This window comes from Cricetulus griseus, chromosome 4, assembly GCF_003668045.3.
Source record: "Cricetulus griseus strain 17A/GY chromosome 4, alternate assembly CriGri-PICRH-1.0, whole genome shotgun sequence".
Taxonomy (NCBI): domain Eukaryota; kingdom Metazoa; phylum Chordata; class Mammalia; order Rodentia; family Cricetidae; genus Cricetulus; species Cricetulus griseus.
The window spans coordinates 211,045,677-211,189,855 of record NC_048597.1 but is presented as its reverse complement, the minus strand read 5'-3'; the positions used below and the strand labels follow the sequence as shown (position 1 = coordinate 211,189,855).

At 42.3% G+C, this 144,179-nt stretch overlaps 1 protein-coding gene and 1 pseudogene across 4 annotated transcripts; both read right to left on the bottom strand.

The window, feature by feature from the left end:
- Window positions 1-34,866: 34,866 nt before the first annotated feature.
- Ryk (receptor like tyrosine kinase) lies at window positions 34,867-115,640 on the bottom strand. Of its 4 annotated transcripts, none has more exons than XM_027414327.2 (15): window positions 115,375-115,633; window positions 88,281-88,402; window positions 82,691-82,790; window positions 80,275-80,409; window positions 78,138-78,191; window positions 72,591-72,735; window positions 67,845-67,945; window positions 59,086-59,211; window positions 56,817-56,903; window positions 53,659-53,728; window positions 48,267-48,399; window positions 47,323-47,432; window positions 47,026-47,185; window positions 37,049-37,185; window positions 34,867-35,921 (listed from the first exon to the last, which is right to left on the bottom strand). In XM_027414327.2, exons 1-15 carry the CDS (start codon window positions 115,556-115,558, stop codon window positions 35,810-35,812), a joined length of 1,776 nt encoding a protein of 591 aa, XP_027270128.1. In that variant the 5' UTR covers window positions 115,559-115,633; the 3' UTR covers window positions 34,867-35,809. The 4 variants fall into 4 exon arrangements, with proteins under 4 accessions (XP_027270128.1, XP_027270127.1, XP_035299789.1 ...); XM_027414326.2 differs by having other exon boundaries at window positions 59,086-59,220; window positions 115,375-115,632; XM_035443898.1 differs by lacking the exon at window positions 56,817-56,903 and having other exon boundaries at window positions 115,375-115,640.
- LOC103160559 lies at window positions 62,444-66,371 on the bottom strand (annotated as a pseudogene).
- Window positions 115,641-144,179: the final 28,539 nt, after the last annotated feature.

Below are 144,179 nucleotides of genomic sequence, written 5' to 3'. Positions count from 1 at the left end.
CCCCCAACCATAGAATTATTTTCGTTGCTACTTCATAACTGTCATTTTGCTACTGTTATGAATTGTAATGTGGGTATCTGATGTGACCCCCCAGAGGGCTTGATACCCACAAGCTGAGAACCACTACTATGGGGCTTTCCTCCAAAGACATGGATGCACAGAGCCCTTCCTTGAGCTCGGCCAGATGCTGGAGGTGGCAAAAGCCCAGGCAGAGGGGCCACAGGCCCCATGTGAGCAGGAGTTCCCTGGGGAACTTAGTATACCAATACTTTACTCCTCAGCCTCTTCCATTCCCTGGTCTTCCAGTTTCCGGTGGGACACATTTTCTGGCCCTTGTTTCTACTCTGTTTCCCCTCCCTGATAATTGGTTCATCAGATTTACCAATGTGATGGTTAGAACATAGACTGTTTGTCAGTTAGCCTTCCAGATCCAAGTTTCTTTACTGTGTCTTGCATGTCCTCTTGCAGATCTGGGTGTTTCTTCCCAGTGGTCTTGTGGCACTTCTCCTTGGACTTTGAGGGAAAGCCTCCTCTGACCATCTTCTCTCAAAAGGCCTCCCACTGACAAGCACAGAGTCTTAGTTAGGTAACTACTGCAATGATAAAACACCATGGCCAGAATCAACTTGAGGAGGAAAAGGTGTATTTCATCCTACCATTTGTAGTCCATCATCCAGGGAAGTCAGGCAGGAACCTAAAGGCAGGAACTAAAGCAGAAGCCATGGAAGAGTGCTATCACTGGCTTGCTCCCCATGGCTTGCTCATCCTGCATTTTTATACAGCTCAGGACCACCAACCCTACAGTCATACTGCACATAGTGAACTGAATCCTCCTAGCATCAACCCCAAGAAATGTCTCCATAGGCTTGCCCATAGGCCAATCTTACGAATGAACTTTTTTCTCAATTAAGATTCCTTCTTCTCAAGTGACCTTAGCTTATGTCAAGTTGGCACAAACCTAGCTGGTACAGGCATGTACTTGTCTAGTAATCGAGACTTCAAGTTGTAAGTGACAAAAGCAAATGCACAAATAAAGTGGGCTCTGCTACACAGTACTTGCCTGACACAGATAAGGCCCTGGGTCAGAGCCCCAGCACAAAACAGACAGACAGATGTGACTTAACTATCTCTCCCCCCCTTTAAAAGATTTCTTTTAAATTTTTAGTTCAGTCCTTTCTTATGTTTTCTCAGTGTTCTGGGAACCAAACCCAGAGCCTTACAACGACTAGGCCAGCAATCTACCACTGAGCTACATCCCACCCTGGCTCACATGTTCTGAGGGAACTTATTTACTAACAAACTAAAATGTCTAGAGATAGGCCGGGGATGTCAACTAGGCTAGAGTGCCAGGATGGGGGTGGGGGGCACAGAAAACAGGACTGGGTGCTGCTAGTGTGGCCAAGAGCACATTGACAGTCTGCTCACCTGTTTGATGAAAGAGACCCCTGGACATCACAGTGCAGGGAAGGCACACTGGCCAGGGGCATGAATCCAGACTGCAGCCACTGGACAGTACTCACTGGACAGTAGTCATTGTTATATCTGTCTTGACTCTTTAATGATCTCCACATCCACTTGCTTTCTGGTCCGAGGCTGCAACGCATCTCTCCCCAGTCTCCATTTCTTGACAGTCTGACTTTTTGATGACCCCACATGTGACTGTCATTCCAAAGATCATAAGTAGAGACACTAGGTCTGTGGCATGAGGCCTCCTGCTATAAAAGGAAGTGGACCTAGAAAGGAAAGCACAAACTGTATTTCCTTGGTCCTAATTATCCACACAAATCAAACCCAAGCAGTAAGAGTGTGACGGGGGTCATGTGGCCACAGGATCATCAAATATGAAGAACAATTGAGATGCAAGGCAGTGTTTGTTGTCATTGTTCTTCATTGCCATTTTAGGAAAACCCCTGAGAGTTTTGCTTAGTCAGACTTCTAACCATCGTTCTCTCTCCCATCCCTCCATTTCCAAGCTCACTGTGCAGTAGCCATTGTTCTGATTGCTACATCTGGCTTGACTAAATGTGAAAGAGTCAAGCTAAATTGTGGGGGTAACAAGGGGTAGGGAGACATGGAGACAGAAACTGAGAGTTGTGGGAGCAAGAAACAAAGAAATGAAAGTAGAGGTGCATGCTAGCACGCAGAACTGTTGAAAGCTAACACCCAGAGTCATCACAAGCTAACACGCACAGTTATCACAAGCCAGCACACATTGAGGAGTCATCATTGAGACAGAGTGGCACGAGAGAGAAGCAGGGAGCCAGTGCTTTTCACTGTGTTGGTGCTCACAAGTCAAAAAGTACCCTGGACACAATTCTAGTTGAACAGGTCTTTGTTGCCACAAGGGAAATCACACCCCACAGGGAACTTTAAGGGGCTGTCCCTGCCTTCATTGGAGCAACAAAGACTAAATTTCACCTAAGTGTGTTCCTAGTGGTCTTTGGCTGGTGAAGTCTGTTATGTTTTTGAAGAAAAAGAGGAAGAGAGGTGGATGAGACATGTTAACTAGTTTATTATAGGGGCCCAGCAGAGTAAGGAGACTAAAAGAGAAGAGAAACAGGGCAAATGGCTGCCCTCCATGGCTGATCAACATAGAGAGGCAGAGAGAAGAGAAGAGGCAGAGAGAGAGAGTAGAGAGAATAGAGAGAGAGCAGCAGGGAAGTTGGAACTTTTAAAGGGAAGACTGCGCATGCACACTGAGGTTCTACACGTGCCCAGAGTCCTCACGCAGGCCATAATGCATGGCTGGTGATGTGGTGATGACGTAGCACATTTTCCTGTGCGTGCCCTGACTGTTGTCAGGGGGTGGGGTCTGTCTCTTAAAGAGGTAAAGCTGATCAGCATTAAAGCCTGAACCTTTCATTCCCACCTCTACTTATTATTTTAAAAGGTGGGGTGTTAGACATGGCAGGTTAAGGAATAAGGGCGTCGAATTCTCAAGACTGCTTCCTGATGATGTGGGGGGGAGTTGACCATCTTTGGGGGACCTGAGAAGGTTGGGGTGCTGCCACGTCCTGGGGTAGCTGGTTGTTTCATTGCAGTCCAGGCTGTACAGAACTCTCTGGCGCCTCTTAGACCTGTTTGTTTGGATCCAGTTCAGCTTCCTGGAACTTACAAGAATCCTTAGAGTTTGTGGAAACATAAGTATTAGACACATTAGCAGCATATTCTTGTTAGAAGCAACTTGGCTGAAAGCATTCACATTTTAAAACTGACAGATTTTTTTTTTAGGACAATGAAAAGCATCTTAATCTTGCCCTTGTAGTTATGATCCTATAGTGGTATTGAAGAACTTTACTATGAACAGTAGCATGAGAAATAGAGAAATCAGGAACATATTTCATCCTTTTTAATGTCTCAACTCACTTTATCATCACTTAAACCTTTTTATCCTCAGACCTTTATAACTTTAATTCGTACACCTTACATTACTATCTTAGACCTTCCATTTTCAGACCTTTATACCTTCCATTCTCAGACCTTCATAACTTGCATTTATCCACCATGTTAGACCTTTCCATCCTCAGACCTTTGTAATTACATTTTCAGACCTTCATACATCTTACAGTTTCCTATCTTCACATAGATAAACCCCAAAATACCTGTTCCTAAAATCTGTTGTTTTTTTTTTTTAAGCTGGCAAGACTACCAGTTGTCAAAAGCAACAGAATTCTTGAGAAGGATAAAATTTTACCTCAATAAATGATTAAAGAATAACAGAGACTTGCCAGCAGGCTGTATGGACAGCCATCCCCAAGGTCCTCCGTCCATAGTATCGGAACACCTGCCTTCTTGCTGATAGCATGTGACCTGTGGATTACAGACTATAGGAAGACTCGCCTACCGTTGGCCCAAGCAACTCGGGGAAAGTCGATTCCACTGTCCTCTTTTCCATGGTTTGGAATACTTTGTAGCAGTTGAGGTGCAGGGCAGGGTTGCTCAGTGACCAGCGTTGCCACTGACTCGAGATGAAGCTTCTTCAGTGCCCATCAGTCTTCTCTGAGGAAATGGGGTGGGGGCCAGCAGCTGGCCTATCTCTCTGTTATAAAAAGTTTTTTAACAAAATGTTTTAAATGCCATATTCTCTAGATCTCTGAGCATTTGAGGGCTGTCTGTCTGTTTAGTATCTCAGCAGTCAAACGTTTGCCTTTAGTTAGAGAAAAATCCCTTTTTGTAATAAAAGCTGTACCTTTGTAAATGACTTACAGGATGGACTGAGTGGTATAAATATTTTGTTAGTTTCAAATAGACCTTTATGATTTTAAACTTTCATCATTTAAAGATACATGAGTTAAATTTAAGTTAAATAGACTTAGCTTATATTTTAAATATAGTTAAATTAGAACTTTAAATGTTTACCCTCATTTAAAGATACATAGCAATTTAGAAATATGAGACAGTACAGTTTCATTTAAGTTGCATATAGAGTTAGATAAGTATAAAGTTAAATTTAAATTACATGTACAGAGACAAGCAGGACTGGATAACAGTAAAAGGGTGAACCAGAATGTAATCTCTGATCCATATAATGTAGCAGACAGACAGGAGATTTAAAGGGACAGAGTAGACTTAAACAGAGGGCCCTTGAAAGACACAGTATTCCATAAAGGAGCCATGAGCAACAGGTCCAGTGAAAGAAGAAATCACAGACAAAAAATAAATAAAATAAAAAGCAAAGAGAATCTGACAGAAATCAAAAATCCAGCAGACAGGTTTGCTGGCACAGGCCGCTGGAGTGGGCGTACCTACAGGTAGGTCACATGACCAAGATGGTGGCTCCCAGGTTAGCCCACATGGCCAAGATGGCATCCCCCAGGTCAGACCATAAGCCCCTTTTTTGTCTGTTTTCCTGCTTGTTGGCTGCAACCAGAAATGTTCCTCTATGCATTTCCCATGGGTGAGGCAAGTGGAAAAACTGGCAAAAGCTCCTCTCTGGATGCCCATGAGAGTTGCCAGGGACCTGGCCCCGAAGGGGACACAGCTGAAAGGACTTGGGTGAACCAGCCTTGAGAACATAAGCATGAGAGACCTGGCCCCACCCCTGATCTGCCAGATGGTGGGTGGTGAGAGTTCATGAGAGATGCCCTCCCCATTGCTGCATCCTTCACCACGGGTAGCAGGTAGGAGAGCTGGCCCTGAGGTCATGAGAACGGGTAAACTGGCCTAACACATCTCCAGCTGCAGCCCTCGGGAGAGCAGACCTGGCACCACACCTGGGCATCACAGTAGAGCTGATCTGATGGTGGGGGCACAGGTGAGACTGCCCTGAGGGCATGAGCATGGGAGAGCTGGCCCTGCTACTCATCTGTCATGCATGGGTTGGAGAGAGATGCCTCCCCTCCCCCTCCCCCCTCCCCCTCCCCTCCCCTCACTCCCCCCTCCCCCCTCCCCTCCCCCTCACCCTTGCTGTCTGTGGCCCCTGGATCATGAGAGCGGAAGAAGCTGGCCTTGTCCCTTAGTAGTGCAGCACGTGGAAGAGCAGTCCCTGTGCCTCACCTGGACAACACAATAGAGCTGAGACCCTGTTGATGGGGGCACCGGTGAGCTGGCCCCAAGAAGGTGAGAGTGAGAGATGGTGGCATGGGCAAGGGAGAGAAGCCCCCTCTCCCACCTTGTGCCCCTCGAGGCCTGTGGCAGTTGGGAGAGCTATCCCTGAGGTCACGGGAGTGAGAGGGCTGGCCCTGCTGCAGCACTTGACAGAGTGGCCTCTACACCTCTTCTGGGCAATACAGTAGAGCTGGCCCTGGGAATGTACGTGTGGGCAAGCTGGCCCTAAGGACATCAGAGCAGCAGAACCGGCTCCGCCCCTTGCTGTTTATCACAGAGTGAGCTAGCCAGGACAGTGCTGGAGAGCTCATCCTGGTGTTGAGGATGAGAGAGAATTAGAAGGTTGAACAACCCAGCAACCACCTAGACCCAGAACCAGGGCTATGAGTTGGCCCATCCCAGCATCCACACCATTTAGGATCTGCTGGAGCACATGAAGGGGCCAGTCCTGCAGACCCAAAGTTGCAGGATCTCCATGACACAGGACAACAACAAGATATCCAAGAGGAGCCCCAGTGAGTGCCCAGTATCAAAGGTAAAACAGAAACCGGAGGCCTCAGACCAGACCAATGACTCACTGCAATGAACACTTGTAGGTGAAGATATGCGGACTAAAGGGTAAACTGTGAATCACTGTGTCCCACTACAGCTTTTTGTCTTGTTTCCTTGGAGTCTTCTCACAAGCACTCAGAATTCTCTTCATGTGATTCCATTCTTGCATGGTGTTCTGACATGTATGTGTGCATATGTGTATATGTGTGTATGTATATGTATGTGTGTGTATGTATATGTGTATGTGTGTATATGTGTGTGTATATGTGTGTGTATATATATGTGCATGTGTGTATGTGTATGTATATGTGTGTATGTATATGTATGTATGTGTATATTTTGTGTATATGTGTGTATGTATATGTGTGTGTATATGTGCATGTGTGTATATGTGTACATGTATATGTGTGTATGTATATGTATGTGTGTATATGTGTGTATGTATATGTATGTATGTGTATATGTGTGTATGTATATGTATGTGTGTATGTATATGTGCATGCGTGTATATGTGTGTGCATATGTGTACGTGTGTATATGTGTGTGTATATGTGTGTGTATGTATATGTGCATGTGTGTATGTGTATGTATATGTGTGTATGTATATGTATGTATGTGTATATGTGTGTGTATATGTGTGTATATATATGTATGTATGTGTATATGTGTGTATGTGTATATGTGTGTGTATATGTGTGTATATGTGTGTATGTATATGTGCATATGTGTATATGTGCATGTGTGTATATGTGTGTATGTACATGTACATGTATGTGTGTATGTATATGTGCATGTGTGTATATGTGTGTATGTGTATATGTGTGTGTGTATATGTGTGTGTGTATATGTGTGTGTGTGTGTATGTGTGTATGTGTATATGTGTGTGTGTATATGTGTGTGTGTGAGAGAGAGAGAGACCTCTGGCCTCTGCAAGCATCTGTATTCTCACACACATACCCATACACTGGCATATACACATATACATAACCAAAAATAATAAAATAAATATGTTTAAAATGTGTGTGAAATAATGAATGAAAAATTAGAAATAAATAAAAAGAAAAAACAGGTGCACCAATTAAAGAAAAAGTCAACACAGAAAGTTACAAACATGAGGTGGGACATAGAAGCATGTCAATGGAGGCATAATAAGATGTTAAATAATATGCAAATAAAAAGATGATGCCCTCATTGACAAGAAAGATGGCAATTGTAAATCTTTACACCCCAACATGCTTCACACTACGTGAAGTTAGGATCGCAGATACACATGGAAACTGCATACCTGTTAGTGTAGAAACATAAGTTCAATGAATCCACATTAGTTTCCCTCAAATATCTCTGGGGATAAAAGATCATGCAGTTTACTGTAAGAAGTCATGGTTCAGAAAAATTAAAAAGCAAAGTTAAGGGGGGGAAACCCAGATAAAGTTGGGACATTTTACTCGAAACAAAATGAAGGAATTTTTTTTAAAAAAAACCTGGACTAATCACAGAATTTACCACTATAGCAAAGCTCTTAAAAATAAGTCATGACCCCAACTGGGGTTGCACAACAAATTGTGGGGGTTGTGAAAAATCTGCAAAGGTCACTGCATGTCTTCAGAGATAACAGGGACAGCAAGAGATGAGGGAGATCTGTGAGGCCCTAAAAACCTCCAAGCTAGGCTAAGCGACTCAAGGTACTGGAAGGGGCAGTTGCCTTTTGTTTAACCTCCAAATATCAGCTAAATAAGTAAATATTATAAAATACAGAGCGTATAAAGAAACAGAATACATGTTCCAATCAAGCCCTATGATAAGAGCGAAGGTTGGAAGAAGTTGTCACTGCTAAAGTTTGAGGACTGTCATAGACAATCTTCAAACAGGATGAAGAAGCAGTATGTCTGTCTAGACTACATAAATGGTTATCTGTTATTGTTAGCAATAAAATCATGTACATTGGAAAGCCCCATAAAAACTGACTCAATACGATTTTGGAATTATAGTGAAAAAAATCACTATTCCATTTTTGAAAATTCTATAAAACTTCTAATTTCAGGCTATAAAAAGTATTATTATAAAATAATATTTAGAATTGCTGAAGCCCTTTCTATATAGACTGTACACTTTTAAGCCCTTTATACATAAAGGGCTTAAAAGACTGTACATTTTTGAAGGACATGGGCTGGCAAGACGTCTTGGTGAGTAAAAGCCTTTGTTGTGTAACGTTGGCAACTTAAGACTGACAATCTCCAGGACCCACAGCAGGAGGGAGCAGCTCCTTCAAGTTGTCCTTTGACCATGCACATGAGATAACATTGCATGTGTGTGTGAGACACACACTATTATGAAGACAATAATAATTTGACGTATATAAAAAGCGATTTGTTATAATGGACTTACACTGTGGCACTGAACAGGATGACCCTATATGTTTACCATGTTAATTCTCGAAAATGGCCTTGCAATGTTCCTTCAGTATCCACTGAGGCTTGGCTCCAGGATTCTCTCCTCCACCCTGGAAGCTCAAAGTCCTTCCTACAGAATGGATGGGTATTTGTATATAGTTCACACACACTGTCCCATGTTATTTAAATCATCTCTAGACTACTTAATATGCCTAATACAAAGTAAACAGTATGTAAATAGTTGTTATACCGTCGGTTTATGGGATAATGGCAAGAGGAAAGTCTGTCTATATTCAGTACACATGCTTTTTTTGTTTTTGTTTTTTCAAGACTGAGTTTCTCTGTGTAATAGCCCTAGATGTCCTGGAATTAGCTCTGTAGATGAGCCTGGATCTCAGACTCACAGAGATCCACTGCTTCTGCTTCCTGAGTGCTGGGATTAAAGGTGTGTGCCACCACTGCCTGGCACACATGCTTTTTCTTTAATATAATATTTTTTGATTATTTGTGAATTTCACATAATGCATCCCAATCACCTTTACTTCCTAGTCCTCCTAGGTTTAGCCCCCACCCTTGTGCTCCCCTCGTAAAGAAAAGAAGAAGAAAAAGAAGAAGAAGAAGAAGAAGAAGAAGAAGAAGAAGAAGAAGAAGAAATAGAAGAAGAAGAAATAGAAGGAGAAAGAAGAAAGAAAGAAAGAAAGAAAGAAAGAAAGAAAGAAAGAAAGAAAGAGAACTCCAATTTGTGTTGTCCACACAGTCATACGTCAAACTCCTGGTGGCCAGTCCCTTAAAGAAAAGTGAGTCCTTCCCCCCACTAACCCCTCCCCCAACCCCCGCAAGGAGCTACACTTCAACATCCCTACCTTAATTTTGAAGAGTTCTCTTCAATGGCTTCCCATCTAGGTTGGGGGGGTCACAGATGCCCTCCATGTCTCCCCCTCTCAACTGGGAGTCTGCAGTCATTGACAACACTGCAGATGAAGCTTCCCTGTCCTCCACAGAAACAGGAGCAGGCATCATGGGCTTCCACATAGTATCTGGTGACAGTACAGACCATGGACATCCACCTGGCCTCCATCAGCACATGCCACAGACCTCCACATGGTCTCTGGTGACACATGGACATCCATCTGGCCTCTGGTGGCAGTACAGGCCACGGACACCAACATGGTCCCAAGTGGAAGCCTGACCCATGGATACCAACATGGCCTCTCATGTCTGCCTGGCCCCCAGCAGCACCTCAACATGGCCTCAGGCAGGGGTGTAGACCATGGACATCCATGTAGCCTTTGGTGGTAACATGGGCCATGGACAACAACATGACCCTCAGCTTGGTATCCAGTGGCAGTATAGACCACAGACATCAACACAGTCCTCTGCCACAGCTTGGGCCACAGATACCATCATAGCTTACAGCAGCAGCACAGGCCACAGACCTCAACACTGCCTCTGGAGCAACAGGGGCCACAGACACCAACATGTTTTCAAGTGGCAGCACAGATTGCAGACATCAAAAGCTATAAAAATAACTTTAATATTGCCTTAGGTATAAATAAGTTTCTAATTAAAGTGAACGTAAAACACAGAATTAAATCAACTCATGAGAGAGAAGTGAATTTGTTACGGCATCACAGATGAGTTTCTCATTTTGTTTTGTGAGGTAGGATGCTGCCATGGGATCTAAGTTGGCTTAGAATTCACTGTGTAGCCCAGACTGGCCTCAGCTTCAAGATCTTTCTGCCTCAGTCTCCCAAGAACTGGTATTACAGGTTTCTGTCATCACACCTGATGCAAATAAGTTTTTGAAGGATGAACTATTTGACCAGTGATTTGGGGACAATTGACTGTTACTGTAGAAGGAAGGACAGAATAAACTCACCTTATCCCTCTACAAATACAAACTGTGAGAAGATAAGGACTAAATGTAAAATAAAGCCCCCCAAAATCTATAAAGATACCCAGAGAAAATTTAGTGTTACTTATTTATTTATTGATTGATTGATTGTTCGAGACAGGGTTTCTCTGTGTAGTTTTGGAGCCTATCCTGACACTCACTCTGTAGACCAGGCTGTCCTCGAACTCACAGAGATCCGCCTGCCTCTGCCTCCCAAGTGCTGGGATTAAAGGTGTGTGCCACTAATGCCCGGCCAGTGAAAAGTATTTATAATTAGACGATAAAACAGAGTTCTTGGGGGCTGGGAATATAGTCCTTTTGGCAAAGCATTTGCCCAGTATGCACAAAGCCTTGGGTGCAATCTATAATATCACATAAACTCCCTATAATTCTGTCTTTCTGCTTTTTGGCCTAAAACAGGAGTACAGTTGTGGGAAGTAGGAAACTAAAAGCTGGGCTTTAGTCACAGCCAGAAAACCAAAATGAGAGGCCCTGGAAAACAGGAAGTAAGAGGAGGTTGCAAAGAATAAGAAACCAGGTGCAGAACCCCATAACACTGCCTATGGAATCCTAGGTTTACCTCTAAATGTGAATGCTTGGATATGACCCTAAAAATGCACCAAAACATCAGAGAACCACATAAAGAGTGAGGCTGGATGCCCCAGAGTAGGGCACCTGACAAGTAAATGCAAAGGTTTTGGAAATGGAGCTCATTTCAAAAACACAAACTCCAGAAGCTAGGTTAGAACTTGCAGACAGAACCTAGTTGAGCTTGTAGGCTCTAAAAGTCAAGGGCAATGTTCTCTGGAGAAATTAAACCCGACTTGGATCTGATACATCATATTCAAGATGACCAGAACACAACCCCAAATAACCTGGCACACAAAGGGCAGGAAAATCTCAAATCCCATGGGAAGAGACAGCAGCCAGTGCCAGCACCAATATGACACGGATGTTGAGATTATCTGACAAAGAGTTAGAATGACTGTCAGAAAATGCTGCAAAGTGAGAACATGCCTTTTCAAAATGGATGTAATTGAAGATTTAAAGAAAAACTACATGGGAACTTCAGATCTATATAATACAATAAGCAACATAAAGCCTTCCAGGAGGACTAGAAGACAAAGGAGATGATAGAGGGAATGCAGAGACCTGGAAAATAGACCAGTAGAAATTATCTGAAGAATAGAGAGAAAAATTTAAAGAATATTTTAAAAGAAAATAGAAAATAGAGCTAGCGAAGCTGTGGAATAATTTGCGTCATCAAAGTTGCAGAAGGACAGGAAGATGCAGAACAGAGAGAGAGAGAGAGACAGAGACAGAGACAGAGACAGAGACAGAAACAGAGGGGGGAGAGAAGTTGAACTCTTTCCACATGGTGTAAAGGATGTAACTGTACAGACTGAAGCTCAGTAAACTAAAAAAGTAAATGCCAAGAAATTATCTCATCCAATTGCCTCAAGCTAAAGACAAGGGCAAAAATATCTTGTAAACACGAAGTAAAAATATAACTTAAAAAAAAACCAGAGGATCAAATGAATGGTTTCTTTTCAAAAACAAAGCAACGTGGAGGAAACAGAATTCCACTTTGAATGTGATGTGTTCTGATGGCACAGATGTTTCTGAACCCCTGGATGTGTTGAAATTCATAGGAGGACACACAGGAAAAAAGTAAAATTCTCATGTTACAGAAGGTAAATAAGTTATAAAAAAAAAAAATAAACTAGAGTAGACTTCCTCTTGAGAGTTAGAGGCGGGCAGGTCTCTGTGAGTTTGAGGCCAGCTTGGGCTACAGAGTGAGTTCCAGGACAGCCAGGGCAACACAGAAAAACCCTGTCTTGAAAAATCAAACAAACAAAGCCCAACAACAATAAAGAGTAGACTTCCCATCAATCAAACATTATTCTAACACAGAAGGAAGTGTCTTTGCAGTATACTTGTTTACACTACGAGCTCTCCAGGTAGATTCCAGAACCTTCCAGAGGCTTTTGAAGCCAACTGACCATTCTTCCTGCATTAAAATTGGACACTCCTACAGGCCAGTCAGCCTTTTCTCTAAGGGCCTTCACATATTACTAAAACTCCATCTTTAATAATAAGAAAACTTGACCCTTACAGCTTGAAAACACCAACGCACTAGAGGACATCATGCCTAGACTAGTAGGATTCGTGAGTTATTCCGACATCATCATTTATCAATCACATAGGAATTAATTGCTCTGAAGGAAATGTCTCACAATGGAACAGACTGCACCTGACAACCATGGGAAAGAAAACTAGAGGTACCATCACAAACATAAACCAAAACAGTCCTTTCAAAACTGCTACTATGAGCATTGTGTTGGTGGCACACGCCTTTAATCCCAGCACTCAGGAGGCAGAGGCAGAGGCAGGTGGATCTCTGTGAGTTCGAGGCCAGAGTGGTCTACAGGGTGAGTTCCAGGACAACCTCCAAAGCAATACAGAGAAACCCTGTCTTGAAAAACCAATAAATAAATAAATAAATAAATAAATAAATAAAATAAATATAAACTGATACTGTATCAGATGCAGCAATATACAAAAATAATGCACCATGAAAAAATTTCGTTTACTCACAGAATATAAGATTGGGATGTTACTGTGTTACCAGGAAACTAGTCAGTATATAAATTTTCCATCTAAAAGACTAAAAAAAAAAAACCACATGAAACTATCAATAGGTGTGCATATAGAGTAGTTCAAGATACATTTCTTCTGTTAGTCAGTTTTTCCATCACTGTGACACAAAATACCTGAACAAACCCACTTAGAAAGAGGAAAGATGTAAGGTTTCAGAGGCTTCAGCCATGGTTGGTTGGTTCCATTGATGTGGGCTTGTGGGGAAGCAGAACAGCATGACAGAAAGGATGTCACAGAAGCAGAGCTGCTCACCACCTACTAGCCAGGAAGCAGAGAGAACACAACAAAGGAAGAGGCCACGGAGAGCTACTATAAATTGAATTGTTCCATGTTAGTTTTCAGCCTGTATAGCTAGGTGGTGGTGGTGCACGCCTTTAATCCCAGCACTCAGGAGGCAGAGGCAGGTGGAGCTCTGTGAGTTCAAGGTCAACCTGGAGTGTACAGTGAGTTCCAGGACAGCCAGGGATATGCACATAAACCCTGTCTTGAAAACCAAAACAGATTGTTTATTGCTGTTATATAAAATTTAATTAATTTTTGTATGTTGATCTTGCATACAGACCCCTGGCTAAAAATGGGATTGCTTTCCTTTATATTGAACTTGTGACCAGCAAATTTGATAAACTCATAATAATAACTCTACTACTTTTCCTTTGTATTTTTTGAGATTTTTCTATGTAAATAGCATTATTTACAAATACCAGTATGGGTTGATCTATTCCATAAATGCTAAATAAATAAAATATACTATACTCAATTGCTCCCACAGCAAACAGGAGTGTACAAATACTTCATCTAGACCATGTTTTCTTCCATTCTTTTGCTTACACATCCACAAGTACAAATGATGCATAGGATGGAAACTTTATTCTTCTTTACTTAATGGAATCATTGCACTGGTTTCCATAGCAGCAACCATTTCACATTCCCACCACAAGTGGTTAGGAGTTCTGATTTTTCCATATACCTGTCACCATTTTTTTGTTGTTGCTGTCATCTTCTTAAGTAGTAACTATTCTAAGAACTGTGAGTCTATAAACACATTTTAAAAAAGATTTTGTGTGTGTGTGTGTGTGTGTGTGTGTGTGTGTGTGTGTGTGTGTGTGTGTATGCCTGTATTGATTGTAGGCCACTTGTGTGTGGCTGTCCATGGAGTCCAAGAGAGGGTGTTGGAATTTGCAGGCAGTTGTAAGGCATCTGACATGGGTGCTGGGACCCAAACTTGGGCCCTCTGAAAGAGCATCAAGTGCTCTTAATCACCGAGCCATCTCTCCAGCCCTCAGAATACATTTTTGATACCCTTCTGTTTTTTGAGTTTTCCTCCATACCCCTTCCCAAATAGTCTGAGGCTGGTGGCTCTTCCCAGCTGTAATCCCATGACTAGGCAGGGATTATGTTAGTCAAGGGGAGAAGATAAATACTCCTACGTCTCCATGTCAGTCATTAATGAACCTGTGTTCAGGGCTGTGACCACCAAGATGCTTCTTTTCCCCCTACCCACCCTCTCTATATACATTCTTAAGTGATCATAAAAAGCCAGGGGGACTTGACCTGAGAATTTCAGTTTCTGCATGTCAGTTTTAGGCTTTTGTAAAGTCTTGGCTTTGAGGTGAAGTCGCCATTGGTGAGCACAGAAGGCTCTGGGTGCATTTCAAAGTGGCTATTTGCCCCCCTCTCCTTGCCTAAAGCATGTGAGGCTTTTTCTTTGATCCTTACCCTAAGGTCTACTCAGGACATCAGAGACTGATTTAAGAGTATATGTCTCATCTCCTTGTTTTTGTCAGCATTGCTAAGCTATATCTAGTTTTGTAAACTGAGTCATAGCGGAATCTGTTGTGTTCTATAATGGTATACTATGTAAGGACCAAGAAGGTAAAATTGTCAGGCTCCCTGTGGCCTATATTCATGAAAGGAGCTTCAATTTGAAAACTGTTATATTATAAACAGTTAAAGATGATTAAGCCATGAGATGTTCAGAAGCATACTTACAGTCATGCTAAGTACTAATGTAATTAGGTACAGGAAAAGCTTTATTTAGCCTCCTGGATGTGTAACTAAAAACAAATGAGAGTTGTTTAGCTCAGATATACTTAATAGATGATGGGCCTCAAACTGTCAGAGATGAATACTGCATTAAAGATCTTTAAACTTACTGTGATAGACAGACCCTCAGATCCTAGCAGTGACCCCCAAGGTCTCCAAGAAGATAATAGACATGATGACAACTGCACCTGGATTGTGGTAATGTTAACCACTGGCAAGACTGCCCCAAAGCCTTGCCTGCAGCCAAGGCCCAGCCCAAACTGTGACCAAGCAGGACACTGGAGAGTTGTCCCACTTTACCTAGACAGAGTGAGATCAGTCCCTCCCATATTTCTCAGAAATGTCTCTCATCTTTCGGGCCTGGAAGCTAAAGAATGATGATGTCATGATACCTCTGCCCAACTCAATGGAGACCTCAGGAGCCTGGGATGACTGTCTGGGTAACGCACTATGGACTAGTCTCTGTCATTTGAATTGATACATAGGCCATTTGAATATATTCCTGCTATAATTTACCCTTAGATCTCTGACACTGATGGCTAGGCTAATTGTAGCATTGTCAGGTAGGCAACAGCAGACAATCAGCTCCTTTACCCAAGCCTGCAGTCATCTTATTAGTTCTTAAATTAGTTAAAGCTACTAAGTCTTTTGTTAAGAAAAGGCACACGGGTTTGCCTCATCCACAGTCTGCATATTGAAGAATAACAGGTTTCAGGTGTAACGTTCCACTAAACAAATATGCTTTACAATGATTGTTATCAATAACTACTCAGGTCTCTGGCAGATGATTAGATTAAAAAAAGAGAGAGGTTCAAAGTCCATGCAATGTCTGAGGAGGTAAAATCTTAAATAATTGCTAAGAATCTCAGAAAATGATATATAAATATATCATTTTAAGCTACAAAGGTATATTGCTTTTGCTACGCTGAGATTTCAAGGGTTCAAAGTTTTAACATTGATAAATGGAGTTCTGATAACCTGGTAGAACACTGACTACTTACTTACTATTCAGGCACAAGCTCAAGATTTAAAACTTCCTTTTGTGTCTTCTAAGTACAGACTTACAGGTGCTTTTCATCAAGCTAAAAACATCTCTGTCCAATCTATATGCCTGGCTCTCAGACAGAGAGAAAAAGAAACCGTTATGCTTTTTAACCCAAAGCCGTGACTCCAAGGTATAAATCTGCTTCAGCTGTTTTACACACACCTGTAAACTAAAACTGTCTTCTGCGAAATAAAAATTCATGTAAGCGGGGCTGGAGAGATGGCTCAGAGGTTAAGAGCACCAACTGCTCTTCCAGAGGTCCTGAGTTCAATTCCCAGCAACCACATGGTGGCTCTCAATCATCCCTTATGAGATCTGGTGCCCTCTTCTGGTGTGCAGATATACATGGAAGCAGAATGTTGTATACGTAATAAATAAATAAATCTTTAAAAAAAAATTCATGTAAGCTTCAGGGAGTCAGAAAGGTCTCAAGACTTGGGAACACCTGTCACAGGTCAAACACACTCCAGATAAGTAGTCTATCTCTTCACCTGTCTATCCCTGGAAATGGAATCTCTCCCTTGGTCTTGGAATTTCTCCTATCCCTCAGTCACTAGGACTGCGTCTGGAACTGTAAGGTTTTCTTTTAAGTTCCTAAATTTTAACTTCTGTCCCTGGTCTGTATTTGCCTCAGCAGATTTCCACTTGGCTGACAGGCACCATCCAGGAATTACCTGCAGACTGCAAACTGCTGAGCTCTGGATTTGCTGAAAGCTGATGCGATTGTTCCTGTCTCTTCGGCTGGTTCAACTAGCCAGATGCTTCTGATAAATTCCCCCATTTGCCCAGACTTTGACTAGCCTTTCAGCCTTCCTGGGCTCTGACAACCAACACCCCAGTTTTAGCTGGAAGTAATTACAGAAGAGAGTACATTGTCCCTTGCCCCCCTTAAAAGGGTGAAATATTAAGTCAGAAGGAAACTCCTGGACATAGGTTGACAAAATGGCTATCTATAATACCAATTAGCACATCAGGAAAAGTGGGCTCAGATTTATCAACTGGTAGATTCATTAACTAAAACAGTTCTACACTATGATAGGACACTTGGCCTGCTTAATGCAGGACAAAGAGATGTTATCCATCACAGGGCCTTTGGCCCTCCTGCTTCTGCTAATTACTGTTGGCTCTTACATGACTGGTAAAATAAATAAATGATAATTACCATCTGGGTTATTAAATCTAAATATAAGCAAGTATCCATCATAGAGTCAAAGATTTGACCATGGACACAACTCCAGGGGGGGAATGCAATACCCTAAGTTAAACTGTAAGCTTTACTTGCCCAAAGACAAGGTAACTTTCTGGGATGCTGGGAGTTGTAGTTCTTGGAAAACAACAACAAAGCCACATGGGAAAGTACAGAGGCCATATGAGTTTTCCTTAAATAGCTCTGTAATGTGTTTCAGGGCCACTCAGCTGGGAAATTCCAGGGAGTGGTCCTCACCAAAGTCCATCTTGATCAGTAATTAATATTTAAATAAAGCTTGCTTCAAATTTGCCCCAAAATGGAGGAATTGGTTTTCTCTGGCCAGTTAGAAGATTAATGTAAACTGCACTGAAAATGAGGGAGACAAGTAGATTTAGAGAGCCATAGCTCACTAGGGGAGGCCCTATGGAAGTCACAGCTGGAGTCAAGAGGAGATGAGATATTTACATAGATGTGTTGGTGGACATTGGTATTGCTGCATTAAAGTAGGGTGTCTGGAGGGAGGAGAAAGTGATCCCAGATACAGTACAGAACACACCTGGACACCAGATTCTTAGCAGAAAGATTTTATTATTCAGAGAGACAAGTGAGGACTGCCTCTAGATTGGTCAGCGACAGCGATAGTGACTGGTACATGGCTGTTTTTAAGGGCTCAGAGTGGGAAAGGAGAAAAGGGTTGTCATCCCCCACCCAGGGTCAGGATGGTTAGCTCCAAATGGCTAGGAGAACAAAGGAGGTGAAGAAGAGACTTTGCATCATGTAGTCAGATGCCATTTTATGAGGCAACATGTTTTTGATCACTAGATTGGTAGGCTTGAGAGTGTAACAGGACCAAGAGTTGGTAGAAATGATAGCGGTAGACGGTTAATGCGATGGTATACCATTATCTCACTTGAGATAACAAGCTGGATGATAAGGTTGATGATGTCAATGCTAGGAGTCAATGAGATAAACGCCTTAAGAAATAGCCTGATCCCCTAGAGCCCACATACGGGACTTTCCAGGTTCCACACGAAGATGCCTAGAGGAATACTGACCTGTGGGAAATGCCCAATCAGTTTCATAATCTCCAACTGTCTTCCTGTCAGGCCCTGTAGTGGTTGGGTTGGTGGTGATGGTGGTGGTGTTGGCAGCAATGGTGGTGAAGAGGGAAAGAATGTGGCTGTGACTGTCAAAGCCACAAAAGCTGGGCCAAAGAAACTCAGAGACCTATACCACTTTTCTAGAGCCAGGGAACTAAGCCTATGATTCCAAACAGATGAGCAAGGTGTGTACTGTATAGTAGTGATGTGGCTGAGGTCTCAGAAAAGCATGAGCAGTAGAGTTCCGTACACAGTACATTTAAGATTGTTGTGAAAAACACCAGCAATAGTGGATTTGTGAAAAAGTTTCCAGCACTCGCCTTCCCCCTTCTGTGGATACTCCCAGCTCATGGAATCCTGAGCCATCTCATTCTGGCTGTGTTGGTTTAGCTACAGTCGTTGCTAATATTGGCATCTGTTTCCTTAAGGTGCCTCTCCCTGAACAATCCACAGCTCTTCAATCTTTAGTTTCCCACAGTCAAGAAACCAACTGTGTCAGCCAAGATGATTGCACAAGGATCTGGTGAGGTAAGAAGGCACTGTGTGCTGGCTCCTTAGGCACCTGCCTCAAGAATAAGAAAGCATATCAGGCACCTCTTAGTTGTTCCAGTCACAGACTTCAACAGTCCCCAGTACCTTAGAGAAACCCAGTCTGAGATTGGGGGAACTGTGGGGAGTGTCCACAGAAGGAAGGAAACCCTCTTTGAAGCCCAATGCCATTCTGAGCAATCTTCCTATTGGACCGTATGGTTCCTGTGGTGGTTTAAAAAAAATGGCTCCCAAAGGGAGGGGAGGCTTGTTGGAGTAGGTATGGCCTTGTTGGAGGAAGTGTGGAGGTTGTGGAGGTGAGCTCTTACATGCTCAAGCTTCGCTCAGTGTGATACACAGTCTACTTCCTGTTGCCTTCTGATCAAGATGTAGCCAGCGCCATGTCTGCTACATGCCTCCATGCTCCCCGCCATGATGATAATGGAATAAATCTCTGAACTGTAATCTGCCACCCCAATTAAATATCTCCCTTTGTAAGAGTTGTTATCTATAGTCATTGTGTCTCTTCACAGCAATAGAAACCCTAACTAAGACAATTCCTATGAACTGAGCTCAACCCTCCTGGGCCCCATGGAGTCAGGCTATGACACAGAGGAAAGCAACAATATGGCTTTCATTCCAGGGTCGAGGGCTAGGATATGTGACAACTTTCTCCTCACTGTCCTAGCAGACCTTGCCTCATGAGGCTACTCTGCAAAGGGCTGAGGTTCCTGAGAGGACTGCCCCATCCTTCTAGACCAGGACACACTGCCTCAAGAAGCCTCACTGGCCTAACCATTACAGTACATTCTATCTCTTAGGCTGAGACATAGACAGTTCTGTCTTAAGCCAGCAAGCAATGTGTGCACGGTGCTGTATTCAAGGCCCTCCAATCACTCAGCTTCCTGCACTGGGCTGCTCATACACCAGCCCCAGCTATGCCCAGAGTACTTTTTATTTTGGTATTAGCCTTTGTCTGAAGATTTGGGATGGAGGCTACATCAATAAATACAACATTTTGTATGGGCAGCACAGATTTATTCCACAGTAAGAAAAAGTGAGCTCTATGTCCCCATCCTCTGAGTTCATTCCACTAGGTTCTCCAGCTACTCACAGGGAAAAGTTTGAGAGTACTGTCGGCCATACCATCACACTGAACCCAATAAATAACCCAGATGAGTAGTGCCGGCATTCTTCCAAGAAGGATGTTTTGCATCGTCACAGGCTTTGACCAAGATCTCAGAGCCCTGGGGAGGGGAAGAGAAATCATGATCCCATGGCCTCTCCTCTCAGGCCTTAGGCTGGTCTCCAGCAAAGCAGGTTGTCACACCCACAGCCATGGCCAAGTCCTATGGCATGGGAGCTGGCTAGCTCACAAGCCAAGAAGTCTGCTATCATCAGGCTATGGTTGGGCCATAGCTAGGAAGCATTGAGCCCTCCACTTCCAGTGTCCCCAACTATCCCGAATAAAAATCGTTAGTAATCAATAGGTCTTTTCACATTGTTATGTAAAGTGGTGATCAAGCACCTTTAGAATACTTGGCTATTTTTGTAAGTCCGTGGACTCAAAAGAACAGAGTGCTCTCTGCAAACCAGACCTCTGGGTCTCTTCCACCCACAATGCCGCCCAGACGTTCTGACGCTGACATGGGTCAGTTCACTCATTTTTCAACCTCAGAGCACTGTGTTCTTCTCAGTGATGTTTATTACTTGTAATCAATTTACCCTTTACCATGAACAAGTGTCAGTACAGAGTATAAGCAGCAAATACCCTTATTCCCCCTCCCAGATGAAATCTCCAACAGGCTCCATGGCTTTCCAATCATTCTCGAGTGATAACCATTATTCACTTCTCCAGTCACTTCTAGTTTTAAGAATCTTATAATAATGGCAACCAAGCCAGTGCAATCACCAGAACTACAAACTCTGTGGCCAGTGGCATCTCCCTCAGTGCTCCACCCCACCCCACCCCACTATTGGCTTCTCTCTTCTGGGTTGTCATGTTCTGGAAGTATTTGGGGAAAGGGCCCTCTGTGCCTCAGTTTCCTAATCAGCAAAACAGAAAATTTTCCATGTACACTGTTTATCTTACTAGTTTCTCTTCCAGATGAATGTTAGATCTTGCTTGCCAAGCCCGTGTTGTAACTGCATAGCCTGCGTTAGCAAACTTGGGAAGAAGTGATGTGTTTATGATCTTGGATCTCTGCATCAGAAACATGGTCAACACCATGCAATCAGAGCTGTTTTCAGTTTGCTGTTTCCATGCATGTGTCATACATTTGTTGAGTTGCTTATTCCTTATTTATATCAGTTGTTTTAAAAGCTACTTTTACTCAATTCTTTTAAAAAATGGTTACTCTATTTATTACTAGCTATTAGAAAGTAAGACACTTAAGTTCTCTTTACTAGGTCTCTTGGTTGTTAGTATTTTAAATTTATTCTAGTAAGCGATAGGCTGTCTTCCATTTTCTGGGTTCATTACAAAATCATCTGCAAACCACCCCTTCCCCCATTACTTCTTGTCCATGTCTCACTGTCAGGATGAATGTGCTGGCTAGTTTTATGTCAACTTGATACAAGCTAGAGTCATTTGGGAAGAGGAAACTGAGAAAATGCCTCCACCAAATTGGCCTATGAGCAAGTCTGTGGGGCGTTTTCCCGACACATGATTGATGTGGAAGGGACCAGCTCATTACAGGTGGTGACATTCCTGGGAAAGTCATCCTGGGTACTACAATAAATCAGGTTGAGCAAGCCAGTAAACAGCACTCTCCCATAGCCTCTACTTCAGCTCCTGCCTCCAGATTTCTGCTTGAGTTCCTGCTCTGACTTTCCCCAGTCATGGAGTGTGACTGGAGAGTTGTAAGAAAAAAATAAACCTTTTTGTGACCCAGTTGCTTTTGGTCACATTTTATGGCAGCAATAGAAAGCCTGAGGCAGTGAACAATAATGTAACAAGAGGAGTAGAAATGGGGCCCTGCATCCATGCCTTATCTCGCTGCTATAATCATGTATGTTAATTGTCCCTCCCATTTCTGTATGTGGTGTGTCCATGTTTGTAAGTGAGCATGCATGTGGGGGCTAGAGGAGCTCAAACATTCTCTATCACTCTTCACTTATTCTCTTAAGGTAGGGTCTCTCACTGAACTGGAGTTCACCTAGTAGCCAGAGAACCATCTCTGCCCTCCTTAGCACTGGGGGGGGGGATGTCAGCAGGTGTGTGGCCATGCCCAGCTATTACATGGGTGCTGGGATCTGAACTCAGGTCTCATGCTTATAGAACAAGTGCTCTTACCCACTGAGCCACCTCTCCAACTACTGAATGTGATGTTGCAGAAGTTAAGTGTTTTCTGATTTTAGTTCTTTAAGAATTCTCTTGTAAATAGATGCTGAATTATCCAATGCTGTCTTTAGGGCTTATTGAGGCAACACTATTTTTTCCCATTAGTCTGAAAACATGGTATTAATGAATAAATGTTTTGTGTTGAGACAACATTAACTTTTCTCAATTGATTATTTATGTTCATGTTCTCCAAGAGTCAGATTTTGGTTACATTGATCTTACCTATCCTGCTCCTGTTTCTATTTTTTACTGGCTTCTACCCAAATTTTATTCTTTTCTGCTACTTTCATCAGGCTAAGCTACTGTTTTCTATAGTTTTCAAATGGATGAACTTAGGTTATCAGTTTTAGATTTTCTAACATATATGAATTTAACACTATGCGTTTTCCTCTAAGCACCCTACCTTAGCTATATCCCAAATATTAGTAATTTGTTATTTCATACATGTTTGATATGTATGGATGTATGTATTAAACTTTCCAGTTGATCAAATTCTGTATCTGAACTAAGAACTTTATTAGAACTGTTACTGGTGGGCTGGAAAGATGGCTCTGTGAGTAGAAGCACTTGTCACAAAAGCCTGATGGCTGAGTCTGATCCCTGACAACTCTGAGAGTTGTCCTCTGACCTACATATATGCACCATGGAGCATGCATGCCTGCACACACCTCACGTCTCTCTCTCTCTCTCTCTCTCTCTCTCTCTCTCTCTCTCTCTCTCTCTCTGTGTGTGTGTGTGTGTGTGTGTGTGTGTGTGTGTGTGTGTGTCTGTCTGTCTGTCTGTCTGTCTGTCTGTCTCTCAGGCTTTCATAAGCAAAACTTGAAGAAAAAAGAGTTGTTGGTTATCAAGCTTGATACTGATGCCTAAATTTTAATTTAATTGTTTTAGGTTGTGGCCAGGGTATCTTGGGTGAGTTTCTTTTAATTCTCTTACACTTTAAACTGAAGTAACAACTCACTCCAAGTCCAATCACTTTTAACACAGTTCAATTGTATAGAGGGAGGAGTGAAGAGCAAAGGGGTCAAGACCATGCTGGGGAAACCCACAGAAACAGCTGACCTGACCAAGTGGGAACTCATGGACCCCCATCTGACAGCTGGGAATGTGCATAGGACCAAACCAGGCCCCCTGAACTTGGGTGTCAGTTGGGAGGCCTGGGCAGTTTATGGAGCCTCTGGCAGTGGAACCAGAATTTATCCCTAGTGCATGAATGAGCTTTGGGAACCCATTCCCTATGGAGGGATAATCTCTCAGCCTAGATACATGGGGGAGGGCCTGGGTCCTGCCCCAAATGATGTGACAGACTTTGATGATCCCACATCGGAGGCCTCACTCTCCCTGAGGAGTGGATGGGGGGTGGGATAGGGGTCTAGTGGGGGGAATTGGGAGGATGGGAAGGAGAGGAAACTAGGATTGGTATGCAAAGCAAGATTGAATTTTAATTTAAATAAAATTTAATTTAAAAGGTAAACTAAAATGAAGTAAAAGCTGATAACCACTGTACTGTGACCACTGTTTGACAACTGTGCTCTTCAGATGAAGAGCAGCAGCAGCAGCCTGGAACTATTGAAAGACTGGCTGGCTGGCAAGCTCCACCCCAGACTCTAAGGCAAGGCTCAGGGCCCTTCTGGTGACAGGAGGCTCACTCCAGTCTGAGGCCACAGATCTAAGAGAGAAAACACAGTCCCTGAGAAGGCAAGAGGGAGCAAGGGCCATACCCCAAATGGCACTGGCCTCTCTCAGGCTAGGATGCTTCCCTGCCCTAGACAGAAAGGCAGATGTAAAAACAGGTGCTGATGGGCCCATACATCTGGCAGCATAGTGAACCAACACACACACTCTGCATAATGAGGTGAGGGTCAAAGTGAAGACAGGAGCCAAGCATACTGGCTCATTGGGAGGTTTTGAGATCAGCCTGGGTTAACACAGAAAATTGTAGGATAGCTTCAGCTACAGAATGAGACAGGAAGGAAGGAAAGAAGGAAGGAAGGAAGGAAGGAAGGAAGGAAGGGAGGGAGGAAGGGAGGGAGAGAGGGAGGGAGGGAGAAAAAAGGAGAGAAAGGTGTAGTTATAACTATGAACAGACATAAAATATGACAGAATAAATTAAAAGGAAGAATGACTTACTTTAGCTCACAGTTTCTGAAATGACAGCCCACACTGGGCTCATTCCTTCACTGTGAGCCTGAGGCACAGGTAAACAGACTTCAGAGGAACATACTTCAGACATCAAGGAACATACTTCAGAGGAAAAAAGCAGCTCATTTGGGGGGGGGGCACATCAGGGACATGATACAGTCCCCAAGGACATGTCCAGTGATCTACCTCTTCTAGTTAGACACCACTTTCTGAAGTTCCTGAACCTCCCCAAGTAGCACCACCAGCCAGGAACCAAACCTTCAACACATGAATCCTTTGCAGGAGACAGTGCACATGTTAACCATATCAGGGATGCTCCTTAGGCAAGGATGCTGACTGCCAGGCTGCAGGTGAAGTTTGAGGTCTTTATTCAAAATGGAAACTCATGGCCTAGGTCCATAATTCCCAGAAATATTCAGAGTGGTTTATCTCTTCCCTTGAACTACCATCCCCTGGCCTTTTTGTGCTTTCTTTGTTTTGGTGAGACAAGAAATTTCCATGTAGCTTAGGCTGGCCTCCATTAGTTCTAATGGAATTCTGGGAGGATAGCAACATGTAAACTATGCCTGGCTTTTGAAACAAGGTGCAGACTCCAAGCACCTGGCCCAAAATGATCTCAAGAACCTGGCCTGGCAGGACCAGGAAGGACTCTGACTGGTGGAATTGATTAAACACATGGAAACAGCCCTTCATGGATCTAAATTACAGGTGGGGCATGACTGATGGAGGGAGGGTCGCTAGTGTCTTATTAGTTTCTTTTGCTGCTGTCATACAGCACTCCTGACAAAGGCAACTTATGGCTCAAGTTTGATGATGTGAGCTCGATCAGTTGGTCCCACACAGTAGAAGGGGAGAACCAATTTCCACATTACCTTCTGACTGCCCACACGTGTGCTTCGGCTTGGCATGGATACACACCCCACCACATATAAAATAAACTGTGAAAAATGTAAAGCAACTTGAAGGAGAAAGGGCTCGTTCTAGTTCATGGTGAGAAGTATGGACTGGAAGCAGAGGAGGATAAATGCATGTTGCTGCTATGCCCCTTTACTCCATTTATAAACAATTCAGGAATGTTTTCACCCATACTGGGACAATCTTTCTATCTCAACTAACATAATCAAGATAGCCTCCCACAGGCATACCCAGAGGCCTTTCTCCCAGGCGACATTAATAATTAACAGTAGCTATCACAGCTTGCATGCCTCTAAGCGGCAGAAGCCACCCATGATGCTTTACGAGAGGCACAGCCACTGCAGCACACGCTCCCCACTGATGCAAGGACGTTGGGTGACCTGGGTGAGTGACAAGGATGAAGGGTTCCCACTGTCATTCCCTACTTCCAGGACTTACATTAGAGTCCATTTATGTACACAGCCAGTAGTTTATTGTAAAGACTCTGACCTGAAGCCCCAGCTTCTAGAAGTTTCAGACCTGGAAGTGTACACTGACAGCTATACTTAACAAGAGCCAGGGTCATCAGAAGCTGGCTCACCACCAGGCAAAGGGGTGAAAGGTAACACTTCGTCTTCATGCTGGGATCTGAGAGGGCAAGAAAAAGTGCTCCTGAGAACGAACGGTCCCAGGCTGGTAATTGCATGTGGCTGAACTGGAGCAACCACACAGTCATGGTCTAGATGAGCTATCAGCTGACCAGTTAGTATCAGAAGCAACCAATGAACTAAATCACTAGGAGTCAACACAACAAAGGAGACATAGGCTTGATGCAGAGCCTATGGATTCTGACAAACAAGGAATAGGGTGAGAGAAACCATACTTGGAAAGAAGCCGCCAGGAGTAGATAGTAAAAGCATACACAGCTTACAAGAGCTTCAAAAATGGCAATAGTAGAGTTTCCTTTCTTTCTTTCTTTCTTTCTTTCTTTCTTTTTTTTTAAAGAAAAGATAACAGAGAGCCAGGAGTAGTACTGTCCAATCTGTTTTCAAAAAACCAAACATTCAAATCATCACATGGGTAAAAAGGAAATTTTAAGAATTTTAAGAAATGTTGAGCATATCAGTGCAGGTCTCTAATCCCAGCACTCAGGAGGCAGAGGCAGGCAGATCTCTGTGTCAAGGCCAACCTAGTCTACAGAGTGAGTTCCAGGACAGTCAGGCCTGCACAAAAACAAAAACAAGAAACATCTAAGTGCCATATCTGGACGTGGATAAAGACAGAGCTAAAGCAGATAGTGGGTTACAGTCCCTCTGAGCACAGAAAAATACATGAGGAGCAATATTTTAAAATATTCCTAAGAGACAATGTTGCTGGAATAGGGAGAGGCCATAGAAGCCTTCAAAACTAGCTTTTTCTTCTTACTGTTGACTTTAGTGACCCAGCCATAAATCCCGAGACTATATTCAGCATTTGATGTTTTCTCCCAATGGTGTACACAAGGCTGCAGAAATCTACATTTCAGCAGAACTTCAAAAGGCAATTTCAAAGAAGCTTTCTAGTAACCTGGCCTGGTAAGGAAGTGTGTTTGAAACTTTGTAACAAAGTATTGTGACCTGATTTCACTACAAAAGATTGTTTCAAAAGAACCCAATTTTCCTGTGAGGAAGGAGACAGGCTACATGTTGCAAAGTCATCCTGAAGGCCTAGTGTGTCCCTCAGGGAAGAGCAGCCAACAGTGTCAACTCTGCAGAGCTGCATTCTAGCTGATGTTCCTGTGAGTGAACTGATAAAGCAGGACATGGCTGACGGCAGGTCACAGGCCATTTCCTCAGTGGCTCACAGCCACAGGTTGCAGCCCAACCCCAGTAGGTGCCCTGCGGTCTCAGGCCTGGATGCAGAGGTCAGGGTCATAGTGTTGAAGAAAGCAACTTCAGGACTAGCTGGATAGTGCAGGCTGAGTATTTATGGGCCAGTGTGTGAGCAGTAGCATAAAGACAGGCTGAGGGGAAAACCCCTACCTGTAGGGTTTTCATAAAAACCAAATCCTAGGCATGGCTCTCTCTGTAGGTCAACATTGAGGTTAAGTCCATCTCTCCCTTTTGAGGGGTTTGCTAGTTCTGTCTCTGGATACCTTCCTCGAAGCCTTTTGAATATATTCAGTATTTTTCTTTCTTGCCAATAAAAACTTTTAGAATAAGGAATTCCATAAGTGTATTTTCTCAGTGAGAAGTAGCAGGACTACTTTTACTTAGTCAGTCAAATGACTGACTCCAAGAAGTAATGTTTAATAAATGCTAATCTAAAGGAAATTGTAGAGAGGAGGTGAAGTAAGTAGTCCTTTTGTTTGGGGAACTTACAACACACACACACTTTGTTCACATGATTCTATGTATCATTGATTAAACAAAACTATTATCCATAACATTTTTTTAGAGTCTAAGCGATCATCAAAACAAATAATCAAAAACCTCTTGTGCCGGGTGTTGGTGGCACACGCCTTTAATCCCAGCACTCAGGAGGCAGAGGCAGGCAGATCTCTGGGAGTTCAAGACCAGCCTGGTCTACAGAGCTAGTTCCAGGACAACCTCCAAAGCCACAGAGAAACCCTGTCTCGAAAAACCAAAAACCTCTTGTAACCAACGTGGCACCTAGGGGAAGGGGAGAAGCTGCCTGGGGCAATGGAGTCTGGAGGACTCCCAAGTGACTCAGGAAGAACTGTAGAGCAGTAAGGTGGCTCTCTGGTGGCCCTGTGGAGGATACAGGAGGGACCAAGTTCAGTGCTGGAGTTGAGGGATGCCAGAGAAAGTCACTGGTATAAACCATACACAGTGCAAGGTCTGAGGGGTTCAGGAAGAGCACAGGAGGCAAATATGAAGCTCTTCTGATAAAGAAGATATCTTGGGAACACTTTGGCAAGAGAGGAGCTGTTGACTGAGTTCAAGTGTAGGAGGGGAGAAACCAGAAAAGAGGAAGATTACAACACAGCTGGGATGCCCATCGCATAGTACCCGTGTGGCCAAGGGGGCCTCTAGCATGGCCGGCTGCTTAAAATACACCCAAGGTTACATCAGGCTCAGTCTCTCATATAATCTAAATGTGAAATGTCCCCCAATGGGCTCATGTGGCACTTTTCTAAGTTATAAGTAACAGGTGGGTAGAAGCATGGGCAACTTGATAGCAGCCAGACCAAAAACAGAGACTTGGAGAGGCTAAAGATCCAGAAGAAGCCTTGAGAGGTGTTTTTTTGTTGTTGTTTTTTTAGTTTTTCGAGACAGGGTTTCTCTGTGTAGCTTTGGAGCCTATCCTGGCACTCGCTCTGGAGACCAGGCTGGCCTCAAACTCACAGAGATCAGCCTGCCTCTGCCTCCCAAGTGCTGGGATTAAAGGTGTGCACCACCAAGGCCCGGCTGAGAGGTGGGTGGGTTTTATAGAACAAAAGCTTCACCTAGGCTACAGTAGGCGTGGAGCAACATTACACAGATGAGATTACATGCAAAGACACAAGGTATATGTGTGCGAGAGGGAGAGAACAAGAGCTGATTCAATGTGACAAGCAGAAAAGAAACCACATGTGAAGTAGAGGGTCAGGGACCAGATGATGCTATAGTTCGGGCCAATGTCCTCACAAAGGTCCCTTTGTAAAAGCTTGATCGCCATTCAAGGTGTTATCGTGAGGGGCTACAACCTTTAAGAGGTGGGGCCTATTTAGAGGCCTTCCAGCCAAAAGGGGGACCCTTGGCATTTCCTTTCTCTCTGGTTTCTGGCTGCCATCAAGGATCACTTAGTCCACAGTATACAACCTGCCATGCCATACTGCCTTGCCACAAGCTCAAAAGCAAGAAGGTTGGCCCCATGTGAACCGTCTACAAACTGTAAGTGGACATAAGCTCTCCTCTTTGCTTCCATCACCTTGGGTATTGTGGGAGAGCAAGCTAACAGAGAGTAGAGGGTGCTGTGCACTAGGATGCCACTACTGACCACGGCCGTGCTGGGACTGTTCTACCCCAATCCCTCTACCTCCCAAACTAGGGCTGCAGGGGTCTTATCTTCCAGAACTAACACACTTTGGGTTCAAATCCCAATTCTACTGTGGCCACCAACCACCAACTCTCATTTGTCTACTCTCTGCCTTAGTCCCACGTTTACTCTGGAAACTTTTAGGCTTGTGGTATTCAGATCTCAGTATTTCCAGATACTTTGCCTAACTTGAAAGCATGACCAGGTAACTCCCTTTAGTCATCAACCTCAACTATGGATGGCTGCTAGCATCACAGCTGTTCAGAAAAACCCAGTTCTTGACTAACTCTTCCATCCACCCTCCTCTTCTTTGGTAGACTGCTAATTCCAAAGCCATTCTCTCCCACCCGGCTGCCTAGTTAAGACTCTTTCTAGATGATGTCCTTGCAGCTGGTGATGCAGATCATGGCTTGGGTAGCTTTTCTATCATTTGTAAGAAGGTGGCTTTTCACTTCTGCTTGTACCCTCTTCTGGGAGCTGCAGTGATGTTGTCGAAACCCAGCAACGGCCACACAGTCACATTAAAATGGCCTGTGATATGGAGGGACAGGATGGAAGATGCCTGAGATGGGTCCTTAGACATCCTCTTCCCTTCGGACGACAATGTAAGAAGCACACATTCACTTTATTATTTGTTACAGTAGATTCCACTATACCCAGAATTCGCAAGAAAAATGTGATGACCATCCAGGGTAGTACCAATATGACTTACCTTAGCTCTGGCCCCTTTTTCATGTGTTCCTGGTCAGCTCCCTTTCTAATTTCCCTGAAATGACCCCAGGCTCCTGTGAGGCTTACAAGCCCCTACTCAACCTTGTACTAACAAACAATAATACTGCCTCTCGGGGCATTAGGAATGTTGAGACCAGCAGGCAGGGTCTTCTAAGATGTTCGGCCACCCTTGCAAATCGTTCCCTCTCATCTCAATGGCATACTGTTTTGGCTAGACTCCCCGGATTAAAGCACAACACTACTTAGGCAGCTGAGCTCAACTTTCATTTCCTGGGTTGTAAAATGGAAATAAGAAGCCCACTCCACAGGACTGTGGGTGATTAGTACCATGCCTGATGCACAGTGGCCAACAGCTGCCTGCTACTAACACTGCTAAAATAGTAACTGTGTCGCTGTCTGATGTGAGCCTTTTGTTGAGTTTCTATTACCTCCAGACCAAAATCTGAATTCTTGATGTCAGAGCCTCATGGCACACCTGCCCACTTACCTTCCACCTTCCCTCCTGGCAGCCTTATTGTTGACCAGTAATAGCATGCTGTCCATGGGTCCAGAAAACCAAATACATGAATCTGTACTCATTTGACAGGTGTTTACTAAAATGACTACTGGTGGAGTGTAGGTCAGCATCCTATCAAATTAATTTCCTTTCCTGGAAAAGCACGCCCACCTCCTATAATAAACACACCACACGCAAGAAACAGCCTGCTATATATCTTATGTCTGCAAGCAATAGTGAGTTCCAGTTCCTTCATTTGTAAAATAAGGCAACTAGGTTATCAGCTTCCCATCTCTAAAACACAGCACTATGCTGAGGCGGTGATGGGAAAATCCAGTATTTATATCCACTTCCACATCTTATATTGTTTTAATGCACCTAAGGGCCACATCCTGTGGAAAGAGAGCAGAGTTCCTTTAAGAGGGACATGCAGAACATGAGCCAGAGGGTGAGGCCAACAACAAAGGGTGTCTAAAGCATGCAGAGACCTGAAGGGTCAGAGAAGGTGGGGTAGTGAGCTTCCCACCAAGCCCAGCAGGCCAGGCTCCTGTCTCATCCATTTCCTGCCTTCCCAGAAGAGCTGAGGAGGATCCTATGGGAGCACTTACCACAAAACAAGAATCTGTTTGGATAACCAAAATGACTGTCAGGTCAAATATGCCACCCTCTTCTTCAGCTAAGGCATCTGTGGGTCTTGAGGGAAAGAGAGGAGCAAAGGCCAGAGGGGGACACTGCCTAGAGATTCCAACACAAAACTCAAACACATACCGTGCACTGCACTTCCTGGCCTGGTCAGGCCAAGGCCATTCTGGCTCCAGACAAGATGGGGCCGAAGGATCTTTACTCATAATAGTAACTCTGGTGTTTCCGTGAAGCCAGAAATGGTGACCAATAACCCCTTGAGTCCGCCAATCTCTGAAGACAAATCCTGAAGTGCTCTTTAGACACACATACATCCATGACTACTTAGTGCTAGTTTAAGTTGACAGACCTCTAGGGGCTGGGGAGATGGCTTAGTCAGCAACGCACCTGTCACAGAAGCACAGGGATCTGAGTTCAATCCCCAGCACACACACAAAGTCAAGTGTGGCTGTGTAAATCTGTAATCCAATGCTGGGGAGGAAGAGAAAGAGAATCCACGAAGCTTGTTAGCTGGCTAGTCTAGACAATCAGTGAGAGTAACTGAGGAAGATTCCTGATGTTGACGTCTGCCCTATAGACATACACACACACACACACACACACAGAGACACACACACAGACACACACTAAATTAAAATGTCTATCTGGCACACGTGTAATTCCACTGCCCAAGACAGGGGCTCAAGAGTTCTAGGCTACATTGTGAGATTTGGTCTCAAAAGAAAATGTTAATAAACCTCTTGTACATATACATATAAAGATATAAGACATAGTCCAAGATTTATGTGTCATCAGGTGAAGGCTTAAGCTCTTTGACTATTAATTTTTGCATAGGCATATGGCCAATTTCTGGATTATCCAGAGGCCAAAGGTCCTAGGTAGTTATATCACAAAGCTAGAGCAAAGGCACCTTGAGGTAGATTGTACAATGCCAAGTACAAAGAACATACTTACTTTTGCATACCCTAATACAGATTGGCACAAAAAAAGGAAGGCCAGAAGTCAAAGTAGCAAGAGCCATGATGGACTGGTAGGGCTTTCTGGACCAAGAACTAAAAAGTAAAAGCTTAGACAATGACTCTTATCAGCCTTTCTCCTCAAACAGTGGTGGTCCTCACTAACTTGAATCCAAGTGAGCTGAGCACACCTTAGAATTACCCTGGTTCCCTTCACATCTGACAGCTCCTGAGGTGCAAAACACATGACTGGGGGAAGCCAGGTAGGAGTCCATCTCCACACAGTGGCTACCCCATTCCCCATCCTGACCCACTGAAAGCCTCTTTCATCCTGGTGAGAATGTGATTAAACAAACTCAATTTCCCCAAGTGTGTCATCTGATAATGTTGCATATCCTTACATGGGAATATTTTTCAGCAGAATGAAATATTTGCTGGCCACGCTGCAGCATGGAAGAATCTGAAAGCCAAGTGCTAAGTTAAAGATGTCAGAAACAAAAGACCACTTACTATATGACTCCACAGAATGGAAAGTTCAGAATAGAGATAAGGGGATTAGTAACTGCCTAGAGCTAAGAACAGGAAAGGAATGTGAGGGACTTCTTTTAGGGGCAGTAAGTATGAACTGGAAAATCAGGCACAGGGGTGCCTCTACCCTTTTTTTCCAGCAGTTATGAGATTGAAGCAGGATGAATGCACAGTCAGCCTGGGCCACAGTCTGAGAACCTCCTGGGCTACACTGTGAGGTCCTATCTCAAACAAACAAACAAACAAACAAACAAACAAACAACCCATAAAACAAAAACTAAAATAAACTGAATTAGACTCTGTGGTTGATGACTATTCAACAATGAACATATCAAAACCCATCTACTTTGAATGGGGGAGATATCATTTATATCTCAGTAAAGCCACTTTTTAAAAACACAACAAAACATAACTTCTGGGCTGGAGAGATAGTTCAGTGGTTAGAGCACTCACTGCTCTAGCAGAGAGGCCAGGTTCCATTCCCAACACATACATGGCGGCTTACAATCATCTGTAACTCCAGTTTCAGGGCATCTGACACTCTCCTCTGGCCTCTACAGGTACCAGGCACACACATGGTACACATATGTACATGCAAACACTCACACACATAAAATAAAGATAATTCTATTTTTTTTCCTAGAATGCTTAGTAGCCATGTGTACCCATGGGCTGCAGTTCCAGCAAGATGTTGGTAGAAACATCCTAGGAGAATGTTAGTAGCTTCCACACGCAAGGACCCAGCTAACTGGTGTTCTCATTTTCCTATTACAGCATGTGATGCTGGCAAGACGGCTCAGGTGGTAAAGTGCTTGCCTAGCCTGGGCTACATAGCAAGATGCTATACCAAAAAAACTTTCAAAAAGTACTGTCAGCAGAGACAGCCTACAGCGTCACATCTTGTGTGCTTCTGATTTGCTTCTTATAAACCTACATTTTCCGGTGGGAAAAACTGCTCAGCAATATTCACAAGGTACACAAGCCACTGGATGAGGATTGGCCATGGAAAACTGGGAACTGTTCTTTTCTTCCTTCGTCACTATCTCCAAACAGTTCAAAAAAACCTACTGGAAACAAAGGAGCGTGCACAAGTATTTAGGCAAAAGAGTGTTAACAAAAGCCCAAGTCAACTGAAGCGTGTTTTCACTTTACTTTCCAAACAAATTGTGCACGAGTGTGTGCGTGTGTGTGTGTGTGTGTGTGTGTGTGTGTGTGTGTGTGTCTGTCTGTCTGTCTGTCTGTCTGTCTCTGTGTATGAGTGTGCTATGTGTCTTCATAAGTTTATGGCATCATGTGTAGGTGTGCCTGGCACCTGTGGAATCCCCTGGTGCTGGAGTTACAGGTGATTGTGAGCCGTCTGCTGTGCATTCTGGGATCTAAAATCAGGTGCTCTAGAAGAGCTGTAAGCAGTCTTAACCACCCAGCCATCCCTCCAGCCCCAGCAATTCTCCCCCTTTTTTTCTTGCAATTCTTGTACACTGAACTGTGACTTCTAAACGTTATTCTCATTTGAAGACAAAAAGATCACACTGAATGTTGAAAAAGGGATAAGAACCAAATTGCTGTATGTAGTTAATGTACATCCTAGTATTTGTTGACTGGATGCCTTCTAAGATGTAGGCTATTAACAAAGCATCTCCAAGTTACAAGCACATCAAAAGAAGCATTTTAAAACCCAGACATCTGGGAATGAAGCACATCATGAACAAACACCAGTAATTAGGCTGTGTGCAGGACACTGTATGAGGGACAGTGAGGTACTGATTGCTTGTGGGAGCTGTCTTCTCAGATATTCTGCTTATTCATAAGGCTTATTTTTAATGTAATAGACTCATGTTCTCTCTTATAGCCCTGCGAGGATGGACACAGGGGCAGGCAGCTACAGGCCCAGTCAGTTCACAAGCCCACTTGACTCTCCCTTAGGTCAACTAAATCTGTGCAAAGCTACACACATGCCATTTACAGGTTCTGGAGAGATGTCTCTGTGTGACACTTCCTTGTAATAGTAATTCCAAATTCATATGGCACAGAGGCCAGAGTCAGCTGCCTTTCTGTTAGGGTTTTGGAACCTGAGGCACACTCTCATGAGATAAAAACATGACCATCCAGTGGTTGCACGTTCAAAGACTTTCGAGACACAACCACCAATCACACATTATGAACAGTGTTTGAATATCATCATATAAAATGAGTCCTTTAATTTTTCAAGTGTTTTAAAAAAACAAATTTATACTTAAGCCAGCCTTGAAGATAAGCATAAAAATTGCCAATTTAAACTAAAAACAACCCAAACCCACAATAACTCCAGCTCTGCATAGCACAACCCCAAGTGCACACAGAGGGAACCCCAGGCATAGAGAGGGTTTACTTTCTAGAATTGTATCATCTCCTTGCCCAGAGAGCAAAAAATAAATAAGGTTACCACCGCTTCCTACGAATCTGCCCCCAGCCCTCTTCTAGGTCACAGGAAAGCTGAGATGTGCTGAACTCAGCCACTGCCTCCCCAAACAAGAAAGCAGAGCCACGTTCACTACACAATGTTCCGTGCAGGGACACTGTGGCTTTTGTTGTTGCTGTTATTTTTATATTTCTTTTTCTCTTCATCTTTTCTTTAATTTTCCTTCTGCTAACATACATCTTTTCATGCTGTTTTTCCTAAGAAGAGTACCATATCTTGAAGGCAAACCATTCCCAAAAGCAGTGACAAAAAAACGTTAAAACACTTTTAAAGGTGAGTCACCTAGATTACCTCAAAGAAGTAAAACATAAAAATAAAAGCAGTTGGCACTAAGACAGCTATTCCAAATATCTGTGTCTAAACAATTTTTAAAACTGTTTATTTCTTTTTTAAGAATGCACCCCCTAGTCCAAAGTAACTATATTTTAAAAAATTTTTTGGCCAAAAAATTTACAAAACCCCTTTCCGTTCAACCTAATAAAAGTGGTATCTAGAAAATACTCCACATTAAGTCTGTCTTTAGAAGTTCAGGTTTGAAAGCATTCCTAAGGCACGGTGTTCTGGGAGACAAACGTGCTTCTGCAGGCTCTGTGCTACGTGTAAAGCATCTGGAACAGGCACTTGCTTCCGGGCTGTGGGGCTGGGAGAGAAGTCAGACGTAGGCTCCCAAGGCGGCATGGAACTCTGTCAGGCACTGGACCAGCTGTTGAAACTTAGGCCTCTCCTCTGGGTCCAAGGCCCAGCAACAGGCCATCACAGCAAACCTGTAGAGTGACATGGAAATGTGGCTAGCAACAACAAATGTGGCCTTTCAGTCAATTCTGTGCCGGTTACATTTTCTGTTCAAACGCAGTTGTGGAGAAGACAGCCTATTAACAAGCTTATTCTGACTATGTGTTGGCAGTTTTAGAAGTGAAAAGAAGCTGAGTTATTTGGATTACACACATGGATTTCAGTTCTTCATGAGAATACAAAATACTCAGCAAGTGCAGAGCTTCCTGTAAACACACAGAACACAATCAGAATAAGAGCCTGTGTGGTCCTGAATGCTGAGGAACTCAGATGAAATGCCTAAAACTGGCAGAGAAACCTTCTGGGGCCTCTGTAGACAGCATTCATTTCTGCACACACTTCCCCAACCGGACCCTGTGCACCCCACAGCCAGGATGGAGAAGACGTGATGGTGGCAGGAGGCCAGAAGCACCTGCCACCTGCTAGGCCAGAGCATCTTCCTTAAGCATCACTGATGCCGGGCAAGACAAGGTCATAAAGAGAAAGGTGTCTGTCTCTGATCTCTCGTGGGGTATGTGTCTATGTCTATGTGGGTGTATGCATGTTTGTGTGCATGTGTATGGAGGCCAGAGGTCAACACTGAGTATCATCTCTACTCTTTTCTTTCTTCAGTCAGGGTATCTTAATGAACTTGGAATAAGCCAGGATGCAGCTAGGATGGCTAGCCAATGAGCTTCAGGGATCTGTTTGTCTCCACCCACCCTGTGGTACAGTCACAGACACACATGACCATACATGACTTTTTAGTGGGTGCTGGGCATCTAAATTTAGACCCCAAAAAAGGCTTTTGTAAGTACTGTATCTTATTAAACATGTCTGTTTAAACAAAAGTCAGGTAATTGACACAATATCCTATCAGTTTCCTCACTATTATTTTAGATTCTCAGGCCAACTTTTAGTAATTATGACTACACACCACTGATATAAAATGCCAAGTGCAGTAAACAGGGACTGTGGTTTTCAACAAGGTCTCATCACATTTGGAGACTCATCATTCTCAAAGGGGAAGGCTCTGTGTGAACACAAGAACTTGTTTTCCTACTTCTATAATAATATAGTAAATGCCTCAAAGCTCATGTCCAAGATCTAAAATACTCACAATTCATCAGGGCAGTTGATTGGCTGGGCTATTCGGTAGCCATCTTTCAGGTAAGCAGCCATCTCAAAAGGGTCGATGTCCACGTAGGGCGTCTGGCCCAGAGTCATGAGCTCCCACAGTGTCACTCCAAAGGCCCACTAGGAGAGGAACAGCAGCATAGTGAGGGGACATTTTAAAACTGGGTGCTGGTGACTATAGCCAGCTACAGTCCAAAAACAGCATCTAAACAAACTCTTAAAGAGAATACTGTTTATAAAAAGAAATCTATCACACTGGTTAGTTTTCCTACCTGGGACAAGAAAGAACATTTTAATGAACTCATTCTTTAATATGAACATTGGTATTATTTGTTCTGAGTAATTGGGTCTGCTGGAAGAAAACATTTTTTACCGCTGGCTACTGATCATGCTACCCCCAAATTAATTAATTATGCTGGGAAACGGAAAACAACCTAAATGGACAGAACAACCTCAATAAGGGAAATATGTAGATTATATAAAATATAGGAAGTTGTGAGTTGCTGGAACTCAGGTATTGTTCACACAAAGCACTTGTTCTGCTGCTGGGTGCATCATGAACTCTACATTTACAACCTTTGGTTAGCAGGTAACCTGAAAACTTAGAATCTTCCTGCTGAATAAAAAAATCAGACTTACTTAAAATCAGCAGGTAAATGACCAGTAAGAACAGAGCGTAAGCAGAAGCAGCAGAGGCACTGGTGTGTGTGTGGGGGGGGGGGGGGGGGGGGGGGGCGCTGACTAGGTCTTCCCTTCTCGGCTCAGCCCTGGCTGCACAGTAGCTCCTGGAGAATGTGTTGAGGTTCCAAGTGCACTGAAAGCTGCTGCTGGGATGGGCTAGGGTGGGGACAATCTCCAGCCTGCTGTCACCTTCAAACCCTGAGCTCACAACAACTGCAGCCGGGGAGAATAATGCGTGAGTGCCAAGAGCTCAAGAGTTCCCACAGTATTTTGCAATGAACCTCCAATGACATTCAGTTTTCACAACAAACCTCCAGAAGCTCACACTGGTAGCTTAGGTTTATAAGCTGAGGAAACAGGTGAAATCCGTGGCTTGCCCAAACACACATTTCTCAATGAGTGAAAGGGCAGAACTGGCAAATACAAAGTCTTTCTGTAAAATCCAAGCACAGTGCATTGAGCTTCAGGTTATTGCTTTTCAGTATGAACAAAACCTGGAAACAGTAGGTAAAATGCACGCTTGTTTGTCTTTTCAGTCTTTCACAGGTTGAACACCCTTAATTCAAAATGCTCCAAAATCCTAGACCTGACATGACAAGAAACTTCCATGCCATGAAACTGTTTCATGAACAAAATCATTAAAAATACTACAAAAAATAGAACTGTGTTTAGACTTGAGTCCCATAACACACACACACTCACTCTTCTCTCTCTTTCTCTCTCTCTCTCTCATGCATTCATTTTGGATGAAGGATAGTCAACCTTATTAGTGAATAACAGCCATATTTCTTAACAGAATCTATCAAAATAACAATGCAATGACATTAAAAATTAAAAACTGATCCCCTTCCTTCCTAGTTCTAACTTCTATGGTCACCAGGAGTCCTTGGTGTTTCTTGAAGTCACATTCCTAGTTACGGGGATTAAGATTTCCAATATATCTTCTGGAGAATGGGCGTGCAGAAGTGATATAATTCAATCCACTATACAATGCTACACAAACTTTTAATATCAAAGCCGAATGCGCCAGTCTTTCAGAATCTGCTGTCCCCTATTGCAGTGAGCACCATAACCATCTGACCTTGGGGTTGCTTTGGTAGAAGGACACGTAAGTAACAGGTGTAGATGAATGCCACTCTCTATTTTGAGGGTGGGTCTCGACCCACCACCACCAGCACTGAATGATGAAATTTTGGTATGATTGATAACTCTGGAAACTTAAAAAGCCTAAGACTGGCTCTTAGGAAGAAATGAAAGCAACCTACTATATGAAGGATGTGAATTAGGAGGCCCAGTAGCAGAACATGATGGACTTAGCGTGTGTGAGCCTCTAACATACACATGTTGAACTCCTGACACCAGTGTAATGGAATTAGCAGGTGGGGCTTTGGGAGGAGTTCACAACAGGAGGGTGGAGATCTCAGGAGTGAGACTGGCGCCTTAGAAAGTTCTCAGCAAATCCCACTCTTCCTTGTTCCATGTGAAGACACAGCAGGAAGGACACTTCTGGTCCATATCTCAAACGCAACTTCCAAGGTTTCAGAGCTACAAAGAATGCAGCCTGTGTCTTAAGCTACTTAGTCTGTTTTACCAGCCTTAATCTACTCAGACACCACTTAACCTCAAAACCAGCAGCTGTAGCTGCAAGTATGACTAGCCCTTAGACACCTGCAAACCTATACACAACTGGCTGTTGATATCATGTTCTCCACAAACAGATACACATGCCTTCATCAGAACATTAAGGTCTTCTAAGGTCTTCTAAGCAGAGAGTAACAATAAGTCTCCAAAGCAATCAGGAGGAGAGGTGCTCAGAGACTCATGGGATCCTGAAAGGCAACAGCTACCAACAACACTGCTGGGCAACTGCTCACTTCTGGAAATGTTCTTTGTTTCAAAACAGGATTTTGAACTGTTCTTTGTTTCAAAACAGGATTTCATTGTGTGGCCCTGGTTGTCCTGGAACTCACCCTGTAGACCAGGCTGGCTTCAAACTCACAGAGATCCACCTGTCTCTGACTCCCAAATGCTGGGATTAGGTGTATGCCACCACCACCTGGCACAAATTATAAAGTAATTTATATATCCCTCATTTTTAGGAAATAGCAGGACAACTAAAGTTAGAGTAATACAACTAAACTGTATCTTAACATCAAGAATATTAAATCTTAAATCTCTATTTCCTAAACAGAGAAAGGATACGTCTGAACTTATTCTTTCATTTCTGTATTACTCTTTATGACTTTGTTAATTCCCTGAATGTGAATTTGATACTTAATAATAGGTTCAAGATTGTTGGTGTGTAAAATCTGCAACCATGAGGAAAACAAGTAACTGTTGGGAATCTTCTAAGCACTACTCTAAGCTTAGTAATGGAAAATATAGAACAGTATTCCATAGTTTTAAAAGTAATAAGCACCTTCCAGTAACTCCAGCTTTCACTTCGAATGCCACCAGAGTTCCAAAGACCGCTCTCAGAGAAAATGTAAAAACTCTCTTAAGGGTTTCCTGAGCGAATCTGCTCAGTACATGGCAATGGTCTCTAGAATATCAAGGCAAACAAGAGTGAGATGAAGAAACACCACAGGTGCAACTCTGGATAACTATAGATTTTCCTCCTAGGAAAATGTCCACTCATGTCTACAAAGAAACAGCAAGGCACATGGGGCACATGGGGCACATCTGATTTGCCCTGTGGCCTAAAAACTATTCAAATGACTTAAAAAGATCTCCTGACTGCTATAAATCATGCTGATGAGATTAGCATGGAAGTCATTTCCTTGATTTGTTTTTGCCAAGAAAATGCCTTTTAAACACAATGTAGGACCATAAAGACAAGAAAACCAACATGAAACTCTCAACCATGTTTTCCTGATTGCAATCACCCCTCAATCGAAGGCAGAGTCTTGACAGCTCAACTACGTTAGCTACTATAATTATCTAAATAATTCAAAGGAGGCATCAATCAAAATAAAAAAAAAAACGCAGTTTTTTTCAAATAAAGGAAAAGAAAGTCACAATAGAATTGTTGTTGTGCCTACATTTGACAATTACACAGAACAACACCCAGACGGTGTTCAGAGGGCCTATGTGAGGTCACATAAGAATAACAGAGACATTCACAACTAGCTGGTGAAACCCACAGAAACAGCTGACCTGAACATCGGGGATACCAGCATGGGACTGATCCAGACCCCAGGAACATGGGTTTCATTGAGGAAAGCTCGGGAATCTACAGGACCACCTGTAGTAGTTCAGTACTTATCCCTAGCATAGGTGTGGACTTTGGGAGCCCATTCCACTCAGAGGAATACTTCCTGAGCCTAGACACACAGGGGTGGGCCTAGGCCCTATCCCAAAGGATATGGTAGACTCTGATGACACCCTATGGAAGGCCTCGCCATCCAGGGGAAGCAGAAAGGATATGTGATAGGTAGGGTTTTAGTTGGGGGGGGGAGGTGGTAGGGGAGGACGGGGAGGGAGAAGGAAACTGGGGTTGTCATGTAAAACAATCTTGTTTCTAATTCAAATAAAAAAAAATCTGAAAGAAAAATAAAAAAAAGAATAACAGACATTCGTAACTAGCTGGTTGTGTGTATTTCCTAAGCTGAGAGTTAAAAGCTGATGTTAACACCATTAAAATCTTAATGTAACAAAATATTGGAAGTTTCCAATTAGAATTACAAAACAAAGCCCAAAGTCACACTGCATTACTTTTATGACAAAAGAAAACAAAAACAAAAAACAATGTGCTTCTAAGCAAATCATGAAGAATTTTTAACTAGGAAGAAATGCAGAACTGTTAAGGTTCTTTCAAGAAAAGAAAAGGGTCCTTACTCCTACAAGTGTTCATTTTACACGTGAATACTCCAGTGGGGGTGAGGCTAATTTACTTAGTACATGATGGCAAAAACTGTTCAGCACCCCCTAAAAATGAGTACAACTTTGACACCCCACCTCCTAAGCTGGGTGTGGATGGAACGTGCCTTTAATACCAGCACTTGGGAGGCAGAGGAAGGTGGATCCCTAAGTTCAAGGCCAGCCTGGTCTACACAGCAAATTCCAGGACACCCAGGGATACACAGAGAAACCCTATCTAGAAAAATTAAACAAACAAACAAACAAACAAACAAATAAATAAACCTCCACGAATAGAGGGCAAACAAATTCAGCCTGTGTTCATGGAGTTGTTAGCATTTTCAGCCCCAGCATTAGAATGTGACATTTCATAATCTTTACAAATTTAAAATAATATTCAATGCCCCAAACTGAAAGGCAGAATTTTCACCCTAATAGGCAATCATAATCAGCATACAGGCAAGGCAGGGCAAAAGACACTTATAGGAGGTATCTATGCATGAGATGAATCTGTAAGAATTTAAAAGAAAAATCTGAACATTTTTAAGCATTAGCCAAATTAAGGCTGGGTGGTAGTGGCTCACACCTTTAATCCCAGCACTCAGGAGGCAACGGCAGTGGATCTCTGTGAATTCGAGGCCAGTCTGGTTTACAGAGCAAGTTCCAGGACAACCAGAGCAACACACAGAGAAACCCTGTCTCAGGGAGAAACCAAGGGGCATTCTTATAATGACATACTAAGCCCAACTCAAAAGAATTTTGAGTAAGGCAAAAATATAATACTTAAACCATGACAGCACATGCCTATAATCCTAGCACTCAGGAGGCTGAAGCAAGATTTCATGTTCAAGACCAGCCTACTGAAAGAGTTTAGTTTGCTGAGAGAAAAAGGTTTGAAAGATTTTAGTTCACAGAGAGAAAAAGTTTACCACAGGCCTTGGCCCATTACAAGGAAGCTGCCCCAACCCCGGGCACATCCTATGGTTTAGACGGGGGCAATCGCCAAGACAACCCTCGGCTGGCCAACAGACAATCAAGGACTTTTCAGGGTACGTTCTGTGGTTTTTCCTTTGTAAAAAAGCAGGTCACACCTGGGTGACCACTCTAACATGAGATCATACTTTGTAATCAATCACTTTGTGCCCCTTGCCTGTATGCTGATCTGTGGTTTTTTTCCTATATAAGGAGCTTGCACCCCATGCTGGGGTGTGCAGCTTTCCCGATATTGCTGACACCCGAATGCGCATTCCTTCAATAAACCCCTCTTGCTTTTGCAGCTCTTGGTCTGGTTTCTGAGTCTTGGGGGCTCCTCAGGATCCTGAGGCTCTTAGGGGTCTGGGGTCTTTCACTATAAGAGTGAAAACCTTATTGAAACGTATTGGTGTTGTGAGTTTAGAGAATTCTGTTAAGATGTCCATTACTCACCTCACAGTAATTAAAACAAAATAAAGCTAGGCCATTTGAGGAGTCACATGGAAACCTCCTACAATAGAAGTTTCTTAAAAAACAAACAAACAAACAAACAAACTATATATATATATATATATATATATATCAAAGAAATCTAAATGGAGTCGCCAAATAATGGGGGAGAGAGTGCCCCAACTAGACATCTTTCACCATCAAGTGAAACCTCCAGTAACAGGAATGTGTTACATCTAGTTGAGCTGTTGCCAAAAGGGGCTCCATGGAAACCTTCACGAGTTGATGCTAAAGATAAGCCTACAGTAACTCACTGAACATGGAGAAGTCACACTGGTGTCTGTCCAGAGTCTTCACAGCACACCACGGGAGGAGAAAGGTAACCAGCAACCCATTTACAAACCCTGAAATCTACAATGGTGACCTGCCAGCATGACACCCTGGTGCAATAGTGACACAAACGTGGTGGGCGTGACCAACCGCTATCTGACTGGATTTAAGACCCACTCCATGAGATGGAGCCTGAGATTAGACCGACCACAGTCCTATAAGAAAACCAAATACTCTATTGTGACGCTAAAGGAATTCAACAACAAAATGATGCCTAATGACATTCTACCTATACCCATATATCACTGTCTTGCCCAGTCGTCATCAGAGAAGCTTTCACCTGCAGTAGATGGGAATTAATACCGAGACCCACAACTGGACAATTTTTAGACAGTGAGACTCTGGAATTTGTGGTCCTAAATAGGACGTCTTCATTAAACCTTCCTTTCAGAGCTCAAGAAACTATGCCATAAAAGGAAGCAGAAAGATTATAAGAGCCAGAGGAGATGGAAAGCACCAAGGAAGCAGCATGACTGACATACACATGAACTCACAAAGAATGTGGTAGCATGCACAGGGCCTGCACAGGGCCAAGTCAGATGGAGTTCCTGGACTGAGAGAGGAAAGTGGATACAATCCCTAACCCTGAAGTTATCTCCAATTGGTAACTGCTTACCAAAGGATCTCTCCAATGGATCTCATTGGATATGTAAACAGTTGGGACAGATCCTATGCTCAGCAGTAGAAGGCCAACACAAAACAAACTCAGTGATAGCTTTGGTCTCAAATTGCTTTGTTTGGTTTTTGTTTGTTTGTTTGTTTGTTTTTAAATCTTCCTGGTCTTTTGCTTGTATACTATGATTTCTGATTTTGTGTTTTTATGAGTTTTGTTTTGTGTGTGTGTGTCTCTGCATGTGTTTCTTATGCTTTTTCTTTGTTAAAATTCTGGTCTGTTTGTTTACATTTGCTTATTTGTTTTCTAAGAAAGAAAGAAGGCGTGGAGTTGGGTAGATGGGGATGTAGGGAGGGTCTGGGGGAAGACGAGAGAGGAGAAACCTAGCTGAATATACTGTATATGAAAAAATTTATTTTCATTAAAGAGTGAAAAAACTTGAAATAAAGCTTTCAAAAAATAGAAATGAAGTATTTGGTATAATGGTATTCTGACTAAGATAACTTATTACATAAATAAGAATGCTCACGGGTTTTATAAAATATCATGACTGTAAAGATAACTGATTGTAAGTATGAGTTTGAGATTTTTTTTTTTAAAGCACGTTTTAAAAACATTTAGCCCAGAGCAGTACATTCAGTAATTCAGCATTCATGAATTATAATCTAGCTGATATAATGCATGCCTAAACAGTGCCTGAAGAGGCACCATCTGTACTGTTTGAACATACAGTATATTAACTAGAGTCTCATTCACACAGTTTGTCTATACCATTTAGACATGCATGAGATTAACGTGAATCCCATCCATTCAGTGTATTTTTGTTCTAGGAGTCCTAGAAAGTATGTGATCACAAGTGTGACTTAAAAATTCCTTTGCTGGGGCTGGAGAGATGGCTCAGTAGTTAAAAACACTGGCTCCTCTTCTGGAGGACCCAGGTTCAATTCCCAGCACCCACATGGCAGCTCACAACTGCCTATAACTCCAGTTCCAGGGGATCCAGACATTCATGCAGGCAAAACACCCATACACATGTGAGCAACATGAATCAGGTTTCTCCTGGAGTCAGGTAGCCCCCATTCTTATAACCATGCACACTTACTCTGTACGTTTCAAATGGCAGTTAGGTCTTCTGAACAGTTAATTTTAAAGTAAGTTTAAAAGAATTTTAACAACAAACTATATATATATATATATATATATATATATATATATATAACCTTATTGAACAGGAAAAGTTTTTTAAGAACTTGGGAAATTGTTCATTCACGTCAAGTGAACAAATTTTATCACAATACTTAGTACATAAAAGGAGAAATACATCAAACACCACCCAGTTTATGAAAGAGGAAAAAAATCAATTAGATTATAATTAATGAAAGGTTTCCTCTCCTTATCAAATCATTCTGTTTTCAAGGATTGTAAATTGGAAATCTTAGATAATTTCAATTACTGAGCACAGTGAACTGAATGGCAGCCCCAAGGATCTCTCTCCTACCCCTAAACCCTACAAATATTACCTTCTATGCAGAACAGTGTGACTAAGGACCTTGACAGGAGAAGCTTATTCTGCACTGTGTGGGGATCAATGTGTCACTACAGCCTTGTGAGAGAGGAGCAGAGCTCTGAAAAGCATCCACAGGAGCCTGCATATGAATGAGCAACAGAGACGTAGCCACCAGCCCAGGACTGCCACCAGCCACCACACGTCTGTGGAAAAGGACATGGCCCTGCCAACACCCTTATCTTAAACATCTGACCTCTAAAACTGACAGTAAGAGAATACTCTATTGTTTTAAATCACTGAGGTTGTAGTAATTATAGAAACCAGCAAAAACTAATACACCGAGTGATTGATGAAGAGTGCACACTAATCATTGTAAATAACAAACTAGTAAAACTGATGTCAGCAATGCACTGTTAAATGGGAAATGTGTAAAGCATACTAACCGAAACAAAAAGGCAACTCATAATAATAAATAAAATACACCAGTATACAAACACAATCAACCCAGTTCTTCAGTGCTGAAACAGAAATCAAATCCCAATTATTTTACAAGCAATGCAGTATTATTGAGTGCTGTCTTAGGGACCTTAATAGAGGAACTTTTTACCAAATTTCCAAATACACAGCTACAATATGTAACAAATAAGAGATAGAAAAACGCATTAGTTTTTCTTTTTTGTTGTTGTTTGGTTTTTCAAGACAAGAGTTTCTTTGTGTAGCCCTGCCTGTCCTGGAACTTGCTTTGTAGACCAGACTGGCCTCAAACTCACAGTGATCTACCTGGCTCTCTATTGCTGGAATTAAAGGCATGCACCACCACACCTGGCTTAGTTTTTCATTCTTTATTGAGATAAGTCACTATGTTCCTACCCTAGGTGGGTCTGGAACTTATGATCCCCCTCCTGTCTCTGCCTTCCAAGGGCTAGGAATTATAGGCATGTGTCAACATGACTGGCCCAGTTATGATCTAAACTAGAATAAAAAGTCAAGTAAGATGGAAAACTATTTCAACAGATAAATATATGTGGCTTCCGAAACCACATCACTGAATAGGAGGGCCCAACTCTGTGATCTGGATGAGGAGATAGAAAACAAAAACAATGTCAGGACTATAGGTTAAGAGAGGCTGTTAAACTGAGAAGAGACCATTTGCAGAAAGCAATGCATTCTGCGCTTTGGTAGCCACATGGCCATCCGAGTCTTGCACAAGGGAGATGGTGCTGTCGGCTCCCTAAACCTCAGCGCCTAAACACTCGACACCAGTGGACGCCATGGTGTCAGCTTTTGTGAACAGGGAGAATACAACACCGGCTCAGGATTTGGGCCAGTTTCTCTGTTTTAAGAGGGTTGAAAGGAAGCTAACTACACATGTTGTCTAGATGAAAATGTCAAGGAATAGTAACAAGATTTTTAAAAGGACCAACAACAGAACACTGTGAAGAGAAAGCTTTCCTCTTGGTGCTGTTGACACCTGGACTCTGGTACTTACCACATCACCAGCACTAGAGAATTCATTGTTAACCAGACTTTCCAGAGCCATCCATCGCACTGGTCTGTTCTCATTGTCCCCTAAACAGTGGTAGTCCATGGGAAACAAGTCTCTGGAAAGGGCATTGTCTGTGATTTTCACTTGAAGAGTGTCGTCGATGCTGAGGAGTAAAAACATGAACATGACAGGCATTAGGGTGTCAAGAAGACCCACTGTTACCCATAATGACTCCCAACAGAACCCCAAATCCAGGGAGCACTACTCATCTAGTGACAGTAGCAAGCCCTTGACACCTACACACAGTTCCTAGCAGCCAGGTCTTTATGGATCACCTCCCTTCTTGCCAGGTAGCTCATTCCACAGGCAATCTGAATAGCCATGTGTACCAAATCTTGCTGGGAAATTGCCTGTCATAACAGAAAAAAAAAAAAAAAAATGACACAGTTTGCCAACAGTACAAAGCTAGTTTTGGATCTGACTACCCGAGTCCATTGTCCCACACTAAAACACTTCCTTGCACCTACTTACTGAGTTTTTTTAAACCTATTTCTCAACCAAGATGTGCTCTTGAGACCAGCCTGGTCTACAAGAGCTAGTTCCAGGATAGCCTCCAAAGCCAAAGAGAAACCTTGTCTCAAAAAAAACAAAAAAAAAAAAAAAAAAAAAACAAAAACCAAAAACCAAAACTAACAAAACCACAAAATACAGCGGAAAGTCAAACACTCAACAGATTTTCTTACCACTATCATAACATGTCTGGAATCTGATCAGGTGTTCACAGCAGAGTACATGGGTAGTGACAAGAAAGAAACTCTTAAATGATGGCATCTTCCAGCCAAGCACAGTAAAAATATCCCAATTATCTCCCATACTCCAGGCCTCTAATCATCACCACTGTTGGTACCATGTGGTCAGACAGACCTGCAATGGCTTCCTTTCCTAGAAGGGAATCCTGGACACACATCTTCAGAAGCTACCCTACACAGGACTGAGATGCTGTCACCAAGCATCAGAGGTGACTATGAACACACAGTGAACCGAGCAAAACAGCATTGGCCAAGTTTGCTGGGGGGGTGGGGGGGGTGGCTCCATATGCCATCCTTATTTTCCTCCAAATCAACAGTTTATAAATATTGCCGGTTCACTCTTTCTTTGCAGGCCTTTAAGACACATATATGGTTATTAATACCTACTTCAAAAGACATCAGGAAAACCAGTGGTATTTGGGGACATTTTCTCACCTGAGGATTATTGGCTTCTACTAATTTGCACTGCCGTAGAAACAATTTAAGGTTCCCCCAGTTCATGTACGGCAGTATCACCATGGGCTTTTCCCCTTCTTCTATGCAAACATGAGTAATAGGAAGAAGGTTTCTATAAGAGATTGGGAAAGATACAAATGAAATCGAAAACTTTATGGGTTTATGTTAAATTAAAAGTAATAAAGATAATCTAAAGCAAAACAAAATCCAAAAAAAATTTTAAAAGATTATCATTAAAACTTTTATTTACAAATGTTCTACTTTTTGAACCACATATAAACAGTCTTCATATATATGAGCTTTCTTTGTAAGACAAAAATTACAGAATGGATCCCTTTGTACTCGATTTGCTGAAGACATTCTAGTCACACTAAGTCTCCACTCCAAAGGATAAGACACCTGAAAATGGCTAGGCTAGGAGTACATCATGATGCTGTCCCACTAATTTCATCATCTCACTTAAAAATAAAAAGGCCCAAACTAGACTATGGATAAAAATAAGGTCACCAAAAAAGTCTTTAACAGGTTGAGACTGTCACAGAAGTAAAGTGTTTGTGGTCACATAAAATTTGGTATCGAATTTTTGAAAGTAAAATTCAGTATCTGGGTGTCTCCCTCCTTAACCTTAGTTTTCAAACTTGTAACATGTGGATTTCACCAACCACAAACAGTTTTATATGCAAAATAAACCAAGATGTGATGAACAATCTTATTCACTTTATCTTTCGTGGTAAATGTGCATGAGCTCGTAACACACACACACCACACACACACACACACACACACACACACACACACACACACGCACACCATTCTCCTGTGGATATATGGAAATAACTAATTTTCCTCAAGGCTGTAACTATTTAAGTAATCACCTCCTTTTTACTAAGCCAAAAGTAATCACAGACTCAATTTATATATCCAGTGTGCCACATCCTGTGCATTTCAATATTTAATATATATATTTGAAACATACATAACAATAACCTAAAAGCACTCCCACTTCCTGGTAAATTCTGTTTCTAACAATGGTTTCATAAAAAATTTTTAATATCAAACATAAAAGGCTGCATTAAGAGAAGTTAATGGGATATCAATAGTGAAAAGTTGCAAGCAACATGAATGCCAAGAATAATGAAATAACACATTACAAGTTGAATGATCACAAAGAAACATAAGAAAACTCAAAAAGAGCTTAAAGAAAGTGAGACACAAACCGCACATTCAAAGGACAATCACAAAGTCACAGGGAAAACTGCAGAAATACACCAAGACGAGTTGTCTTTGACTTGTAGGACTAGTTAATTTCTGCTTTACCTTTGTTTATGTCCTAAAAATGTCCCCATTGAGAACTGTAATTGCATCGGTCTCTAATAGGCACTGGACCCTCCAGGGCTTCTGCTTGCAACACTGGCAGCCATGCCAGGGAAAAGGGTTAGGGAACCAAAGGACAAAGATCAAGTACAAAAGAAGAAGAAGATGCAGGGTTTCATGAGACTCCACATCCTGTGCTTTCCCCTGGGCTGCTGGACATTTCCTCCCAGGAAAAAAGGAGAACACAGGAAGGATTGCAGAGCCCCACTCCCTTCCCAGCAACCTCCATGCACACAACTAACGACTCACCTTGAGGGTCAGCCAAGGCAAACCCTGACTTCAGTACAGGCAGGTGAGCTGGCCCATTCTTTAACCCTAAAAGATTAACTCTACTCTCTCCCTCATGACTGAAATCATTTAGCAGAATTAACGGCATTTTGTCCAGACACAACAAATAAGCAAATAAAATCAAAACTTTCATTCTATAGCCCCAGGATTAAAAGTCCTCTGGGATCCACGGTTAAGAACACTGGCTGCACTTACAGAGGGACCAAGTTTGATTCCTAGCACCTGTATGGTGGCTCACAACTGTCTTTAACTTCAGTCTCAGGAGATCTGATGCCCTCTTCTGTTCCCCTCTGGTACTGCATACATGTGGTACACAGACATACATGTATGCAAAACACCCAAACACATAAAGTAAAAGGGGGAAACAACTCTGGAAGCAGTAACACGCTTTATGAAGATGTTTTCAAGAACAAATGACTGCCCTTCACTCTGCCCATTTCACAAAGCAAAAGGAGGACAGAGAGAAAGGTCTGAGACATCTCAGGATGTATGTGTGTAAAGGAGGTGTGCAGAAAAGGTAGAGGCAAGGTGGGATATGGGGCTGGGAACAACTGCCTCCATGCTGAGCACACTTACAGCCTGACAGCTGTGTATCAGTCAGCATTAACAAGTGTCATCACCAGGCATTCTGGGCCAATGGGGACTGCAAACCACAAGCCACAAGAAATGGCTTAGGGATTCTCTGACATGAAATAATGAAAGCAGATTATGTTTAATTTATGCAAGTATTTACTTAAGGTAAAAAATTATGCTTACAAGCTCCAATGGAAAAATAAAAACAAAAAAAAATAGAATTTCAAGATGCTTTAAAATGTCTCAGTGCCTCTCCACTCTTCATCTCTCAGAATGTTAAAACAGAAGGCAAACCTTCTGACTTACAGATCACAACCAGTTCAAGGGTAGAATCTGAAAACAGGTGACAGCTCTTACCAAGTACAGAGTCTGTACAATAAATTCTATACTATTCATCTAAGATTACTGTTTCATTTTTATTCTGTGTCTAGCTGAGTTCTGGGTGCAAAATGGGCAGTTAGTGAACTAAATCAAAGAGAATAAACACACAGCCACCAATATTCATTTAAAAAGAAAATGTGGTAAGATGAAGTGCTACAGGAAATGCTACACACTAACAATTTTAATCCTACTACTAGAAGTCCTGATGTCACTTCCTACACAAGATGACAACAAACCCTGACCAAGCTATAACTTGCCTTTATAAGCAACCCCCCCCCATCCAGTGTCAATTGCTCCAAGTCAATATCACTCAGCTCCATCCTGTGGGATGTCATGGAACTGCTAATCCATCACCGTGGGATGCTGAGAAGCCATGCAGTCTACAGCTGCAAGAGAGAATGCTGGACATGCCTGCCTGGGTTGCTTAACCAAGGTATGCTTAGGGCTACAGTGGATCTAAAACAACTGCTTGGGGGAAAACCTGGCTTGTCTACATTTATCCCTGCCACATGCTTCTGTGCTGATGGGTGCAGGTTTCATTGGGTGAGGGAAATGGCTAGAAGTGTAAGTCCTCAGCTAGCGTGGTAGACTAGTGGCAAACACTGCTGGTGCTTCCCTCTAGAGTCGGAGTAACAGCATCAAGCAGTGTCTCACAGCACCGTCAAAAGGGGCACTCCAAAAGCCTCGAGGAAACAAAACACATTTTGGGTTTCTTTTTTAAATTTTGTTTAACAATATAACTATTTTTTTCAAAGCAAATATAGCCTCAAGAGGGGATTGTCCATCCATTCCTCTACAAGTGAGGACCGCTGCTCTTAAGGATGAATCTGGCCAATGAAAGGCAACATTCTTGAGTCACATGACTCCACTCTTCCAAGGCATACACTCACTGTTCCTAATACTGCATTCAACTTTTTTTCAAAAGCCTGTTTTTTCTTATGAAATTTTTAAAAATGTGTATTTACTTTTATATTAGTCAATATCTATATTATATAATAAACCTAATGTGTTATCTGAAACTAAAAAACTTAACTTCCTACAAAGCGTTTTCTTCTTTTCTATCTGCTACTGAGATTTGCTGGATTTTAATGTTGCCTTCATCTCAGCTGACCAGAAGCTAAGAATTATGTTCTGTTTAATCCCAGCCCAAACAGTTTGTCTTCTACTCTTGGCTTGTTTTCTTTTCTACTAACACAATGCCAAAAATCTGTCTCATTTTCATTACCAGTCTTATTTTTATGTGGCTGTCGTCTTTTGAGGTCCTCAAAAGCCAAATTAAAAATGAAATGAAAAGAAGGAAGTTCTGTGTACTCATGTTTTTTATTCAAGCAATTGCCCAAGTCCACTGTAATGGAAATCCATGGCGCCCTCTGCACTTGCGGTTCCCAGAAGTCCATAGACCCTCCCAATATGTAGAGTCATGGTTCACTTTTTTGGACATGTGAAATTCTCACACAAATTAAGGTGAGTCTACACAGTACTTGTGTGTGGTGCATGTACATGTGGGTGCGTATGTGTATGTATGCACACGTTTCAGCATGTGCATAGATGTCAGAGGTCAACATCATACTTTCCTTGATTGCTCTCCATCGTGGTCTCTCACTGACCTGGAGCACACCAATTTTGTTAGGCTGGCTAATGAACCTCAGATTCTATTTGTCTGTACCCCAAGAACTCTGGGTCATAGATGTGGACCTCCACTCAGATCTCTACACAGTGCTTTACAAAACGTTGCCAGCTAAGCATGGTGACACATACCTTTAGTACCAGTACTCAGGAGGCAGAGGCAAGTGGGTCTTAGTGAATTTGATGCCAACTTGGTCTACAAAGCGAGTCCCAGGGCAGCCAGACTATATAGAACTGTATAGAAACCCTGTCTCAAATTTGCCATGATACTGATGCTACTGTCCTTGGTGATTCCTGATCTAGAACTCTTCCTACAAGTACCTTTTGTGAAATCATGCTACCATTCTAAGAGCATACATAAGAGATGAGGTAAATAAAATGTGGTACAGCCATTCAGTAAACCACTAAGAAGCCTTTCAAAATGGGGGGAGGGGTTTATAGTTACCAGCATGAAGACCTAGAAATGTTTTTTTTTGTTGTTACAATAAGAAATTCATTAATTTTATTAAAGATAACACTATCCTTTTTAAATGTATACTGGAAACACACTAATGTGTTGAGATATCTAACTTTTTATAAAATATCTCTACAGACAAATGCATAGATGCTATTTCTAGATATACAGACACACAGAAACACACATATACAGGGGCACACAAATAGGTGGGCACACACACACAAACATACACACACACACTTGAGTGCACACTCACAGCAATCATGGCAGACTATCAACCTCACTGCATCCAAGAATGGTTGACTATTTTTGCCAATAGTGTTCTATACATTTGAAATTTTCATCACAATTATCTTTAACATATGCACCACTTTATCCTTTTTTTAAGGGGAGACAGGAGCATAAATATGTACCAACTGTTTTAGAAAGCTTAGTTGTGTCCATTTATTATTTATGTGGCCTATAGACTCTTCTCTATTTTCTTTGTACTTCACTAGTCTCATATTGTGTTCAATGCACATGCATTTATCTTCATATTCAGGAAAAAAAAAGCAAAAAACAAAAAAAAACAAGCCATTTCAAAATTCATAAACAGACATAACGTTCTTACTGAATAAGTAAGAGCTCAGAGTTGAGCTGTGCTTGCTGCTGAGATACGGCCTTTGCTCTCACCTGTGATGGAGACCTCGAAGCTTACAGCTCTCCGTTAGCATCATTGTCACTTGAACTTCAGATGCTTGATCTATATAAATAACAGACATTGCCTTGAATAACACTGTATTCATGACATTAACATTTATTAGTAAATATCTTTTACTTCAAGGTAAATTTTTCTTGTAAGTTACACATAAATCTAAAGAGATACAGCCTAAAGTTCCACGGCAGCAGACAGAACTGTGCTGGACAGATGACAGAAGTTTAGTAAGGTTCCACAAGCCAAGGAGAAAAGGCAGCAACAGATTAGAAAACACAGGAGACACACAGAGGGCTTGTCCCCTCTTCATAAAGATGCCATACAGTCTATTAGGGAAATACAGAAACACAGATGGAGCCCAACAAAATTATGAAAGGACTTTTGGTCCCACTACTAAGTGAAGCTGTCCAGACTGAGCTAGGAGAGGCCATTCCCTATCAGACTGAAACAGACATTCGGTATGCAGACAGACTCTCAGGAAGGTGGGTGGGGAAAGTGGCATTAACAAATGTGAGGGAACAGCTGCGCCTGCATCATCACTAAATGCTGAGCGATCGAGAGCTGCAGGGCTCCCTGGGGTACTCTACAGATAGGTCTGCAGGCACCGTAGTGGAAGTCATTAAATTAAACACACAGTACATTTCAGAGGGAAAGTGCAAAGGTCTGTGTGATCATTAAAAACAAAATTACTTGAAAACATAAAATACCCATGAGCATGTTTTTCCCTGACTCGGGCAAAGAACATAAATTCTTATACTGGTTCCTTTGGGATGGGATAACCTATATTTTGCACCTTTTTGTGCTGTTTAAACTTTCTGAGCTTACAAAGTCTAACTATGTAGCCTAAGGTGGCCTCCACCTCTCGCTCCTCCTGCTTCAGTCTCCTAGATGCTGTGACCAGAGGCATGCTGTACTGGGCCTGAATCCATTTGATTACTAGCTCTAAATTAATGGGTTTTGGTCTAGATGGCATATCTGACTTCAGTCTTTGGAAAGTGGCATTGGATACCATTAGCTCTCTGTATAAAATTATTGAACTTTAGAACAAAATCCATTTTCCCCATTAAAAAGTATGTATTCTCTAAAATAAAACCCAAAAACAAACTACCATTTGTCTAGCATGCAATGAGATGAAATAAGTACACAACCCTGTGAGGGAAGTCTGTTGGTAGTACCTAACATTAATTGAAAATCACCAGTCTAAAGTATAAACTGTGAAGCACTTCAGTCATGCGGCACTATGCAAACAAGTGCCTGTTTCGATTCCCCTCAGCCCAACACCAGCCATGCCTGGATGCTGAGGACCCTCCGTGCCTCCCCTATTTCCCTCCAATTAGGGAGAGCACAGTAGTTATAGGGAGGCAGAGCAGTGGTCATAGCTCTAGCATAGAAGAGAAAGCTTATCACAGAGTTGCAGGATCCGTCCTGTGTTTTCTTATCATTATTATTTCCTTTTCAACCTAAATCAAACCAATTCTGTGTGAAAACCTCTTTTGTTAGTTCAGGATTCATTATGATCCATAGAGTATTTATAAATCCAAAAAATATAAGCATTAAAATAAAATATTTCCTTTAAAAAAAATAAGAAAACAAAGGCAGTTTCTTTTACTAAACTTGTGGCTCAAACCTCATATTTATAAAGAATAAAATATAAAAACAGTCATGTTAATGATTCTTTAAAACTAGTCAGGAAGCCCACTACAATCTAACAAAATATACAATGTTTTGGGAGCTAAGGGGAGTTGGTAAGCAAAACTAAACAAAATAGCAACTTAAACCATTTGTTTAGAAAAGTTAAAGAGAGTGTGGAGGGTTTTAAGTATTTGCAGCAACCTTAACTGGGCAATTTTACTAAATTACAAGCAATATATTCCAGACATTTTAGTTAGACTAGTAAAAGCCAAATTTTTAAAATAATATAGTAAGCCCTCCATCCTTTTCATGTATGCCTTTAAGTAAATTTAAAAACAGTTATTATCATTTATCTTTGTGAATCACAAAAACATTTGTCACCTTCTACTCAAAAGTAATTTCCCCTCAATCTCTAAAAGTACTTAATTTCTTTTTCAGAAATTAGTACTTACTGAGTTGGGGAGAAGGCTTGCTTGGTCTGTGAAGGACTTGCCTTCAAGCACGGGGAGGAAGTACGATGATGATGTAAAAAAGCCAGCCTGGTGGCAGTGCTTATAACCCAGCACTGTAGGGCAGATCCAGGTGGGTCCCTGGAGCTCATTAACCAATCTACCTAGCCTAACTGGAAAGCCCTGGGTCCCTGAGAGAGATCTGTCCCAAAACAAGGTAGATTGGGCTAGAGAGACGACTCAGTTGTTAAAAGCATTGTCTGCTTTTCCAGAGGACCCAGGTTCAATTCTCAGCATCCACATAGTGACTCACACCATCTGTTCCAGGGGATCTGACAAACTCCTTGAGGACCAGGGCACCCATGTGGTACAAAACACACATGCAGGCAAATCACTCATATACATAAAACATAATTATAAAACAAAAACAAAAAAACCAAGGTGTATAGCACTTATTAAAGAAACCTAAGGTTGACCCCTGGTCTCTGCATGTATGTACAAATGTGTATGTACACTTGCTCACACATAGGGGTGGGGGTAGGAGGTGGCAAAGGGAGTGGGGGTTATGTCAGGCAGGCATCTCCTAGGGTACTATACAGCATATAAAAGAACAAGAGGGAATGAAAGAGAAACAGCATTTACCTAAGGTATTGGGAATCTAAGTACATTTAATTGGGTTTTGTTTTGTTTTATTTTGTTTTTTATAAATGTCTGTGTGTTAAAAAGTAAACTAATGACAATGTTTTCTTAGGTAGGATAAAAGATGGTATGAGAATTTTAACAGGAAAAACCCAAAATTAGATAACAGCAACAGCCAAGTTAAGAACACCCAATTTAACTACAGTTGGAATTATATCTAATAAATATTTAATAAGCTAGAAAACTATTTCTACGTCTGGTGAAAAAAACTTGACTCTCAAAAATGAGCCTATGAGTGACACAAATATAAACTAATCCCAAAGGTCTGGCACACACTGAGAAGAAGACAAAGCTTGGCTAGCTTGAATCATTTATACAAAAAACTATTATGGAAATAGCATGCAAGAAAACCCTACCTTTAACTGTTTTTACGAATGTTTGCTTTTCTTTATTTGGGTCTTTTTCATCTACTAAAATCCCATGGAAAATACGCCCAAAAGTACCTAAAAGGAAAAATAAGTTAATGAGGCCATATGATCATCTTCACAGTATCATACAGCTTTCTGGCAATTCAACCTAAACAAGTATGGTGGCCATTACTCTAGATCCAGAGTAAACCGGACCAAAGCAGTTAAAAGCCATTTGTGACTACAAAGCAACTTGCTTTGAGAAATCCCATATCTAAACTAAGCATATGAGGATGTTTTTCCTAATGTCCTTAAATAAACTAGTAACACAGGAGTGCGGCAACAGTTACAGGTGTCAGTCCAGGCAGCTGAGTCTCTGGTAGTCACCTCAAAGCAACAGCAAAGGGAGAAAACCGGCTTCTCCTTTCTGCTGATGCAGACTTTAGTGAAGAAAAGGCCAAGGGAATGCAAATCCTGGCTTCAGGGGCTCCATGACTCGTACTACTAAGTCTCAAACTGGTGACTGGATTCTCAGGTCAAGTGTGTTCCTAAAAAGCTCTTACAGCAGACAGAAACTATGACATTTCTGGGGCAGGAGGAGTGGTTAAATAGATACATGAAAATCTGCACAGATTTATTAGTAAAAATAGTTTAACTTTAATGCTTTTTTTTTTTTGGTTTTGTAAGACAGGGTTCCTCTGTGTAGGCCTGGCTGTCCAGGATTAAAAAGGCTTTGTGATGAGGTGATCTTCAAAAAACAATTAATGGCATGTTATTCTTTCACACGAGACCATTTTTTACTTTCATCCTTCCACAATTTAAAAGAAATGCCTGAAATGGTTTAGCTTTGCTATGGACACTACACACACACACTGTATGTGCTGAAGTACTGGTGCCCTTGTGGAAGGTCCCACTGAGGACAGAGACGGAGTGCCGTGGATGCTGGAGGCAGGGAGGCTTTGCTCCTCTGGTACAGAGCGGTGCAGACCTCCTGCTGGCCCCTCTGCCCCATACCTAGTCCCACTTCCCTTACTCCAAACACAGACTTTAAAGGCAAAACTAACTGGGTGAACCCCACACTAAAAGCACCTGTGTACACGATGACCTGACCACAGGTCACAGTGTGTAACAGTTCATTCCTCAAACCCTATCTGGATATCTTAATCCTGTCTAACCTGACAGATGAAAAGTGGCCTGTAAACTACTGTTTGATTCGTACTTATCAGATTTCCAGTGAACCTGACCACTTCACAAAATATTAGCCAGCCATGTTTTCTTTTCTGAAAGTGAAAGTTCTAAAACAAACCATTGTGGTTCCAAAAACATCAAGGAAAACACCTGGTTCCAAATTTCCTCAAATTATGAGTATGTAACCTGGGGTTATTTGCTCCATCCTGTTTTGAGACCCAGAAAACTGTAAATATAACCATTAATCCTGTAATAAATGCTGTCTGACCTAGTTGCCCTCTTCAGACTGCAGACAGATCTGAAAACTAGTTATTCTTAGAAAACAGACAGCTGAAGGAGCAGCATTCACACACTGAAAAACAGACCAGGAAAACAAACAAACAAACAAACAAACAAACAAACAAACAAAAAACTGCTTTCATTTGCTTTCAAGGTATTTTAAGTTCCTTGCTTAGCTGAGGCTAGCTTTCAGGAGTCCCAGCAAACAGAGTGGACTTATACAACCAAAAACATTCCATAGCAAACTGCAGTGGAGGAAACAAGCATCTCCTATTAACAATGTGAAAAGCTGAGTGCAGTACTTTCTGTCCTCTTTCACCATCTCCTTAATCAAGACCCTAAGGACCTGCAAGAAAAGACGGAAAGAGTACTGGACATGTCAAGTGCAAGTTCTGTTAATCCTGTCGTGTGTGTCGTTTTATCTCACCTCTCAACTAGTCGAAGAGTGATCAAGACCACACTGTGTCATTAAATCTACAAACTCTACGATGCTGTGTGGTTTCTCTAAGGTCACACAGGCACCAAATCCTGGGGCTGGAATCTGAGTCTAATCCCAAAGTCCATCCATCCACTTGATCACCCACAACCCATGAGAGAAAACATGAATCTGAATAATTAAAATACACTGTTGGGTATTGATCACTTTAAATAAGAATAAATAGAAAATATACTTATAGATAATGTTTTATCACACTTCAAACTCAAGATGTTCATCAAAGCTGCTAGTGCACACTGAATAAAACCTAAAGAAAAGGAAAATGAAATCTTTTTTTTTTTTAAACAAAACAGAAAATTTAGAGAAAATAAGTACCTTCTTGAAGCACATCTTTCAGTGTTATCCTTTCCCTGGATATGGCTATATCCTTCACCTTGGCTTTGGCCTCCAAAAGAGTGACACTCCGCAAGTCGTTCTTCTCTATCCTCAAGGTAGGATAACCTGAGGAGCCAACAAAGCCAGACCAAGCAATATAAATACCCTACTATAGAACTGGAGTCCACTAGTCATTTACAACCTCAGGACTGAAGGCACAGCAATGGATAATGAAACAATATAAAAGCAAACAGCTATATACACAAACCAGGGAAGCTATTTATGAAAGACACCTAAGATGTTAAGGGAATAGAGAGAGAGCTCAGTGGTTAAGAGAACTGTCTGCTCTTCTAGAGGACCCAGGTTCAATTCCCACATGGCAGCTCACAACTTTTTAACTCCAGGTCCAAGGAATCAGACACCCTCACAAAGACATACATGCAAGCAAAACATCAATGCACAAAAATAAAAATAAATTTAAAAAATATTAAGGAAAACCATTGCCATCCACCATAATACTGTCCCCAAAAGTCAAAATACTGTTAAAACAAGAAATGCCAAAAATACAATTACTATCATTTTGAATGCCTTACGAATGATATTCAATATAGTCATGTAACAAAGGATCTTTTCAAATGAAGAGATATCTGAAAAAGTGTCATTTCTAATGAAATACATCATCAATTGGATCACTCGTTTGTACTCCCACAGCCTAGCCTGCTCATGCCATTTTGAGGTTCAAATTTAAGTTCACTCAATTTCCATCCATTGCATTCTTAATGCAATGAAAATAATAGAATTTACAGCCATAAATTAAAGTTTTCATGACAAGAAAAAAAGGAAAAACCAGGGTCAGCAAACAGAAACTGAAATGGTATTTTTAATGACTTACTACCTTTGCCAGATAACAAAAAGAAAGAAAGCAGCAGTGGCAGGTGGGGGCGGGGGCAGGGTTAGAGGAAGGGAAGGGAGAAACAATGCAATTATGTCTTAATTTTTAAAAAATTAACAGATCACAACAATGAGCACCAGTGGCTGCCAGAAGACTACATGAAGGCTCTATAACATTTCATAACAGATGTAATCTGGCAATGCTTGAACCCAGTGATAAGCCATTTTTGTATATTTAATTCTACCAGAACTTCTCTGAGTGTCTTGAATCTGTGGTCTCTTCTATTCTGTTACCTTGGAAAATTCTTGGCCAATATATCTTAAGTTTTCGTGTTTGTTTACCTTTTCTGCCCCCTTTTCTTTTCTTTTTGAGAAAAGGTCTCACCGGGCAGTCCATGCTGACTTAGAATTCATGGTCTGCCTCAGCTTCCCAAGTACTGGGATTATAGGTATGTACTACTACATTCCATTCCTCTATTGTTGTGACTATTTTGTTTTGAGACACAGTCTCACTATGCACGCCTGGCTACTGTGGAATGAACTCACTATGTAAAGCTGGCTGGCCTCAGATTCATAGAGATCCACCTGCCACTGCCTCCTGAGTGCTAGGATGTAAAGTGTACACCAGCATGTCTGGCCTTCCTTTCGTAGTCATAAAACAAATGTATTTACGTTGAGCTTTTTAAACAGTGTTTCGTGGTGGCTGGAGGAAAGGCTCGGTGTTTAAGAGCACTCGCTACTCTTATGGAATAAGAGTTTAAATTCCCAGCACCCACATAGCAGCTCACACCTGTATGTAACTCTCAAGGTCCAGAGGATCCACTGTCCTCTACTGACCTCTGCAGGAACTTCCTGTACATGGTCACAGGCAAAAACATGCAGGCAAAACACTCACACATAAAAATAAAGGTTAAAAAATTTTTAAGTGTTTGTTTTCAGCATCTATTAAATGAATTATTTGGTTCTTTATGGTAATGTCCACAATTAAAAACAAAAAAGAAGTAAATTTCATAATAATGACAAATTTTAATATGCAAATGTACTTTCAATGCCTTTCTTAAAAGAAAAACTTAGCATATATAGTCACTGGTGTTATCTATTTTATAAGGTCATATCCACAGGTAAGAATAGGCCCTAATAAGCAAATCCTGGCATGTAAACATTAAAAGCAATGGCGTGCCTTTCTGAGCAGGTATGCCTTTCATATCCTCCATGGCATTTTCATGAAGGGCTCATTATATTTCTTTCTTTCTTGAGAGTGACAGTAGGTGCTGTGATGCTTTCTCTTAAGTTTCTTGCCATCCCTTCTTTCTTGCCATGGTCTTAGTGAAGGAAATAGTTCAATTGTGCAGAACTGGCCTCTCTGCTCCTTGGAGTATCATCTGTCTTCTTCCTCTAACCCTTTACTACATGAAAGCTGACAGTCCTACAGCCTTGATTAAATCCAGGCTAATTATTTTGGGTTGGAAGATCATTATCCACAGGTACAAAATATCTGTTTGCTAAACTTTTTGTACAGCTAAGTTTTGTCAGTGGATTTGAGCTAGCTAATGTTAAAGTTTCCATTTCCCTTTTTCTTAGGGTTTTCATCAATGATGATCTTTCCTAAATAAAGTATTTTGCTAAGGATTGAAAATGTCATTTTCTAATTGTATCATTCTTCTCACTTTCATTAGCTGGGAGTCTTCTATAAAGAAATGTTTGTCCTAATCAACCAGCACTAGCTTGTTACCATGCAATACAATTCATTTAGCCAGCTATCAGAATAATAAGGTATTGATTGAGCCCTAGTTATCAATTAATTATGCTGAGCAATTTCAAGCATTATAAATGTATGGACTATTACACATCTTTTGTTCAAATCCATTGCATTATTCTCTTGGATACTCAATGGTTCCATCCTTGGTTAGTGGGAGCTTCAAATCTGCAGCAACATGTCTCAGACTTACGCTATTCATTTCCTGATCCAGACCTGGAATCTCCTCTTTCTCCTAACAATTCTGGTTCTTTTTCAAGGGAAAGTTTGGAAAGACAACAATAAAGTTTGGTGACTTGAATAAGAATGGTCCCTACACATTCATATACTTGAATGCTTAGTCACCAGAGTGGAAGTGTTTGAAAAGATTACAAGGATTAGGAGGTATGGCCTTGTTACAAGAAGTGTGTCACTAGGGGTGGGCTTTGAGATTTCAAACATCTATGTCAGGCCTAGGCTCTGGGCCTGTAGATCAGGATGTAGCTCTCAACTACTGTCTAAGCACCATGCTCCTAGCTATGATGAGAACATAGGAAACTATAAGTAAGCCCCCAATTAAATGTTTTATTTTATAAGAGCCTTGGGGGTGGTGTCCCATCACAGAACAGACCACTGACCAAGATAGGGAAAAATACAATCTTGATCTAACTTTTGGGGTTTTTTTTGTTTTTCTAAACAATTTATTGCATCATATTTGGTACCTTATGTTTGACAACAAAAAAGAAATTACATTTGTAACTGCAGGAAAAAGAAGCTGGTCTGTTATTGAAAAAAAAAAATCTTGGGCCCTTTAAAAATTACAAAGTCTTGGGCTTGCCTGAAAAAACTGAGCAAGAAATACATTCTTAGAAATGAAGGACTTCAAGTATTACAAACCTGTGACACTGTGGAAAAGTTCCAGAGGTATCTAAAATGCAGCATTTTTTTTCTGCATATAGTGAACAAGGCCTGCTGAGGTTTTTAGCTATTAGTCTCTTGATCAGTCATAGAATGGTAGTCAGGAGTTCTGCTCTTTAACTTCAAGCCATGGTAGATTTTCTTTTTTTTACTCTCAGGTGAAAATTCATGCTTGCCAATTAGTTGGTGCCACATCACAGTGCATTTGGTTCTTGCATTACAGTTTTAACAAGTTTAGCCAAAACAGTGCTAAAGGTTTGCATTGTTATTTTAGTTCTTCAAGTTTTTGTTAAAATTGAGATTGTTCCAACTGGTTCCTTCAGTTAAAAACTGTGGTACAAGAACACCAAACCGATCATGTACAGAAAATTTTGGAAACACAACACGCGTACTGAACACCTTCTAGGTTTCATATAATCTGCTTGGTAGCTATGGGTCCCAGTCTCTACAACGTCAAGTGTCTGTTGTAGATGGCTCTGTACATAGTGATTCACAATGCATACTTCCTATGGTCAAGCATCAACCCCGTAACAAAATCAGTCAGATGCTAAAGCCCCAACAATTCTTTGTGCTCAGTGAAAGAATCCAGTGCTAAAACAGCATTTATGCTGTCTGAGATATAGTAAAATCTCACAAGACAAATTTAAAGTAATATTTCTGCCACACACCTGCTATGTTAACTGTAATAGCCTCCAGATTTTATGTAAATTAGTTTAAAAACATGGGCAGGGGAGGTAGGAGTACAATATGGACTTTTTTTAACCCCTCAATTTTAGCAGCTTTTAATTTTTAAGAAACTGAATCTATATCCTGTAATGTTAGGTATTTTATATATAGTTTTCAGCAGGATAAAAAACGGAAAAGACTATTTGAAGGCAAGAACATTTACTCCTCTCATTCTGTGTAAGTTAGAGCAATGCAGCAAGTGCGTGACAAAAATATTATACACTAGATATGGTCCAAAGTCATTCCATTTGCTGTTCAGTGATATTCAAATTTCATTGGCCAGTTCTTCAGTTTCTGCAGAACTATCTCCATTAACTGTGATCTTCATATTCTCTTCATATCTAGGGGGCATGAAAGCCAAAGCATATGGGAAAAGCTTATGACAATTTTCTCTATAAGCTTCAGCAGCTTCTTTATAGTCTCCTAGGCTACCATCACACAAGGCTTCCAAAACCTCCATGCAAGTCTGAAGGTTTCTGTTGGTGAGGGAGCCATCAAGTGTTGTTGCCAGCTCTATTGCTCGTTTCTAACTAGAAGAATGTAAATGATATACCATTTTGGGAGCTGATAATCCATGTGGCAATGAATCAGAATTCCTTTTCAGAAAAGTTTCATTAAAATTCTTTGGATTTGTTGCTCCAAAAAGATGATTGATTTCTTGTCTTAATACTGTTCTGTTTCAGGTAAGTCTTTACTTTCACACACAAAATTAGAGAGTCAAATCATGCATTCATGAAGCCAGGGATGACTAGAATCAATAGCAAATGACCACTTTACTGATTGTAGCATCAAAAGAAACTTTTCTTTTCAAGTAAATCTCAAAGGCAAAAAGATGAGTTTCTATCTTGTTCTTCACCAAATTCTTCAACAGTGTTGAAAACTTAATAGCTTCTTCCAATGGAGTCTCCACCTTGGCCAATTTCTCTGGGATAAGTTCTTTTTTGGGACCTCCAATTTCCTCCTCCTCATCATCATCCTTTTTCTTTTTCTGATTTCTCTGCTGCTTTTCTTTCTCTGCGTTTTTTTTTTCTCTCTCTCTTCTTCTATCTGGGCTTTCTTTTGTGCTCTTCTTCATTTATTATATAGTTTCTTAACTCTTTGTCAGACATGTTTGCTGTATCAGCCTCGTGTTCTTTATTCTCATCTGTAAGAGGGTTGTCATGAAGCTTCAAATAGATCGTAATCGCAATTCTGGCTGCTTTGAGGTAAAATGGATGCTGCTGAAGTACATCTTCTAGTTTTAATAAGTCCACATATGATCTAAGGGTGATCTTCCTCATACAGTATGTATGAAAGTCAAACTGGTCATCGGTAATTTCTATAAAATGTCTCTCAATTTCATGACATTTCTTAAGTGCTTCACCAAATTTGTTCATCGCTTTGTATGCCTGGGCACACTCCGTCTGGAACCATGTGCACTGCATTTCATTCAGGTTCTCTACTGCTGATGTTCCTTCCCTTGTAAACTTGGAGCACATTTCTTCAGCCTCTTTAATCAGATTGGCTTTTAACATGTATTTTGCACACTTGGAATTAATAAATCTGTCTGCTGTGTCCAGGGCCTGGGCTTCATCCACCATCTGGCAGCTTCTTTAATATTCCAAGCATGATTATAGAGCTTAGCTTTTACAAGAAAGAGTTCTATCAATGTTGGTGTACTTTCAGTAGCAGTATTTATGTATTCCAGAGCAATAGATGGCTGACCAATCTTATCATAATGTTGCACTAACAGTATTGGATCCAAAGTAATGTGGTGGGTGGCTCCTCCTTCCCATCATCATTGGGGTTAAATAATCGACAACTTTTTAGAGATTTCATAACCAACTACTAGTTCTTCTACGATTGCCACCTTCTCTTTATCTCTGTATAAAGACCTCAAAGTATTGAAGACAGGTGGACAACCCTTACTGAAATTCATCCTTAGGGATCTATCGAAACACTCCTTAAACTTTTCTCCAGATAAAAAGTTTAACGGCAGCCTTCTTGGAACCAGTCCCCTGGGGTATTTAGTCCAGGCTTCCTCATAGACTTTTAGCCATTCTAACATATTAGCTGGCTTCAGTGCTTTTTCTAAGCCTTTGTAATAGGCCCAATTTTCAGGATTCCTCTCTTGTAATCCTCTATAAACATCAGCAGCATCTTCCAAACGACACAACTGCAACAGAAGTTCTCCTTTGGTTTCTTCTACAGCAAGTTTATCACAAATCTGCTTTTCATAGGTACAAAGATGTTCCAAGGCTTCTCTATAGAGACCTGCTTCCCGAAGAACTTGATTTTGATACAAAAGGAGTTCACTATACTCATAATCCACTTTATCAGGAGATGTCTGCTGTGTTTTCCTAAATTCTTCTAAAATTTTTGCTGCCATTTCATCATCTTCTAGTAAATGGAAGCAATAGCATAACCAATCCATGATGCTCTCTGTGCAGGTTGAAGATGAAGCAACTGGTATTTGTTTCCCTATAACCCTCAAGATCTCACATTTGAATCTGTAGTAAGGAAAGATCCCTTAAGATCTGAAGATTATCCTTATCCCATTTCAGTGTATTTCGGTAGCACTTAATGGCTTCATCATATTTCTTGTCTGACCTCTGAAGAAGGCCATAAACATGCCAACACACATGACTCTTCAAGTCATTTCTCAAACCTCTGCGAATCAATTCATAAGCTTCTTCCTTTTTTCCCAGAGATTTTAACGTTAATCCTTTCATAGCTAAGGTTCCTCCATGCTCTGCAAATTTGGGATTGGAAAGGATTTGTTTACAGAACTTCAATCCATTTCTATATTGTTTATGTTCATAACATCTCAAGATCCACTTGAAACGCGCGTTCTCCTTGAGCGGGAGGCTCACCGCCGCCGTACCCAAGTTCCCAAGCTCGATTCAGCCTTGAATCCACTCCGCTGCCACTAGGCCTCTGGTGTCGCCGTACAGCCCTGTCTTGATACTACCCCCTCCCCTTTCTCACTTAACGCTGCCGCCACCTCCCCCCTCACGAGTCTCCATCGGTGGTTCATGTGGTAACTCTTGATCTAACTTTATTAAAAAAAAAAAATGCCAGTCCTGGGAAAACAGATAATTGCCTACAATAAAATTCTAACTAACCAGTGACTTTTACATGTCAAGACCTTATCTGTGGCTCTCTGGGCCTTTTTTTTTTTTTTTTTTTTTTTTTTTTTAATGTTTTGTCGTTTTGTTTTTGTGTTAACTGATCCCCCATTATATCAAAATTACATTCCAACAAAGTCTACATTATTACATGCATATTTCACATGACATTGTATATAAAATTTATCGATTAATAATTTTTTAAAAAGAATTACTTTAGCTGGGTGATAGTGGTGCATGCCTTTTTTTAACCTGAGCACTTGGGAGGCAGAGGCAAGTAGACCTCTGAGTTTGAAGCCAGCCTGGTCTACATTACGAGTTCCAGGATAGCCAGGGATACACTGAAAAACCTCAAAACCCCTCCCCCAAAAAATTAAAAAAAAAAAAAAAGAATTGCTTTCACCAAAATACCTAACACTGAAGTGTATGAAAATAAAAATGGGCTGAGAATAATGGTCCATATAAGGTCAATGGTCTAGCTACATGCTAGAGTTCCAGGCTAGCCTGAGCTAAAAACCAGTTAGGGGAAAACATTAAATCAAAATTCTGTTAATAAGAAGGAAATTAAGGCTAGAGGGATGGCTCAGTAGCTAAGAGCACTCAATGCTCTTCCAAAGGACCCAAGTTCAATTCCCAGCATCACATCAGGCAGTTTCCACTGGCATTCATGTGTATGTATCTTTGTGCTAACGTGCTCGCACTCACACACACACACACACACACACACACACACACACACACACACACACACTTAACAAAATTAAAAAGAAGAAAATTAGAAGATAGGGATGTTAGTAGCATGTGTGAGGGCCCTTAGGTTTGATTCCCAGAATGGTGGGGAAATTTTTTTTTTTAATTCTATGCACATAACATACCAATGGTAACTAGTTTGTATTAAGATTAGAAGATAAAAAAAATTAAAAAAAAGATTAGAAAACAGTGTGAAGCTCTGTGACACAGAATATGGCTACCATGCTGGAGACCCTGGATTCAATCTCCAACATCAGGTAAATAAAGCCAATGCAAGTCCTTAAACGCCCTGTGAAAATATTAGCCTATTCTGTATAACTACCTGAAAACCTTCAGTTTGGATTTGTACAGAATTGAATATATATACACACACACACACACACAGGCATATATACATGTATGTAAATCTCCCCAAAGCAAAAGTAGCTCTAACAATTAATTTTTACTTTAAATACCTCAATTTTAAAATGCTTTATACAATGTTCTAGGAAACAAAAATTGAAGACCAAACCAACTTTTGCACAAGTTAGAGGCTTGTACATTAATTCCACAAATACACTAACCATATTAGGGCCACTGACATAAGACCACACAAGCTTTGCAAACAGCTGTAGAATTAAATTAACTCTTACTGGTGATAGGAGTTGCATTGTTGGGTGTGTCAGCTCTCAGATACTGAGTCGTCTGGGTGGATGGCTGAGATAGCCCTTGGGAACTACTGCTGGCGCTGATACTGCAAATAATTTTAAGAGAGATATTTGACAAGTGAACCTCAATGAGAAATTTCTTTTGCATACATATAAAACACATGTAGCTATATAACCTGCCTAAAATTCTGATAGAGAGCACAATAAATGCATATATCCCAATCAGCATTCCACACTGAACTCCTAAGCTACTTTACAATGTGGGGCTCAATTTAGTCTTTCATTTGTACTTCCAAATTGACCAAGTGGGTCATTATAGCAAAACTACTCAGAAATGTAGGGAGAAGTCTTCAGAGAACAATTCTGAACCTCACACAAGGTATGCCAGGGAACTATGGCTCATTTCTCTAGAAAAGAGCCTGTGCCATTCAGAGGAACTGGCTTTCAGAAAAGGGGAGAAACAAGCACCTTTAAGTAATGGCCCAAATCAGAAGGGCTTCAGATGGAGTATCACAATCTAAACCAGTGTGCCAGTGTGGGAAGCAGCATCTTATCGGGCTCATTGTTTAATCATAAACCTCTTCACCTCCCCTTACCCCACTTTCTTGGAATTCACAGTTCTCAGAAACCTCTAGTACGTCAAACATACTAAGAGAAGCCCCTGAAGGTGGTGGGTGCAAATGTTGTTAACCAGGTGTCTGTAATTACTATAAATCAATAGTTTCCAAATACATTCTTCCATCTTTTCAGTGGGCAGCAACCTTGTCCCAGGTCACTCTTGGGCACATCCTGATCTTACTGCCTTTATTTCTTTTAATTTTGTAGCCTCAGAGAAGTAAAGCAGAGATTCAGCATAGAGAGTAAAACCAGACAGCTACATAGGACTCCTGCATCTAATGAGGTAGTGGAGCCCATCAGAGGCTCCAAATTTCCTACATATGGACTGACTGCTCTTTGTACCTTTTCACTCACTGTATTTCTAAAACCTAGTGATTACAATGAAACTGGTAATCAACTGCCATATAATCTGGAACACTTACACATGAATTTGTATTTTATCAATTTCAGGAGCCCAAACATGCATGTGAAAAAATGTAAAGACATAAAACATCCACGCAATGAGTACTGCAAGCTCTATGTAGACTTTTAGTGATAATAATGCAATTTAGAATTACCCACTGTACTGAGATAGGGGTGCTCTCCGATAAACATTTGGAGATCATCTGTATACATAAGCCACTTTGCTCAGCACATCCTCCATCTGAAAATGCCTGTGTCTAATAGGATGCCCTCAGCATGCCTTCCCTGGAGATGCTCACATTTCAGATCACTATCTTTCTGTGAGCTGCAGTCAGCTTTGTTTCCAAGCAACTATGCTGAAAGGACTTTCAACTCAGAGAGTATAACAAAGATTTGTCAGGACATCATGTGGTCAGAGTTCTGGAAGTTATTAAGTAGTGATTTATGTGAGTTTACATATGTAGTTGCTCATAAGCAAATGGAGAACATAAACCCTTAAATCATAATTTCGAGCACCACCAGCTACACAGCTCAGGCAAACTATTCGAACCTTTGGGAGCCTCAAACTCTTTGGGACAGAAGGAACACATCAAGCTACTCCCAACAAGACTGTTAACAGGGTTCCATGGAAGATGTCTAAGTACAGCACTGAGGATACTGCTTGGTCCTTAGACACACATTTATAGTTACCCATCACATCCCCAACCTTAGGATATAAGGGCCGACAGGGTACATTTGCTTAGTACTTCTCAAGGACCTCACTACAAGTCAAATTTGCTAAAGTTCAGCACTCAGTGCAGAGGGGGGGAGGGTTGCATCTCAAAGGGGAAGCAGATGAGGAATTCCTCCACAGAAGTGGAGCGAGGAAACCTACCTCACGGGATTTCTGTGAAGCTCAAATTTATGTTATATGTGAAAGCTCAACAAATATGCCCTGCAAGCAACGGTATCTATGGCTGAATAAACTTCAACAACTGAACAGTAGGTGGCACTACTGAGTTACCTAAAAATGTTTAAGCAGTCAAGCAGCCTTAGGGCTATCTAGGTCAAAGTTTCATTTCCTTAACAGATATTGGGGGTGGGGGGGGGTAGGGGGGGAATGTCCAAGAAAGAAATGAGCAAAGCAATAGTAGATAGAGAAAGAAACATTCTTTGGAACCCAAAACTTACTGTTATGAGGAAAGCAAGGACCTGCCCCTGAGGCCCTGTAAAGCCCATACCTTCATAGCTACATCACAAGATGTAGAAAACAGATTAAAATATGTACTTACTAACATTTAATAGTTTAGGACTTGTCTAAATAAATTTGATTTTCATAAGTATAAGTTTAAGATAAGCTAAGAATTTAGACAAAGCTCTTCAAAATACTAAATTCTTACTCTATTTTTAGTGAGTTATCTATTCATTCAATAAATATTTATCAAGTATCTCTCAGGTGATACCTGCTGCTCTGGCTGCCAAGGACACAGCAGTGAACACAATGTAGTTTCCCACCTTATGTTACAGTTGGGACTTCTTGCTGAATGTCTCATCGAGGCAGACTAACTCTATGGGAACAGCCAGCCCTCTCCAATATCTACACCAGTGCCTAGCACAGTAAGCCAAGATGGGCCCCTATGGGAGCCCAAATCACAGTGAGTTAACCACTTAGTGAAAGAGAAGCCAGATATACACAAAGTAGAATGCTTGCTTCTGACATGAGCTGCTGATACATGATGAAAAAGGAATTATTTAGTGTAGTACATTGACTTTTCTGTTTCTACTCATCATTCAGAAGAGCTGCTGAGTGTCCTGGACAGTTTTTTTGTCAAGCAAGAGAGGAGTCAACTGAGAAAAAACACTCCCATCAGACTGGCCTGCGGCAAGCCTGAGAAGCATTTTCCTGATTAACGACCCAAGTGGGAAGGTCCAGCTCACAGTGGGTGGTGTCATCCCCGAACTGATGGGCCCAGGGTGTCTAAGAAAGCAGGCTGAGCAAGCCAGTAAGCAGTGCTTGTTCCTAGGTGGTTTCTACATCAGTTCCTGCCCTGCCTTCCCTCTGTGACTGAGTGTGACCTGAGAGTTAGCAATTGGAATAAACCCTTTCCTCCCCAAATCCTTTTGGTCACTGTGTCCTATCATAGCAATAGATACTCTAAGCTGGGTGTGGTGGATACACAGAGAAACAAACTCAAAGAAAAAGAAAACAAAGAAACTCTAGGACTCTGTATATTACTATATATGCCATTCTGTTACAATACTAAGTGTAAAAACAAATACAAGAAAAACAGGAACACTCTGCCACTGGTAATGGTGAGGGTAGTGGGGTGCTGGAAAAAGTGGAAAGTAGAAAAGAAAATACTGTCAAATAACACATCCAAGCATCTCATGCACAAATAATTGATTTCCCAATCTCTAACAGGGAGGCCACAAAGAGAATAGTGGCAGACCCATTTCTGGGGAAGACAGACACTCTGCCCCAGGTTCCTGCCTTAGTGACAGATTGTGACCTGAAAGTGTAAAATGAAATAAAGCCTTTCCTCCTCTAAGTTGGTTTTGGTCAGAGTGTTTTACCATGGCAACAGAAAAGCTAATTAGGGCACCCGCACGTGTCCCATCGAATTCTCATCACTTCTCTCTTCTTTCTCTACTCAAGGAAGGTCAAGAGCAAAATGGAGGGAGACAACATACTGAGCAGCACATGATCCAACCTGCTCCTCAACCTTTCCAGATCTTGTTTATAAAGGAATGTTTACCTCACGGGTCTACCATACAGTGTTAGGACTGAGAGTTCAGAGAGAGGAAACACTGCTCTCTGCCTGGAAAAAGCTTACATTTTTGTTGTGGGAAAGATGGTGATAGATCTGGAGTATGAATTATGGGTTTGGATTGGCAGGAAGTCCCCATGGCCCCAGTATGAACAAAAGCTATGAAGGGCAAGGTGCAGGGCACACGGTGAGCTAAGGAATCACCAGACAAGGCACAAGGAAGGATTCAACAAGAGAGGCAGAAAGGGTTCGAAGTTCCAAGTCAAATGCAGTGCTGAGAATGTCTTTAGTTGGTGTGCAGGAGTCACGAAGGATTGTGGTAGCACACATCTACCATTCCATCTTTACCTCTCACTGCATTCTGGCTATAGAGTCATCTCTGACTCATGCAGGTTAGGCAGGCACCTTCTGTATTCCCACACTATATTATACACATCTCAATCATCGATTCTATACTGTAATTATGGGTTAACATCAAAGAACCTTCATACCACGAAGTGTGTCATTAATCTTTGTAATCCCAACATTTAGTGTGATTATCTACCCAGGGTATCTCTACTTTGCTGTACATTAGGATCATCCAGGAAACTTTAAAGAATGGCAGATACTCAAGTGGGGAGTGGGGAGGGAAGGCAGGTGGGAGGAGGGATAAAAGGAGGGGTTGGGAGGAACTAGAAGGAAGGAAAGGAGCAGTTTCAAAAAAGCAACTGGAGTCTGGAGGTGAGTCAGGATAATGGAGATGAAAAACATTTGACCTCTACTTCTCCCCAGGTTATAATTCCACAAAATTTAAAAGACAAAAACATACAGATAGTAACCAAGGCATCTTATTTTTCCTTTTTGGCTAGGGCCTGATCATGCTCCCTCCTCCCTGCACCAGTGTGTTTAGATGGGGGTAGGGGGGCACTCATGCACATGCAAGCAACTGATTTTATTTTTTCTTTTCCCAAAACATGTACAATACCTGTCATCCAGTTCAATCCTTTTCATACTATGAAGGTGCAAAACGGCTAATATTATTGCTACAAGAAATATTACTGCACAACAAACCCCTACACTGATATAAAACACACGCGTGGAAGTAGTTGGAGCTGCATGTACAGGATCATCTGAAACAAAAATGAAAAGCACATTAGGCTTTTTAAACAAAGCTGATGGCGTCCTCTGTCCTAACACAATGAGTACCCCGTTCCTCAGAAAGGCCTGCATTCCATCACACTCATTCTTTGATAAAATCATTCCCACAGTGTGGTGCTTATACAAATTTTGGTGTTTTTGTTATAGTTTTAAGAAAAGACTTTATATACAATTTCTGGTTAATGAGAACCATAGTCCCTCAAAAGTGGTATATACAAAATACCCCCAGTACATAGGATATATAGCCGAGCTGTCACACAGAATGTTTTCCAGTAAAGCAACGTTCTGCAGCATATTTACAGAAACAGAGAAATGGAATATACCAGAAATGGAATACTGCCACCTTAGGTTTGTGGCATGAAAAACAACTAGAGTAACTTTGCCATATTCTATCTTATATCATGTTAAAAATTTACAGCTTCGAGGCTGCATATAGCTAATAGTCACCTGCTGGGCAAACAGCACAGTTCTTTTGATCAATAAATATTATTCTGCTTCTTTTAATCTTTTTAAAAGGTTCTATTGATTAAATACAATTATACCCAGCTAATGTTATTTTAAGAGAAGAAACACCTTGAAAATAGGAAAAGTAATTCAATACACAAAAAGAGTACATCATACACACAACCAACCCTCCCTCCCTCCCTCTCCCCCTCCCTCCCTCCTTTCCTCCTTTCCTCCAAGGCTGATCAGAGGACAACAGAAGGCAAACTGAAGGGGCTCATAAGGACAAAAGTACACATATTATGAGCAAAACTGGTGAGATAGAGCTGCAGATGTTTCAACAGATGTGAAATACACCACAATCCTATTTTAAAAGTACCCAAGGGATTTGGAGTTTATCCCAAGTGAGATGGGCAATCACTACAAGGCATCAGGCAAGGCAGAGACCCTTGCTGTGGTCTAATGACTGCATGCTGGGTGAACCAGCTGCAGAGGGAGAAGAGCAGAAGCTGGAATGACATTACTGCTACGAGGGTCGTCCCAGGAAGAGGCTACAGTGGCTTTGCTGGAGAGAGTGGGTAAAAGCAGGGAGTAAGTAGATGTGAAGCAGAGTCACAACCCTTATAAGGCCCAAAGGAAAAGGAAGCAAAGCTTTGGCTTAAGCAATCACTTGATGCTATCTTTACAAAGATATAAATGAAATAGGTTGGAGGAGGTTGAGAATTCTCGGACATTTTTTCCTTGTGTAAAGTTAAGTTTGAAATTATGATGTAGAGATGTCAAATTAAAAAACAGACAAGCACTGGGTAGTGGAAACAGCTCAGTGCATAACGGACTTGCTGCACAAGACTGGCCATCTAACCTGGAACCCACATAAAAGGTCAGATACGGTGGTGTACACTTCTAATTCAGAACTCCTACAACAAGGTGGGAGGCAGGGACACAAGAATCACCCAGAAGTTTATGTCCAGCAAGCCTAGTCCAGCAATACAGTACATAGTGTATTTATGTCCAGCAATACAGTACATAGTATATTCCAGAAACAAGAGAGACCCTGACTCAAACAAGAATGAGAACCAACTCTCTTGAATTCTTCTCTGACTTCTACAAGTGTACTATGTGCATGCCCATGTGCACACACACAGATGCACACACTAACACACACGTTTAAAAAGAAAGATATAGAAATATGGAATAGGTCAGGTCAAAAAAAATTAAAGTTATAGTTTTTAAAAGGGGTTGGGGGCTTGTGTGGTAGGGAAACCAGTAGGAATGAGGGAAGGGTGGAAATGATGAAAACACATTATACACATATGTGAAATTCCTGAAGTATAACTAAAAACATCATATTTTTTTAAAAACAGTAAAAGGAAAAAGACGGTTGTTTTCAAAAATTTGAACTTGCCTAGCAGCAGTGGCGCATACTTTTAATCCTAGCACTTGGGAGGCAGAGGTGTAGGGATTCAGGCATTATGCTGGCCTGACCCTGTTACCAGGCAGAATGCACTCGGGCAGTACCATGTCAGTCCAGGGTCCCATGGTTTCACAGTCTGCACGCAGGTGCAAAGAACTCCTTTAAAAGAAAGATCCCTGCCCACTTATGCTCTTTCCCCTGCCCTCCCCTCTTTTCCACTCTTTCCTGATGTTCCCCTGGGGAAGACAGGACTTTTCCTGTCTCCCTCTTCTCTTCTGTCCTCTCTCTGTCTCTATGTCTCTTTACCTCTTTTCTCTTCCCTTCCCCCCTCCTTCCCTTTCTTACAAAACTTCTCACTTAAGCTCTATCTGCCTGGCATGTTTGTCCTCTGTCTCGGTCAACCTCGCCTGCCATGGAATCCACCAAGGTCCCCCTCAAGCTTTATCATAATAAGAGGCAGATCTCTGTGAGTTGGGGGTCAGCCTGGTCCAGGACAGCCAGGGCTATTACACAGAGAAACCCTGTCTTGAAAAACAAAACAAAACAAAAAATTCAAATTCCAAGCTGGACATGGTGGCACAAGCTTTTAATCCTAGCACCGGGAAGGTCAGGCAGGATTCTGGGCTTGAGGCTAGCCTGTGCTACACAGTAAGACTTTGCTCAAAAACCAACAACCAAACAATTAAACTTTGAGAAAAAAAAAAAAAAAAAAAAAAGATTAATCCGAGAGATTAAGTGGGATGGCCAGCTGTGGCCTAAGTGAAGACAAGACTCTCAAGAGTTTCTGCATGCCAAGGGCGAGTTGTAAAGTCTTGGGAGAGGTGGAAAAGTCGTAAAGCCTTTGTGGACAATGTGACCCAAGTGGTGGCCAGAGCAGAACAGTCGGCTGGGCATGCTGTCCTTGTGCACTCTGTCCAGCCACTCAGCTTTCAGCATGCATAGCTGCTCCTATTCCCCACTTGTTCAGCTGCCAGAACCCAGCCGCCCTACAGGTCTCGGGCACTTTCCTTAGACAGCTGCTGGCTATCCTTCAGAGGAGGTTATGTCCCTCCACCCCCACCCCAGGGTTCCAAAGCCCCTTGTGCTCTCCGGATCTCTCAGCCAACCATGCTGGGCTGCCATCACCACCTGATGTCTGTTCCATCCCCTGGGACACTCCAAGCACTTAAAGGCTGGCGCTGCGTGCTCAGCTCTATCCTCTGCCTCAGTACTATCACTCTGTACATTGTAGGTTCAATAAATGTTGAATAGAGGGGGTAAAAGATGGAAGGAAGAGAGAGGGGCCAAGAACATTCTATACTGCTCTAACTGAGAAATACCCTATGAGTGTTAAGAAAAGCACCAGAATTTCTTTCTTTCTTTTCTTTTTTTTTTTTTTTTTTTTTTTTTTTTGTTTTTCGAGACTGGGTTTCTCTGTGTAACAATCCTAACTGTCGTGGAACTTGCTTTGTAGACCAGGCTGGTCTCAAACTCACTGAGATCCACCTGCCTCTGCCTCCTGAGCGCTGGGATTAATGGCCAGTGTGCCACCACTTCCTGGCCTTTATTATTTTTTTAATGGAATTTCTTAAGTAAACTTGGGAAACAGTGGCATTTACATTTTTCTTTTCTTCCTTCTCAGAGATAAATTAAAGGAAACAGTCTAGCAAGTACATAATCTCTCACATTTTGCCTTAAAAAAAAGGCCTACTCTGGGACAGATAATTCGTGCTCTGAGGTGCTAAGAAGATAAATAAGAAGCACATGGACTACTCATGAAGTATTCTTACCAAAAGAGGTGATCCTAAGTCTAATCAAGTTCAAAATTTAACTACCAATTAGGAGAAAGAGTTAAAAGCAGGTTAAATAACACAAGAAGGATATATACTTAGGCAAATTCTATAGGACAAAAAAAAAAAAAGACACAATTTCATCAATTAATAAAGGGGTGTTTCTGGTGAACACAAAATATATATTAACTAAACACACTGTGTATAGGCTTCATTTAGTTCCTAAGGAAGGGAACTATAGAAAGATGGTTTAGGCACAATTAGGTAAACTTGAACACAACAGAAGTTACTAAGGAATTTCTTCTAGTTTACTATATGTGATGAATCAAAATGAGTGTATGTTGGGTAAGGGGGTTTTTAAGTGACTTACAGTGAAATACTTAGAAGTAAAATAATGTGATGTTTGGAGTGTGCTTTAAGACACGTTAACTACCCTAGCCCACCAAACTGGAAGCAGTAATGTATGGAGTAACACTGGTACATATAATCATTACTTAAGACATGCATGAACACCAGTGCATACTCGGAACTTCCATACACTTGCAACTCTCCCTGGAAATCTTGTCTATTTCTATAAATATCATCTGATACTAATATCACCTGAGGAAGTGAAAAACTCAATGTGTTCATAAGAGAAAAAAGAAGCCTATAAATAGTGTCTAAATATTATCAATACCAAAAGTAAACAAATAAATAAATTTAACTGATGTAGTAAAATTTCTTCTGTGTGCTTAAATAATATAAACTTAGGATGGGAGTATAGGTTAGTAGAGTGCTTGCCTAGCATGTATGAAACCCTGAGTTTAATTCCCAGCACTCCAGAGGCAGAGAAACAAGAATCAGAAACTCAAGATGACATTTAACAACATACGGAGCTCCAGGCCAAGCTGAACTAGTGAGTGTTAGTCTGTGTAGCTGTCCTATTCCTCCCACTGTGTGTATTATGTCTCTGTCACTGTATCTCTTTCTCTTGGTATGTGTATGTGTGTTATATGCAGGTGTTTATATGTGTGTGCATAAGTATAGAGACCAGAATTTGACATTCAGTATCTTCCTCTATCATTTCCTTGTTTCCTTTTTGAGACAGGATCTCTCCCCACACCTGGAACTCCTGACTGGCTAGGCTGGCTGTCCAGAAGGCTCTGCAGATCTGCCTATCTCTGCCCCTCCACCACCCCCACCTTCCCGTGCCACATGGTGCTGGAGTTTCATGAGGGTACTGCAGCTCCCGCCATTTACATGGGTGCTAGGAATCTGAACAAGTCTTCGTGCTTGCATAGCACTTTACCAACTAGGTCATCTCTCTCTCTCTCTCTCTCTCTCAAAATAAAATATAAAATAAATAACATAAATTTGCATTTTCACCCAGATGAAATTAGCTAAAGGTTAGGCCCAGGGTATGAATCAGATTCCCTAACACTCTGCTACTGAAGGTCTTAAACATATTTTTTAGTATTTGTTCCTTTATTGGGCCTATCTGAGAAAAAGCACAATATAAATTTTTGCTTCTAAAAAGTATGTGTTAGTTTGTTAGTTCTATAAAAGAGGCAAGTTTGAATTCTCACAATCTTCAATACCCAATCAGCTTCACTTGATCTATGTATCAGTCTCCAGAACAGAGCAGAATAGACAGCAAACTGACACCACACTGGAGCAGGCTTCCACTGTCATGCAAGCATGTCCACATGCACTCAGGCACTGCTTCAGTCTCGTGATGGAGAAAGATAACAAACACAGTGGCACTTACAAATAGTTCTGCTAGTGTTTTTGTCCAAGGCTGAAGTTTTTACTTCTTCAAGTTCTGGATTAAAAGGGAAATAAAAAGTACTTCAGAAATTGTTTTTCATAAGAATCCTTATATACTAGCACATTTTCTGAACACTGAGCTCAGTCACAGGTATTCGCTGTAAGATAATGAAAACTACTATGCCATTCTAATAGTCATCAGTGCAATCACCAGTAGATAAACAGCCTATGCCAGTTACTTGTCCACTCCCAATGAAATGGGTTTCTGTGGTCAAGAGTGTAGAGAAACCCACAAACTTACACTGTCTTCATGGAAACTCTTGGCACAACCAGCTCAACAGAAAGGATCTAGATTTCTAAAGGATGAAAAATCCTGACCCTAACTCTACCACTAAGATAAAGAAACTTCTAGGGAGTAACAGCTCTTAGCATTCCACACAGCACAGATGTGCTTGCTAGTGCAGTTGTTTACGTGCCATAGGCTAGAAACCAGATGAATACAATAGGATCACATATTAGAGTCATGAAAAAAGCTGATTAAAGTGGGCAAGCTATGACCACCAAATTAAGACAGTGGTATATATTAAATCTAAAATGGAACAGTTTTCAGAAGTCAAGCATGGTAGTGAACACATTAATGTTCACTACCAAAGAGGCTGATACAGGAAGATCACAAGTTCAAGGCATGACTTGGTTAAATAGTGAGTTCAAGGCCAGCTTGGGTAACTTAGCAAGCACCTGTCTCAAATAAAATTGCTAAAATAGAGTTTGAGATACACTCAGTGGTAAATCACTCTTCTAGTACACCCTGGGTCCAACCCTAGTATCAATCCATCCATCATCCATCCACACACCCACCCATCCACACACCCACCCATCCATCCACCCATCCACCCATCCATCCATCCATCCATCCTGACTAGTTATACAAGTCTAGGTGGCCTCTTCAAGGCCCAGTGTCCTCATGCCAATCACATAAAGGCAAGTTGCAGTAAAGCCTCTACAATCCCCTTAGGCTTTAAACTTACACCAAAGCAACTTAAAACTGCACTAAAGATAAGGGTGATAATTTTTTTATTTTAAAAAATGTCTCTTTTCAATGCAATATAGTTTCTTTGTTGGCATGTGTCTTGACATTTGCCACTGTAACTCACTTTGCTGACCCTGGGTGTTTGAATAAGACCCAGCACTAATTTCCACTGGGAAGTTTGCAAATAAACAGTTTCACAAAGAAACCAAGAACACAGGTTGGCCTCTCAGCTGCAGCACTTTGTTTGAGCCTGGCCAGGTTACCTAGAACTGACGTAAGGATACATGGGTTTACTGCATGTAACGAGTGCAGACCATGGAAAAGCATCCATTGAGTTTATGGTTTGTTTTGTTTCTACCTTAAACAGTAAACAGTTCTACCTATTTGTAAATTTACAAGTTCTATCTCTGTGCTACATGGAAATTAGATAACCTTGTAGAATTGTTAAAATTTCAAAACTCAGCGTTGGTATGCTAGAAATCACTGTATCTGTGGTGATTTCCTGAGCAATAGACAATATAATTCAAATCCCTAACAAATAATTATTATTAAGTACCCACATGTGACACTCTAATTCTAGGCTAGATTTAATTATCCTTTAAACCCTCTCTGAAACAGCATCATGCATATTTTACAGATGAGAACCTGAGTCTCACAAAGGTGTAATAACAATTCACCCATCCTGAGAAGAGCAGGCCCACGTGACCCCCCAAAGTGAAACTCCCGCAGACATTCCGCCTACCCTCCCACCCCCCCACACACACAGTGAAGCTCCTGCAGAAGCCAAGTTCACTGAGCAAATGCTTAGCTCACAGCTGCTCCATGGCCTCTGTGGGGTTTGTCTTCCTTCTTTACCCTTCAGCCACACAGGCTCCACTTCACACTCCTCATGGAATCTTTCAAGCAGTTCCACAGAGCTGAGTGTGGCCGAGAGAGATCCTGGCTACACACTATCTGGGGTTACCCCAGAATTTCATCTACTAGTATGCTTCCCTTTTCTCACAACTACAATAAAGACTTGTTTATAGTTAAGTCTGTAAACAAACAATACAATATTCTATAGACCTCTTATTTACACAAAACACACTCTGTTAAATAAATTCCTTACTTTTGTAGCACATTTTCCTTCGTTTAAAATTTAAAACTGTAAAGTTTTTTGAAGAATTTACTGTCAGGTTGAGCTGCATTAGTATCATAACTTCAGAGTCGACTTTGCCGGTACAGGAAAGTTCAACCCGAAACACTGTTAAAAGAAATAAGAGAAAATATTTTAGTGTCCTAAAAATCTGCTCTCAAATAAAGCAAACAAACACATTTAAATAAGTGGACCAGAGAGCTCTGAGACCACATCACCACAGCTCTGGACATTTCTGTTTCCTCCATGTAGATAAGGAAGAGTGCTGAAGAGAAAAGCAACAGAGACGAAGGGACAATTACTGTCAAGCTTTGCCTGTGAATTTGAACATGCTAGTTTGTCTTATACGTTCTGCTTTCCAATATACTAAAGCTACAGAACCATAAGGAAAACACTGCTGACCTTACCAGTCTCACGAGCAACAGTAACAAAATTACAGGATAAATAAAAGGAAAGACTATGCGGTACCAAATGCAATTATATATTGCTCCTATATAATTTGAAGGATGTAAATGTCAGGAAGGTAGAATATGCATTGCGGTCTGCAGGGCAGACATGAGATGCCCAAAATAAAACATATCATCACCATATTCCTATAGCAGGGGTATCCTTTTGTTCGGCTAACAAAATGGGGGAAAACCAAAGCCACACTGAATTGGGTGGCAGGAGAGTTCCTGTTGGACTTAGAGCTATGACACACAGATACGCAAATACATACATTAGCACACCACCAATGACAAACATATGTATAGTAAGAACATGTGTGGAAGTACTCTCTGTGGAAAATATGTATGTGTATTTAGTAGTCACATTTAAAAATTATCTTATACAATAGTAATTACTCATAAGTACCCCTCGGAAATAAAGACATTGTACTGGGATAAATTATAATAAACCTATAAATGAAACTGACAAATTCTCAGCTATGAATTAAAATAACACTGCCCTTCTAAATAGGATTAGCTATTAAAAGTAGTTCTAGTGATGTTAATGATGAAAAAGTAGATTTTAGTAACTTTTTTTATCTTTTAGTTTAAGATTCCTTTCCTACAAATCAAGAAGATATTATTTCACCATTTATATGAGTAAATCAGAGATTTAGGCATTTCTGAACATCCTTGCTGACCAACAAAAATTAGCCAGCACTGTTTTAAATCTTCTAGATTAATATGTGCCACTAAGAATGAGTGAGTAAGTGAATTCAATTAGTGAGTAAAACTTTAAAATCATCATCACCACCATTCACCTTAAAATCTCCATGTCCTAGAGCCTTTCTGTGTTGCTTAGTTTTATCAGCTTGACACAAAGTAGGGTCACCTGAGATGGAACCGCCAACCAAGGACCTGCCTCCATCAGACTGCACACCTGTGAGGTATTTTCTTAATTAACGATTGATGGAGGAAGGCCCAGCCCACTGTAGGACGTGCCAGCCATGGGCAGTTGTATAAGAAATTCATGGAGAGCAAGCCAATAAACAACACTCCTCCATGGTCTCTGTCTTAGTTCCTGCCTCCAGGTTCCTGCCTTGACTTCCCTGGAGAATGGACTCTAGAGAGCTGTAATAAACCCCTTCCTCCCCAAGAGGGGTTTATGACAGCAACAGAAAATGACCCAGGACATCTTTCAAAGGGTCTGCTTACAAGCTGTGAGGGTGGTGGAAATAAAACACTCAGTCCATTTATTCAGACACAAACTGAGCACCTATTGCATACCCACTGCTGGGCAAGGAATCACCAGATCCTATAACAAGTTTATCAACAGTTACACGCATGTAGGTATGGGCAGGAAGCACAGAAGAGTTAACAACTGGAGGCAGAACAGGAAAAGGGTGGTGTAGACTTTGCATCTTACAGAATTGATAGATGGAAATTCACAAGCGGAAATAAGGGAAAGATGGTTCCAAATTGAGGCCAGCATGTACAAAGGCCTGGGTGTGAAAATGAAATACAAACTGGAACTGCTGCAACGCTGGTGCGTGTGCAAAGGCCTGGGTGTGAGAACTGAACACAGACTGGACTCTTAAGGTGCTGGGGAATGGCCAACGGCAGGTGGTAATGGGCACAGGGAAAAGCTGAGAAGTCTGAGATGAGCCAGCTGACTGGAGCAGGAAGCACTAAAGGCTTTGATGCCCTGTGGTCAGATGTCACCCAAGCCAATGGTAGCAGGTGGGACTTTAACCAAAAGCAGTAAGAGCAGAGGCAGGGACTCAGATGGAGACGCCAGCAACACAGAAAAGGAGCCAAGGATGAGCTAAGCAAAGACTGTTCTAAAAAAGACAACAGAATTCACTAAAGCACTTTTCAAAGCCAGGCACTCAGTAAACTGTCCTTGTAGGGATATGAGAGAGATGGCTGAAAGCAGTATGCTAAGTCTGTCTTAGCTGGCTCACCTGATAAAGTGCGTGGGACTTCCCCTTGAGCAGAAATATTGACCTGGGGCATGCCCATAGCCACAAAATTGTCTACTTGGAATCCCAGCTTATATTCAACCTGTAAAATGAAGAGATAAAAACATTGGACCTGCGACCACAGAAGGGAACTTCATTAATGAGCTCATTAAGTAGTACATCAGCTATTCACAGGTACAAACAATCCCACTACCAAAAAATTCCAAAGAGCAGGTCTCTAATCCCAGCATTCAGCAGGCAGAGGGAGGTGGATCTCATTGAGTTTGAGGCCAGCTTCGTCTATATAGTGAGTTCCTGGCCAACCAAGGCTACAAAGTGAGACCTTTGCTCTAAATAAATAAATAAATGTGAAGTAAATAAAAATAGTAAAGCTAAAATTATACTAGAAGTTTTCAATCAGATAAAAATTCAACCTGAAGGCTATTTGGTATCTAAAACAGGACCAACCTTTCCCCTAAAATCTACAAGTCTTTCTGACAACAATGATATAGCCAGTGATTTACTGTTACCTTGGAGAGGAAGCATTCATTCTCTTATTTAGCTCACCACAACACCATGACTCCACCAAGGGGTGCTAGAGAGCTATCCCTAAGGTACCCTTGAAGAGGATGACTGCATCGTTATGCCAAAGTGATCTCTGAATAGGACCATAAAGCCAGGGAGCATGCATGAAGGAAATTAGCGTGGATCTAGAACCATGAAGCCATGTGACCTACACAAAAAAGCAAACTTTTCCAAACTTCAGTTTTTAGAAAATGAGACTCATTTAACACGAGGAGCAAATGTGCTGACAACATAACACACCTGTGACATTGGCTCAGGGCCCTTTGCTAACTATAGGCCAGAGGCCTTAGCAGCCTCTCCCATTGCCAAGCTACACTTCTCAGAAATGACCAGCGTCCTGCCAACCCCAGGGATTCTCACACAAACCTCGGGATTCTGGACAGCCTCTCATACTCTCAATATCTTCAGGGCAATCTTCCTGTGTTCTCCCTCAAACATGGCTTTCCCTTCAAGCATCCTCCTCTTCTTCCTGATGTCTATTTCCTACACCTGACCTGGGTCTACATGTGGGGTCAGTATCCCCTTAAGGCTCTAAGGTCCTCTCTAGATGTCCTACGTGAAATTACCCCCTCTACTCTGAAGCTCACTTCCACTCACGGTGGCATGGCTCATGCCATCCACACGCTAACACACAGGACTTTACAGAGGTTTTGACGATTGGCTCACTTTGTCTCCTGCCATCTTCCTGTAACTTTGAAATGCAATGTTCATTCTGACATACTACTCAAGTTCTCCATGTCCAAAACAGATACAAAAATACTGTCCATTCCATCCAGGATCCCAGCACTACCTCTGACCACCCACCTCTGGTCCCTACAAAAGCAGTTCTTTGTGTTCACTACTATAAGTCAGACAACATTTATGAGGCATGTTTATGAGCTAAGGGTTGTGCTTATAGAGGGGGAAGGCAGTGGTCAATGAAACTACTTCCTTCCTTCCTTCCTTCCCAGCATAGCCAGGACCACTTGGTGTCATGTTCCCACAGCCTATGCCCCAGCAGGGGCATCACTGACACCATCGTTTTGACACCTTCAGCTGGTTCACTCCTTGTTCCACACACTGGGATGGCCACCCCTGCAGTCCCACTGCCCCTGGCTCAGCTTGCTGGGGGAATGATACCCTGGAGAACAGTGTTTACACATGATGCGGATCCCACCCTCAGTCCTGTGCTCAATGGCTGCTCATCTTCAACCTCACTGACAGTCTTTCCTGGTGCAACACACACTGCCTTCCCCGCTTCTTCACATTCAGCTAGCACAGAAAAAAAATTTTGTCCTTTCCAGCATCAGGCAGATCTGTCAGAACATCCACCCTCTGCACTCTGGTCCCAAGGAAAGCTCCAGCCTCTTTGTCAAGGATAAATCCTCCTTCCCATATGCTAGGTTCCAAGCCCTTTCACCACGGATGAGATCTCAACTTGTCTCTGACTCTCCTTTACCTACTAGGCATGTCCACCTTATAACCAACCCTACAGTCTCAAATTTAAGAGATTCAGAGTTGAGCTTCCCTTTTCACCAAACGCACAAAGTTTCTGTAGAAAGCCGTGCTAGAATCCACCCTCTGCTCAGGCCACTATCTGTAGCAGTCTCCTCTCAGATACAGGCAGGCACAAAGACACTGTCTGTGATTTCCTAGCTAAAAGACACTCTGGAGCCAGGATCTCTCACCTGGGAAGTGAGTACCACATCCTGCTGCCTCTCCCCATCCTCAGATATAAAAATGAGACCCCACCTCTATCACATGGGCTCTGATACCTCTCTCCAGAGACCCTGCCATGCTGTCAGTCTCTGGTGCTAGGGCCTGAACTCTCCTTGAGGCCCCTGTCATACTGTTGTCTTTCTGTCTGTCCATGACATTAACAGCTTTTCTAGAAACGCCTTACCCCCTAGCAGTCTCCTGCACTGTCCCTCCTGAACACCCTCCCCAAACCTTTCAGTCTTCATTACTGTTAGTCTCAGTTATTATAAGCAGAGGAAGAGCTGCCCACAAACCAAAACCCCTAGGAAAGCAAAGGCTGAAAACAGCCAAGGAGTCAAAGAACTCTAATGGTAGAGCTGAGGACAAGGGACAAGAGTAGTAGCAGGGTTATCTCAGTGTAGCCACAGGGAAAAGGAGAAAGGAAAAAGAAATGATGCTGTAAGTGGAGACAGGTAAAGTGAGGGGCAGGGCAGGGCAGGGCAGGACAGGACACAAGTAGGGGTGACAAAGAGGCTGAGGAGAGGACTAACAAAATCAACTGCAGCTTAGAGGAACCACAATAAGAAGCATGGAAGCCTGCCCTTTGCCTATGACTTCTCTTGACAGGCCGGGAACATGGGAAGCATCGGAGGCAGCTCTCTCCTCCCACTGGGGTCCTTAGGATACCTAATTTTTAAATGTAGTTTTTGGAGTCAGAGAAGACTGCCAATTATTGAAATCCAATTTTCTCTACTTTTGCATGCACTGATCTGTAAGGAACACCACTTGCCAATCACCTTTGGAGAAACAGAGCTATTTAGAAACTGCATCACAGACTACCAAACAAAAAACTCTGAACAGCAGTTGTTTATCAGAAAATAAATGAGCCAAAATACTTCAGAAAAGTTACTAGAGAAAATATAAATATTTGAATAAGCTAAAAAATAAACATGTTTGGTATTTTCCCTTTACTTGGAACACATGGCTATGTGAGCAGGCAGCTGATGAGGAAAGCGTCTCCTTCTGGAACACAGAGCTAAAGTGGATATGCTTGCCTACAGTCCCACAGCCTTTTAATTCCTCTGAAATTGCCAGCACTGTCTTTCTCACAGCTACTTCACTCCACTGGGACACAGCAGGCTGGCCTCCAGAGGCTGCTGCTGGAGCTCTGACAAGCTCCCTGCAGACTCTCCTGGACTTCGACCAAGGAGAGTGGGTGGTGGGAGTCTTCTGCCTCATCTTAGTGTGTTTCTGCCTTTTGGCTATCTAGCGTATCTACTGACACTTAACAGACACAGTTGCATGTTTTTTCTTGAACACTGGGGAATTTTCTGGAACATACAAGAAACTAATTATCTGCTAAGACCGCCTAGTAGTCTACTTTTGTGAGAGAATCAATACCAGAGCTCTACTCCCATCTTAAAATACAATTAACACATTCTTAACCACTCACTATGGCACGTGTGACAGAGATGTTAAGAAAAAGACACACACAGCTCCAGCCTCTGAGGGAACTAAAATCTTTGGCAAAACCAGTCAAGTAAACACTAGAGAACACTACCAGCAAAAGCTTTGATGGGGGAAAACTGATGTTAAAATATCTGTGCTGCTTAAGTGATATACCAGGGAGCCTGGAGATCCTCAGAAACAAATATTTCATTTTCTGGCAAGATCTTAAAAAGCCCAAACTGAGTTTCTGATAGAGTGTAGGAAATTTGAGAGTGACAGCCTTCCTTCTGAAAGTTTATGACTGCATCTCAGAGCCAAATGATCAAGAGACCCCATCACCATACCTAACTCTTGCTCATTTCAGGCCACTTCTAGTTCCTGTTTCTTCTGCCTCCATAATCATTTGAGCAAGTCCTTCACTACCTGGGTCACAATTTCCTCTTGCAGGAAATGATCAATAAACCAAAACACAACTATACAAGAAAATGATAGTTATTTGAAGGAGGAAAACACACAAACCAACACAAGGAACAGAGAACCTTTACCAGGACACACTGCTCAGAACTCTGCACTACACAAAAGCATGAAGTATTTAAGTGCACTTTGCACACTACAAGCACATACACTTTTTCCTCCCCCAAGATAGGGTTTCTCTGTGTAATGGCCCTGGCTGTCCTGGAACTCACTCTGTAGACCAGGTCGGCCTCGAACTCACAGAGATGTACCTGCCTCTTCCTCCCAAGTGCTGGAATTAAAGGTGTGCACCACCACATCTGACTGGAGCATGTTTTTAAACTATACCTTTGGGCAGTTCCAGAACAGCAAGAGTTATAGGGTGAAAACCTGTCGAAAGGAAGGAAGGAAGGAAGGAAGGGAGGAAGGAAGGAAGGAAGGAAGGAAGGAAGGAAGGAAGGAAGGAAGTCTACAAGATAATGGAATAATTAGAGTTATACCAGGCCCCTCTAGTGTTTACCCTGCAAGCACATATATTCATAGAAGACCCCTCCAAGCTAGCTTCCACCATGACATGTTCCTCACTACCAATAACTTCAGCAGCTAAAACACATGGACAGGGCAAACTTCAGATTCACACAAACTAAAGCAATATCAACTAGTAAGACATTAGTCAGAAAGACACTGAGGATAACTGATGAACTATGAGTGCTGTGAGTTAGAACATTAAACTTCCTGATTCTGATAACTGTACTTTGATTATATAAATAACACCAGTGTCCTGCAGACTAAGGTATTCAGGAGTGAGGAACTCGATGCTTTCAGCGCACTTTCAAACAGTTCAAGGGCAAATGGGGGCAGGGAATGAGGAGCAGATGGAACAGCTTCATTTGGCAAATCTGGGAAATTTTGGGCTGGTGGAACCTAGGCAGTCAGAGATGGAAGAAATCACCAATGAATAAAGCAGGGAAGAAGTTGCTAAGTCCCCACATTCAGCCTCTAAGGTTACTGGGGGCTCAGTGCAGTACATTCGGGAGGCTTGATTTCACTGTGAACATAAAAACTACATCCAAGTCATCAAGAATGCCTGAAAGACCCAGCTCAGTAATGCTTCTCCCCACACACCCACACCCATCCTCCAACCAGCACAGTAGGTCATCATCAGATCCAACCCTCCTCTTCCTGAGCTGGCAAGGCCTGAAAGGACCCAGTCCTATGTGATGATGGCCACCCAGCCGGTGGCCACCTAACCCTGGAGTTTTAGCAGACAAGCTCAAGACTCTATCTGTAAGACATAAAACCTGAAAAGACCCAGTGTTCCGCGGTGTACCACCCTGACGCTTCCCTGGAGAGGAAGGCCCATCCTCAGGGATAGCCCTTGCCTATGGAGACTGGGTGACCTTGTCATGCTGTCTGCCAGCTCTCTTACCTTGGACTTTGCATGCCAAGTGAAGTGCAGGAAGTTCGTCTCACTGGGCACTAGCAGGTTAAAGGACAGAGCATAGTGACTAATAAGGTCATTTCTCACATAGTAAAGTTCTGCATCAAGACCTAGGAAAAAAAAAAAGGGGGAAATAGTTAACCATTTGAATGCCTTCAGAGTATCACAAATGCTAGTACGGTGCAGAGAGAAAACACTGCTACAAGCATGTGCTACAGACAGCTGATATGTGAGCTGCCTCGTGAAGCAGGACACTGCAGCATCATGGCCCACAAAAAGAGAAACTGGCGCCCAGAAAGTAGCTGTCCTTCTGAGACAGCCATGCCAGGACCACCTGCAGCCACTCTGTCTTCTGGATATGGTGGGTGCCTCCTGGAGGAGCACCAAAGAGGAAACATTCCTGCTTCTCTAATGCTGCCTGCCCTGGAGTCACAAAAGCTTTTGAGCCATCACCGCTGTGCTCTTAACCACCATCTGTCTTGCCCCTGAAGAAAAGTTTTAACCACTACCTTCAGCAGAAAATCAACTGCCTGTGAAAAAATACAAGAAGGGAGGGGAGGGGAAGGGAGGGGAGGAGAGGGGAGGAGAGGGGAAACAAAGCTAATTACTGGTACTACCAAGGCAATGAATTTGAGCCCTGGGTGTTGTTGAAAACAGGGAGGGAGGTATTAGCAAGTGTTAGAGACAGGTAAAGAACCAAAGAACTTTAAGAATAATGGCAGAGTAGCATCCTTTAAACTAACTTACCGCTAAAGTTTAGTCCAGATGTCCCTAGTCTCAGGTAGGACAAACTGAAATTGAAATTGCACATTTACTGAGCATGCACTGCAGGTCTGAACCCCAAGGATGGTATGAAAGAGGTCAAACTGGATACCTCAGACCTCCTAATCACACAGAGAAAGAGCAACAACTCTGCCACCAACAGCTCACCCGTCAACGCTGCTTCTTCGTTTCTGATTGGGATCTGATAATACCTTTAACTATTTTATGCATCCTGCATGGGATGCCAGGTACAAGTGAAAGCTGGAAGCCTGTGCAGAAGACTCCCTGCTGACAGGATGGAAATGCTAAAGAAAACAGGTGGGGGCTGGTAATGTTGGAGAAAGATAGAAAGAAGGCAGGAAGATGGGTTGAATGGAAAAGGAAGGTTAATTCAAAGAAAACACCAATAATCACACTAATATGTGGTTTAAATTCATTTAAGGGACTAGAGAGATGGCTTCGAAGTTAAGATTGCTCTCTCAAAGAACCTGGGTTCGATTCCCAGCATCCACATAGCAACTCACAACAGTTCATTACTTCATTCCCAGGGATCTAATGCCTTCTTCTGACCTCCATGGGCACTGCACACATGTGGTGCACAGACATGTAAGCAGACAAAACATCTATACACATAAAAATAATAAAATGTTTACAAAAATTCACTCAAGCCTGAGATATGCTATTCTAGGTAGATTTATACAAACAAGACTAAAACAAAGTTCAGAAATATATGCCAAGTAAAGAAAAAGAAACAAACAAATAAGGCAGAAGTGACTGTAAACAATTAAAACTCAAGGTGAAATAAAACTCACTGATTAGTTAGTAAACTTACAACTAGGATTCTTGATGCACAAAAGCTACAAAAAATACTGTAATGTAACAAGCAAAGCTTTATATATAGAAAGCAAAAGCCAAGAGAGAAGACAAACAATCGATAGCCACAGACTAACAGCCCCCCCAGAACCCATAACTTGAACAATTATGAAACAAGACAAGGAGATTAACCATAAGCTAAGTCCATACACACTTAAAAAAATTCTTGACAACAAAAATATCATGCAGCCTGCCCTCTTTGATCAAATAACAAAAATGACTCTTTGAAGATAATTATAGCTATTAAAAGGTTTTAAAAAATACAAAATGCTACTAACAATATTAGAAATAGGAATATCATTACAAATCTTACAGATGTTAAAAATGTAAAAAGACTATTAAAAACATTACGACAAACCAGGCGTTGTGGCGCATGCCTTTAATCCCAGCACTAGGGAGGCAAAGGCAGGTGGATCTCTGTGAGTTCGAGGCCAGCCTGGTCTACAACAGCTAGTTCCAGGACAGCCAGCCTCCAAAGCCACAGAGAAACACTGTCTCAAAAAAAAAAAAAAAAAAAAAGTTATGACAATAAATTCAACAACTCAGATCAAATAGAAAATCCTTCATAAAATCAGTTACAAAAAAAAATAAAACCCAAATGATCAAGAACCTACCCAAGGGGAAAGCTCCAGTCACCAGTGAATTCAAAACATTACAGAAGATAAACACCATCTTAAATAAATATAATAAATATCAGAAAATAGGAGAAGAGAGCATTTTCTTACTCACAAGGCCATCACAAAGCCAAGAATTAAAATGTTACAGAATAGAAAATTACAGACCATTATTTTTCACACAGCTTCAAACATTCTCCACAAAATATCAGCAGATTTAATGTAACAGTATGTGGAAGGGGAAGCCCATCAAGCCAAGTAACTTCTAAAAAGCCAGAATTCACATTAGTATAAAAGGAAAAAGATAATAAAGGTGTGTGTAGCATCTCAGATTGAAAGCCGATACTGATAACAGCAGTCAACTAATATTTTCTCAGTCTGGTAAAGAGCGGCTATAAAGCCATACAGCCAGCATGCTCAATGGTAAATCCTTAAAATCATTAACAAGGTAAGGGTATCCCTACTCCTATTCAACTTCATACTAGGGGGTCCTTGCCTATGACAAGGCATTATAGACATTACAAGTGTAGAACACCATGAAAAACTAGTAGTTTTGGGTTAGTGCTAGACAAGTACTTTAGGAGAAAACTCCACTCATGGGAAAAGATCTGCTGCCCCTTTAAATGCTGGTTCGCCTTCTTCCAAGACATTCTGTGTTTTAGATATGGCTGCGCAAAGAAACCACAAGGAATGGGCCTGAAGAGGCCTAGGCTTCTTCTCAAGACCTGCATAAATTTTGCTCTCAACCACACTCTATGAGTAGAAGGGATATTGGTGCATTTCATAGTAAGATACACACAGAGCCATGGAGATGTGAAGAGGTGCTAAAACGCATCATTAATCTTCAGAAAAACAAAGGCTAAAAGTACAATGAAAACCATTAGCACCCAAGAGAATAACTACAATTGATTCTGGCTGGCTGGCAAGCAATGAAAAACTGCTCAACTGCTTTGAAAAGCTAACAGTTGCTTATAAATTAAACACACACCTACTCCATAACCATCGATTTCAACTGAGGTAATTATGCAAAGGAAATGAAAACCCTGTATCCACAAAACACTGTGCACAGATGTTCATAGGACTTTTATTCCTAATTAGCAGAAGTGGAAACAATGCAAATGTTTGAACTTGATACCAATTGTTAACATTCAACAATGGAATACTACTCTACAACAAAAAACAGACTTTGTAACAAGGATGGACTTCTCAGACCGAAAAGTCTAGTCTAGTTAGATAAAACATCTAGAACATACAACACTAATTCATAGTGGTAAGACTCTGAACCATAGTCATCTGGAGAGAACTGATAGGAGACGAGGATTACAGGGAACTTCCTGTGATAATGGCAATGTTCAGTTTTGACTTGAGTCTAGGTCACAAAGTTGTATAAAAATTACATTTTATTTTTAACTTGGGAGGAGGTAGGGAGTCTGTGTACATGTGAGTGCAGGTGCTTACAGAATCAAAAAGAGGGTGCTGGGTCCCCTGGAGCTAGAGTTATAGATAGTTGTTGGTTTCCTCAAGAATTGTAAGTGCTCTTAACAACTAAGCCACCTCTCCAGTCCCAAAAGGTGCGTGGGTGTGTGCGTGTTGTGTGTGTGTGTGTGTGTGTGTGTGTGTGTGTGTGTGTGTGTGTATGTGTGTGTGTGTGTTCTTTGGTGTTTGGTGTTGCTGTTAGAGGTTAGGCTCAGGGCTTTCCACAGGCTAGGCAAGTACTCTACCACTGAGCTACATCCTCTGCATTTCTCAAAGATCAATCTACTGAACATATAAAGCTCATGCATTTCATTTTATATTAGTTTATCAAAATTTTCAGAGGAGTGAAAGACAACACTCAAAGATTTTTACCTCTTTTTAATCTCAAAAAAAATGTGAATCATAAAATAGAATAACACCAGCAAATAATTTTAGGAAAAAGATTAGTCATAACTAATCGGTTTCCAAATTTCAGCACCAAATACTTTCCCAGGTGAAATAAGCAACTCCGATCCTGACAACACAACAAGGGCGGGACGGGAAGAGAATTATGGATTTGGGTGGCAATGACCTCAAACCAACTCAGCTCCCACCAGGCCAGGGCCCTTTCAGCTCCATTTCAGGAATATTAAAGGTGAATGTGTGCACAAGGGCTCCCTCCCCAGAGGAGCACAGACTGGCCTGTGCGTGCATGAATGGTTCCTGGCAGCGCAAGCTGCACTTCCCCTGAGCCACGCTTAGTTAGGGCAGCTCCACGGCTCACAACCACAAGGCCTGCACTTTCCACCCTCTCACACTTTAATAGCTTTACTCTACTCTCAGGCAGCCTTAGCCACAATAAGTGGTTTGACTGGGCGACCCACCTTACCTCATAAGGTACCAATTATGCTTTTGTTAGTGTTCTCTGGTCTGAAATAGCAGAGGTCTTGAGTGGTCTGCCTTGAGCTTTCTTTTCACCACAATCCCACTATTTTTAGTGAATAAGCAGTCTTGAAAGTTTTCTTAGCAGTGGATTTGATATTATGACAGAAATGCTTGTGGTCTTTAAATATAACACTGAATGATGGGTAGGGTGTGGCAGCAATTTGTGACTATAAACTTACAAATAATATAAAATCCTATCAAGACAGCAGTGATTAATAAACCACAGTCACATCTGTAAGAAAACAATGACTCTAAACATTTCTATCTCTGTAGAAGACCATCTGAGGTGGTACCCCAAGGATTATGGCCTTTCAATCCAATCCATCCCCGTTCATCCATGCAACACACTAGACACCTGTTATGGACTGAGTCTGATCTGTCGCCACAAATTCATGCTTTAAATGCTAGGTCCCAGCTTATGCTTCTATTTTGAAAGCTGTGGAGGGAGCCTTCCGGGAGCACACGCTGCCTGTCAGAAGTGCATCCCTAAGTGCAGGCCTCTGGAGGTACTGGCCACTAGCTTCCAGTCTGCATGTTCTGCTTCCTGTCTGTTGCTTGTAAACAAATCACATGCCTTCCCTGTCATAACAGACTGCAGACTGAACCCTCTGCAATGCAAAGCCAATGTCAGCCTTCCCTTCCTCAACTTGCTTCCATCAGGGTTTTGGTTCCGGCAACATAAAGTAACTCTGAGAAGGGAGGGAAGGAGGGAAAGAGGGAGGGAGGGAGGGAGGAGGGAGGGAGGGAGGGAGGGAGGGAGGGAGGGAGGCCTAAACTAAAAAAAAAAAAAAAAACTGAAATGAACTGAGTTTTGTCCAGATTTTAACCATTAAGGAAAACAGGCAGGATACAAACTATATTCAGCAAATTTTCAAAAATGCCTGGCACCTAAAAGTGTTCAATAACTGTCTAAGAAATTAAAGTTAAATATATATATATATATATATATATGAATGATATATGAATATGCATGCTATATATGTTCCACTTTTTTAAAGAAAGTGAGTATCAGAATATACTAAATAGTTGATTATAAATAGTGGATTGCAAGTGATTTTTATGTACTCTTTATTCTTTTCTTTCTCCTTAAGTTTTCTTTGAAGGCTGGGCATGGTGGTGTATGCCTTTAACCCTAGCATTTAGAAGGCAGAGGCAGGTAGATCCTACATAGTGAGTTCCATGCCAGTACAGCCAGGACAATATACTCAGACCTCACCCAAGAAAGTTTACAAAAACACTTACAGAAATATGCATATAGCCTTTAGCAACTCACTAAAACCAAAATCCAATAACTTTCTGTGGTGGTTTGAAAGAGAATGGCCCCTATGCTCATATTTGAATGCCTGGTCCACAGTTGGTGGAACTGTAAGGATTGGGAGGTGTGGCCTTGCCATAGGAGGTGTGTCACTGGAGGCAAACATCAAAAGCTTATACCATTCCAGACAGCTCTCTGTGGGCCTTGTGGGTGTGGCTCAGATGTAAGTTCTCAGCGACTGCTCCAACACCATACTCGCTGGCTGTCATGCTCCCTGAAATGATGATCATGGACTCACCCTCTGGACCTGAAAGCAAGCCCCCCATTAAATGCTTTCTTTTCTAAGTTGTTTTGGTCATGGTGTCGCCTCATAGCAATAAAAAATAACATTTTCTTGTAAAAAGTCATAAGGTTTATAAAAGCAAGGAAAATGGCTGTTCCCGTACCCCATTCCCAACTTTTTTCAATTAAAAAAATTACTGTGAAGACATCATCTTTGGTATATTAAAATTAACACTAATAATGACAAATCATTGCCAACTAAAACCCTTCCTCCACCTTCCCTTAAAATATTCCAATACATCAAAAAGCAAAATCTGGTAAAGTACCAAAACAGAAGACTGAAAGTTTAGGAAGAATCTCCACCTACAGCAATGACAGACACTGCCATGAAGGAAAGCTTCAGACTGGCCCTATTCACTGTGGAGACTAGCATGGAAAACCCAAGAATGCTGGAACAAAACTAGAGTTTTCCTGGGAAAGAAGAGGTCATTAAGAAAGTCCATTTCCAAACAAATTCTCATCCTATGCAAAGAAAGTATATTCTCAAAGACCTCAAAAACAGCTGATCGAATATTCTTACCCCAGTAAGTAACTCTAAATCATACTGAGAGAGCATAAAATTTCCTTTTAAACAGGGAATAGAGACTCTTTTATACTGAGGAGATGAGATCCTTATGATAAAAACATCAATCTTTTTTTTTAAAAAAAATATGGATTGGGTATTTTACCTGCATGTATGTCTATGCGAGGGTGCCAGATACCCTGGAACTAGAGTTACAGACAATTGTGAAATGCCATGTGGGTGCTAGGAATTGAACCTGGGTCCTCTTGAAGAATAGCCAGTAACCTCTGAGCCATCTCTCCAGCCCCAATAAACGTCAATATTCATTACTCTAAATCAAAATGTAAAGTGTTTCTGAGACTGGAGAGAGGGCTCAGTGGTTGAAAGCACTGGCTGCTCTTGCAGAGGACCCAGGTTTGATTCCCAGCACCATATGACAGCTTATGACTGTCTATAACTACTGTCCAAGGTGATCTGATGCTCTCTTCTGGTTTCCATAGGTACTGCACCCACATGGAACATACATACATACATACATACATACATACATACATACATACATACATTGTATATATGTGTATAATATATATATTATACACAAATAATCTTATATAATCAAAATAAATATTTTTAACATAAAGCATTTCTAAACATATAAATATAGAGATCCCAGTGTTAAGTACAACTGGGGTGTGATACAGAGAATAGAAGACACTCAGATCTATAATTAAGGCACACATCAAGATGGCACACTATTGAAACCATCTCTCAAATCACCCACAAGACAGTTATATATGAAGTTATCAGCAGCCAGGCTGGTGACACACTAGTAATTCCAGCAACTGGGGTGTGGAGGCAGCAGGTGTTCAAAGCATCTCAGCTACTTACTGAGTTTTTAGTTAGTCTGGACTAGGTAAGACAGTGTTGGCAAACAAAACAAAAACAAAACACTGGGCTGACAAGATGGCCTAGTGGGTAAAAGTACTTGCTGAACAAGCCTAGTCAGCTAAATTCAGTGTCCAGATCTCACAGGGGAAGACAAAACCCCTGAGAGCTGTCCCCTGACCTCCACACTGTGCCACATCCCTTCCCAATAGCTGTAAAGTAGCAATTTTTTATTAATTTTTAAAGTTAGCTATAAGAAAATGCACAATCAGCTTCTTAAACCAGAAAATGTACAGGCCACAGTTTGGTCAGCGGTGGGTGAGCAGAAGGCAGAGGCAGAGCACACTTTTGTGTAGTTAGGAAGTACATCTGCCTGCATTCTTCACCTTTATAAGTGCTCACCCACATAAAAAAAACAAGAGTGCAGAAAACAGGCTAGAAAGATTACTGACCAAAAGTTCATAATGAATGTTATTTTCCTTCTTTATGCACATATATTTTCCACATGGTCAATAAAGACTATGTTTAGCCTTGACATCCAGAAAATAAAATTAGGAAAATAAAAACTATTTTAAACAATTTTATATTGATTTTTTGACAAATATTAAAATCATAGGGAATATCATACTTCGTTTTTCTGGGTTTAATCTCCCTTTCCTGTCCTTTCCCATCATATACTCAAAGGAAAAAGAAGGCAAGTGAAGATAATACAATCTTTCCACCTGTTACCAATTATCAATGCTTCAACTGAACCACAGTAATTAAATGTAGAATGAGCTCGGGATAGGCACTGGCAGATATAACTATGGAGAACAGTGGGGCATGCATCAAGCAGCTCAAATGGACATTGAGGAGTGGTGCTGAGGCAGACAGGAAAATAACACATTCCATAATGCATCAGTGAGCCAGTTCTGTAGCAAGCCAAGTACACAAATGCTATAAGACCAGGAACAAGGAAAGGTGGTGGGGGATGGGGGGCGGCTCAGGGCTGACTCAGAACAGGAAAGAGTATGAGTCTAAAGGTCAGTTACTCCAACATGTGCCTTTAGAAAAGAGACCTGGAAATGAGAACCATCATGATCCAAAGAGGAACAGCTGAAGGGAAATCAGAATAGGTTTTGATGGGGGTGGGGGGGTGTAAAGGAAAGTAAATAAAGAAAATTGGATTTAGTCAATATAGTCTTTGGGGATCACTTTGTAGACGGCTTTTGACCCAATACTAATGGGCATAAGGTCATTCGAAGTAAAAATCATACAACAAAAGAGAAGAGGATTCCACATCACCATCTTGGGGCAAAATAGTGAAAGGAAAGATAGAACACACGATAAGAGCTGGTTCCTCAGAATACGAGTCCAAAAGAAAATTAAGAAAGCAATTCCATTGATGGTAGAATCCCAAAAGATAAAATACTTAGGAAGCAATGCAACCAAAGAAATGAAAGATTAAGTTAAAAAATACAAAACACTGAAAGAACTAAATAAGCAGAAAAACATCCCATGTTTACAGTTTGGAAGACAACAGGGTTAGTCAGATGGCAATATAACTCAAATGTATAGTCAGTGCAATCTCTTGTCAAAATTCCACCTGCCTGTTATACAGAAAGAGAAAAGTAGATCCTCAAATGGATATGGAATTGCACAGTTGCTCCAAATAGTCAAAACAATCTTTTAAAAGCACATATATAGAAGATTCACTTTCACAGTTTCAAAACTCATTACAAAGCTACTTAGATTCAAACAGTACAGTAGTGGCACACATACCTTGGTGGTAATCAACACTCTCTAAGACCTGTTCAACAAGAGGGAAATTATTCCTGGTACTGGAAACCTAGCCAGCTACTCAGGGCTAGTGATGTCATGCATCTTGGAGGAAAACCTACAACTGCCACTTTACAAAACCAGTATAATCACTAATCATATTCTAAGTATTTGCCCTATAGCCACCGATAAGTCCTCACCCCTCATCAAGGAAACTTCTCTGTTTTAAAACAGAAAGAGACCATTACAGAAAACCACAACCAATCAATCAAAATGCAGAGTTATGAAGCCCAGTCCCAAAAGATACAGACAGACAGACAGACAGACAGACAGACAGACAGACAGAACACAACTCCTGCAACTAAGGCTCAGGGATCATTGTGGAAGAGAAGGAAAGATTGTAAGGACCAGAGGAACAGAAGTTTGCTGTGAGAATGTGAGAAGCTACACCCATAAAGTCTCACCAACATGACTGCTTAACCATGAGCTGAACAAGGACAACACTAGACACTTAAAAGTGGACAAAAGAAAGCTCATCATGAGGCCTCCACTCTACCAAATAAATAAATAAATAAATAAACTGAAGGTGAATGGTCTTCTGTGTATGTTTATCTTATTGGTTGATAAATAAAACACTGTTGGCCAATAGAGCAGCAAGATAGGTGGAACTAGGAGATGAGGAGGATTCTGGGAAATGTAGGCAGAGTCAGTCTCCAGGTAGGACTCGAGAGGAATAACAGGTCTTTCTCCAGCAAGATAAGACCATGTGGAAATACTTAGATTAATAGAAATGGGTTAACAATTAAGACAGAGCTAGCAAATAAAAAGCCCTAGCCAATGGCCAACAGCATTATAATTAATATAAGTCTTGTGTGTTCATTTGGGGCTGATGCAGCAATAGGCCCAGGCTGGCGGGAAGAGTTATCATAACAATAAGTAAATAAATACAAACAAACAAAAACCCCATAAGTAACTAAGGAATGCTAACGGCCAAAGAAATAGTCTTCCCCAGGGACAAGCACACCAACTGGTTATTCAGTACCAAATGGTCAGCCTTTAAAACATTTTAAAACATACGTAAAAGTAGTATTATACATACTGAGCAGGTTGTATTTACATATTTAGAAACGGACGGGGACGGACACACATACATACATACATACATACATACATACATACACACACACACACACACACACACACACACGAGACCGTGAATTTGAAAGGAAGGAAGGAGGGATATATGGGAAGGCTGAGGGGGAGGAAAGGGAAGACAGAAATAATGTACTTACAATGTCAGAAGGTTTTAAAAATAGTAATAATAGTACAGTTATAGCATAAAGGCAGCCATTTTAACCAACAGAACAGAATTGAGCCTAGAAATAAAGCTATGAAATTCTGAAATTTTGATTACTATTATTGTGATTATAATCTCAAAATGTTAACAAGATAATGACAGTATGTTTCTAGCATAAGAGCAGCCATTTAAACCAACAGAGCAGAACACCAGTGCAATCTGAAAGTGGACAAGGGACCCATTTCTCCAGAGAAGACACACAAATGACCACATGAAAAGATGCTCCACATTGTTCCATACTAGGGAAACAGAAGTCAGAACATAAACGAGGTACTTCTTGCTCCTTAGAATAACCAAACCAAAAAGGCAGAAAATAGCAAGAGTTGGCAAAGATGTAGAGAAACAGAACCCCTACAGTCTGGGTAGGAATGTAAAACAGTCAGCCACTGAAAATACTCTAGCAGTGCCTCAAAAAGTTAAACAGTGTTACCAGATGATTCATGATTCTATTCTAAGTACATATCTAACTTAAACATGTATCCAATTGGGTGCTTGCATGTTCTCAGCACCATTATTCATAACAGCCAAAATGTGTAAACAACTCAAAAGTCCATGAGCAGATGAAGAGTAAATTGTGGTATAAAAACAGAATGAAAAGATACATGTGAACCTCCACAACAGTATGCTACATGAAAGTAGCCAGATAAAACACCACATTGTGTGTAAATCCACTTACATAAATATATAGAACAGGGTCAGTGGAGATATTCAGCCGGTAGAGGTACCTACTATTAATGATGACCTGAGTTTGATCTCCAGAAACCATACAGTAGAGAGAAACAATTCCTGCACACATACGCACACACAAGATAGGCAGATAGACAGACAGATAGATGATAGATGACTAGATAGACTGACAGATTTTTGAAAAAAAGGCAGCACTATGAAGACTCAGAAGAGATTCACAGGCTGAAACTCTACCATAAAAAGGGGGAGGGCCAAGAAAGGAGGGAACAAAACAGGGAAAGCAGAATAGGCAGAGGGTAGAAATGGCTCTGTGGAGGAAGCAAAGCAAATGTCATCAGCCATGAACTGACTAGGTCAAATTTTGTCATCAGAATGTACAGAAACTGCCACTCTGACTTAGGATAAACACTTCAGCTGCTCAACTACATTAACCAGACTTAAGCTTCTTGCTGCCAATTCCAGTAAAGTAGGGATGTTGCTTTCTCATAAGAAAGGATATCATTTGTTCATAATTTCATTTTTAAAGAACCCATATCTGATGCTGAGAAACTTAAGTTATTCCTGCAAAACTCATAGGACCCTATCAAGAAAAATATGTTTTTCATTATACTGTGCTAAAACCCAAATTCAATTCCAGGGTGACCTGCCCAACTTAGTACAAAGTCTAATAATCCACCAATTAAATCTTTTCCAGTGATTCTGATGGGTAACTACGGTTCCCCAATGTTGTGGTTCTGTTGGCAAGTGGCACATCAATGAAGAATCTCCCTTTATAAAGAGTGTAGCTACCTTCACGGCACTTGACAGATGCGTTTCTCAGAGCTGCTCACATGGCAGGCAATCTCCCCTACACAGTGTGCTTGCAGCATTCAACATCAGACAGACGCATGAATAGCTGGCTGTTGATTAAAATCAACTACATCAAAAATGGACTTTAAGGAAAAGTTATTTTTTAAAAAATGCCAGGAATCAGTTAAAATAAGAAAACAGAAGTAACATTGTGGAGACAGAACTAAAGCAGCATTCATGGTGCAGACTTCCTTTCCTGGCTCTGAGACTAAGTAGTTGAGTGGCCTTTGGCACTCAATTCCTGAGCCATCTTCTAGAAGTCAACTTTCTCAACTATAAGACAAAAGAGGTAGACCAGATGATATTAATCCCCTCCTTCACTGAAAAATTCTACAATTTTATGACATCACCAGTAGTTTCCAGATGTCAGCCAAAACATAAGTATTCTACGATATCATCCATAATTCCTACATATCATAATATCCTACATAATTCCAACATCCCTACATAAAAAAAGTTCATGAAGCTAAGACAATTGTTAAGGTCTAATTGGAGAAAAGTAATCAATGTACTTTAAACCACTAAATATACTTATTGACAGAAAATAAAAATAAAGAGCTCTTACTTCAAATGTTTCTAAGTTATGTAAACTAATAAACTGAAAATAAGTTAAGTTTGCTGGGTTGGATGGTGGTGGCACATAATTCAATCGTAGCACTCTGGAGGTAGAGGCAGGCAGATCTCTGTGAGTTCAAGGCCACCCTGAACTAGAGCTAGTTCCAGGACAGTCAAGGCTACACAAAAAAAATTGTCTGTTGAAAAACAAAAGCAAGGGACTGGAGACATGGCTCAAAGATTAAGAGCACTGGTTGCTCTCCCAGAGGTCCTGAGTTCAATTCCCAGCAACCACATTGTGGCTCACAATCATCTATAGTAGAATCTGATGCCCTTCTCTGGCATTAATATACTCATATACATAAAATAAATAAATAAGTCTTTAAAAAAAAACAAAATAAAAAACAACAAAAAAGGAACATAAATAAATTTGTTCATCAAAATCTAGTTATACCCAAAATACACTCAAAAAATTTTTGAGAACTAAAATTTAACTACATACAGCAGAGATTGCCAGGGCTGGAAAGATGGCTCAGTGGTTAAACACACTGGCTGTTCTTCCAGAGGTTCTGAGTTTAGTTCCAGGCATACACATGGTGGCTCACAGCAGAGAACTGCCAACATTTGATGGCAGGAAAGGAGTTTCTTTTTTCACAATTAAAAAAGTACAGTCTTCAAGCCTTGTGGCTATTCAAGCACAAATCATGCAAACTGAGAATTTTAATGTAGTACTCCACCACACTCAGTATTTGCTTCATTTATTTCTCTTTCAACCCTAAGTATCTTGGCAGAAATATGCTAACAGTGTATATATAGTTGCAATCAGAGGATACAAGGCAAGGATGGGTGCTTAAAAAAGGGAGGGGGGAGGACACTATACCCTCACTTTGCACCCTTTTATTTCAGGCTACCTCCTTTAGACTAAGGTCTGTCTCCACAAAATCCAGGTAATTCTGTGATACCTGATCACAGAAACTCAAAGCCATCCATCACAAAAGCCGTGTTCTGGTTTGTCTCTGATAGTGCTCCAGAAGAAGTTATGCAGACTTGGAGGAGGAAGAGTAAGGTCATTTGATTTCAAATAGATATTGTCACCTTCCCCCATCAGCAAATACTGTAGTAGCAAATGGCTAAGACTTTAAATTAAAAAACAAAAACAAAACAAAGAAATCTTCACTCCCAATAAAAATATAGGTCAAAGAAAAAGGCATACGAGAATTTCCCTAAAAAATATGATTAAGTTGATTTGTACAATAGCCAAGAGAGTGAAAGGTACTTCCTAAATGCTTTTCAAGGACAGCAACAGAGCATAAGCCACATGCTCCAGCACTAAAACATAAAACATAACCTCCCTGTTACAGAGCCAGAATCCCCAGCATTTGGTAAGTTAGACAATAATTTGGTATTGTTCTGTTATAGAATAATCCTTCCGTACACTATGTAAATTATGCTGTGATTGGTTTAAAAAGAAGCTGACTGGCCAATAGCTGGACAGGAAAAGGTTAGGTGGAAAAACCAGATTAAGGACACTAGGAAGGGCAGAGTCAAAGGAGTCGTCAGAGAGACACAGAGAGGAAACGGGGTGCAAGGTGAAAGAGAGGTAATGCCACATGCAGAGTATAGATTAATAGAAATGGAGTAAGTTGTAAGAGCTAGTTAGTAATAAGCCTGAGCTATCGGCTGAGCATTTATAATTCATATTGAGTCTCTGCGTCCACTATTTGGGAACTGGTGGGTGGGTGCCTACATTGTTCCCTGACCTAAAAGAAAGTGATTTGAGCAGTTCACACTGTACCACTGACACAGTCAGAGATAGAGACATGAACCTAGTGCCTCTTGATACCACTGGCCAACTTCTTTCACAGCCACTCCTAACAGGAGCACACCTCAGAGGCTGGAGTGGCTGAGTCTCACCATTCATCTAAGCTGTTACCACAAAACACAGGGAACTTCACAAGCTTCTCTTCTCCCTGCCAGCAAACGGCAGCAGAGAGCTATCTCAAGAATTCAATTCCAAAGCTTTATGAATTTTTTAAAGGTAAATCACATAGCTCTCTGTCAAAAGTTAGTTCCACAGAACAGGCTCCTCATCTGGTTTATTCACCAATAATACACCACATGCTCCTAAAAGAAGGTCATGTTGCACATGCAAGTGAATATTGCTACTGAAGGCAACCAACCAAATATCTAAACGATTCAGTAACCTGAGGCTTGGTCTGTTAAAGCAGTGGCAAGTAGCAGCCACTCCAGTGGGTTATGCTTAAGTAGCCTATTGTCTCAGGCCATGTATAGTATTTCTTTCCTCTTGCAGTTGAAAATGAGGAAAGGGGCTCAAGGGCTGCAGTTATCTGGCTCTTCTGGGATGATCTGTAGGTTCCTCCTCTGTTTCCTGCAGCTTATTCGAAGTCCTTTCTCATAACCAAACAGATGTGCCAGTCTACCCTCCTTGGTAAAGCCCAATCAGAAACCAGGCAGCCTGAAATGTTTGGATGCTTGTTTTAAATACAGATAAAGAAATCCCCACCAGTGACTAAATAAATTGTTCTGAGGCTCATGCAGCATATTCAAATACATCATAGCACCTGTGCTAAGAGCATCCGTCTTACACACGCAGAGAGGAATACTTAGAACATTGGTTACATGCTACTCTGGTTTGCTTTTGTGTTGCTGTGGTAAAACATCAAAGCAACCTAGGGAAGAAGAGTTTTATTTTAGCTTATAACCTCCAGGTCACCATCAATTAATGAGGGAAGTCCAGGCAGGAAGTGAAGCAGAACCCATGGAGAAACAGAAACTCGCCTACACATACTGGCTCACTCACTAGATCTTGCTCAGATAGCTTTGTTTGTTTGTTTGTTTGTTTTATTTCAAGACAGAGTTGCTCTATGCTGCCCTGGCCATCCTGGAACTCACTCTGTAAACCATGCTGGCCTCAAACTCAGAGTCACCTGACCCTGCCTTTTGAATGCTAGGATTAAAGACAAGCACCACCGCCTGGCTCAGACAGCTTTCATATATAGCCCAGACCAAATGCCCAGAGATGGCATTGCCCAGAGTGAGCTGGGCCCTCCCACATCAATCATTAATCAAGAAAATGCCCCACAAATATGTGCAGAGGTCTACCTGATGGGAGCAATTCTTCAATTGAGGTTCCCTCTTTCCAGGTGTGTCAAGCTAACCATCAAGTTAGCCACCACACATGCCTACCCATACAGAGTAGAAGGAAGTGATGGAATTAACACTCCAACTTGTGGATTTCCAATCCAATACTCTCCTACATTTGCTACTAATAACTGCTCACAAGTGTGCACGCACAAACAGATCCAAACTGTACACATTGCTTCTTTTAGCAGACTACTTCTTTACTCTATTAAATCATTAAGGAATTAACCTTACGAGAGATACAAACAGTAAGCATTTAATTAGAATAACAGGAGGTAGATTGATCCTCTCATCCGAAATAATCGAGATTGGTCACAATTGATTCACTAGTTTAAATCACCCATCACCAGGCAACAGTGATCCCTAAACAGAGTCTGATGACCAAAACCCACATAGGGAGAGAGGAAACTGGTTCCCCAAAGTTGCCCGTATGTGGTGATATCTTGCTTGTACAAATAAGCCCATCTTAGGGTCAAAGAATGGAGCTTGCCACTAGCTAACCATAGAGGTCTGGAGGTCTGTACAGACAGACAGGTAGCTGAGGTAGCTGGGCAGAAACAGAACACAAGCAGGGAGAAACAGGAAACCGCTCTTGTCTGAGATGCTAAGGAGGTAAGGTGTGCGTGGCTTGCTCCTTCTCTCTGATCTCTCAAGCATTCCACTCTATATCTGACTCCGGCTTTTTATTATTTAGACAAATTAAGTACTCCATTTATGCCGGGCATTGGTGGCACAAGCCTTTGATCCCAGCACTCAGGAGGCAGAGGCAGGCGGATCTCTGTGAGTTCAAGGATAGTCTGGTCTGCCAAGCAAGTGCCAGAATAGGCTCCAGAACTACAGAGAGACACCCTGTCTCAAAAAAACAAAACGAAGAAGAAGAAGAAGAAGAAGAAGAACAACAACAACAACAACAACAACAACAACTCCTCCATTTACATTTGGTGCCCAATGTGGGCATGTGTATGCACACGGATGGATAGATGGATGAACAAATGGGCTGAGAAAGAAGCTGAGGCAAGAAGGTAAATTAGGCTGTGGCACACACCTGTAACCCCAGTACTTAAGAGGGTAAGGCAAGAGGGCTGCTGTGAGTTTGAGAAGACAGCCTAAGCTACAAAGTGAGATCTTGTCTCAAAAATGTCAAAAGATAAAAATACATTTAAAAGATCAAAATCCAGAAAGATAAGATTCTAGAGATGGGCTAGGGAGATGGCTCAGAGGTTATGAGCACTGGCTGCTCTTCCAGAGGACCCAGGTTCAATTCTCAGCACCCACATGGCAGCTCACAACTGTCTGTAACCTCAGTTTCAGGGGATCTCACACCCTCACAGGACATACATGCAGGCAAATCATCAATGCTCATAAAATTAAAAAATATTAAAAAAAGATTCTAGAGATATGGTTCACAGAACAAATTACTAGAAAGAGAGCTAAACAAAGTAAGAAATCCAAGATCTGGAGGGCTGAGCTCCAGAGGTTGTGAGTCCTGATAGGGCATACATATAAGGACACCATCCATGGGCAGAGAAAGGGTAAATGTGAACATCGCCCAGCACTCAGAATTTGGATCTATTCCCACAGCCAGACTGGAGGGCCCCATGCTTCACGCTTCATTGGGGATAAGTACCAAGTGTCTTGACTCACTGGTAGGGAATAATGAGCCTGATTACTTCGGACTGTTTTTGTCCCATCCAATGAGCCTTATAAGCAACACCCAGAAGGCTCAAACTGTTTCCAAGTAATTTAACTGCATCCCAGAACAAAATCCAAGCATATTTAAAGGACTACATAAATGTTCAGCAGCCAGGCATGCTAGCACATACCTACAATTCCAGCATGGGAGAAAATGAAGCAAGAGGATTGAATGTTCAAAGCCAGCTTGGGTTATAGAACAAGTGTTTGTCTAAAAACAAATAAAAGGAAAAACTTATATAAAAGGAAAAAGAAAGAAAGGCAGGTAGGCAGGATGAGGATATGCTCAGTTGGAAACACACTTGCTACACAAGAGTGAAAAGCTGAGTTTAGACCCCAGCTGGTAACAGCCTATGTCACTTTATCCGAAGTATACCACCAGCAGGAAAACAGCCTGTTAACTGATGACTCCCACTAACTGAAAGGCAGCTCCAAGTGTTACAAGCTGTGCGTCTTACAGTCAACGAAGCAGAGCCTGCAAGTCAAAAGGCTGACTCTTCTGAGCTCCATCTCAGATCAACTACGGGGGCTGAGGACCTGGCTTAGCTGATACAGCACCTACCTGGCATTATGAAGCCCTGGCTTGATCTCCAGCATCACATGAACAAGATGTGTTGTATACCTGGAATGCGACCAGGGCTTGGGAGGGGGTGGCAGGAGGATCAGAAGTTCAGATCACTACACCAGTTCATACATCTAGGAATCTGCATATTGTTGCAGCTCACCAGATGATTTCAGTAGAAGCTGAATAGACTGCTGACCTTCCCAGCAACAGGGTAGAAAGAATGCACTTCAGAGCTGCCTAAATGCACACATCTGAGACCTCCGGCAAATTGGGTAATTTTTCCAGAACCTCAGTTGTATATGTTTAAAGAGTAACCAATGAGGGCTGAAGAGATGGCTCAGAGGTTAAGAGTACTGACTACTATTCCAGAGGTCCTGAGTTCAATTCCCAGCAACCACATGGTAGCTCACAACTATCTATAATGAGATCTGGCACCCTCTTCTGGCAGGCAGACATACATACAGGCAGAACACTGTATACATAATACATAAATAAATCTTTAAATAAATAAATAAATAAATAAATAAATGGTGCCCAATGCTACCTGATGCTGCTGAAGGATATATGTGAAGTACCTCGCATGTATAAGATGTGTTTGTTCTCTCTAGATTACAGGTATCTCCCCAAATTAAGAGCTGAATGCATTGTATTCCAGCTTAAAATGGGCAGTGGTAGCACACACCTTTAATTCCAGCACTCAGGAGGCAGAGGCAGAGGCAGAGGCAGGTGAAGGTGAATCTCTGTGTGTTTGAGGCCAGTCTGGTCTACAAAGCGAGTTCCAGGACAGCCAGGGCTGTTTTTACACAAAGAAACCTTGTCGGGGGGGGGGGGGGGGGAGAGACCAAAAAAAAAAAAGTTTGTAAGAATGACAGTCACTTAGTGTTGTCATTGCTAGGAACAGCAAAATAAACCATTCAGTAAGCAATTTACTATATAACCCTGCCCTAAAGACACATTTGTTTTGGCAAGGAACATCTTAGGAAGTCCTACACAAGGGAATGTTGTTTGGTGACATCCGAATTAAAACATACTTACATCAACAAGGATAACACACACACACACACACACACACACAAAAAAAAAAAAAAAAAAAAGTGTACTTGCACTGTAATTTCAGAATAACTTAATGGTTTGGTTCCAAGTGCAGGATAGTCTTATCTCTCAGGCTGGCAAGATCTGGAAGGAGAGTGACGTAACACCAGCAAAAAAACAAAGTGATGCTGGGTAATTTCTCAATCCTGAGTGCTCGAGGAAAGAAATGGGCATCTTCCATTTACTCTTGAAGTGAACCTTAAAACCCAAGCAGCATTTTAGGCAGCACCTTCAGAATTCACTCATTAACTCAGGATGTGACTCACAGGGGACAAGTTTAGCCATAATTGGAGAGAATTTTCCTCCATATGTGCAGGGGGGGAGAAATTCAAACCCACAATTGCACAATGTCTTGGCCCCACTCTCCCAATGAAGAACACATGGGCTCACATTAAGCTGTGCCAATACCACCAACCCCAATGTAACGCCTAGGGTAAGGGTTCACTTCAGGATGCTAACCCACTCCTGCCAAAGCCACCCTGTGGCAGGTTATTCCAGTGTCACCAGCACAGAAGACACCATCCCTTCCCAACCAAGAATTTGGCCTGAGAATTTGGAGGAAGGATAGGAGCTTGGCTGGGAAGAATACTTGGCTCATCACATTTTTTTTTTTTCCCCTCAACTGCCTTTCCCATAAAGACAGGGTCCTCTGGCTCAGACACCAAATCTGAAGCATGGACTCTGGAGAATACCTTCTCTTTAGTCTCCTTCCATTAGACCTCCCAATTCTTTGCAAATCCTTCATAAATCCATCTCCCTCTTCAACTGCCTCCCCCCACACACACACACAACCCACACACCACAGGTGTCTTACTATGGCCAAGGGGCCACATTTTATCTTTTCTACAACCCAGTACTGACTACACTCTTCTTTCCTAAATTCTGCTTTACTTGTTTTAGGGTGTTTCATTTTGTTGGCTGGGTTTTGTTTAGGGCAGTGAAGGAGGGGTTGTCAAGAGTCTCACGTATACAAGGCTGGCCTGGAAGTCCTGATCCTCCTGCCTCCACCTCTGGAGTACCAGCTCAAATACTCCAATAGCTTTCCATTCCCTAAGAAACTGTCCAAATCCCCAATCCACCACCCACCAACCTCCCAGCTATCTTTTCTGCCTCTTGTTTGCTCATTGTTCTCATCTCAGCCACTCTGAGTTCTGTATTTCACACACATCTGCCTCCACACTTCATGCTCTCTGCCTGGCCTTCAGTGCTTCTCTTTTCTGCCTGCCTAGCTCAACCTAGAGATGACATGTAAAGGCTCTCTTCCCTCTCTCAAAAGTAATTATTCCTCTGGATACCAGACATAAAGCAAAAGATACCCAGCCTACAATCAGAAATTCATAACTAACCAATGGGCCATGTTCCTGGAGCATAATCAAAGTGAAGGAGGAGTGATAATATGAACAAAGGAGTCAAGACCTGATGGGGAAACCCACAGAATCAGCTCACCTGAGCTAGTGAGAGATCACTGACTCAGGTCTGACAAATGGGGAACCTACATAAGACCAAAGTTGGCTCCCTTTATATAGGTGACAATGGTATGACTGGGACAATACATGAGACCACTGGCAGTGGGTCCAAGATCTAACACTAATGCACAAACTGATTTAGTGGAGCTCATTCTATATGGAGAGACACCTTGCTCAGCCTAGACACAGGGGTATGGGGGTGGAGAGATGCCTTGGTCCTGCCTCAATGAGATGATGGTACAAACTTAGTAGACTTCCTAGGGGAGGCCTTACCCTCTCTGAGAAGCAGATGGGGGGAGTAGGGGGAGTGGGAAGAGAGGAGGGAGGGGGAACTAGGATTAGAATGTAAAAAGACATTAATTTTTTAAATGTACATTTTTTTGTTTGTTTTGTTTTTCGAGACAGGGTTTCTCTGTATAGCTTTGGAACCTATCCTGGCACTCGCTCTGTAGACCAGGCTGGCCTTGGACTCACAGAGATCCACCTGCCTCTGCCTCCCGAGTGCTGGGATTAAAGGTGTGCGCCAACGCCCGGCTTAAATGTACTTTTAAAAAAGTAATTATTCCTACAAAAAAAAACTTTTATCAACCACAGTGAAAAGTAACCCTGACCATCACTTAGCCCTATCAATCACAGTCAAAAGTGAACACTCCTTCAATAACGTATCAATCCTAAATGGAACTCTTTATCACGAGCTCTAGTCCTACATGGAACAAAATCCCCGGCTCCTCAAGGAGAGGACTCTAATCATTTCTAGTCATCATCTCTACATTGATACTTGATTTGGCATCAGTTTTCTTTCCCTAGACTGCTCTGAAGAGCATGTGTCTAAAACCAGTGTGAACTGGCTTCCAATGAGATGTGAACAAGCATGACTCTCCCAGAAGCTATTTAGTTTGAAAGGAGAAGCCAGCCACCCAGAGGAAATGCTTCCCTACTCCATTCTCTCAGAGGCTGTCTTCACCCCTAAGGACCACAACTCCCTATCACAGCCATCACCATGACTTCCCCATCCACTGGCATCTTAGACCCAAACCTCTGGCGCTGCTCCAGCAGATATGGAGAGCAGGCTGTGGTAGCAAACCTAGGAGGACACTGACAGTAACCAGGACCACCAAACTAGCACTGCTTAAGCTCTGGCTTAACTGCAGCTGCTGCAGGGCTGAAGGAAGTAGCAGGAATTCAGGTTCAGACACAACTGAGCCAAGGCCTAGCCTTCTAGATGTCTACAACACTCTGAATAGTCAAGGTTCTCAGAGTTAAAATGTGGACACAGGTAGCCAGTACTCTAGTCTGCTAAGGATAGTATCAAGAGCCATAATAAGGCAGGGCACAGTGACATGGGAAAACCACACAGAGATTAAAGACTCCAAAGATTTGGGGAGTCTTCAGAAAAGGTGGACTTCCACCAGGACTTCATGCAGCAAGCATTGATCAAGGACACACTACAAACCTGTTTCCTCACTGCTACGGTAAAAACCTTTACATCCAGAATTCATGTTACAACTCGAACCCCCAGGGAAGACAAGAAAGCAAGCAGGGCCTTTGGGAGGGGATTAGGCCATAAAGTCATGAGTGGCTCTCATGAGAAACCCAGCCACCAGCACTTTGATGTTGGCTTTCCCAGAAAAATACATTCCTGCTGCTTCTAAGCACTTCAGTTTGTGGGATCTTGTTCCAGTAGCCTGCTTGTGTACAGGGTGAAAGGGGCAGTACACACCTAAAAGAACTATGTACCTGACACAGGCAAACTACTACCACATATCAGCAGCACTCTGTCCACCGCTACTGACCACCACTGTTCTTATAAAACAACTGTCACGTCATTTTCAATAAGGGCCATGCTTAGCTGCCATTTTACAGCTTTACTTCAGACAGTAAAGCCAAGATAGGAAGGGGTAAACATCATATATTTTAGCAAACTTTTGTGTGATGGAAAACAGGTAAAGGAGACAGCACTACCCCAGTGACCCCTAAGAGGCTCAGCCCTAGAGGTACCTAGGAGGTCCCAAAGGATGCCGGAAGTTCAGGCCTCACAAGGAAAGAGCCACTGTATAAATCCTCAGGTTCAGTAGGAGACCCAAGGTCTAAGGAAACTGAGCCAAAATGGTGGGGAAATTATAACCAGAAGTCAAAGTCTATAGCCTGAAGCGTGATAACTTCCATTCCTCCCACAACCAGGTAACCCAAATGCTGACAGGTGATTTATCACCCAGCATTCCAGAGACAGGAAGCTTCTAGAGGAGTCTTCACCGACACTGAGAAGAACCCTAATTAGATAACAAATTCTGGTGTTTCAGAAAGGCTTCCAGAGCAGTTCACCTGCACTCCAGCAGACATCAGGAATTGTCGACATTCTCTCCTGCCAATTCCAACATCTCACTCTTCACTACACAAAGTCAAGGATCATCCATCTATGACCATAAACAGAAGAACGTAAATAATAAAGGCCAAAAAAAGTAACACACACCGCAGAGAAAAATGAAGATGACGTACTCAAAAGATGCAATGAAATATAGAGAACAAAGGTTCTAAAACTTAAAAACTTTTTTAAATGAAAGATGGGAAGACAAAATTGGGAGGGAGAACTCTATCTACTAGCTTCAATACAAAGAAATAAAAGGTAAAAAAAGAAAACTTGAAGTTCAACTTGGAGAATCAACAGACACAGCCATTTCAGAAAAAAATAAACAGGAAAAATAAGGCATAGGATATTATTTAAAAAGTGAACAGACCCTCCCAAAGTCTGAAGGATTTGCATCATTATTAACAAATAAACCCACATGCCTGTTTACAAAACTTTAGAATGCCAGAGGAAAACATTCTGAAATTCTGAGGAGGGATTAAAAATGGCTTTGGATCTTTTATCTGAATACAGAAGAAAAGTACCATCAGAATTGTAAACAAAAATCATGTTCAATCTAAAATTCTAAAGTTGGCCAGACCATCTACAAAGTGTAAGGATAAAATGAAAATTTTCAGACATGTAGGGCCTCAGTTTCTCTTTCCACACATCCCATTCTTAGAACTCTACTGAGGGTACGCACACACAATCAGCAAAGGAAAGCAAATCAAGACAACAGAGGACAAGAGACCAAGAGAGGACAGAAAAGGCACAAAGTGCTACTGTCCAGCCTGAAGCAAGAGTATGGATGACACTAAATCAAGACATGCTAAGAAAAGTCCAATGGAACTAACAGATGTCTTGATATGCTACCTGAAAGGGGGGCAAGGGCCAAAAGCACTCAGCATGTACCTGAGGGAATACATGAGAGACACAAGGCAGACTAATCAGAAAAGCTTAAAATCCAACTATTTGCTCTGGGGAAAACAAAAATGGGGCGGGAGTAGGATGACCAGTTTCTATTTAACCCAGAAAAGAGGAGGTATTTGTACACAGTAATATCAAGAGATGGCTCAGTGGTTAAGAGCACTGGCTGCTCTTCCAGAGGACCCAGGTTCAATTTCCAGCACCCACGTGGCAGCTCACAGCTGTTTGTAACTCCTATTCCAGGGGATCCAACACTCTCATGTAAGTAAAATTCCAATGCACATGAAAAAAAAATCATTTAAAGTGCTTTTTTTTCTTTTTTAACTGCACTGGAGAGTATAGGGCACAGGAATGATTCTAGAAGACAAATGCTCATTCCGCACCGGTCTAGAAATTCAAACAAAAAACAAGGAAAAAATAAACAGAAGAACAGTTGAGAGAACTATAACCATTTGGGAGAGGGGCCCAGTGGACAAAAAGGCCAAAGGCAGGATGCTGACAGCTTCTGGTTTAAGCCATTTTTTACTATTGGATTGTTTTTTTCTGTGTGCTTGTAATGACTGGATTAAAACCACTTCCATCAAGCACAACTAGTTCAACATATCAAGTTGTCACTACTGACTTCTATGTTTTCACTTGGCATTCTGGACCCACTGTGTTAAGAAACATTGTGAAATGAAGATTAGCTTGTCTAAGCTTTTGGAAGGCATTCAATCTCTTAAGCATTCCGAAATATGGTAGGAAAGCACTATTTCAAGTAGTCTCCCACACCATAATAGCTACGTTCAGGTGGCCTTGCATATATCCCACGACTTACATTTTGCCACCCAAACAAAGCCAGAGAATCCTTCAAGGCAGCACATCTGGGGGTGACATTAAGGAACAGAAAGGGGCCCTAGCTCTGATAGATGAAGATCTAGAGGTCACACTGTAATAGGTCAACTCAGTTGGCACCACAGAAAATACCTAAGGGTGGATGACAGAGACCTAGGGGTCAGGCTCCCCATCTCCACTCCACACACTGCTCACTTGTGCACATACTTGCTGAGTGCGTATCAATCAGGGGTAAGAGCTATAAATCCTAAGAAAGTCAGTTCCTGCTACAAGGGAATCGCTGCAATTACTAATGAGCAGTGAGATGTCTCTTTCCCAGCATGCCATAATCAAATGTCTATATGCACAGTATCTTCATGCCTTAGACTTAGTCTGCAGCCAGCAAGCACTGTTTTGTGTGGGTATAAACTGTGTGTGTGTGTGTGTGTGTGTGTGTGTATGTGTGTAATATATGAAATAAGCCATGTTACCTTACTTAAACAAGCTATTTAAAGCCTCATGTTTTCATCTCCCATGACCACTTAGCCTACTGGGTAACAAGAAAACGAGAAGCAACATGTGTAAGTCCATATTGCTCCCCGGCAAGATGGCTCAGAAGGTAAAGGTGCTGGTTGTCAAGTCGGATCACCTGAACTCAAGTCTCAAGTCCTGGGACCCATATTGTAAAAAGGGACAGTCTGTTCCCTCTGACCTCCACACAACACATCGTGGCACACACACACACACACACACACACACACACACACACACACACACACACACAAATACAATAGCAAAATTGTAATGTGCAGTGGTAGATACACACAAGCACTCTGTCCATGTCTGCTGCTAGCTGTCTCTGTCCCCCCTACTTCCACCCTGGCTGAGACTGGAGGAGAGGAAGTACATGTCAATAAAGTCACAATTATGTAAGTTCTTTTAACAACAAAAACAACGAAAGACAACACTTTACAAAAGCATGCCTATGAGCTGTTAAGCCCTTCTCCCATGCTACAGGCGTAACTTGGATGCAGTTTCAATTCTGCTAAAGTCAGTTAATTCAACTAGACTGTTAGGAGGATTAAGACAGGGCATTACAAAAACACAATTCCTCTTTGGTTAAAGAGTATGAACCCACACATATAGCAATGTCTAAACAGTCTGCTAAATGCAATTTCATTCCGATGCTGAGCTCTCCCAACAGACCTTAAGAAACTCCACTAACAGACTAACAGGCGGGTGGATCTCCATGAGCTTGAGGCCAACCTGGTCTACATAGATGGTTCCAGAACAGCCTGGGCTACATAGAATCCCAAGAAAGAAAGAAAGAAAGAAAGAAAGAAAGAAAGAAAGAAAGAAAGAAAGAAAGAAAGAAAGAAAGAAAGAAAGATCTAACGAGAGAGAGAGAGAGAGAGAGAGAGAGAGAGAGAGAGAGAGATGCGTGCCCACTAAAATAAAAGTGACAGATAATGGATGTTTGGGAGGCGAACTTTTCAGTTTCAACACTACACTCAGAAACGCCACACCCTGAGACCAAGTGAAGGGACTGCCTTAATGCATAAAAGAAGGTGAAAGCTGGGTAGCCTCAACGAGCAGAGACTTTCTTTTGATAGCTGGCCAGGCCTTCCTCGAAGGGCTGACTTTCCAAATTCACAAAGTTCCAAGCGGAAGGGGAAGAAGAATCGTTTTCCAAACCGACTCCCCAAACAACGGAGCTAAACAGGTAAACGCAACCACCGATGGACCCAAAGCCAGCCTCTCGTCTCGCTTCAGGGTCTGCAGAGTATAGGCGAGTGGCCTGGAATTGCAGCCCCAGGTCCAACTCAAGGACCCCAAGACAAACCTCAACGCTGCAGGTCCGGTCGGCCCTAAGGTGTGCAGGATGCCACACACCCGGGGCGCCCGGCTCACCTTGCCCCAACTCGCTAACCAGAGAGCGCGCGCGCAGCAGCGTGGCCTGCGGGCCAGCCCCAGCAAGCTAAGGGACGGCCACCCGGGTCCGAAGCGCCGACTCTGAGGCTCCGGAGCTCCGCGGCCTAGAGTGACACGCGCAGAGAAGCTGCGGGGAGAGGGAGAGGGAGAGGAAGAGGGAGAGCGAGCGAGCGCGCGCGGTCGGGCGAGCAGGCGGCTCAGCGGCAGCCCCGCGGCGGGCTCACGAGGCCCCGGGAGCGGCGCCACTCACCGAGCAGCCGGCGCACCTCGTCCTCGCTCAGGTAGAGGCTCACGCTGGGCCCCGCAGGAGCGGCGACCAGGGCCGGGGACCGCGGGGCGGCGGCGGGCAGCAGCGCCAGCAGCAGCAGCAGCAGCGGCGGCGGCGGGGCCCTCAGGCCGCCGGTCCCCGGGACGTCGCCCCGGCCCGCGCGCATGGCCGCCGCCGAGCAGGAGCGTCCGCGCCGCCGCGCGCCGCGCACCCCGGCCCCGAGCGCCTCACAGCCCCGAGCCGGGGGCGGCCGGCCAGCTCATAGCGCCGCCGCTTCAGACCGGCCGCCCGGGAACGGGAGGGCGGGGGGGAGGGAGCTGCGGGGCGGAGACGCGCGTGCGCGTGCCCGGGGGCGCGAGGGCGCGCACGCACACACGCTCCGCCCGGCAGAGAGCGCCCCGGTCTGGAGCGCGCGTTCACGCAGGGGCGTCGCAGACGTGAAATCGGGGTAGGGGCCGCGAGTCCCGGTTGATATAAACAACATACGTTGTTTTCGTGTATGGAATGGCGCAAAGAATGAAGGAAGGGAGATAAATAGGAAGAAGTTAATCAAAAAATTATCAAGTTAATCATGAAGTGACCTGACCCGGCGAAGGACTCTGGGTACACCTCTGTTAAGGTAGCCAGTCCCCGGCCCACGTTGTTGAGACCTGGGACTGATTGGTCCACCGTAAGCCTACAACGGTCCCTCATTCTTCCCCAGGTTAGCCCCGTGTCTTGTATGCGTTTTCTAAAGAGAAACGTGCTGTTTTCTTTAGAGAAGATGCGGGTAAGCAAAAGTCTTGCCTTACACCATCATCAAAGGTCAGCCTCTACATTCGCAAAGCCGATCCCTGGAATTTATTTGTATGCCACCCACTTTCCAGAAGGACCTTGGCAAACCTTAGTAAGCTTGTTTTTATTTTGGGTTTTGTTTTGGCTTGGGTTTTTTTGTTTTGTTTTTTTGAGACAGGAGCCCTCGCTGTCTTGGAACTTGCAATGTTTAACAGGCTGGCCTCGAACTCACAGAGATCTGCCTGCCTCTGCTTCCCAAGTGCTTGGATTAAAGGCCCGTGCCACCACTCCCAGCAAGCTTGTTTTTATATGTGACGAATTTGTACTTCTTATTCTAGTTCTACTTCGCTATAAGTCAACACACATCTGGTGTTTTAACCTGTGGCCCATGCCAGCCCCTCCCCCCCCAAAAATCTGAAGTGTGTGTGACAATGTGTGCTGTGAATTTCTGTCTGTGTGTACGGATGCTTCCACATACACAAAAGTGGTTTTTACATTTCACTGCTTGCTCTAAGAAGCCCTTGTCTCCCTAAACAGGTTCAATAATCTCTGATAAAGAATTTGGGGGAGCCCCCTACCATGACAATCTAGCTCACTCCAAGAGCCATCACTCAGGCTAGCTCCTAAGCTTCCCTCCTCATTCCTCCAGACCAGGGTCATCCCATCCTTGTGGCCTGTGCACTGACCTCATGCCTCCCTCCTTGCCTGTGGAGAGCAGCTGCTCTCTGCCCTGCCCAGCTTCAAGCTCACAGTTGCCCCATCCACACTCAGGCCCTGCGAGATGCTATTTTTATCTCCTGACAGGGTAGGGAGAGAGACTGAGGAGGAAGGGAAGTGTTGCACCATGATTTTTTTTTTTTTTCTCTCTGCTGTAGTGAGAGGGATGGATTCCATTTAGAGACAGGCTGGCCTCAATTTGTCAAGCTTCAGTTCCCCAGCACAGAATACAGTGCCCGTAGCCCTGCAGGAAGGGACCAGGAAGTGGGCATGAACTGAATGAAAAGCATGCCATCAGTGAATGGTGAAAACACAAAAGTCAGCTGTGGCCACTGCTACCTAGTAGGGAGCCAGGGCTCCACCAGGAAGGACCTGAGTCTGGGAACATGCTGTGTGAACAGGGCTCTCTACTCAAGAAGACAAAAGGGAGGTGGCTGGGGAGGGGTGTCTTTAAGGCAATGATATGGTGTCTACATTTTTGCAACAAGCTAATAATCCCCAAGGAAGGAAGCTGAAACTTCTAGAGGACCTTTCAGACTTCCACATCTTTGGCCAGTGACATCTTGATACAGTGTGATAAAATGCATCCCAGAGCTGCCAGGCCAACTAGGTTCTGGTATTTACTAATGGCGTGGCCTTGGGAAAATTCTAAGCCTTGATTTATTCATTCATAAAACAGAAGCGCTAAGGCCTGACTTGCAAGGCTTTTACAAGGACTTAATTGGAGAAGCTATAAATAAATCACCTGGGCAGACACTGGGTAAGCACCGTGCTTGTTATTATTACTGTTGATAGAATGAATCCTTCCGTCTAGTGACCACTTCTGTGAGTTTCATCACCAAACACCACCGAACAGTTCAAACAAGGAATCTTTCAAAATTCCTTCAATAATCCCGAGCATGGCCTGTGCCCAACATACATTTTTGCTGGGCCTCATGTAAGGCACTAGAGACACAGGAATGTCAAAGAGCTTCCTTGAGTGCTTACAATGAGCAACTACTAATTGCAAGTTTTCATGTGAAAGAAAACTTACAGGGCCCCTGGATGTGATTCCCAAACCAGCTGCATCACCAGGGAATTATAGAAATGCAAATTCCTGGGCCTCACCTCAGAATAAGAGGAGGAGCAACTGAAATTGGGAACCGATCTGTGTTTTCATGAACCGTAAAGGTGATTCTGGTATTGACCATCTAGTTAAGAAAGGCTCAGCTCCTGCCTCCCCTTTGATCTGTTGCAGGTGCCTCCCCACCCCCACATCCCCGCCCCCATACCCTTTATCACCCCCAGGGCACCTGCCTGCCACTCCCCCCTTACTCACAGTGTGTTCCTAACGCACCAGCCAGAGTCAATCTGTAAAACATAAGCCTGGTGCATCTTTCACTGGCTTTTCCGACTGCCAATGTCACCCTAGCTCATCTAAAATAAAAGGCAAAGCTCTCAAGCCCTGCCCCTCTCCCTTCCCTTCCGAGGGTACCTCCTACTCTCCTTCAGCTACCATGGCTGCACCTATGGCTTTATGATGCTTCTTCCAACCTTAGACACAATCCTTCCTCGGGCTTGGAATGTTCTTCCCTCTGACATCCATACTAATTTCTCATATATTCACATGTTAATCTCCAAATAAGAATAAAACAGCAACACTGTTATTGAACCCTCAGGATCCAATATCAGACTGGTCCTGGTGCCAGCCGGTAGTCTCCACACTATGTAGCCCCCTAAGTCTCTTCTCTCCCCTGCCAAGGTGTGGGTGGCAATTTCTGACATTTCCCAGTAAGCCTCAGCATCTAGATGCTGGGAAGCTCCGACCTCAGCCTGAGGCTTCTTTGCCCCAAGGAAAATGAAAGCCACAGCCATGACCACACTCTACACACCCACCCCCAACCTCCTTGGGTTTGCCTGTCACCATGCTTGACCTTATTCTTCTCCAGAAGACGTAATTAAGAAAAGTCAGAAAATGCCATAGCACTTGGTATTCACTACTCTAAAAGCAGGCCAGCTTTCGGCTTGAGATGGGTGCTTGGAAACCCTGCAGGCTGGTCGGGGGTTGAGAGATGGAGTTGACAGGCATTCCTTGTATGGCCCTGGCATAGTCTCATTGTCTCCACCGGCTGATACCCACAAAGATAGACATCAGGCAGCCCAGAGCTCACAGAGCCAGGGATGCCCCCACCCCTACCCCTGGCTAGCTTACATCTCCATTAGCGTCATCGGCTGGTCACCTGAGAATGCCACTCTGCCACTCCATAAACCTCTTTCAGCAAAGAAGTACACGGTATAAAATGTGAGCTTTCCCCTTCACATATACCTGATAAGCCAGGTTTCGCCACCAAGTTGATAAATATTGGATCCCCAGTTATTGGGTATTTTCCACCAATGCAATAAGCCAAATCCAGCTGAATTAATGAGACCAGATTTTAATAAACAAGAGTAAAGCAAAACAGAGCACTCCTGGGTGACTCTCAGAAATGAGATGGCAGATAGAAATCTCATGGCAGGTCTGGTGACCAGGTCTTAAATACCCTGTAGTCGTGGTCTTGAGCAGCTCGGAGGGAGGAGCTGACCCTTGGCAGGCTTTCTGAGGGGCGGGGTCTGCAATGGGAGGAGTGGGAGCTCAGGCAAAGCTTCTCCCTACAGAATCCCTTCACTGTTCTCCTTGCCACCTCACTTGGTGCTTGTCCCATAGCCCTTTCTCTAGGCATTTGCACAGCCATATGTATTAGCGCCACAACTGTGTTTTAAATTTTTCCCATTTCATACTATAAAATTACAGTTTACATGATTGTGGTGGATTTTTTTTTCTTGTTTTTGTTTTATGTTTTTTGCTTTGTTTGAGACAGGGCTATTATCCCAGGCTGACCTCAAACTGGACTTGTAGTTGAGGATGTCCTCGAACTTGTGATCCTCCTTCCTTCACTTCTTGGTATTACACACATGTTCCACCCTGCCTGGTTTATGTGCATGCTGGAGAACGAGCCCTGGACCTCATACATGCTCCCCAAGCACTCTACCTACCAGGCTCCACTCCTAACCCAGAGATAACCCCAGGGTACTCCTGCTCTGGCGATTACCTGCTCTGGTACTACAGCTTGGGGACACATCCTGGTCCATGTAGGTAGATGTTTCAGAGGGTAGGTTCCATGAAATGAACTCACTAAGCCAAAAGGAGTTATATTGTGTTTGTTTTTCAAGAGGTGGGGGGTGTTTCTCTGTGAAACAGTCCTGGCTGTCCAAGAACTCACGCTGTAGACCAGGGTGGCCTGGAACTCACAGAGATCAGCCTGCCTCTGCCTCCCAAGTGCTGGGATTAAGGGTGTGTGAGTCACCACCACCTAGCTGGCGGGAGTTACATTTCAATTATGATAGTCTGTTCAGTTGTCTCCCAAAAGACTTTACCAATGTACATTTCTACCAGGGAGCTTAAAAGGTAATTGTGCTAGTTGTCAACTTGATACAAACTAGAGTCACCTAGAAAGAAGGAACCTAGTTGTGGAATATTACTTTATGTAAAAGTGTGTTGTATTTGTTTATGCTGCATTTGTTTAACTATGTAAAGATGTGCCTAAAGCGCCTGATTGGCATAATAAAATGCTAAACAGCCAATAGCTGGTTGGTAGAGAGAATAAGAAGGAGGAGGAATCTAGGCTTGAGAGAGAATGAGGGGAAAAGAGAGGGAGACGCCTGGAGACAGACAGACAGACAGACAGAGGAAGCAGGAAAGTAGGACATACAAAATGAAAGAAAGGTAAATAGCCCTGAGGCAAAACATAGAGAAACCGGTTAAATTAAGTTATAAAAACTAGTAGGACAAGCATAAGATAAGGCCGAGCATTCATAACTAATAAAATTTGGGACCCACAGTCTGAGAAAGCCTGCTATGGAACCTCACTTGAAGAATTGCTCCCTCAGATTGGCCTTTGGTCATGTGTATAGAGCATTTTCTTGTTTGGTGGTTGCTATAGCAGGGCCTCATCCATTGTGGGTGGTGCCATTCCTGGACAAGTCCTGTGTTGTATAAGAAAGCAAGCTGAGCAAACCAGTAAGCAGCATTCCACCCTGGTATCTGCTTCAGTTCCTGTCTTTAAGTTCCTGCTTTGAGTTCCTGCCTTGGCTTAAGCCAAATAAACCCTTCCCTCCCCAAAAATGTTTTTGGTCATTGTTATCACAGCAACTGGAAAAAGAAAAGTGGTTTGTTATCATTTGATCTGTATTGCCTTCAATCAGTAATGAACTTGAGTATTCTGTACATTTCTGTCCTTTACACGATATATATATATATATATATTGGGGGGAGGGGGCTATGAACTGGCTTAGTGGGTAGAAACACCTGCCAAGCAAGCCTGATGACTAGGATTCGATCCCTGGAATTGACCATCCCTGAGGCTTATGTATAAGTAAAGGAAGACTGACTCCACACACACGCGCACTCGCGCGCGCGCGCGCGCACACACACACACACACACACACACACACACACACACACTAAAATACTGAGTATAATAAAATATTTGTAACTTTTGCATGGTTTTGGGTTGGTTGTCTTCTAACTCATTTGCATTACTTTTTCTGTGTCCCTTGTCTTTAACTTTGCTTACTATTTTGCCCAAAATATGGTATTTTATCTTTGATAACTGATAATCTTTTCTATTATGGTTTCTGTATCTAGTGTCTTGCTTAAGAAGGACCTTCCAATTAACAATTTTGTAATTTTAATGCTTTTCTGTTTTTCTCTTTAAGAAATTCGGTTTCTTCATCCATCTGGAACGTATGTTTATGTGCAGCATATGACACAATTTTATTTTTTCCATATGGGGAACCATTTGTTGAGAACATGGTGTATTGTATATCAAATATTGCATGTTCCACTCAGTAGCTCTCTGGAACTTTAAGCAAAACAAGAACTTTCACCTGCTTCCAGATCCTTCTCTCTACCCCTCCACATAGTGCTCTCTAGAACTCCACCATGGTACCAAACATGTTAGCGTGTACATGTTGCAGCTGAGTGCTTGACACATGGCTGGTAGGAACTGAAGTAGGGTAGTAGTGAAAATATACACCAGGTTCTGAAGAATATACAAGTGTCATTTATCTGTATTACACTGGTCACAGGCCAACGTGGTACTATTTTAAATAGTTTGTGCTAAATTATATTGTTAAAATTTATTTCACAGTCTGGCTGTGGTGGTGCACGCCTTTAATCCCAGCACTCAGGAAGCACAGACAGGTGGATCTCTGTGAGTTGAGACCAGCCTGAGTGCCAGGACAGCCTCCAAAGCTACACAGAGGGGAAAAATATATATATATATATATATATATATATATATATATATATATATATATATTTCACTTGTTTCTTTTTTACCCTCTTGAAAGCCATATAGCTAGCTCACCTGTATTTCTACTGGGGAGTGATGGTCTAGCTTGACTGTCCAGATTGTTCTGGATTTCATTTTAATGAATGACATTTTTCATGGCACTTGAAACAGTTCACTAATTGCATGAATTACACAATAGCAGGAACTAAAGCAGGTGATTATGACAGCCACAGTATCATAGGGGATCTTTGTCTCCTATAAGCATTAAAAAATAAAAAACCACAAACACCAAAGTTATTAAAGTCAGCCCAAAGTGTAAGAGAAATGCTACAAAAATGACACAACTTTCATCGAAGTAAAACATTACATTGGCATCTAAAATGAATGTGGAGTCCACTCAGTTGGCAAAGTGCTTACTGCGCAAGTATGAGGACCAGAGTTTGAGTCTCCAGAACAGAAATAAAAAGCCACATATGCCATAGACTAGAGCTGGGGAGACTACAGACAGAAGCATCTCCGGGGCTGGCTGGCCAACCACCCCAGCCAAATCACTAAGGTCAGGTTCAGTAAGAGACCCTGTCTCAGAAAGATAAGCAGTTGAACAGTTGGGGAAGACCCCAAGCATCAACCTTTGTCCTCTACATACGTGTGTGTGTGTGTGTGTGTGTGTGTGTGTGTGTGTGTGTGTGTGTGAATAATTTTTTGTTTGTTTTGAGACAGGGTTTCTCTGTGTAGCTTTGGAGCCTGTCCTGGCACTCGCTCTGTAGACCAGACTGGTCTTGAACTCACAGAGATCCACCTGCCTCTGCCTCCCAAGTGCTGGCATTAAAGGTACGTGCCACCACAGCCCAGAAAAATAATTTTTATTTAAAATTTTATTTTTAGGTTTATATGTATGAGCATTTTTCTCACATATATGTCTGGGGATCACATGGGTATCTGGTGCCTGACATCAGAAGAGGGCATCAGATCCCCTGGAACTGGAGTTACGGACAGTTGTAAGCTGCCATGTGGGTGTTTGGAATGGAACCTGGATCCTCTGCAAAAACAGTAAGTGCTCTTAACCACTGAGCATCTCTCCACCCCCACCCCACCCCCTGGTTTTTTTGTTTTGTTTTGTTTTTAAGAAAAAGAAAAACATGAGAAGTCTTCCTAGTCAGTGCCTAGAGCTAAAGCCTGGAGATGCCTACTTGAGATACTAAAAGGAACAGAGAGTTGGAAGGCGTATTAAAACTGGAGTAAGAAATCATTCCTCACCAGTACAGCCAAAGTCAAAAGTTTCTATTGACAGTGATGTTGGGAGACTAACACTTTAATACATTGCTGGTTTGGGTTTCAGCTGATCCAAATCTTCTGGAGGGCATGGTGGCTGTAAAGCTTGTACCTACTGAGCCAGTAATCCAGCACTGAGATGACCCTATGCATCTATCAGTGTATTTGTGTCAGAGTTTATACTAGACATACTGTCTGTCAGAAGATTGAAAGCCTGGAGGTCACTATCTTAGAAAAGATGGAAGTAGATGAATATCTGGACCCTGGGTTGGGGATATGGTTGGAGCCAAAGGGAAGAGACATTTGTGCTCTTGGAAGGCACCAGTTGTCCCCTGAATCCCTTCTCCTTTTTGTCAATACTCATACAGTTTTGGCTATTCCAATCCCCAGCCTCCCTTACAATTTACCTAAGTTCTCACTGGTGTGGTGTGAGGGAAAAAATGGTATCTGCAAATTTGTGATCTCTTTTTGATGCTGGTGTGGTGTCCTCAAGAGAGCACATGGCCTGAACAGAGGTGGAACGGGACAGTGGGGATGGCCTGTGACTGACTTCCTACTGCCTATGCTGGGCAGACTTATGTGAGAGGGAGGTTTCTGTCTTACTAGTGTCACTGGGAACTCTGCTGCAATGGCTTTTTGCTGTACTCAGTGTTTAACCCGTTTATCAGAAGGCAGGCCTTTATTTAGGGAGGAAACTAGCAGAGGCTCTCTTTTTTTTTTAAGGTTTTTTTTTTTTAAAGATTTTATTTATTATGTGTACAACATTCTGCTTCCATATATATATGCACACCAGAAGAGGGCACCAGATCTCATAACGGATGGTTGTGAGCCACCATGTGGTTGCTGGAAATTGAACTCAGGACCTCTGGAAGAGCAGTCAGTGCTCTTAACCTCTGAGCCATCTCTCCAGCCCATAGCAGAGGCTCTTGAATAAAGCCACCTGTAGGTCTGCACTTGTTTTGAACTCATTCACAGTTCCAGGCCACTCTTCACTGAAGAGCCATGCATGACTCACTTGACGCTTGGTTTAGAGTCCTTATAGGGACTTCATGAACTTTTTAGAATATAGGTTTGAAAATTTGGGGGACATGAGAAAGGAAAACACGAGAGAAAACCCAAGGAATGTCCTTTTAAACTGTGACCATGTCTGCACAGTTGGGGAGGTGACTCTTGGCATCAGTGTTCTGGACTGAGTGCAATCGTGGCGGGAATGACCAGGAGATGGTTCCAAAGACAAGCACCTAGGCTCATTTCACCACTTTCCGCACAATGCCAGCACACCCGTTTGCCGTAACCTGCTGCAGCAGAAAGAACGAGGGAAGCCCTCGTGGAAGGCAAGAACCGACTCCCAAAAGTTGTCCTCTGACATCCAGGCATGCATTGTCTCACATGTGCACACATGGTAAATTAAACATGAGGTTTTCTTCTGTCTGAATTCCTGACATTCAATAGTGACATTGTAGAATATTCCTAGATTGTTATTGTCTGATACTTTCTTATAATTCTAGTTATGCAGTTTGGGCAGGGATAGCACAGAATTGGCACATGCCTGGTAGTGCATGGTAGTTCCAGAGCTTAGATAAATTCGCCTTCAGGCTGAGCGGGGAGCATGGTGGTAGAGCACTAGCCTAGCATGTGTGGCCCTGGGTTCTTTCTCCAGCAAAGGAAACTTTGTTCATTCTGTTACTGTGATGATAGCATAACATAGCTTAGTGAAGGTATTAGTGATACATCTCACTTTAACATTTGGGTATTTTCCCTTTGTAAGAAGTTTGGAAGTGATATTTTGAATTTATGTAAATCTGTTTCACATCAAATGCTTGTCTAGTAATTTGATCACGCATTGATGATTATCTAGTTATATTATTCCTTCCATATTGAGTTGGCATTTTGACATAATGCAGTTTTTTTCCTATCCCCCCCCACTTATTGTTCACTTACTCACATTGTAAATAATTCATATTTTGTAAATAATTCGGATTTTATTTGATAGATTATGACCCATTACTATCATTGTATATTTTCAGGCTCAAGTTGGTCCATATTTTCTTGTATGATTCCCTGCAGCTGACATCTGTGTCCTCTAGGTAGGTCTCTAGGAATTTATTGATCATTTTCTTAGTTTTGAAAACAAAATATTCTTGGCTTTTCTTGTGTTTTTCTGGCCTAGCCCTGAAGTCACCCTTTAAAAAAAATACTTTTATGTGTATAAGAATTTTACTTTATGTATGTCTGTGTACCACATGTGTGCCTGTTTCCCAGGGAGGGCAGAAGAGGGCAACAGATCACCTGGAACTAGAGTTAACAGGTGGTTGTGAGCCACTGTGTGGGTGCTAGGACTCAAACCCAGGTCCTCTGGAAGAGGAGCCCATGCTCTTAACCACTAAGCCATCTCTCCCATCCCTGAATCAGTATTTTTCTTAATCCTCAGAGCCTGGGTTTCTTTTCTTGGAGAATGGTATTTAAAAATCAAGATTTGTGAGCTAGGCGTGCTTACTGCTAAGGTGGTATGGTTGTTCAAAGGCCCTTTCAGGAAACCAACTAAAGAAGCAATGTATTTATGGACGTGTATGTCTGAGTGTGTCTATAAGTATATGCATACACGGATGTGTAAAGTCTATTAGTTCCCATCAGTATTTCCGATTCCAGGCACACTCAATCCTTACCTTCCTCTGTGTTTTTCTTCTATGACAATAAGAAACTTGGCTCCCATTATCTTCAGTGAATCTTACTTCTCACTTCTCCCATAGTTAATCACACACCTGCCCCATCTACTGAAAATGCAGTCCCAGACACAACAGCCTTCACCCTAGTAATGCCCTTTAGAGGCTCTGCTTCTGTGAAGAGACAGTGAGGAGAGGCCAGTTACAAAGCTGGGCCCCTGACGCCCTGTGCCCCACCTCCTGGGGGCACTGGCCCAAACACCAATCCTAATTCACTTTATAATCTGTCCTATGACATTGTTCATTGTACCTCGCTTATTTACATCTTTGCCATTAATTCTTGGTTTCTAATTTCTTCATTGTTCTACCACTCTACTGCCACCAGTGTTTGCTTGCTTCATTTAGTTTGGTTAGACCCAGGTACTCATTATGTAGCAAAGATTAGCCTTGAATTGAGGATTCTCTTGCTTCAGTTTCCTAAATGCTTAGATTATGGGCAAACAGCACATGCTGGTCCTTTGCTTTCATTTGTTTGTATGTTGGGTTTTGGGGTGTGTGTGTGTGTGTGTGTGTGTGTGTGTGTGTGTGTGTGTGTGCGCGCGCGAGCGCGTGCATGCGCGCTATTGCGCGTGTGTGTTGTGATGGCCTTTAACTCACTTTGTTACTTTGATGCTGAGGTTTGCCTTGAGCCCCTGATAATCCTGCTACCACCTTCCAAGTGCTAAGATTACAGGTCTACATCTATATATTTAATAAAAATAATATCTATGTTTAATTGAACACTTATTTTGGTTCATTACTAAACTGTGTTTTTATCTGATTATCTCAGTTAATTTTCAGAATAATCACATATGATTGGTATTATTTAGATCCCCATTTTATAGATTAGAAAAAAATGGTTCCAGTGCTTTCCATATAACTAGAAAACAGTACAGCTAAACATTGATTGCAGGCCATTTGATTCCAGAGTTCATGATTGCCATTCTAAAGCAATAGGTTACTGTACTTTAAACTTCTCTTTTTGCTCTCTTTTTCAGACATCTGTCTGTTCTCTTTCAAGGTGTTGGTTTCCTCCACGATTTCCTAACCATTGATTATCTGTCATCCTGGTCTTGGGTATTGTGAACTTAAAAAAAAAAAAAAAAGTTCTCTGTATGGGTGGTTTGCCTGCATGTATATCTGAGCATCATTTTCATGCCTGGTGCCATGGAGCCAGAAGAGCCTGGAAATGGAATTACAGAGAGTTGTGAGTTACCATGTGGGTGGGTGCTGGGAATCAAATCCAAGTCCTCTGGGAGAGTGGTGGGTGATCTTAACCACTGTACTATCTCTCTAACCGCTTTCGTCTTGTGAACTTATGTTAGTCTTGGAGGTGCAGGTTCTAGAGACAGTGGTGTGCTCTGAGGAGCACATAGACCCTCCGTGGGTTTATCTCCTACCCATGCTTTCTCTATCCTGTGGTTACTTACTGCCAGGACATTCTTCTGCCTCCATGGTCCCAGGTTGGAAGTTGCTCCCCTGGGGACAACTCTACCACTAATGCCTGCTTAGCCCAGGAGGAACAGAATGAAGATTCCTCCAACCAGATGCTCTAAATTAAACGTGCTGGTGTTTGCCCAGGGGCTCCCTCCCCTTCCTTGAGTTCCTTGACCCTGAACTTGGAACTGTTCCAAAATCACTCCCACCTCCAAAGCAGGACCTTCTCTGGGTGTGTTTTACGATGTGGTTTTCTCTGATCCTGTTTTGCTGATAATTTGATACCATCTGCTTTCTTTTACATGATTTCTCATTTTTTTTGTGATCCATTCATAAGAAATAAAATGTTTCTGCGTAACAAAATAACTATAAACAAAGGCAAAAAAAAACAGAAAACCGAGGGAAATCTTTGCAGTCTCACCACAGTCAAAGAACTGTGTTACGTGAGGAGCTTTTTGCCAGCTTTTGGTGTCCAGACATACACACACATAACACACACCATTATACCTATAATTCAACAACAATAAAAATAGGCAAAGAAGCAGACAATCCACAAAAAAATGTGACTAATTTGGAAATATGTTAAAATGTTTAATTCTAAATGTCTTATTTTAAAAGATATATATATTTATTTTTTACTTTGTGTGTATGGTTATTTTGCCCACCTGTATGTCTATGTACCACTTGGATGCAGACCCTACGGGGGACAGAAGGTGTCAGATGCTCTGGAACTAGAGTTACAGATGGTTGTAAGCCACCTTGGATTCTGGGAATCAAACCCTGGCCCTCTGGAACAGCAGTCAGTATTTTTAAATGCTGATCAGTCTCTCCAGCCTCCTTAACCATAGTCAAGAGAAAAATTAACCTTCCTAACCAATAATCTGTACTTTAACCTATTAGAATCTAATCTAATGATTAGATGGTGTGATGGCTTGAATAAAAATGGTCCCCATAGGTCCATCAGGAGTGACACTATTAGGAGGTATGGCCTTGTTGGAGTAAGTGTGGCTTTATTGGAGGAAGTGCATCACTAGGGTGGTGGGCTTTGAGGTTTCAGAAACTCAAGTCAGATGTTTTCCTGCTGCCTGTGGATCAAAGTCTAGAACACTTAGCTCCTTCTCCAGCACCATGTCTGCCTGCACGCCTCCATGTTTCCTGCCATGACAATAATGGACTAAGCCTCTGAACAGTAAGCCAGCCCCTAATTTAATGTTTTCCTTTATAAGAGTTGCTGTGGCCATGGGGTCTCTTCATAGCAATAGAAACCCTAACCAAGACAGACCGTCCAGTTTCTGACAGTTTGACAGTGTAGGGAAACAGGTACTTTCATGCATGATTGATGGAGTGATAATCACTAGAGTCTCCTGTACAAATAGTTTGGAAAGTATCTGTCCATTTCGCAGGTGCATATTCTTTGCATCTCAGCTATTCCAGTTCTGGTGCTTCAATCTGAAGATGTGTTTGTCCGGTGGGTGCACAATAAAGGCTACTGTCCTATTTTGCTTTCTATTGCTGTGATACTATTTTGCTTTCTATTGCTGTGATAAACACCTTGACAAAGAGCAACTTGGGAAAGAATAGGCTTGTTCCATTTTATGCTTCCACAGCACAGTTCATCATTGAGGGGTTTCAGGGTAGGAACTCAAACAGGAACCTGAAGGCAGAGACTAAAAGAGAAGCCATGAAACATCTCTTTCTGGCTTGTTTTCTTAGACATCTCAGGACCACCTGTCCAGGGGCAGCACTGCCTACAGGGAGCTGGACCCTCCTGCTTCAATTGTTAGTCAAGAAAATCTCCCTACAGAGTTGCTTGCAGGCCAACCTGATGGAATGCAGTTCCTCAGTTGAGGTTTACTCTTCCCAGATGACTTGAGTTTATGTCAAGTTGAAAAATACCAACCAGCACAGTCACCCATTGCACTGTTTTCATGATTACAGAAGTCACTGGGAGGCTCCAGCCCATCAGCAGCGCAGTGTGTAACAAGTCACAGCAAGCCCACCTGGGTTTATGGCCCTAAAGAAAACAGAAAAAAAAAAAAAAAACCTCTTTAATATATGGATTCTATATGAGAGCCAGAGAAAGTTCAGGGTGATGTAGAGAGCAAGAAGAGGGACAAAAATACAGTTTGAATGCTTGAGTTTGCTGCACACAGCTGGCTCAAACTGAGAATGACTGCCTGGGGGAAACAGATAGGGACCTGATGAAAAAGAAACTTCCCTGCAGACCAGTGGTACTTTCTAGGCCATCAGATCCAGGTGAGCCTTCCTCTTTCATCAACAGTTTGCTTTATGATTCTCAGAACCCAAAAATGGCACCTTACTGATTAGACACTTTCTTGTTCTCTGTCTCTATTGTAAGTCTACTTCCCTGCCTCCCTGGTGCCTTCTCTTTCCTATGTTGTCCCCAAGTTCAGGTAGGGATTTGGGACTGAGGAGGGGATAATAAGCATGCACCTTCCTGCTTCCATCTGGTTTTTTAAGTTCTCTTTCATTTTTATTTATGCATTTATGAATTTGTTTGTTTCTGCCATGTCCCATTCATTCTAGGCATCCCTTTAATTCTTAATCTCTAGTGAATACTGTGATGCTAAAGATCACATCAATGCGCTTGTGACAGACAACAAATGTGTTGTGACAGACAACAAACACAGACAGTAAGATAGAGTGGGATTTTAAGGAATTAGCTCACATGATGGTGGGACAGGCAAGGCTGAAACCTGTAGCAGCCAAAGGCATTGAACATAGAGGAAGAATTAATGTTCAAGCCTTGAGGCTGAAACCTGTGGACTAGAAACTCAGCCCAGGTTTCTTTGTTGTCTGGAAACCAGTCTTTGCTATTGGGGCCACAACCAACTAGATGGGGCCCACCTACTGGGTGGAAGGTAACCTCAGAGTCTACAGAGTTGAATGTTAATTACATCTAAAATATATTTTCATGGCATCATTTCCACTGGTATTTACCAAACAACTGGGCACCATAGTTTAATCAGGTTGGCATGCTTCAAGCATCACAGCCAGCCTTCCTTTGACTGCTGTATTTATGCTATTCACTGCTGTTGCCATCAAACAGGTTCTCAACACGCTCACGCCTGTGCTCAGCTGTGATACTTTCCAGACACCTGCACCACAGCAGAGATCACAGAAGTGTCCTTGTCACTCATGTCAGAATCATCCCATGGTTCTCTCTAAACATTAACGGAAGGATTTCCCACAGGAACTGGGCCCCATTGAAGTATATTTCTTTTTGCTGGCTTCTTTATTGAATGAATTCATATTGACATAATGGCAGCCATCTTGAGCTGTAGCAGAGAGGATCAGGCCCAGAATAACCTGGTTGGGTTTTCCTGCATAGTTTCTCAGCAAACTGTAAATAGACAACCATTAGAGTGGCATGTGGAGTTTTACAGCTGGGCCATGATGCTAGGAATGTGCCTGTCTCTTTGATACTAGCTTAAGATAAACCAGGTACATTCCACTTGTATGAGGTCACTTCTGTCTTGCACCTCTCTTTCTAACCCAAACTGTGAGGATACACTTGGTCTTGTTGCAGCTGCAGAACCTTGCTTCTGTCAGCAAGTCACCTGAAAAACTACATTCTGTATAATCCTGAATCTGTCTGCCTTTTTTTTGTTTTTTGATCTCACAGCAGCTTGTAAGACTGGGTTGCCTCAAAACAATATGATGATAGAAAAAATGTGATAGCCACTCTATGAGTCTTCCCTGTGTTTTTCTGATATAATTATGATATGTTTTTGGAAAGCACCTTTTTTTTTTTAATGGTCCTGTCAGAGACATCATTAGCCAAAGAAAGAAGAGACATCTTGCCCCATTCAAGAGGGTCTTTGGGCAGAGGATGTGGTCAGCAGAGTACTTATCTAGTACACATGAAACTCTGGGTTTGATCCTTAACAAAGCATAAACCAGATCTATGAAATGTGCCTATAATCCCAGCATTTGGGAGCAAGAGGCAGGAAGATCATAAATTCAAGGCTATATTTGACTCCATAGTGATCTTGAGATTACCCTGGACTATATAAAACCCTACACAAAAAATAAATAAGGCCACACATTGCTGGCACACATCTTTAATACCACCACTTGGGAGGCAGAGGCAGGTGGAGCTCTGTGAGTTCAAGGCCAGCGTGGTCTACAGAGTGAGTTCCAGGACAGCCAAGAAACCCTATCAGCTGGGGGCTGTGTGGGGGGTGGGGTGTGGAGAGGGCATGGATGATGATGAAGGTGAACTGGATATGCTGAAAGTAAGAATGAGATTGGGGTGGGATGGGAAGAAAGCTTCCAGGCAAGAAGGTGTAGACCCAGCTGACTGTGGCTTTGGAGAGGAGGGTCTCAGACATTATAAGGAGCTTATCTTTGGACATTGAGCAGTTGCCCTGGGTGCTTCAAGGGTCCCAGTCTCTGAGCTCAAACTGTCCCATGCTGTACCAGCTTCATAAGAGGTTAATATTTGTTCCAGCAAACTCTCTGTCCCTGAGTTTGGAAAGCACAGCCTACCAGGGCTTGCTTTGGGAGAATCAGAGGCACATTAGCACGGAAGAGTCTGCCAAGTCTGCCAAACAGCATTTACTGCAATCATGCCATGTTTATTTTGCTGCCGGACACTTCTCTCATGGCACACCTGTTGGCACTGTCAGTTCTGCAGACCCAGTCTGGGACTCTGATGCAGTAGAAGGAACACAAGACATGGGTTTAAGGAACTTTGTCCAAGCCACTGTGGCCTCCTGTACTTCCTTGGAGTAATCTCTTTCCGTTTGCAAAGTGGGTTGATAGGCCTGGCAGTTTTGTTCAGAGCTGTGACTGAATAGAAGGTTTCCTTGGAGCAATTTAAAAACTGGAGCTGGGCATTTTTCCAAGAATAAAGGGAGAGCACTGACTGGCAAGCAGAGAGATCCTCCATGATCTGACAGAACTGACCAGACCCCAACACCTAGACTTTCCCAGATCTATGACTCCAGGCCCATTACCAGCCCTTGTTAGTAGAGTTGATAATGCCAATTGTAAAGTGGGTCCTAGGAGAAGGTGACAGGAGATTGTGTTTGTAAATCTCAATCTATTGCCTGGTCTCAAAGGAACATAGCTGCCATTATCACCATAGCAACACTGTCATAGTAAGGATGTCCCTAAGAATAGAACCAAATGGAATTGAAGTAGCATGTCTTTGAAACCCTGCCTTTGCTTACATCAGGCTTGCTCCTCCCCATACTGCTCTGGACTGCTGTAGGGAGACACTGTAGCCCTGCCTCCTAGTAGCCCGGACAGGTATGCTGGGACACGCCCGTAAGGGCATGGTGAGGGCAAGTCTAAGGTGAAGGGTTCTTAAGGGACCACACACATGTGGAGACCTCTTCTCCCTGCTCCCTTCTCCTCTCTCTGGCCTGGCTGCCTTTGGCTTGCACTTGGCTGGTATAAATTAATAAAGAAAGCCTTGGCTTTGCTGACTGTGGATCGATCACTCAATAGACCGCCAGTAAACATGTTTCAGTTCCATTCTCCTTAGAATTCCCAGAGACTCTTTCCCGCCTCAGGTCTCCATCTCTGCTCTTGGCAGAGCTGAACAGACACAGCCACTGTGATGACTATTCTTGGTTGTCAACTTGACTATGTCTGGAATGAACTATAACCTAGATATGGAGGGCACACCTGTGAGAGATTTTCTGCTTGGTTTAAATTAGGTGATTCCACTTCTAGTCCAGACCTTTGAGGTAGGAAGACATGCACCTTTGATCTAGATTGAAAGGATGGGAGACACACACTTTTAATACAAATCGAAGGTGGAAAGACACACCTTTAATGTGGGCCATACCTCCTGCTGGAAATCGCTATAAGGACATAGAAGAGAGAAGCTTTTGACCTTTGCCTGCTTGCCTTCACCTTGCAAGTACATTCATTCCTTCACTGGCATTGGGGCCTACTTCTTCAGGTGTCGGGGCCCATAAAAATGGCTTCACTTCATCTTGGCTTAAGGTCCGAGAGTTCAAAACTATCCTTACTCTTCCAAGGTTAAAATCATAAGACCTAGAGTTCTAAGGCTTGGCTACTGTAGGATGTTTGGTCTTAGGCATGGGTGTCTTCTCTAAATACAAAGAGACTTAACCCTCAAGGCCAGGTAATGAGAAATTTAGTCTAAGGCGTGGTTACCTAATGTTTGGAGAATTAAAGAAGTTCTGTTTCTTCCTTGTATCTTGATAAAGAAGTCTTTTGCTATGTTTCCCTTTTTGGTTGGGGTATTTAAGAATGTTGAAGAATAAATTTGGGGCATCCAGTATTCTTCTTTACCTGCCTTTTCTCAATCCACACTCCCCCTCTCAGGTACGAACTGGGCAAGTCGGCTAGATCCAACTGAAGCCTCACAAAGATGGATTACAACAGGTTGGTGCCACAACGTGGGGCCGCTGTAGATGGCTACAATATTCAGGATTCTAGAATATACAAGAAGACTAGCTCAGACACCCAGTCCTGTGGGCCTGAGCAACTACTAGATTATTGGACTTTCTGTTCACAGCCAGCCATTGTTGAATTAGCTGGACTGCAGCCTATAAGTCATTCCAATAAATCCTAGATAGATAGATAGATAGATAGATAGATAGATAGATAGACAGACAGACAGACAGACAGACAGACAGATGGTCAGTCCATATGTTGTGTGACTCTAGAGAACTCTGGATAATACAGCCCCCTTCTTCCTTCTGTAAGATCATACGGGGTAGTGTTGTGTAATAAGTGTCATTAACAATGTAAGGTTATGGAATAACGGCCAGGTGCTTTAGAGTAGTGTAAGACAGTCTGAGTCTTGGAAGATCATCCTCGACATTTGTGCTATTTACGTGAGATTCCCCACTCCCAGCCCAGCCTAATTTTCCTTCAGCCTCCCCCTGAGATAATGAGGTGGTGTTTTCCCCTCCAAGGCTTTCCTCTATATTCTTCTCTTTCTAGATGTCCTCCAGTACCTACAGTCCCTATCTGTTTCCTTGGCAGACAACTTTGACTCTCTTTGTTTTATATCTACAACTGTTCACCTTCTGTGTCCACCCAGGTGTTTTGCCAAACAAAGAACCTTGTGCTGAAGAGGAATGCCTGCCTTAGGGGAAGATGCAGCTGTGGTCTGTTATGACTTTAAATATTACTTTTCCTCTTTTCTGCTGCAATTCTAATTACTGCAAAAGCATGCCAAGGAGAGATGTGACCCACTAGCAAGCATGTTGGCTGGATCATTGCAGTGGAGATTTACCAGATGCACTGAATGGAAAATGGTAGGGCATGGCTTTCCCAGTAGACTAGATGGGTGAGGATTGGGAGTGAATAGGGAGGACAGTGGAGAAAGAAGCAAAGGTCTGGCTGTAGAATGGGCCCCATAGCCTTGATGACAGATTGAATAATGTTGAGGGTGTAGGGGACAAACACTGATAGGCAAAGAGGCTAACAATGAATCCTAAGTGTTGGATGGGGTGGGGGGGAGTTGGCATGGTTCCAGGCTACTGGGAAGAGAATAATGGCTATATTAATACCAGCCTCCTTCCCTTGCAACTCTTACTACCACTACTAATGGAATCACTCATTGAGCATGGACAGTATGTCAGACACATAATGAGAACTGATGTGGGCCCTAAGTCCATGCTGTGTTGCTTTAACAGAAGAGTACACAACCTGGAATTTTGTTGGTGGTGGTTTGTTTGTAGACCAGGCTGGCCTCAAACTCACAGAGGTCCACCTGCCTCTGCCTTTGGAGCGCTTGGCCAAAAGGCATGCTCTGCCACTGCCTGGCCTTTAAAAATTTTTTTTATTATTTTTCTTTTATTGAAAATAGATTTTTTCATATAATAGATACTGACTACAGTGTCTCCTCCTAGTTCCTCCCTACCTCCCCTCCCATCCAGATCTGCCTCCTTTCTGTCTCATTAGAAAACAAACAGGCTTCTAAGAGATGATAATATAGTATAAAATACAATCTAGTAAGGTAAAACAAAACAAATACATCAGAATAGGACAAAACAAACAGAAGGAAAAGAGCTCAAGAAAAGGCACAAGAAACAGATATAGACACAGAGACCCACTCATCCACACACTCATGAATCCCATAAAAACACAAAACAAGAAGTCATAGTATATACATAAAGGGCCTATATAGTTTTTTAAAAAGGAAAACAATTAAGAAATGATAAAATTAAAAGAAAGAAAGAGCCTTGATGAGCTGGAGAAAATGGCTCAGAGGTTAAGAGTACTGGTTGCTCTTCCAGAGGTCCTGAGTTCAATTCCTAGCAACCACATGATGGCTCACAACCATCTATAATGAGATCTAGTGCCCTCTTCTGGCCTGCAGGCATACATGGAGGCAAAACACTGTATACATAATAATAAATAAATATTTAAATAAAAAAGAAAGAGCCTTGACATGACACAGTAAGACAAGGAACCACCAAACATGCCACTAAATTTGTTTTCTGTTTCCCATCTACTGCTGGGTATGTGGCTCACCCTTAAGGGTAGTTTGTTACCCCAGTGAGAACCCCCTTGGAGAAAACTGAATTTTCATTTTCAAGTGATTATCAATTGGAGATACCCTCTGGGTTAGGGATGGGGGCATGAGTCTACTTCTACTCTCAGCTCTAGGACCCAATCTGGTGCGGACTCGTGCAGGCCCTGTGCATGCTGCTTTAGTCTCTTTGAGTTGATTTGTGCTTTGGTCTATTGTCTTTAGAAAGCCTTTGTTTTCTTGGTGTCCTCCATCCCCTCTGGCTCTTGCACTCTTTAGGTCTCCTCTTCCTCAGAGTTCCCTGAGCCCTGAGAGAAGGGATTTGATGGAGACATCCCATTAGGGATGTGTTTCCCAAGGTCTTTCAGTCTTTGCATATTGCCAGCTTGTGGGTCTCTGCAATTGTTCCCATCTGCTGCAGGTGGAAGCCTCTCTGATGATGGCTGAGAAAGGCACTGATCTATGAGTATGGCAGAATGTCATTGGGAGTCATTTTGTTACTATGCTTCTTTAGTAGAACAGTAGCATTTTGCTTTAAGCTGGATCCCCAGCCTATCTAGTTTCAGGTTCTTGGTCACCCAAGCAACATTGATTATGGGTTCCATCTCAAGGAGGAGACCTTAAGTCAAATCAGATATTGGTTGGTTACTTTCACAAACTTTATGGCACCGTTGCTCTAGCATGCTTTGCAGGCAGGGTACCATTGTAGATCAAAGGGTTCATAGTTGGGTTTGTATTTGCATTTCTCCCTTGGTGGCATGCAGAATGCTTTCTGGTACCAAAAACTTCTAGTCCATAAGGGTGAAGGACCTTATTAGGCACCAGCTCAACTTCTCTGTGTTCAATAAGTTATGTAGGTGTTTTCTTCAGCAATAGCCCCTTGTTGTCAGTTTGTGGAGAGCAGTCTTTGGCTTTGGCAACAGACTGGGTTGTTTGGGATTTCCCATGGAATCCCTCTGGTCAATAACTCAATTAGATTTATGCCAGGTGGTGGTGTACACCTTTAATACCAGAACTCTGGAGGCAGAGGCAGGTGATCTCTGTGAGTTCAAGGCCAGCATGGTCTACAGAGTGAGTTCCAGGAAGCCAAGGTTACACAGAGAAACCCTGTCTTGAACACTCCCCGCAAAAATACCCCAAAACAAAACCCTCAATTAGATAAACCCTTTCCTGGTACTGGATGCCTCATTTGGTGGCAAGATGTGTGCAGTTGAGCCTTGTGTCTCTCCCACTATTTGGCAACTTCATTTAGATCACTTTCATACATGTATATATTTTGGGAAGCTTCTACTAAATTAGGTTTCCATACTACCCCTCCTGTGGCCTTAATTTTAGCTGTCTCTTCCTGTGTTCCCTCCCTCTGTCTCCCTTATCCCTCCCCTTCCCTGTTTGATCCTCCTATTCCAGTCTTCCCTACCTCAACTCATCCATCTATAACTATATATTTAATTTTGGACTTAGAAATTCATAATGAACAGAAACATACTTGCTTATGGTTGTGGGAGCTGGGCAGTTCAAGAGCAAGAGGCATTTAGAAGGGGCTTATTTCCTATGAAAGACAGAAACGAAGGGAGAGGGGGGGGGGAGTCCCAACACCCTTTCATTGGTGTTAGATTTCTGCTGCGGGGATTGGTGATGATGAAACATGAAACTACGAACCAACAGACCCACATGAAGTTTATTGGAAAGGGGAAGGGAGATGGGGGGGGGATTGACAGGGTTTCTCTGTGTAGCCTTGGCTTCCTGGCCAAGAAGAGACAGAGAGAGAGAGGGGCATGGGGAGTTGAAACGTTTAAAGGGAAAGCCACGCATGCTCACTGAGGTTCCACAAGTGACGTGGTGATGGCGTAGCACGTCCCTGTGTGTTTCCCCACCTGTCGTGGCGGGCGGGGCTGGGGGTGGGGATGAGGTTAGCCTGGTGTCAGTCATAACAATTGGAACGAACTCATTCCTGTGGCAATGAAATTAATTTATCCATGAGGGTCCTTATGACCTAAATACTTCCCATTAGGCTCCATTTCCTAATATTGTCACATGGGGATTAAATTCCCAGCACATGATATATGCCATAGCAGCATACACCATGAGATATAATGGTACCATTTAATTCCGTAAGGAATATATTGTCACCCAGTTTTCCAGACAGAAATACAGTAACTTTTCCCAGTTTTCAGAGATGGCAAAAGCATATCATTACAATTTTAAGTGCTGAAATCATGATTCCAGTTTGGGGCCCACTAAACTTGAATAACCTGTGGAATGTCCTAGTGGAAACCTGTCAGTAGCAGATGGAAAGGAAGATCTGAATTCATAAGAGAAAACCAGACAGGAGATCTAGTCGTCTATGCAGACCTGACGGAGAGGCTGTGCGGATCGGTATGAGACCCGTGAGAAAAACTTTGTGCAGAGCAGAAGGAGAAGAGGGCTGGGATGAACACTGAGGGTATCACTATTCCAAAGAAACTACAGAAAAGGCGTGACGAGAGGCGTGGGGAAAGCAGATGGGGAGGTGGGGCTGATTGTGTGAAATACTTCCAGGAGGAAAGGAGGCGGGCAGGCAGGCACACACCTGTCAAAGGGTGTTGAGGAAAACCGCCGCAGGTAAATGTCACAGCAGAAAGGGGCTAGGAAGGAGAGGAGATGAATGCAGAAGACAGTTTCAAGAATAGCAATAGTAAGGAGGGGAAGGAGAGGGAAGGAGGCTCAGTAAGGATTTTATGTTTGTTTTTGTTTTTCTATACAGGGTTTCTGTGTAGCCCTGGCTGTTTCTGGAACTCACTCTGTAGACCAAGCTGGCCTCAAACTTGGAGATCCGCCTGCCTCTGCCTCCCGAGTGCTGGGATTAAAGGTGTGCACCACCACTGCCTGGTTCAATAAGGATTTAGAAAACTTCCTTTTAAATGAACAAACAACAACAACAAACAAACAAACAAAAAACTAGAACTGGAGATAATGGCTCAGTGGTAGAGCACTTGCCCAATATGTGACAGTCCCTAGGTTCTGTCCATACAAACACACACACACACACACACACACACACACACACACACACAGAGAGAGAGAGAGAGAGAGAGACAGAGAGAGACAGAGAGAGAGACAGAGAGAGAGACAGAGAGAGAGAGAGAGAGAATGGAAATTTCCAAACTGTTTCAAAGCTAAAAGGTATGTGTTAAAGAGGTCAAAGACACAAAGCACAGGAGGAAGGAAATGGGGCGATTTCCCAAAGATGCCGATGGCCTAGGCCTAAATGCCACACCTATGGTCTGTGGTGGGAAAGACGGCCCAGGCAGTTCAGAAAGAGCCTCTTACAGATCGGCCAGCGTGTGCTGAGCAGGGAGGTCTGGATGGCTGCAAATGAAGATACTTTGATGCAGTAGGAAGGAAGAGAGCGAAGAAAGTCACAGTCTGTTGCTTCTGTTTTCTCTGGAATATGACAAAGTCATTTCTGGGTTAAAACACAAAGAAGTAGGGAAGTGTTGGAGACTTGCTAACGAGATCAAATGTGTGAAGCTGCCGGTGAATTCAATGGATGCTTGCATGTGCCAAAGAACTGTAGGTTCTGTTCATAGTTGAAAGTGAAGCTGGAACTCATAAGGGAAGCTGTCACTCTGAGGTGACACCAGCCTGTGTGTTAAGCAGTCTGGAGGCAAAGCGGATGGATGGCTGTTGGACTGGGGCTGCTGTATGCAGAACCTGAGCAGTGAGAGAAATGGAACAGGCTGCAGAGGAGGCTGATGCGTCCGCCCTTCTAGTCGCCATAGTTTCCAAATTAGATCAGAGGGACCAAAAAGATTGAGACCCTTTGGCAAAAAAAAAAAAAACCATCATGAGCATGGTGGCAAGCACATACAAGCCCAGAACTGAGAGATGGATCCAGGAGCACCCCTGAAGCTCACTGACTAGCCAACCTGGTCAATTGGTGAGCTCCAGGGTTACTTTGTAGTTTAGTGTGGGTGTGTGTGGGTGTAAACATATCATGGCACACATGCAAAGGTTTCAGGAAAAATTGCAGAAATTGGTTGTCTCCTTCCACCACGCGGAGTCCAGGGATCAAACTCCAGTGTCAGTTGAGGTCAAGTGCCCTTATCCACTGAGCCTAAGCTCCAGGTTTAGTGAGAGATTCTTTCTGAAAATAGAAGGTGGAAAACAAAAGGAAAAAAAAAAAAAAACACCTGATATTGTCATCTGGCCTCCACATGTGCACACATAGGTGCACACATATAAAACACATGCACACCAAAAATGAAGAACAAAAAAATTTAAATCATTTTTTTAAATAAAATGGTGGCAAATTAAGCATGACTTTTATCTCGGCCATCTCCACTAACCTTTATGAAACAGCAGAAGATGGGTTTTTCTGAAGCACGCAAACCTGGATGAAAGGGAAATGGGAACGGTTACAGCAACAGCTGGCTACATTTTGAAAGCTGAAGGCAGATGAGTGACAGTGACTGACTTAAAGTCACGAATTAGTGTCTGCAGGTATCTCTGAAAAAGCAGGAACTAAGGATGGGAGGATAGATTGTCTCAAGGAGAAAGAGATATCCAGTCTCCTTGATCTGAAGATGTTGCTCTGCAAAGGATAAAACAGGTCCCTGAACAGAAGGATGACAGGAACCAAGGACAGCTGAGATGGGATGGTTAAGTGGAGGTGATCCGTGGGACAGGAAGATCTCTGCTTGCACTTACAGCTCTCACATTCTCGGGAAACTGGAAGGGAACTTTAACCCAGGAAACCTGATCTAAGAGAAAATACCTAAAGATACTGGCATGTGGTGTTCTCATACTTGATTACTTTAGGTAAAGGTCAGTGGTCAAAGGTCATCAGATTTTTAGCACTGCACCCCTAAACATGAAAGGGAAACTGAGGATCACCAGATGACGGAGGCAGTTTCTTTAATTCCAACACTCAGGAGGCAGAGACTGGTGAATCTCTGTGAATTCGAAGCCAGCCTGGTCTTCAGAGCTACTAGACCAGGACAGCTAGGGCTGTTACACAGAGAAACCTTGTCTTGGGGGGGAGGGAGGTAGAAAGTACATACAGTTACTAATTCCTGAAGAAATTAGGATTAATTCAAAGCCAATGAAAGAACCAATTTGTAATGAGCAAAAGGCATTCTTAGCAAGGCATGACAGAAGAGACTAAAAAGGCAATATTAAAGTTGGGACATGAAGTAATTTCCTAGAAAGCAACATGAAAACAAAGAGAGCAGGGAAGAAGAGAACAGAGATGTACAGATGTACTAGGGTGTGTGTCAAAAAGGTCTTTTGAATAGCAAGGGCTCCAGAAAAGAGGATAAGAGATTTTTATTTGAGAGAGTATTCAAGAAAAGTTTCCCAAGTCAAAGGACTTTTATACATTGAATTGCTTTGCCAGATTCTCAGGAAAATATTAAATGTAGGATTTTATCAATATGCCAAATAAAATTCTAAAGCCTCAGGTAGAGATCCTTAAAGGGTGGAGATGGTGTCATTTTTCAATAGTTGATTAAGAAGAGATTTATAGGGCAGGGCAAATGGTGGTCCACACCTTTAGTCCCAGCCCTCAGGAAATAGAGGCTACAGAGTGAGTTCCAGAACATCCAGGACTACACAGAGAAACCCTGCCTCCAAAACCAAAACAGATGGGGGGCAGGGAAAGGGAGAAAGAGAGAGAACAGAGAGAGTTAGAATCTATGAGTACTTACCAAAATAATCTAAATGATAGGAATGGCCAGGCTAATTCAGGTCACATGGCACATGGATTTCAGGAAATAAGAAGAGAGGCAAAGAGAATCCTTGGGAAAATGATGAGGGATATACTACCAGGACAACAGCTATGCTGCAGGCCAAGAGAGCTAGAGACAGAGACGTGGGAACTAATGTCTCCACAAAGAGAACCTTGGTTTCATAGTGAAACTGTGCCTTGAAAACTTTAAGAGAAGTTAAACTATCCACTGCTGTGAAGATATATAGAATAAAGATACTTTTGATCAAGATCTTAAAATATATCATAAGACAGCATCTTTAGCAGGGCGTTGGTGGTGCACGCCCACCAAGTCCCAGCACTTGGGAAGCAGAGGCAGGTGGATCTCTGTGAGTTCGAGGCCAGCTGGTGTACAGAGCAAGTGCCAGAATTGGCTCCAAAGCTATATTGGCTCCTGTCTCTGAAAAAAAGACAACATCTTTAAAGTATTATTTCCCATAAACCATTTCTTAGGGAGTTTTTTATAGGATTTGTTTCATTATAATGACGAAATAAAACAGGAACAAGAAGGCATACCGTCCATTGTGTGAAAAATTGATGAAAAGCTTCAGTATGAACACTGCTACATGCTTGTGTATAAGAGACCATGAATTGGCATTTCAAACACCCTAATGAAGCACTCATATCCCAAGAGTGGTGGCATTAATCTTTTTTAGATATTAAAATGTATTCTACAAGTAAAATAAAAAATCTCACAAGTTCAAAAGCCCCATACCTTCAAATCAGTTTTTGAGGCCTAGCATCTCATTGATCCTGTACCTCAAACATACAAACACACATTCTTTGTGGATCCATGATGGGGGAAGTACTTCTGTGTATGTTTATCTTATTGATTGTTTAATAAAGTTCTGTTTGGCCAATGAAACAGCAAGTTAGACAGGACTAGGAGTCAAAGAGGATTTTGGGAAATGTAGTAGAAGTGGTGTTCCAGGCAGGAAGTGACATAGCAAAGAGACTCATATCTAAGCAAGGAGAAAGAAGAAGTGTCCCTTTCCCCTTCGCCTCCTCCAGTGGCAGGATGTGAGCCACCGGCAAGAGAGGGTGCCAGTGAAAGGCATCCTCTATAAAGATAAGTCTTATAATATATATAGATTTATGATAATTAAGACTGAGCTAACAGATGAGAAGTCCTAGTCATTGGCCAAGCAGCTTTGAACCTAATACAAGTTTCTATGTATTCATTTGGCCCTAATTCAAGCTGGCGACTGACGTAATGCACACGCGTGGCCATGGGGCTCTGCGGCTTATGGCGGAAAGATTTATTGTAACAGATCCATGCTACCTAATTTAGATGTGATGTAGGCTGTTCTGTTGTCAAAATACATTGCATTACCTTAGAATGAGTTTTTGTTTTGTATTGTTTGTTGAGACAGGGTTTCTCCAACTCACAGAGATCTGCCTGCCTCTGCCTCTCAAGTGTAAAAGCATTTAATATTCTGGTCTACAGAGTGAGTTCCAGGACAGCCAGGAATACACAGAGAAACCCTGTCTTGAAAAACAAACAAACAAAAGTTACATGTTTCACACAGTTAGTGTTTATGTTGATATAATAATGTAAATTCTAAATACTAGTAGAGGAGAAACTAGTATAGTATGTGACAGGTTTTGTTTTTTTTAAAACAATACAAAACAAATAACAACAACAAAAACCCTCATCTTCCATACTGGAAAATTTGCAAATAACGCCTAAACTGAAAACTCCAAAAGTAGCTATATAGCCCTATTCTTTGGCAATATAGTGGAAAATATCAACAGTCAGATAGGGGAACAAAATGAGAAAGGAAGGCATAAGGGAAGGCAGAGGGATGCTGTTTGCCCTGCTTGTTGTGTTTGTTTGTTGAACTAAACAACTTTGATGAAAATAAAAATTCAGCAAAACCAGGCCCCCTGAACGTGGGTATCAGTTGGGGGGCTTGGGCAGTCCATGGGGCCTCTGGCAATGGAACCAGTATTTATCCCTAGTGCACGAATGGGCTTTGGGATACTCTCTTAGCCTAGATACACAGGGGTGGGCCTAGGTCCTGGCCCAAGTGATGTGACAGACTTTGGTGATTCCCCCATGGGAGGCCTCACCCTCCCTGAGGCGTGGACAAGGGCAGGAGTGGGGAATGGAGGGGGAGGATGGGAGGGAGAGGGAACTGGGATTGGTATGTAAAGTAGGATTGTTTTTAATTTAAATAAAAATTAATTTTTAAAAAATTCAGCAAAAGCCAGGATGGTGCACACCATTAATTCCAGCACTCAGAAAACAGAGGCAGGTGGATCTCTGTGAGTTCGAGGTCAACCTGATCTACAGAGTGAGTTCCAGGACAGCCAGAGCTACACAGAGAAACCCTGTC

Excerpts from the sequence above, each read along its gene's own strand:
- Ryk (XM_027414326.2), bottom strand. The coding sequence starts at position 115,558 with ATGCGCGCGGGCCGGGGCGACGTCCCGGGGACCGGCGGCCTGAGGGCC. Across the intron at positions 82,791-88,280 it reads CTTGGCATGCAAAGTCCAAG|GTTGAATATAAGCTGGGATT; the intron begins GTAAGAGAGCTG and ends TTCATTTTACAG. Across the intron at positions 59,221-67,844 it reads CAATGCAACTCCTATCACCA|GCTCCTCAGGTTATCCTACC; the intron begins GTAAGAGTTAAT and ends CTGGCTTTGTTG.